The 124,575-nt window shown below is 40.5% G+C and overlaps 7 protein-coding genes across 22 annotated transcripts; 3 read left to right on the forward strand and 4 right to left on the reverse strand.

Annotated features, from left to right (window-relative positions):
• Nucleotides 1-947: 947 nt before the first annotated feature.
• Nucleotides 948-24,166, reverse strand: ildr2 (immunoglobulin-like domain containing receptor 2). 3 transcript variants are annotated; one of them, XM_072686249.1, is made up of 9 exons: nt 24,047-24,166; nt 18,932-19,261; nt 17,514-17,633; nt 9,441-9,497; nt 7,764-7,910; nt 6,533-6,694; nt 4,725-4,923; nt 3,770-4,424; nt 948-2,948 (listed from the first exon to the last, which is right to left on the reverse strand). In XM_072686249.1, the coding sequence occupies exons 1-9, from the start codon at nt 24,090-24,092 to the stop codon at nt 2,913-2,915; spliced, it is 1,752 nt and encodes a 583-aa protein (XP_072542350.1). In that variant the 5' UTR covers nt 24,093-24,166; the 3' UTR covers nt 948-2,912. The 3 variants fall into 3 exon arrangements, with proteins under 3 accessions (XP_072542350.1, XP_072542348.1, XP_072542349.1); XM_072686247.1 differs by having other exon boundaries at nt 4,725-4,920; nt 24,047-24,148; XM_072686248.1 differs by lacking the exon at nt 9,441-9,497 and having other exon boundaries at nt 24,047-24,148.
• Nucleotides 24,167-27,529: 3,363 nt separating this feature from the next.
• gpa33b (glycoprotein A33 (transmembrane), paralog b) lies at nt 27,530-34,274 on the reverse strand. Its single transcript, XM_072685207.1, has 7 exons — nt 34,145-34,274; nt 32,292-32,461; nt 31,967-32,183; nt 29,707-29,871; nt 29,488-29,604; nt 29,263-29,386; nt 27,530-28,769 (listed from the first exon to the last, which is right to left on the reverse strand). The coding sequence occupies exons 1-7, from the start codon at nt 34,191-34,193 to the stop codon at nt 28,124-28,126; spliced, it is 1,488 nt and encodes a 495-aa protein (XP_072541308.1). The 5' UTR covers nt 34,194-34,274; the 3' UTR covers nt 27,530-28,123.
• A 5,321-nt stretch (nt 34,275-39,595) lies between these two features.
• On the forward strand, nt 39,596-69,881 carry pou2f1b (POU class 2 homeobox 1b). 11 transcript variants are annotated; one of them, XM_072686255.1, is made up of 15 exons: nt 39,596-39,641; nt 48,520-48,585; nt 49,433-49,524; nt 51,114-51,209; nt 54,021-54,203; nt 54,588-54,723; nt 54,833-54,924; nt 55,057-55,230; nt 56,612-56,753; nt 57,096-57,241; nt 57,418-57,600; nt 58,976-59,081; nt 59,500-59,824; nt 60,266-60,366; nt 61,607-69,881. In XM_072686255.1, exons 1-15 carry the CDS (start codon nt 39,596-39,598, stop codon nt 61,897-61,899), a joined length of 2,181 nt encoding a protein of 726 aa, XP_072542356.1. In that variant the 3' UTR covers nt 61,900-69,881. The 11 variants fall into 11 exon arrangements, with proteins under 11 accessions (XP_072542356.1, XP_072542359.1, XP_072542360.1 ...); XM_072686251.1 differs by lacking the exon at nt 39,596-39,641 and adding an exon at nt 45,653-45,825; XM_072686254.1 differs by lacking the exon at nt 39,596-39,641 and adding an exon at nt 45,653-45,825 and having other exon boundaries at nt 60,266-60,354.
• Nucleotides 69,882-70,917: 1,036 nt separating this feature from the next.
• On the reverse strand, nt 70,918-92,156 carry cd247l (CD247 antigen like). Of its 4 annotated transcripts, XM_072686271.1 has the most exons (11): nt 92,031-92,156; nt 91,121-91,445; nt 90,908-91,008; nt 88,078-88,291; nt 79,057-79,154; nt 78,909-78,959; nt 78,103-78,183; nt 77,426-77,458; nt 74,707-74,760; nt 74,575-74,604; nt 70,918-72,560 (listed from the first exon to the last, which is right to left on the reverse strand). In XM_072686271.1, exons 5-11 carry the CDS (start codon nt 79,147-79,149, stop codon nt 72,510-72,512), a joined length of 393 nt encoding a protein of 130 aa, XP_072542372.1. In that variant the 5' UTR covers nt 79,150-79,154; nt 88,078-88,291; nt 90,908-91,008; nt 91,121-91,445; nt 92,031-92,156; the 3' UTR covers nt 70,918-72,509. The 4 variants fall into 4 exon arrangements, with proteins under 4 accessions (XP_072542372.1, XP_072542373.1, XP_072542376.1 ...); XM_072686272.1 differs by lacking the exon at nt 92,031-92,156 and having other exon boundaries at nt 91,121-91,534; XM_072686275.1 differs by lacking the exons at nt 88,078-88,291; nt 90,908-91,008; nt 91,121-91,445; nt 92,031-92,156 and adding an exon at nt 84,468-84,654.
• Nucleotides 92,157-94,413: 2,257 nt separating this feature from the next.
• Nucleotides 94,414-101,330, forward strand: lamp1b (lysosomal associated membrane protein 1b). The gene is made up of 6 exons (XM_072686264.1): nt 94,414-94,860; nt 95,989-96,170; nt 96,525-96,647; nt 97,930-97,996; nt 98,088-98,255; nt 99,298-101,330. Exons 1-6 carry the CDS (start codon nt 94,800-94,802, stop codon nt 99,435-99,437), a joined length of 741 nt encoding a protein of 246 aa, XP_072542365.1. The 5' UTR covers nt 94,414-94,799; the 3' UTR covers nt 99,438-101,330.
• A 788-nt stretch (nt 101,331-102,118) lies between these two features.
• On the reverse strand, nt 102,119-111,515 carry grtp1b (growth hormone regulated TBC protein 1b). Its single transcript, XM_072685208.1, has 8 exons — nt 111,451-111,515; nt 110,182-110,336; nt 109,897-110,055; nt 108,615-108,739; nt 108,242-108,338; nt 103,513-103,685; nt 103,077-103,262; nt 102,119-102,217 (listed from the first exon to the last, which is right to left on the reverse strand). The coding sequence occupies exons 1-8, from the start codon at nt 111,513-111,515 to the stop codon at nt 102,119-102,121; spliced, it is 1,059 nt and encodes a 352-aa protein (XP_072541309.1).
• Nucleotides 111,516-115,069: 3,554 nt separating this feature from the next.
• commd6 (COMM domain containing 6) lies at nt 115,070-120,714 on the forward strand. Its single transcript, XM_072685209.1, has 7 exons — nt 115,070-115,324; nt 117,400-117,458; nt 117,629-117,694; nt 117,815-117,891; nt 118,809-118,977; nt 119,570-119,722; nt 119,820-120,714. The coding sequence occupies exons 1-7, from the start codon at nt 115,300-115,302 to the stop codon at nt 119,868-119,870; spliced, it is 600 nt and encodes a 199-aa protein (XP_072541310.1). The 5' UTR covers nt 115,070-115,299; the 3' UTR covers nt 119,871-120,714.
• The last annotated feature ends 3,861 nt before the right edge of the window (nt 120,715-124,575 follow it).

Genomic DNA, 124,575 nt, shown 5'->3' on the forward strand with positions numbered 1-124,575 from the left:
GCGAAAGTAACTAACAGCAGCTTCTCTATCTACTTCACTACTGACAAAGAAGCTTTCCAAATCCATGATATGATTTTATTCTGCATGTCCTCTAGTGGTGGCTTAAAGTGCAAATTACTCTACCTGACTGTAGGGGGAGCCCAAGAGCAAGACATAGCAGTTCTCACATACTGATGCTTTAATACCTAAACAAATCCACAAATGTAAAATATAAAAATCACTGTATTGATTATGATGTTCTACACTAAGGTTTTATATAGTTATATTATGCACTATTTGGCCCAACAGCTTTAGGCTCTTAGTCCTTAAAGTATACGTGTTGTAATAGGGCTCCTAATAAGGCATACCACACGCTGCTTGACTGGTTTAATGGTTCTTCATACACAAGGAGAACCTTTAGCAGATGTTTATTAATATACCCCCTTTAAAGCATATAGTCGAGAACCCCTTCTGCTTAGGGTGTACCCGCCTATTTGAACACTAGATTGATGAAGATGTGGAAGCAACTGAGAGACTCAAGTATGGCCCACATTTGTGTGTGTAGCGTTCCTCTAGCCTTAAGTGCGTATGAAAGTGTGAGCAGAGAACACCTGCAGGGTCCAGTGTCAGATAGCTTCCAGCTATTGTAGTGTAATTTCCTGGAAAAGGACGCATCCTTTCCTTTGCAGATTCCTGTCCAGTTTCCTGCTCGGCCTTGACTCAGAGCTGCTGAGCACATGACCTGCATTTTCCTGCAGGTTTTCCAGTCAGTCTACAGCACAAAGCAACTCCATTCACAGTGCGTGGTACATGTGTTATTACGGGTGTGTATGTGTATAATGTGTATTTAGTAGTTTACACTGATATGAGATAAGAACCATGTGTGTTTTATCGTGAGTACACGCTGGTTATCAGCCTTAGTGATTGAACAAATAGCACACAGCATTAAATAGACAGCAAGTGTTTATATCAAAATAATCATTACTTTAAACAAGTGGAATACTCCATGGCACATTATCAAAACAACGGTCATTCAAAACTGCCCGTGTAGGCCAACTGATTAATACTGAAATACAAACTTACTCTATAGTGCAAACATAGAAAAAAAAGCCAACAACAACAGTTTTCACATACAGTACGTAACCCAAACACAATGTCAAGGCTCTTCAATGGAATTAAAAACATAAGGTCTTGAGGCATTTTGAGTACTTGAGGATTATTGTGCACTTGTAGACCGAGGCTGGATCCGAATACGATGAACACTGATATGTCCAGAGAAAAGATGATTAAGTGACGACTGAAGGCATGATAGTAGGGGTGGGCGATATTACAAAAATATAGCGTCACAATGCTTGAAGATATGCAGCAGAACACGATATGCAACACGATATAATGCTTCGAGGCCTGATAGGTTGGAACCAGCACTAAAACAACCAGAAACTCTTTTTTTTTGTTTGTTTAAAGGTGCCATAGAATAAGATACAGACATTTATTTAGTTGTTCTTTGATGAATAAATAGTAGACAAGAAGGTATGTATATGACTTTGGTTGGGGGGGGGAATAGCCGTATGTGATATTACACTCATTTATAGCCCTAAATGTTTTTGCCACAGACCCTTTATGGCTCACTGTAGGGGATCACACTAAAGTCACACAGCATAGCTTTGTTTTTAGCACCGTAACAAGAACATCCAACTGGAGTCTGAGTGATGTGTTACTGTCAGTCAATACAAAGAGATGTTAAAGCCAGTCGGCTGGGGCTTCATTTTAGCCTAGAACAAATGCCTGCTTGTTTCCCTGACTTTAGCTTCCCGGCTCACAGAGGTAGGCTGCTTTTCTCGGCTGCTACGTCATAGAAGGCTGTTCTGAAGTGAAGGACACTTCGCATACAGCCCAGAAACACAGCCTACGATTGTACGCAACTGCTATATCCTTCCCGGTCCTCAATTCCCCGCAGTTCTCTGTGCACATACAACAACAACAAAAAAAAGAGGAAAATAGCACCACGAGAATGGTGGAAACGAAGCCTCCAGATTCCCCACGCAGCCTGGTTAGACTGTTTCAGTTGTGTGACCAATAGGCTACTAAGAAGGAGTTTTCATAGGGCAGTCCTACTGGCCTACGGACCTGGCCTACCTCTGTTGCAGGCTAGGCTTTGGAATGCAGCTCGAGTTAGCCTTTTCCAGACAGGGGGAAAGCTGCAGTCATGGGACCTGGTTTGCACAGCAATCTGTTTTCCCATATCTTGCAGAGTCTGGTGGTGATGTGCTACTTGTTTCAGTAAACTGACTACAAGTAACAAAAACACCATATTCTTCTAAAGCTGCCGCTGTGTTTTACTATGTCACAACTTTACGGCGTAAAAGGCTTTCGATAGTGGGCTGGCTGAATGTCAATTTTGAGGGTAAAAATATAATGAGTGAAAATTGGCATATTTTACAGCTGTGGAGATTTTATGCAGATTTTGAGATCCACTGTATGTCATTTCCATTGAGCAAACACTAATGAATGAATGAAGGAAAGTTACACTTCCATAGGGCCTTTCTAATACCCAAGGACGTATTTAATTACGCCAAGGTAAATAGAGTTTTCTTTTCTAGGGCACCTTTAAAAAGACGTTCACGCTCTTTGTAACAAGACATGCAGTTGTTCAGTGCTTTAGCAGGACAGACACCTAATTTATCACACTAATGACAAAACATCATCACATAGCCCACCTCTACTCGAAAGACACAAACACAGAAGATGAAGTAGTCGACACATACGTACAAACACAGCGTATGCATGAAAGTGTCTGAATTTCTGAACGGACACTAGCTCCGGTGTCATTATTTTGCAGGGAGTGCTCCTGCGTCTCGCTGCAGATAGTTAACAGTACGATGCGAGTCCAGTCTGATCAGCATGGCAAACACTCTGGGGGCTCTTGGGTGACTTCAAACAATGAGGGAGTCTCTGCTTAGATGAGTGGTCTGTTAAAAAACACCAAGAGCCACATATTAGAGACCTCAACAGAAATGCGGCTAAAGCTTAATTAGTCTGAGAGACTGCAGCGCAGAAGCAAGCCCATGCTCCATTAGCAACACCTGTTAGTGATGCACAGTGAGTGGAACGAATGGAACGCACATGGAACAGTAAGCAAAAAAAAAGAACAACAAAAAGGTTGAACCCAGTTTTAAACCCATGATCTTCATGGCCTCAATCTGTCTAATACATCTCCATATCGTCATGTGCTCTCCTGGCCCTGGAGGTATCTCCCCGGAGTTTCTCTAACTATAAATATGTGAATTTGATGTTTACTTTGGATTTGAAAGTTCTATTCAAATAGCCGAAGGTACAAAAACCTCTGGCCCAAAAATGTCCACTTCATGCATCCACAAATAGTTACACTGAATGTGCTAATTGATACTAGGCAGTCAGTCTAAAATATCCTATGTCTGAGGGTCCTCTTTCTGAACCTCTGGACTCTAAACGACTTCTGCTCGAGGCTCTGCAAAAAAAAGTTGTCGTGTGTGGACCTTCTCTTGTCCCTGTATCTATAAAGTACTCCAGTTGAATGTTGTGCTTCTTGGTTTTGCAGATTTAATCTTTGGAACTCTCATGCATGTCTTTTTGAGTATCATCTGCATGTTCTTCCATGTCTGTGGCTTGAGGTGTGGAATAACTCTCTTTCTGATGGCCTGTATCTGCATCCTACTAATCCGTCTTCAGCTCTGTTGAGTTGTGAGTGCGCTCACCACTGACCTCTTTAGGGGGAACACTGAGACTCTATCTATCTTCATAAGTAACTCACCAGTTTCCTAGGTTTGTCTCTCTCCTCTCTGCGCTCCTGCAGAGTGTGGGACATGCCCTGACCAGGACGAGTGTATGAGAAAGGCCGTGCCCCAGCGTCCACCGTCCTGTAGCGTTCCCGTTCCATGGGCTGCTCAGTCCGATAGCGCTCCACCTCACTGTACGGAGGCAGAGGGTCATCCTCGTCAGGGCGGTTGCTTGGCGAACGGCTGTAGTAACAGTCACTGCTCTTCTTAGAGCTGCCCTTTGAGGGCGTGTCGCTGTCCTCATCGGCCCGCCCACCCCGTTCTCCCCGGCCCCTGGCCTTTCGCTCCAGCACGGAGGTCAGGTATGCGTCGTCATACGACTGTCTGCGAGTGGCGTAACGCTCGCTGTCGCCGGTGTCTCGCCTCTTCTGCGGGGAGAGGGGGGGGCTTCGGCGACGCCAGTCATCGCCATCGTCCTCCTCATCGTCACGGAACCGTCGTGGCCCGTCCCGGTACGGAGGACGGAAGTCCCGGGACCTGAGCTCCATGTCAAAATCTCGCTCATGGTCACCCCTCCGACCAGCGCGGGGGCCATAGTTTCTTGCAAACTCCTCCAACTCATCCAGAGAGCAAGTGCGACCCCTGCTGTCAAACGCCTTCCTGGGCAAGTGCTCTGAGCGGCAGTTCCACCTGCACAAAATAAGAGCATGGTAATGCCATGACGTCTAAATATAAGCAGCAGTGTTTATCAAGGGAAATTAAGCCATGTGCTTGCCTTGCAATACCGTGTCACATACCAATAAGCTATAAAGTGGTGTTCATATGCTTCTATTACTTGTTAGCTTGTTAGCTAACTAAAAAATCTAACTGCGGACACCAAATATATCCTGGCTGATCGGACAAATCTGGGGAAAACTGTAGGATTAATTCTTGGCTGAACATGGCTTTACACAGAGCTACCATTAAACACACACAGGTATGTGTTTGTACCTGCTGTCACGATGCTCTTCAACATGGTTGCTCTGATAGAGCGTGGGCCGAAGTGTGTGACCTGTAGAGACTGCGCGGAAGTGTGTGTCATTGTGGTCACTGATGGGTGGCAGAGCTTTCTTCTGCACCTGCCGATAGGTCTGCCTGAAGTCTACATCACCATCATGCAGGGAGCTCAGCTCTGATAGGCTGCCAGCTGCTGACACAATCATATCATTATGGAGACACAGTCATCACACCTCTCCAGTCATCCATAAAGTGGTTTAGACCCCATGAAATGACACATGAGAAGGTTCAGACAGAGATGAACAGAAACAGGTAAATTTAACATAGACATACTTTACCCATAGTCCTCTACAGATCTATCAGCGTGAATGGATATTTTACTGCGTCACAATGAAGTAAATAGTGTGTGTCATGTAATGATGATGATGGCAGTTTGATCAATGTCAAGGAGAATGAGAACCTTATTATTACTTCCTGTCCAGTTAGATCAAATCAATTGTGCTATCATACGACACAGAATTATTTTTCCTACTATACATGAATACAGAGAAAAGGTGAAGGTAAGAAAGAGAGTGAGAGACACTATATGTCCAAATATTTGTGGACACCCCTCCTAATGAATGCATTCAGCTACTTAAGTTGCACCCATTGCTGACACAGATGTGCAAATGCACACACACAGCTTGTCTAGTCCCTGTAAATTACTGGCAATACAATAGGACTCTCTGGAACAGATATGAACCCATGAACCCATTGGCACCATTCCTAATGCCAGGTGTAGGCTAGAGAGGTATAAAGCCCCCCAGCCTTGAGCTGTGGAGCAGTGGAACTGTGTTCCTGACCTCAATTGTGGCTGAAAGCAAAAGAATCCTCACAGCAATGCTCCAAAATCTAGTACAAAGCCTTCCCTGGACAGTAGAGGCAGTTGCTGATTTCAGAAGAAACATTGAATGAACGGGTGTCCCATTACTTTTGTCTGTATAGTGTCTATATATAATTACCTGTATGTAATACGGATTTTATAAACCTAACCTAACCTTCGTAACTACACTTCGCCAATTCAGAACGAACAATTTCTGAAAAAGCACACACACACACACACACACACACACACACACACACACACACAGTGATTGCTGAGAAACATGCTGACTGCATACAGGCTTACATGGATGGCCGGCCCCCTTGGCCGTCCGGAACTGTGCCAGGTCCCTCTCTATGTAGTACACAACTTTCATAGCGTCCTGACCCTGACTGGACTGGAGACGATAGCCACTGCGCACTGTGGACACACACACACACACATATGCTGTGTGTTGCCTGCTGTGTCCTGGTTACTGCCTGTGTCATATTCAAATTCATACTGCACTGTGGATACACATTAGCAGCCCTTTACTAAGAAAAGCTAAAGAAATCTTACAGATTGGCTTCAGAATTTCCACAGATTTCATCCAGGAATAATCGGAATACTCCGCTGCCGTTAGTAAGGTTCATTAACAGTTTTTAATGCGATCCAAGCTTATTAATAAAACGTTTAGTCTGCACTTTCAGTAATAACGTCTAGCAGATCCAATGACCATAATGGAGGTAATTGCGTGACGAAATGGAGTTAGTGGTTAGTAGGATCAGAATGGGTTTGTGTATTACGTTGGTTAGATTACAGACACAATAAAAGGTGAACATCTGAGTTCACTTGAGTTAAGGATACTGACCGCATCATTTCAATGTATCCAACTCAAACAGACTGAGCCCTGTGAACTAATTAGATTGGACTAATAGTGGGACCAGTTAACATCACTGACCTCCAGCGATATTGTTCTCCACAGAGGGCGGCACTGCAGTTATCTTGGGGTCAATCAGAGCCGGTGCTGCTTGAGGAACCACTGGAGTAGGAATGTAATATGGAGAATACATGGCAATCTGCGGAGGCTGTCCGCTCTTTGCCATCTTGCCAGCTTCATACACTGAAGGGAAAAGCATAGAAACATGAGGAGAGAATCACAGTGTACTGGGAATGTGTGTGGATGGGTGCATGTCAGAGGGGAACCTTCTAGGCCTTCAATGATTTCTAGGAACTAGCCAGTCGTCTAGCCATCACAATTGGGCCCTTGTCAAAGTGGCTCAAAACCTTAAGCTTGCCATTTGTCATGTATTCGAAACTTTAATCCACCAATTAGACTTGCTGCCTAATATATCCCACTGCATTGACAGGTGCCATTGTAACGAGATGAACAGTGGTAAATAGACACTGCTACTTACATAAACTGAAGGTTTTCTGCATTAAATAATATGTGATAACACCCTTACTCCCACACAGCCACATTTTTTATTGAGCTTCCCTGTAACAAGCATTATCTGCCTGCTTATTATTTTCTCATGCTTGGTTTTATAATAACACAGGCTCTCAGGATTAGACATGAGCACATTTTCACAGCTGACTGCTCTTTTTTCTCGTGTTTTCAAAGCAAGTTTAGACATTTATGGCCCAAACTGAAGGTTTGACTCTAATAGAGGCTATGCACTGACGTCACAGTCCCACTGAAACACGCCCCCTTTAGTTGGAGTGAGTTGAAAAACACTCTGCAACACGGTTGTATTTATTAGGAAAACTGCCAAACCAGGAATAAGGCAAGTGATTATCTGCTCAAGTTAAAGACAGTTGGACTCGACAGCGATCTGTCCGAATGGACAATGATGTGTAGCCAGGGACATTGAGCTGACTAAGGGCTTACAAAGTTGAGTGAAAGGAGAACTTAGCACATCACTAAACTTGCAAACACACCAAACTGTGAGCTCACATTTCGGGGCCTGGATTTCAGTTGTTTCAGTGAATTGCAGCAATCCATTCAATTCTCTTTTCTTGAGCTTTCAGCAGTCTGTAAAAGGACAGCTCTGAATTCTACACTAACACTAACGCTGCCACTCAGTGGACGTGGCCGCAGAGACTCTTGCCACCTGTGACGTCAAATGCATACCCTCTTTAGGCACTGTTTGCCACGGGTGTGTGTGTGTGTGTGTGTGTAGTAAACTCACAGTGCTTTGGACAGCAACAGGTATCAGGACAGCAGCAGCAGCGCACGTAACAGCAGCAGGAGTGGGGACAGCACTGACACCAGCACACCCCCACCAATAGCAGGAACAAAACACTGCCCAGCACCACTGAGCCCACAAACACCCACTCTGGAAGAGAGAGAGAAAGAGTTTATCACCATTCAAGATACACTATATGGACAAAAGTATTGGGACACCTGCTCATTCATTGTTTCTTCCAAAAATAAGGGTATTAATAAAAAAGAGTTTCTCCTGCTTTTCATGGAGTAACTGTCTCCACTGTCCAGGGAAGGCTTTCTACTACATTATGGTGCACTGATGTGAGAACTTGATTGCATTCAGCGACAAGAGTGTTAGTTAAGTCATGATGTTGAATGATCAGCACCCCACTTCAGCAACAGAGACAAATGAAGCTTTTTAGCCTTAAGTCAAAATGCTTGCCGGTTCTTCTACAAACATTTGTCGATAGAACAACATGCTGTATATGAAACATATTATTAACACTTAAAATATACATTATATGGGCAAAAGTATTGGGACACCTGCTAATCGCAGAAGTACTGGATGGAGCTCCATCATTCCCGAGATCACAGTTCCACTGCTCCACAGCTCAATGCTGGGCGGGGGTTTATACATGCTGGCTATATGCGTGATGCCAATAGGTGCCAATAGGAGAGTCATATTCTAATGACAATCCTTCATTACAGGGACTGGACAAGCTGTGGGCGCAACTTAAAGTTGCTGAATGCATTCATTTGAAAGGGTGTGTACAAACTTATAGCAGACATATAGTGTAGGTTTGTTTTCTTCAGGGAGGCTCTGGAATGTAAATTGTAAGAGATTACAAGGCAAGTCTAATTCCAAGTGACTTGCAAATGACCACCGCTGACAAAAAAAAGTCCAGGTTTAGCCAAACAGGAACTAATGTCAGGGAAAAAAAACTGCAGATTCTAAATAATTAAAGATTATTATAGATATGCATATATAGATATAGATATATATAGATAGATAGATAATATCAGTTAAATCTCAGTACCTCCCCAGGTAAAACAAATCCAGCTGGAATTGGGTTTTAAGTTTAATCAAACTTTACATCTCTTTCAGATCTTGCCAGTATAGTCCTGACTGACATGACTGAGTCAGCCCTGTAGGAAATTCCTATCTACGCCCCACAGGATGTAAAGCCTCCAAACAAGACGACAAACAAAACCAGTGCAGATGATTCAGACCGTGCGCTCTCCTCCAGCCCCTTATCTCTAAAGCCAGTGCCTGTTTCTGGACTAATGATGCACTTCCTCTGGGCGTGAGCTCAACTTTCAACTGCCACATCTCTAGTGACTGCTGACATCCTTTAGCTGCAAAGACGGATCACTTGAAGCTCTTCAGGCAACTGTTAACTGTGGTTAACAGAGCTTATGAGTGAGTGTGGTCAGCACTGGTATCATTTCATTAGGCAAGCATGCTAAACAGCACATTGTCTTTAGTTAGAGAATCATTCAGGTGAGAGTAGGAAGATTGAGCATTATATCAATTTGAAGAATGTCTAAAGACTAAAGAGCAGGGTAGGCATGCAGAGCGTGCTGCTGTAACACAGTGTGTTAAGTGAACACACCCAGCATGATGGAGAATTGGAGATATGAGGCACCGAAGCAGCCGTACCTGGCATAATCTCCAGCTCAAACTCAGGCAGGACGTCATCCAGCACACCTGTCTTACCTGCAGAAAGGAGAAAAGCATTGGTGAAACGCAGCTGAAAGGTCCACGCACATGATTGGAGAGAGTGGTTGTGACAGAAATGGATCCCTCATTAGTATTGTCCTGTTTACCAGTCAGTCAATTCATTCCATTTATTCATTCTACATCACAAATGTATTCAGTGATGTTCCTAAATTCCACAGCCCCTAAAGTATCATGGTAGAAAAGTAATATTAAGACTTAAACATTCCCTCAATTTAATAAATCATTCCCTCAAGTTATTGAACAATTCCCTCAATTTAATAAACCATTTCCTCAATTTAACAAACCATTCTCTCAATTTATTAAATAATTCCCTCAATGTATTAAATAATTTTCTCAATTTATTCAGTAATTCCCCCAATTTAATAAATAATTTCTTCAATTTATTAAATAATTCCCTCAATTTAATAAATAATTTCTTCAATTTATTAAATCATTCCCTCAATTTAGTAAATCATTCCCTCAATTTATTAAAACATTCCCTAGATTTTATGAACCGTTTCTTCAAGCATTCCCCTTAGTTTATTAAACTACTCCCTTAATTTCTTTAATTGTTCCCTTAATTGAATAAATAATTTCCTTGTTTTTCTGAACCGTTCCTTAGAATGAATAAACCATTCCCTCAATTTATGAAAGCATTTCCTAGATTCTATAAACCCTCCTTTCAATGTAATAAATCATTCCCTCAATTCAATATATTGTTCCTTTGATTTTCTAAACCATTTCCTGGGTTTAATAAGTAATTCCCTCAATTTAATAAGTTGTTTTATTGATTTAATGAATCCTTCCCCAACTTATGTTATCTAAGTGTAACTAAAGCATCACCCTCTAAGGGAATTGAGAGACCAGATTGTTACACTGATGGAATGATTTATTAAATCCAGGGAGTGGTTTATGTTTCTAAAAAATGTTGTACCCTTATACTTTAGGGACTTAATAGTGTTAAACGTTATGAATCAATAACTGAATTTGTGGATTTTTTTGTGGCCCACTATTTCTCTATCCACTGCATAGGAACAGGAAATATGAGACTTGCAATACTTGCACATAATTACACATTCAGCTGATGTAGTGATCGACAATGTTCAGTAGAAATGAGTTGATTGGGGGATTGGGCTTCCCTCAAAACCACTCTTTCTATATTACAATTTAGGTACTCACTGAAAAAATGGCAACTAGGGATCCATTTTGGTCACAAGCTCAGAAACTTCTAATCACCCAACAAGCATGCAGGAAAAGGCTGGTTAAAGCTGAGTTCACTGGTGATTAAAGGGGTTTAAATCTTTGATTAGCCTGATTTAAGGACTTTTAGGATTTTAGGATCATATAAATGCAAGATTTAACCTGAATCCACACTGATGTGCCAAAACATTAAGACCACTCACAGATAAAACATATAACGTTGACTATCCCGTAACAGCAGTGCATGTCAAGGTCTGGGATGTATGTTAGACTAGAACCGAACAGTTCAATTATATGGTCTACAATGCAAGAGAAATGGTCAAGACCTGAGCAACCTTGACAGAGGCCAAATTGGTTTGGTCAGACGACTGGATTGGAGTATGTCCAAAATGGCAACACTTGTGGGGTGCTTCTGGTCAGATGTGATGGGTTATTACTGACATATTACTGGTTTTATGACAGGGTGTTGGGTGCCTGAGAATCGTTGACATGTGAGGCAATATGAGCTACCCCTTCTGGGGGAATCATGATGCTAACAATTTGGTACCAGACACCACAGGGCACCATAACTAGTCTTGTTGTGTGGGCTATTTTAATGGCATGCAGATAACAACCAGCATATTAAGGAGGGTGGTCCTAATGTTTTGGCTCTTCAATGTGTGTTGGCAAGCTACAAATGATCTGTAGCCATATAATTAGTGCTTGAAGCTTAGGTTGAGTAATGAACAGTAAGGTGACACACTAGCCAGACATCATGGCGTGGACATCATTAGGTGATGGAAGGTGTTCCTTATAGAGGTTAACTGATTCACAGCGGCACATCGATTGCTCTGTATCACTCACCACAGTAGCATTCACCTCTGGCGTCAATGGCCCCTGGGGAGCAACTCTTATGCCATTGGGGGGCACTGGTACAGAAGTCCTTGATACAACGATTGCCATGGGCAAAGGATGCAATTTGACCGATGCCCAAAAAGGCATGATCCCAAGGTACAGAGTAAAGGGCAGTAGCATCTTGGAAACTGCTAACTTTAGGGGATGTCCTACAGCCGCCGTAGTGTATGTGTACAGAGAACTTGTAGACTTCTCGCACATCAAGTGTCTCCCAACAGCATAACAGTGGTGCCAGAGGGGAAAGACGACTCTGCGGGGTAGGTGCTCCTAAAATTTTAATATAAGTTTGTATTTGGACTGTTCATACCATGTCTGGTATGTTGCTTGTCATGTTATGTAATATCCTATATCACTCCAATTATGCCTCCCTCACTCACATCAGTTTTCAGGAACGTAAGCATTATGCAAATGCACCATACAACTGTTGGGAATCCATGTCCCAGAGATACACAGGCCCATAAATACATGATTTTGGACTTCCTGGCAGAAACGTAGCTACATCCTCAAGTGCTGGCAGTTCTACAAAAGATCCTCCCTCATCATGAGAGGCTTTTCCTAGCCTTTAACCAAGACATTTCACTCTCAGGTCTACTGTGGCACCACTGTAGGAGGTAAGTAGGCCCGTTTACAACAGATGCAAGCGATAATTACAGGTTTCATTTAGGCCTGAGTGGCCCTTTAACACCACATTTACTTGGATGAAATGGGCAGTTTGTGGGTATCACAAATAACAGCCCTAGCTGAGTGTGACGAGTGAAAAGAGATCTGAAGGCACAGTCATCTCTGGCAAGTTGACTAATTATAGCAGGGTGCTGTATTACTGTTGCCTTACAGTTCTAACAGCACACGCAATTTACATGACTGACGAGCACAGAGACACACAGCACATTCCTGTCTCACACACTCAGGCATGAACTCTTGCATCCTAAACCCTGACAAGCCTAAATACCTAAACCTTTTAGCCAGTGATGGTATTTCACTAAATAATGAAACCACAATTGGCAATTGAGAATTACCTCAGAGTGCATAAAGTAGAGGGTACAGAGATACCCAGTACACAGTGATCTCACAATTATCCTTAACCTCTGAGAGCTCTCTCACTCTTAGCTTTAGCAAGTATAAATGGTATTGCTAATCTACTTCAAGGGCTTTTATTCTTAATAAAACCAACAAACAGCACTAACATTTTATTAAGACCAATGATATCCTGCTAGTCAGATATGTAGTTTGGTTTCAAAAGTTTGGAACCAATAGTTCTCTCATTTGTTTACATTTTATATACAGTTTTAGGTCACATTTGAGGTATCTCTGGTCAGGTGTCTTTTGTTTTTAAGTGAAGTTCTGATCCTCTATAGAGACAAACGTCTACACACACAATGTTTAAAGCAACACTGCAAAACACTGTGTCTGAAATGCCATATTTAAGTATCTGTTTATGTCTCCCCTTCCTTGTCTCCGCCCTAGCCCCCCACCTTGTCATTAGTGTTCCCACCTATGCCTCCTTTGTAGCCCTGCCCTCTTGTTATCCTCCCCAGCTGTCCCTTGTCTGTTTTTGTGTATAAGTAGCTTTAGCATTCCTGGTCTGTTTTTGTTTATTTCTTTTTTTTGGTTTTATTTATTTATGTTTGATTTTATTATTTTCTAAGAAAAATATTACTTGCTTTTACGTCTGCCTTCAAGCTCACAATGTGACACATGTAGAGTTATTCACTTATTACAAACTTTTGAATAAAATCAGACAATAATAGCTTATACCAAAATTATTGTTAGACGTATTAGTAGTTTAGTTAGTCGTTAGCTCCGCTCATGCAATATGACTGGCTGCAAGACGTTCTCTTCAAGTATTACTCCCCAACATACACACATAACCTAGCAATATCTCACGTTATAGCACAAACCTTGAGTATATTATTGCTTAAATATGATATCTGAGTTTTGAGTACCAAAACCAGTCATAATTTATGTTTACATGACATTTCTTCATGTCTTAGAATGAAACAGACTTCAGTGTGACTTCAGAGATGACACACCTTTCAAAGATGAAAGGGTGGATGTATGTTTTGCAGATTAGAGTGGAGTGTATGGACTGGCGAGTGCATGGTGCATATTAAAACTCTAACACACACTTTCCATCATATGGACCCATGGAGTATGTCTATATAGACAAAGTGGAAGTGTGAAAATACATGGATGAGTACCCCTAGTGAAGGGGATATTTTTTGCTATGCAGACAGTATAGAGTGCCTGGGCCATTTTGCATTTTGCTTTTCCCCAAATAAGTGCTCACTGCAGGTTAGCATTTACACTGCTCAATAGCCAATAACAAATCAACTTCATTAAGAGGGAAGATTAGACCAGAGACAGCAGACACTCTATCAGCACAGTCAACACAGGCGGACAGTGAAGGACTATGGGAAACTAATTAACCATTAGGACTCATCAGCCATCCAAGAAAGGGGGTCAGGGGTGCACCATCTCTGCAGTAACAGTGTTGGCTTTGTTTAGCGTTAGGGGGTGTTTTGAAGCGATGACCAATCAGCACCTCGCCACCGTCCATCTTCAAACCTCCTGCCTGAGAATGCTCAGACAGCTTTCCACATACAGTCCAGTTTACACTGAGTGTACTTTGTAAACGCTCGGCACAGTGCCACAACTACAGCCTATTCCCACAGCTTAAAATGACCCCATTGACCAATTCAACTTTGTAATTAATCTCCTCTGAATCAGCTATAAACAATAAACAGGGTAAACTGTATTAAGTGCCTGTCTCTATTAGAAGTATTAATATTATAATTGGTTAACGTCCAGTTATTACTATTAAAACGTCCAGTCGTTTAATGTAGCACTGCTCTGTCATGACACATGGGCCTTCACTAAGGGGCCAGATTTCATTCTGCAGGACTGGCTTTGCTGAGTTAGCAGAGTGCAAAGGGGGAAACAGTAGCCTCTGCTCTCTGATGGAGAACGCAGACTTGTGCCTTTCTCTTGCTTCTGCGCACTCATAAAAACAGCCCAGTAACCTGAGAGCCAGGGAAAAGTAGCAGGCACAGAGATAGGCAGACTCAAGGTAGAAGGAGAGAGTCTGCGTGGGCATTCACTAAAGCAAGAGAGACGGAGAGTTCTTCAGTTGAAGCAAACACTGACAAAGATAGGCCAAAACATTATGACTACATATAACACTGATTATCTTAAGGTCTGGGATACCGGTACTTGTCTACTGCACAGGAATTCATTATTGGAAATTTCTCCCCCATTTATTTTCACAGCCCCACAAACATTACAGACATATTTAATTTAAAAATGCCTTTTAGAACCAAGTTTATGAGAAGATCATTCATCTGAAATTCATTTAAAATCCACAACTTCAAGACGGACACTTTTCTTCTCATCCCGTCCAGACAGACAAGCATCTGAAGCAGCGAGGTGCTGGCAAGGGAAGCGGATGGAGAATTCCAAGCCGCATCCAGTGGACACGTACCGTATGAGTTGTACAGTATCCAAACAGTCAGTTCTCATAGTCAATGTGCTGGATGTGGGAGAAATGGTCAGGTGTGAACACCTGAGCGACTCTAACCAAGGCTAAACCATTTGGGCCAAACATCTGGGTCTGAGCATCTCCAAAAAAAAAATTAAAGTGGCCATTGCTAACCCCTGTCCACTGTCAAGTGCATCCAGTGGACACGTATCTCCAGCGGCTCCAGAGCTCTTGTATGGTGAGCTGTTTCGGATGCACGTTGTGTACCAACAGCACATTAGGCATGGTCATAATGTCGTAGCTCATTGGCATGAATGCAAATAATGGTAAAATAAGAAGTAGTGATTATAGTTATCATGTCGTACCTGGTTTGACTAATTGGAACTTGAGGTAAATTTGCTGCTTGTAGTGAATTTGTACAAACCTATGCACATGCTGAGGACATCATGGTATTACGTTAGTTAGACTAACAGTCTTAATGTCTTAACGTAAACATGTCTCCATGTACACGTAGACATGTTAATGTCTCCTTCTCTTTTTAAACCTATTACAACCTGCTTACGCAAAGGCCATGACAGACTTCCTGCACACACAACGCTCTGATTAGCTCCCTCTCTCTATCTCCCTCTCTCCCCATCTTTTTCTCTCTCTATCTCTCTCGTCTCGTCTCGTTCTCAACACGACAATAAACAAAGAGGCCCTGATATCCCCAGGCCTCTGACAAAAATGGCCTTTGTTCCCAAGGCAACAGCTTACATTGGCTTACATTGCTCATGTCAATAATTGGCAGTTATTTATATTTTGTCTAGCAGGGAGCATTGGACCTTCTTTAGTTCAGCAGACAGAGACATAACGTCTGCAGGCAAACTGTGCCAAATAATCAGCATTCCCCTGCAGCGATTCTGCCCTGGACCTGTGCTTTAGGTTTGCCTGACCTTAGAGGAGACGGGCGAACAAAAGCGCCTCTTATTAAGGATCCAATCCCTGTGGAGAGGCATGCAGCATTCACCCGTCACCATGACAGCTCTTGTAAGAGCACCTAGGAATGCAGACCCTGCTGTAAACCAGGGGCCTACGCTGAGAGAGCTCCCAGACACAACAAACAAACAACACGGAAACACAACACAACAAGGCTCTCCGCTCGAAAGCTATGAACTTACATGACAAAGCAACCCATTTGTTGCGTTGTACAACTGAGATGGTCATCAACAGACAAAACCAACCTAGACTGCTGTAGGAAAACCCAACAGTATGCATTTGCATGTCGTATCTTTTAATGGAGCAAGTCAATGTAAAAAGATTTAGTTCAATTAAGTTATTTTGAAGCATTTTTATTGGTCCTTTCATTATGAAATTTTGACACAATGTAAAGAATTCTCATAATGTCAAAAATTTAAAAAAAAAACAGCAAAAATGGAGATACAGGGTTTTAACCCACAGCAACAAGTGTGCTTTTTATTACTCAGACTCTACAACTAGTGATTGTTTAATCCCATCTCTGGATATACACTATGTGTCCAATAATCTGTGGACATCTTTCCTTATCAGTGAATTCTGATGCATTAAAGTGAACTCACAGTTGACACCGGCTTTCATTTTAGTTCACACAGATTGTATAATCTCGGAGCAGCCAACCCTGGCTAGAGGGGTTTAAAGGCCCCCAACATTGGGCAATCTTCTCTTGCCAGTGTGAAATCAACACTCCGAGTGTTACTTCAGCACTGTGAGTGTTACGTTTTAACACTTTCAACACTTACTGTCTTTACTTAGTAACATTAATCACTGGCACATTTGCTGTGAGATGCATGTGCAACCTTCTTTCTGAAGGCCTCGGAGAGCTCTTAGGTGATAACACTCAGTTCAACGATCAGGAGCAAACCACACTAAATGTCTGAGGTTTAAATTAGACAGACTCCTCCACAATCGTCTCAGAACCATGCTCTGATCATCTGCAGCTGATATGCTGCACCTGATCCTAATTTTAGTCATTATAAGTAGTAATAAATGTGGGGGACTGTATGGTTGCTGTAGTAAATAAACAAGCCACTCAGAGTAGCTACACCACTGTTAGTGTTGCTGCTCATGTTAGATTATAATGTATCCTTGCATTGAGACCAAAATACACCTGGATTTTCATGTAATGAAAATCGAATGTTATCCATTTATCAAAAACACATTGTTGATGAAAGGTGTAAACAGGCTATTCGATTTGGTTTCTAGCACCACATTTTGACAAAACTGGCAAAAGAAACAGCTCCAGGACTTTTGCAAAGCTGACCAAGTACCAACTTAGTGAGCTTAGCAAAGCAACACATTGCATAATGGTTATGAATAAATCTTTAACTACCTTCAGCTCCTTTAAAGTAAATATTTTGACCCTAAAAACAAGCAGCTCATTTGTCCAGAATGAAGATCAGCCTGTGATGAGGAGGAAAGTGACTCACCCAGAACCAGCAGCTCCACCTGGCCTTCATTCTTGCCTTCCAGATCATCAGCGATGACCACCTTACAGAAATACACGCCGCTGTCCCCCCACTGCAGCTCTCCAATGCGCAAGTCTGCTTCTGAGCAGAGAAACATGGAGAAACATGTTAAGTGTTTAGCACTTGGTTTTAAAGCTGCCCACAACTGTAGCTCCTCAGTATGACAAAATGAAATAACAGACCCTGTATGAGCTCTTAAGAGAACCATGGATCTGCACTTTCAGCTCTGAATGAATCTAGGACCAGCTTTGCAAATACGCAACACGTCATTAATTCTAAGCTGTACATGTCGGACGTTAACAATCCTGAGCTTTGTTGATGGGGTGAGGGGAGCAGAAAGGCTTTTCTCTGTAAGGGCACTGGGGAGGGTGTTTGTTTTTGATAAGGAGTGCTATGTGGGAGTTTATGTAGAATAGGAGAACAGGAGGGAGCCTTCATAAAAGCCAGATCCAAACCATTGTGCAGTCCAAAGAAAAAAAGCATGCCTTATTTATGGAACAGGAAAAGCACAGCACAATTGCCAGCGTTTCCTGCGAGGAGACGGATTATGTAGCCCCCTCCACTATAAAGTTGGAGTCTGTGTTAATACAGTTAACCCCTTCTAGATCCAGAGTAATTAATCAAATGTAATTACATATTAAATAACAGTTTGCATTTACATTTGTTTTAAATTATTAAGGAACCAGGGGTAAAAAATGAAACTACTAGGTTAAATGTACGTGTGTTAAGTGCAGGTGTGAAAACGCCCCTAGATGCTCATAGTAAGTGTTTTTTAATGAAACAAAAAGTATTTTGGCAGTTTTGGGTTAATACTGGCTGATAAAAGAAAAAGTATCTCTGCTATGGTATGTGTAGGACTGCCAATATGATGATTTAATGTTATAAATAATATATTACATCACAATTTGCTTTTTTTGAGCATATCATGGGCGCTGTTAAAAGAATACTGGTAAAATGAGTCTGGTTCAACTGAATTAAGTGCAGGGTAGTATGTGAAATGTGAAATATAATATTTGTATCCATAGTTTTTGAGGCAGTACTGAGAGTTCCACTTCATCAGAATGATATTTCATCACAATATTTCCTTCATTGCTCAACATGATGACAGTATATACAAAATCCCTAAACATCTTTGTGAATATGAATACTATTCAGGTGATCTCACTGGTTAATAAATAAACTGGTTAATAAATTACTAGGCCCGCCCTACGGACGCTCTACACTTATCCAAACAAAACTAATATAGACATCTACTGGGGTACTACACCAGCGTCCTATAGTGGTCCAGTGTATAAGCAGACTGGTGTGAATGTAAAGCCATATCTAATGCCACTTTGCTGTAAACATTCTAAAAGGATAATAAGATCAGGATACATTACTGTTGACAATGGAGATATCTCTGCCTTTATAGTGCTCGGCCAGAGTCAAGGAGGCTCCCTGACCGGAAGCCACGACGCGGACCGTGCGGCTCTTGTCCGCACAGTCCAGGTGGGATGTGGCTCCCAGCTCAGAGCCCTGGACCCCGAGGCTCTCGGGAAAGGTGAAGGAGTCCCGGGTGCGGTCTGTACAGTAAGACTTGTACCACCACTGCACCACTGGGGCCTGTGTAGAGTGGGTGGTGTACTGGCACTGCAGGACCACGGGAGAGAACAGCATGGCAAACTTCCTCTCATCCTTCACTGTCACCTGAACACCATCACAGCTCAACACTGTGGAAAACAAACGGAGACGAGAAGGTTTGATGGGGTAACATGCAAATGTTTGGGCACCTCTAGAGATTTCAGCATTCAGACTCCTCAAACCTTGTTCCAACAATCAGCAACAATGGGTTCTTCTAAGCAACTGCCTAAAACTTAGTAAATTAGAAAATTGAGCTGTTTCCTCAGTTTGTACCGTAATAAAGAAACAAAAATTAACAGGAATGGTGGAGGTCAACTTGAGGTCTAGAAGATCAAGAAAACATAATGAAATAGCTGCTCATAGGATTGATAGAAAACCACAATAGACTTTGGGGTACTGGCACACTGTTGTACTGGGCAGTAACACCTGCACAAATATGACCCTCATGAAAGAGTAAAACCTTTCCTGTGACAAGCCTGATGCATTTTGAAAAAGTTAAAATATAACTTTTTGACCACAAAGAGCAAGGGTATGCTTGAAAAAAAGAGGGAACATTTCACTGGTAGAGGGAAAAATGGATTCTGTATAAATACGCAAGCAAACTGTGCTGAGAAGGTTTTGCAAGATAAAAAGTTTGCCATGAGTCATTGAAAATGCGTCATTGAGTTTTTGCAAGGAAGAATGGGTGAAAATCCCCCAAACAGGAATTCAAAGACTCTTGCCAAAGTGGGTTTGTCAAAGTACTGACCATGCAGGGTGCCCAAACTTTTGCTGTGGGCTTTTTTCCTGTTATTCTATGTTATTTTAAAACTATTAATGATAAAGGAAATAAAAAGCTTTGGGGTGCCAAAACATCTGCAGGCCAGCATGTCTCAGTGTGACAGTAAATTGGACTTCTGCACAAACTTGTGGGGCTATTCTTTGGTAACAGAAGTTTGTAAAAACACCTTCGTCCGGGCGGCCAGTTATAGGCTGGTTTAGGGTTTAGGGGTTACTTGATTTTTTACTCAAGGTACATGAAAGGTTTACGCATTGTAAAGAACAGCGTACATTTACAAATAACTATAAAAAAACCTCAAAAAGAGACCACACCTAACTATTAAAATGGTAAGAATCTGTGTCTTGACTATGTCGCACTCCGGTTGCTGCTGGCCCATTAACAGGGGGTAATATAAGGCTACTCTCTCCACTCCTAAAAGAACCCACTATCAGCTAAAGATCAGGAGGAGAGATGACCTAAACACACAAATGCCTAAAAACATCTGGCTTTAGTCATCCACCGTGTGTGTGTGTGTGTGTGTGAGTGTGTATGTGTGTGTGTTTCTGCCTATGAAAGAGTGTGTTTGTCCAGCTGCGTGTGGGAGATTACTGAGCAGCGAGCTGGACGAAATCAAAAGTGAGCAGGGAGGTGGATCTGCTGTGTGTGTGTCTGAGACAATGTGTGAGTAAGAAGTTAAATTCCAGGCTGTGCGGGGGGTGTAAAGAGATAGAGGAGGGGTCATTTTAGAGTGTGGTCATGGTCTGGCTCACAGGGCTGCTGGTTTGGTCGGGGTGGGGTGCTTCAGATCTAAACAAAACAAGAGGAAACAACAGGGGGAGTGTGTGGAGGAGCGTGAGACGGCACTCTCCGGAGAACACTGGAGTCATGCTGCAGTCGGCACCGAACACTTCATCAGAAGATTACAGTCCATCTACACCAGCTGGTGACGTATTTACTCTACATACGCGGAAGGACGAACAACTGGACAAAGATCCTGTGCAAGGATAAAGATGACCACCAATAGGAAGTCCATTCTATACGTCCCTACAGGCCTTTAACTTTGGACAGTATAAAAAAGTACTCACACTACTCTCCCTATTCTGACTACTCCTTTTCTTCTAATCTCTTAAAAAAATAAAATCACAATATTTAAAGACAATTTCATAAATCGTGATAAATATTGTGACGGGCTGGACTGATTCACGGTCACTGATCACTGGCTGTTCAGCAGTCTTCTACACCCAAGACCGTAGTAGTGCAGTGTATCAGTCCAGTCTATCACAAAGCCATCTCACCGGTCTCATCACACAAGACATCTCATCACTCCACCACTCCCCATACAAACACACACTGCACCCTGCACTTACTTACTTACTGAAATTGTGCCCTCAGCTCAGTCACATGGCACCTACCTAAGGCTTCTCCCCACCTTATCCAATGTCTATATGTAAACAGTAATGTAAACATTTCCCAGAGTATATATTAACCCTATACATTTTACCTGTACCTGTACAACAGAATAATATATGTATACTGTATCTATACTGTATACCATTATGTATGTATTTGATGTATTTCTTATTTTGTATTTATTTGTGTTTTTACTATCGTAGAGGACTATGCAAGTTTTTCACTCACCTTCACACCCGTATTAATGTGATGTGATTTTATTAGATCTGATATTTTGACATGCAGACCAAATGCATCAGTAGTGACAGATTCTTAAAATCTGCTATTCAAATATTCTCTTATCCTGAGCACAGTTATTTGTACTCAACTAATTCAACAGCATGAATTACACTCTCTGTAATTACGTGTACAGTTGGGCAGTGTTCTTTAAGCTCTGACGATCTCCACGATACGTCTGCTTGTATCACGAAAATAAAAAATATTGTCATATTGCCCATTGCTAATCAACGATTACTCAGAAAACTGAAAGGCCGAAGTGAAAAGGAGTGTGTGTGATTAAAGAACCTCCACATAAAGTAAAAGTTTGGAGCAATGATATTGCAATCAGATGGTGTTTTAAAAAATGGCATTAAAAAGATTTGACTGAAACTCAGAACTAGCTGATTCTGGACGACGGAACTAAAATATCTACATGTTATTACTGCACTGTTAACCCTACATATATTCTCCATAATGCTAATCAAGGTGGAGATATAACGAGGTATACCACCCTTGGTGGTGGTCTGTTTACTGCACAGATGGCACGTACCGATGTTAGCATCTAGTGGATCTCTGTGTCTGTTTTTTTTGGACAAGCTCATGCCTTTTCTCTCTTCAGCAGAGCTGATCATGTGAACCATGACATTATCATGAATTGAATATAACGTGATATTCGATATTATCAGTTATCACTCATGGCTATGGTTTAGTACCAAAAAACAGTCAGATGTTGCTTTAATGAAACTTGGTGGTGGTCCCCATTCCAAGCTGGTTTGCCCAAAGGCCTTCCAATCTAGATCATGTCATTAGCTCCTGTTAAATGTGAAATATGAAATCCCCAGAGCAGTCCTGACCCCTGCACACATCCCTATTCTAAGATCTTAAGTTCTTTTTCGTAGAGGAGTATATCTAAGCCAAGAACCAGGGACCTTTCGTTCAGATACGTCCATGGAGGAGCATCACTGTTAGGACTGAGATGCTGCTCTGATGACACTGCCAACAGAAGCAGATTAGTGTTTACCACAGCTGAAGACCTGTTGTTATCACTGCTGCTCAGCATATCTATGATTACCTCAGTGCACCCGAGCATAACAAGACTTACGGGCTGTTAATGTGCCTTTTTTTCAACAATATTTAGTCAGGATGGACAGGATGGACCCCCCTCGTGGGTCTTGGTTTCTTCACCGATTTCTTCCTCCAGCTTTGAGGGAGTTTTTCTTATTAGTGGATTTCTGTAAAGCTGCCAACATGAGAAAATGTAAAATGTGCTATAGGATTAAATTTGATCGGATTTGATCTGGTTTCAACTACAGGAGGAAAGACCAGACGAAACTCCGACATCTGACAGTGGCACTGATCTGAGCTCGGTTCTTTACGTCTTCAAGCAGTGCAGGGTCAGCTCAGCACCCCCTTTTGTCCTTTTGTTCCCAGCCTGATTCATTGTTTGGCCCTAGAAGACCTAGAAGACCCCCCCCCCCTTTCAACCTAAAAAAGACCCTCATGCAGGGGGAGGAAGCTCAGGTCCCACCAATAAGATAAACCCATTGGTTCAGTCAGCCGTGAACACCCAATTAGGTTGGAGAGATTTAAACAGAACCGTTACAGGAATCCCACTCCAGCACACAAGTTGTGTGTGAACTTGGTAGAAGGTTTTCCACTGTCAGCAAGTCACGAGAGCTTCTGTGGACTGTCGTAATAACACAATAGAAGCCTCACCAGCAAACATCCCACTTTCTGACACTATAATCTTCAGGCTGCAGCAGTCAAATCAACAAATTAGGTCACATTTAATTCCAGTGACCACACCCCACACCATCCCACACATCTCCCAGTGGTGAGATCCAAGCTGGTACGAGATCCTGCTACAGTGGGAGAGCAATGGAGCCAGATTTATTCACCAACGGCCTCTTGCAACATCATCCAACATTAAATCCCACACTGCATGTACCATCTCCAAGGCTTGCTCCAGATCTGACACAGAGCCAGCTTCATTCCAGCAGTCCCAGGCCGAACTACTGCCTCCCACTAACCTCTCCCACCCAGCCACATTCAGTTTGGACTCAGTAGGGGAGTGCAGGGTGTTGAAACTTCAGCCAAGAGCTGCTGAGGAGCTGCTGAGTGGTACACAGGAAACTCAAAAGGAATGACTCTTATTTTACACAAGTTAGTTCTTCCTGACAACTCTAACCACAAAGTATTACAGGAAATAATGACACTGAGACCTGTTCTTGCAACAAAAAAAAATAAAAAATAATAATAATAATAAATACACACAATAACACATAAGACTAAAGTGCTCTCCTGTGTAATCAATGGGTAAGACAGGGCCCCCATGGCTGGCTTCTCTACCCTCCCAGCTAGGTGACCTAAAAATAAAGCTGAAGGGGATCAACCTGTTGCTCTCTCCCAACACTCCTGGAAAGAAACCCACAGAGTGAAAACTCACGTGAAAAAAGTACGAAGGGAATCCAAAGGCTGGAAAAAACACTCATTGTCCGAAGAAAAGCGACTGAATTCACAGGTAGCTCGACCACTGCATCTTTCCACGACCCCTTTCTGCCCCCATTCTCCGTCCAGCAGCACAGCAGCGAGCTGGAAATCCGGAGTGTACCATTTCTAAAAAAAAAAGGGGTGGACCGCACTATCTCTGAAATCCCCGCCTCACTTACGCGAAGCAAATGACCAAACAAAAGTATGACCAGAGACCATCGGCTCGGTTTTAAAGATAATGTGGTTATGTAGTTCTCTTTACGAGGGACAGAGTGAGTATTTGAGGAGGTATGAAAGAGCAGGCTACTTCAACAGGCTACGCACGCTCCCCTCCTCGAAGTTGGAAGCGTCCGTCTTAAGTTGATGCTGCTGAAGAGCTGCAGAGTAATCGACGATAGATTTTTGGTTTTAAAGAAATATGATGATATTTAAACATTAAAATAACGTTTTAAAATCATAAACAGGGATAAATAAATTCTTAAAAAATATGTTATATGCTTTTTGCTATCTCAAATCTAAAAGTTTGATTGTCTGTAGGCTTTAGGTAGCAGTCACACTGCATTGGCATCAGTTCATAATGTTACTATGTTTTTTTTATTAATAATTTAGTCCTAAATATTAATTTAATAACTTTAATAGGTCAGTTTGCATTAATGATGAATTCTACAATAAATAAGCAATGTAGAAACATACTTATAAACACAAATAAGCTTCAACGTTCACATAGTTCAAATATTAAAATGGAATATTATACAACCTTTGTAATAACAACTAATAAAAAACAAATAAAAAGAATACTATTAACCTTTTAAAAACAACAGTGGATGAAAATTCATTTGTGGTAAATTATAATCTACTGAAATAAAAGGAGACCCCAGAAAAAAATGTAAGGTTCTTATAATAACCTCTTTGAGGCCTGTGGTTAATTATAGAAACCCCAAAAGTGCCAAAGGGCTCATTCTTAAGAAAGTGGTTCCTCAAGAAACCTGGAGCTGAAGTGTGGCACTTGATGGAAACAAGTGAGATAGCTGGAGGTTCCTGCAAGAGCCTGCTGCACAATATTATGTGAGAAGAAGTGTAGAGGTTTCTGAAATGAGTAGAGTACAGTGTAGACCTGGCTCTAACACCCCCCCCCCCCCTCAACCACCATATATATATATATATATATGGATTTAAAGTTTGGGCACCCCAAAAGATTTGAGATTATTTTTACTAAGGCCTCAAACCTTAATTAGCTTGTTGGGCCTATGGCCTGTTCACAGGAAGAGTTAGAAAGGCACGGGTGATGATAACATGAGAGCTTATTAAAGACTCTTCACACCTTGTCCTAACATCAGCATCCATGGGCTTGTCTAAGCAGCAGTCTAGCACTCCACCACACAAAACAAGCAGGACGCAGGACTCTTATTTTAAATATGTAAAGGAAGGCTCAGGCTGCCACATCACATGGCCTGATTATAACCGCTGAATCAGTGGATTACACCTTCAGCTAATCTCCTACTGAATGAGTTTAACGAGCAGAGGCTGTCAACTGCACGCTAAGCCTTGAAAGTGAGAGTGCTGATCTAGAATCAGATTTTGTGAAACCTTTTTTTGCTCATTTTGAAAATTTGGATGGAAAAAGTGGATAAGTTGGTTTTCTTATAAGGGACAATCAGTCTGTGATATGGAGGAAGTGACTCACTCAGCACCATCAGCTCAACCTGGCCTTCATTCTTGCCCTCTAGGTCAGCGATGACCACCTTACTGCAGCCCCCCACCACCCTCTCTAATGCTTGGTTGTGCAGTAGCAAGAGCACTGGGTTGAGGGTTCAATACCTGGGTCCACTATGCTGCCATTGTTGGGCCATTATAAGTAATAATAATCACAGTGACTGCTCCACACATCACTGACTCACCTGGATACTAGGAGGGGTAATTATGTGAAAATGATGTATGTTGACTACAGCTCAACACTCTTATGCCCTTAAATCACCACCAAGTTGGAAGATCTTGGACGTCATACAGACAGACCACAAGCAGTGCGGGTAGGCAAGCATGTCTCACCCATCCTCACCCTCAGCACTAGAGCCCCTTAAGGTTGTGTCCTGACCCTTTTGCTGTCCTCACTGTACACTTATGACTGCATGGCAACTTTTAGCTCTACCACCATTGTCAGGTTTGCTGACGACACTGATGTAATGGGCCTGATTTCTGACAATGATGAGAGGGCCTACCTCACATGGAGAAATGATGCCAGGTTAATAATCTCCTCCTCAGCATCAGGAAGACAAAGGTTTTTCAACCCATCTGGATCACCAGATCCTCACTGGAAAAGTATCTCACATCTCACAGGATCTGTCATGATCTTGCCACATCTTGGTCAAGAGGGCCGTCAGTGTCTCTACCATCTCAGACACCTAAGGGACTTCGCACAGCCCTCCAATGTGCTGCAGAACATCTACTCCTCTACTTTCAAAAGCTTGCTGATGGGGATCATCACAGCCTGGTTTGGGAACAGCACCAAGCAGGACAGACGGGCTCTCTAGAGGGTGGTGTGTTCAGCTGAGTGCATTATTTGGACCAGGAAGATTGTAAAGGACCTCAGCCTTCCAAGCAATGGACTGGTCCCTCTGTTGCAAGCACTTTCACTCCCTGATGGCAAAAACATTGCACATTTTTTTTGTCTTTTGTGTAATTGAGTGTATATATTGTTATTTTTATATATTTGTTATTTATATCTCTCTATATATTTGATACTTTACTGAATTTAGGTCATTTTATTTGACAAATTCTTTGCTTATATTATGCATTATTGCTTATATCGTTTTGCTTCATGTAAGTGGACAGTTATCAAAATATTTCACTGCTAGTTGTGCTGTCTAAAACTATGTATGTGACAAATAAATCTACTGTAAAAATACTGTAGTAAATCTGGACAGCAAGAGCAACGCATTAACGTTAACCAGTGATACATGAGATATCAGGCCTCAAAACGCACCTCTGAATGCCTGGGACTGGCTGTTCATGTTGGACATTAACAGTCCTGAGCGTTGTTGATAGGGTGAGGGGAGCAATGATTTGTTTTGTTCAGTAAGGGCACTGGGGGGAGGGGGGGTGTTTGTTTTTTGATAAGGAATGCCATTTGGGTAGTAAGGGGGGTTTTTGTGTTAAACAAGAGAACAAGAGAAGCCTACAAAGGCCAGCTCCTGACCATTGTGCTGTCCACAGAAATAAGCATGCCTGGGAACACACAGTACAGTTGCCAGTGTTTCCTGCAATATACATATGGAGAGAGATGTGAACTCAAGGTGGAGTAAACGTTAGCCAGCAAGTAAATGCGGTCCACTACTGTTCAGAGAAAGTCAGAGAACCTTTTTTAGGCACTATATCGATCCCTTATTGCTAAGACACTGCAATAATCACAGTAATAACACTGGACACCAACCCTGAGACATGCTCATTAGAAAACCCCTTTGTTGATTGTTTATTCTCATATTAGCACTTCATGAAAGCTGTTAAACAGTACCGGAATTAAATGTACTAAAAACACCTGTAGTTTAATATACATCTGCAGTGAGTTATGTACAAGTAATCCAATATAAAACTGCAAATTTAGCTAAATCAAAACATGCAAAGGACTTTAGAACAACAAAGTGACATCCACATCAAAATGAGCCCCAGACCCAGCTTTTAAAAAGAGGCATTTATATTTAAGCACTGCGTGCAGAGTACAGTAATAGCTACTGAGCTTCTTTATAAATGAATAGGACAATATAATAAATCTGATTGAATCAAAGCTAGTATTGCTAATTGTGGCTTTAAAAATGAATTATAAAGCAATTACAAAAACATTACAGCATAAACATCTTTCATTTTATCATAATGCATTAGTTTTCTACAGCTATTAATGAACAAAATGTAACATCCACTGTGAATCAGATGCTTGGCCTTGGCCACCATAATTACCCGTTATACCCGTCATACTATTCATTTCTGTGGTCAATAAAATTGATGTATAGATCATCCCCTGTAGCAAATCAAAATAGTCTTCCTAACGATCTCTGCGGTCAATGTAATGATCCTGACGGTCATCGTAGCGGTCTCTGTGATCGTCATAGCGAGCCTGGCGGTCATCATAACGATCTCTGCGGTCATCATAGCAATCTTGGCGCTCATTATATCTGCGATCTTCATAGCGGTCCTGGCGGTCATCAGAACGATCTCTGCGGTCATCATAGCGATCATCAGAACGATCTCTGCCGCCATTGTATCGATCCTGGCGGTCGTCAAAACGATCTCTGCGGTCATCGTATCGATCCCGGTGGTCGTCATAACGATCACTGCGATCGTCATAGCGGTCTTCATAGCGATCTCTGTGGTCCTGGCGGTCGTCGTAACGATCTCTGCTGTCGTTATAGTGCCCTCTACTGTAGTTGTCTCTACGTTCATCATCCCTCTCTCCACGAACATCTTCTCGACTTTTAGCAATTTTGTCCTGACGATCATCGTAGTCAAGGCGCCGATTGGAATTCCGAATCTCGTCCTCAGAGCTGTGCAGGTTTGAGACTTTTTCAGCCTTAAGCTCATATCTCTCTCTTGGGTCAATGCTTCCTTCGATGCTAGTCTTCCTCACATCTCCAGGGCCTTCCTCTCTGTCCTCTTTCTCTGATATGTCATGGTACTCTATCACTGGAGGCCTAGAAGAAGAGCATCAGATTTATGAAATGAGTAAGCTAAGTAAGGTAAACTTAATGTCCAAAAGTATCCAGACACCCCAATAAATTCAGCTATTAATCTACATAGAAATCTACATAAGAAAAGCATTGCCATGACATGCCAAGCCCAAATCCAAGTGTCAGACAGAAAAAAAAGCCCCCCAGCTTTGCACTGTAGAGCAGTGGAACTGCATTCTCTCAAATAATGGAGCTCCACCCAATACCTTGGATTAACTGGAATGGCATCTGTGATCCAGAACTAATCAGGCAACATCAGTATCAGGTCTTACTAACACTCTTATGGTTGAATGCAGTTCAGCCCTCATAGCAATGTTCCAACATCTATTGTAAAGCATTACCAGAAAAGGCTGTTCCTTCCTGAAGAAACATCAGATTGTAGCAGCAGGTGTCTACAAACTTTGGGCCATATAGTCTGGAAGTTATAAGAAGGACCCTAAGCATGGAGAATGCTCACCCCATGGCAAACGTCTCGGGCTTCTCCTTCTTTTTACAGCAGCAGTAAATGATCAGCACAAGAACAGCAAGTCCAGCAATGCTCCCTCCAATGATGCCTGCTGTAGAGCTTATGTTCATGGTATCTGCAGAGATTGAGCAGAAGCCAGTAGCATGAAGTGAGTGTGAAGTCAATCAGTGTGTTCAGAATAAATAACTGAACCTGAAGGGAAATATGAACACTCACAAGGCATGACGGACAAGGTGAGGTTGCAGTGGGCAGAGCGAATCTTATTGGTCGCTGTGCATATGTAGTATCCTGATGTGTCTATGGAGATGTTGACCAGAGAAAGAACTCCATCTTCTGTTAGAGAAATGTTGAGAAGCAAACATAGTGTCTCAGATGTAGGAATTCATCAAAGTCGGCGACACAGAAAAAGTGCCCAGGCCTCACATGCACACATACTTTCAGTGGTTTTGGGTGGGAACAATCTCGCTGTGTTTCTGACATCGTAGCTCTGCCACTGGTAGGAGGGAGCTGGAGAACCCTCATCAGAGACGCAGGTCAGGCTGATGTTTTGCCCGTACTGTGCAGTTCCTTTAATCTTACACACGGGATCTGATGGTGCAACTGTCAAACAGAAGCAGACAACACGGCACTGCTTGATTAGGCTAATATTACAGTATGACAGACGGTCAGCATGTCCTGACATTTGAGAGAGTATGTAGCAAACGTGTCAAAGTTTGGATGCATTTCAGTTCATCAAAGTATTTATTTGCAATTATTAGAAAGTTAAAATCAATTTTAATCTATTATTGTATTCTCCAAATAGGTATACACCTGGTCAAAATAAAATTCTCAGGCTGTTTTCAAACATCTGAAAGCTTGTTATGTTGCTTTTATTATTTCTATCCTATATTCCAATATAGTATACAATACTGTATTATTTCCAGTAAATAAAATGGTAAATATTGCTAATAACCTTCTAATAATGTAACTATACAATTAACTATAACGCAATTGCTGCATATTACTGGAAATTTTTTTATTATTATTGTATTTAAGCTTGGGTAGTAACAGAATACATGTAACAGTGTTATGCATTCAGGACACAGAAAACAGTAACAGTAACAGTGACATAAAAATATATGGTGATTACAGTGAGGATTGCATTACAGCCTTAAAAGGACTAATTAAGGGAACGAGCATGTGTTGCATGAGATGCTGCTGTTGTTGCTGATCTTTGTGACTTTTTCTTTCTGTTTTTAGGAGTGTAACACTGCCCCCGGTGTAGAATCTTGAGCTTGCCAAATAGAAATTTCAAATACTTTCAAAACTTAATGAAAATTTAGGAAATATCACTGTCCAATGTATATTAGGCTCGGATTTGGAGAAACACTTAAAGGTAAGAAAATCACCATTGAAGGCAAGTAGAAATGCTGTATCTGACTGCTGTGTGATTAGCTTACTTCTGGAAGCGGTGTTGTCTAAATCTTTCTTTCTTTCTTTTTTTTTTTTACTACTAAAAGTATTAATTCCAATTAATTAATCCCAATAACCTGTGAGCTAAATCTTGACTTTTTTCAGTTTCTTACATAATCTAAAAAGAGGCAGCTGCCCTTTACACTGCTCTGATAGAAATCCCTTAAAAACAGCATAAACCAGCATAAACCAATATCGACCACTTTAGATAACCAGGAATTCATGCTGGTCTGAGCTGTTCATTTCATTCCAGCAGCAATGGTGTATATACACAACACAAGATCATTTGATGTGGCTATGAGATTGACTGGTATGTGGTGTAGAAGCACAGGGCCGCTTCATGTGAATTTATCCCTAAAGCTTTTATTTTGTCTTTATTTAAATATATGACAAGTACTCAAAGACAGTAATCAAAAAGTTCCTGAAAATTCCAGTGACATTTTAAAAAAAAGTAATTAACCTTTAACGTTAACCCATCCAAATCTGATTGTACTTATATATAATTTATATATGTATATATAAAAATACAGACCTCAAAACAAATGTTATTAGTTTGTATTGTATTGTATTTTAAATTGCAGCAGGGGTGTACAGTGATGTACAGGTTGCTTTTGCAATCTACCTGAAGTAAACTTAAAATAAATAAATAAATAAATAAATAATAATAAATCGACCAAGAAGTGCTCTATGATGGGATGTGACAGAAACACTGCTTTTGCTTCCTTACAGAACCCTTCAATGGATGGTTATATGTAAATACATGTAAATACATATGTGAATATAAAGAGCTTTTAAAAGTTTAAAGAATCTCCAAATAACATAAAGGCTCTATCTCTTATATATATAGAAGGAGTTGACTGTGCTGTAATTTGTAATAATGTAATGTTGAGTTGGTGTGTTGTGTGAGACTGTGTAAACAGTTCCTACAGTCATGTCTGTGTATTCAGTGTGTTTAGCGATACCAAGCTATTTCAGAGTTCAGAAATTTACAACTGTAGTATTAATCATCATCTAAAGCAGCGGCCCCCAACCCTGTTCCTGGAGGCCCCCTGCCCTGCATTCTTTTATGTTACCAGTGCTTTGACACACCTGCGTCACCTCAGTAAGGACGTGATGATGAGTGATGTTGTTGGTTTAGGTGTGCTGGAAGCAGGGAAGGATCTAAATGTGCTGGAAACTGGGCCTCCGGGAACAGGGTCTAAACACACTGACGTTACTACTGCTGCCATTAAAGTCTTCTCACCCAGAACCACGAGCGAAGTTGTGGCTGAAGTCTGGCCCACGCTGTCTCCAGGAATCTGAACTCGGCATTTGATGCGCCTGCTCTCTCTCAGGGTGACTTGTTTCAGTATGAGTTTAGAGACTCTCGCGTCAACATTGCTTTCGATCTGGACTTTGCCCTCATACATTGGATCAATGTCTAGATGGTTGTCGTTGGAGTAAAAGGTCCCAAAAGCAAGCTATATTGGAGGGGAGAAGAAGGGCAGTTTTGTTATATGCAAGGAACATTTCTAAGGTCCACATTTCTTATGGTCCAGAAGCAATCATCCAAATGTTTCCACACTCACCCCTTCATCATCAAATGACCCATCTGGGTCAGCCGTCCATGAGATGATAACGAGAGGATTCACTGGGTTTTTTGGCTGAAAATTGCACGTGATGGCAACTTCATCGCCTCGAGCAATTTCGTATGTAGCCTGTGGAATAGTAACGTCCAACCCAAAAGCAGTAGAAACCACTACGAAGAAAAGAAACCACATGGCTTATTTAAAAAACAGTGCAGACAATGGCACACAACACACTACATCTAGATTCTCTTAAAAAAGGCCAAAGAACGACAGATCTACAAACAATGGACAGATAAGACAGAATGCAGTCTAGTTTTTCCGATTATTTTTGACAATTCCTTCTCCAGATAACATCTGTAACATCCAGCCAGTATCCAGTGCACAAAATGGAAAACCCATAGTCAATTACTTGCACCTTTAACTCAAGGCTGAAAAACACATTTCTTAAATATAGCTTTAAAATAGCGTCCCATTTATTTATTTACACGCTTACTTTACAGACCTTTGACACTGACTACACTCTGAGCAAACAGGATTTTATATGGTGCTAAAAAATGGCTATTTAACCCTTTTTGCTGCTAAATAGAACCATTGTTAGGAACAACCTATAAGAAGAGCCCTTTATCCAGACAAAAACAAGCACATCCTTTTCTATAGGATCCGTGAAGAACCCCCGGTTGAGGACTGTAATACGACATAAGTCATTTATTATGTTATTTAAAATCACAGCAAGCAATTGCATCAAGTAATTTGGCCTGTTTTGCCCTTGCTGGAGTACTTCCGCTCTTTACGTGATGATCCTGATATTAAAAAAAAATGAATGAACAGATCTTTCTTTCCAAGAAGGATCATCTCCTGATTAATTCAGGTGTTTGTCTTTTTTCTTTTTCTTTCTGATTTTGACTCAAACCCATTCAATCACCATTGCCTTAACAGTTTTTGTAAATTTTTCATTTTTCACCATATTTACAAAGGGCTGCTGTTCTTTACATTGTGTCTAATGGTCTACATGGTCCAAATAAAAAATCTTTTACATTGACTTCCATTAAAAGCTTAACTGTATATTCCTTCTCCTGTAAAGTTTTGATATTTTGATATCCTGGGAAGTTCTGACAGCGACAGTACATACAGTACATTACATGCGCTTAAACTACAACCACCATGAGAACATGGACTAATGTATTTGAATCAAAAGGGAATTACTGTAATTACATTTACATTACATTTACATTTAAGGCATTTGGCAGACGCTCTTATTCAGAACAACTTACAAAAGTGCTTTGCCATTTACCCAAGAAAGACCTTAGCTAGTTTGAATAGACTAAACATTCAAAGATACCTCTAAGTTTAGATACTACTAAACACAAGTCTGTAAGGTGAGCACTCTGCTATTCACCCAAGTATTCTCGGAAGAGGTGGGTCTTCAGTCTGCTGAAGACAGCGAGTGACTCTGCTGTTTGGTGCCAGGACAGAAAAAAGCCTGGGCGCTTGTCTTTTGTGGATTTTGAGGAATGGCGGGTCGAGCCGAGCCGTACTTGAAGCTTGAAGGGCTCTTGGTGCGGATGTAATAACATTGAGGTCTTTTAACCCCTTAAACAGTCTATGGCTTGCAGCAGGCCGAAAGTGCTATTACAAACTTCTATTACAAAAGAATAGCCCCACCAGCTTGTACAGAAGTCCTTGTAGTTACGGGACTTATACTCCTTATTGTGTAATAAGCCTTTCTGCATAAAGAGGTTAACAAGAAAACCACATCAAAAGTCTGTAGATGACAAAACCCCAAAAGTATGTTCTGTTCATACCCATTTCAGTAATCCTAATCATGATAAACGAATCATGTATCATAAGGTTACCTGATAACAGCACAGCAATTCCACAGATTCTCAGTTTCCATTTGTCCATTCTGCTTTGTCTGGCTGGTATTTTCAGTCCTGTAACAGAATAAATAATCTTGACGGTTTGCTGTCTGCTCACTTCCTTATGACTGCTAGGTCAATAGGCGTGCCAATTAAAATGGCTCCATCTGCACACCCTCACCAGCCACACCTTTTGACCCTTTGGACTTTCGGTGAACTTCCCTTCGAATTGTGAGAAGAGTGCAAAACTACATGACCACAGGACCCACATTAGCTCTGCCTTTACCATAAGAGTAGAATATAGAAAAGAATAAGGGCTGTGGTCACATATGCAGAGGGAGCTTCGAAATCGGCCACAATGAACCACATAAACTGGTAATGTTAGAAAGCCATCGTCATAAAACATCAATACATTTCACGAACAAAGACCAGATTCCACATACACAGCATATCTGCAAGTCCTGGATGCACATCTGTGAAAAGGTTGGAGCTAAAAAGAGGATGGATTTTACCATACTGTGATACTGTGCCTTATTGTGCCTGGATACTGTGCCTCATTCATCAGTCTCTTTCTATGAATTTTCTCACAGCTCTGCTTTTAGAATATTGGATCCCACTGTCCTCATAAACTGAACAAACCCCAAAAAGCAAACATGGGTGAATTTCACTGCGCGAGTGGGTTTTAAGAAGACATTTCTTCTTAGGAACGGTTGGTGAACGAGGCCCAGTGATGCAAAACACACCTCAAATCCACCATGGACTTCCTGAAGAGGCACAAACTGAAGCTTTGGAACGGCCCTCACAGTGTCCTGACCTTAAGATCGTAGACAGTTTGTGGATAGAGCCTTAAACAAGCTGTGCATCAAGACAATCCGAGCACATCTCAGAACTAGAGGCCTTCTGGAGGATTTTCCTACACAAAGCGGTTTCCAAGCTGTGGTTTCTGCCAAAGGTCCTGATTCTGCAGGGTGCCCAAACTTTTGCACAGGCAACATTACTGTTTTATGTAAAAAAAAATGTATTGTTTTTTGTTATTGTTTGAAGTTTGAGAAGCTACACTGTTAAAAGCATAAAATCCTTGAAGAACTTTTGGGGTTCTTAAGTTTGAAACTGTGGAACAACCTTTTTAGGTGCTCTGAGGAACCTTAAGAAAATATTTGAGAAGAAAAAGGTTCCTTAAAGGTTCCTCAAAGCACTTTAAAAGGTTCATCCACAGTTCCTCAATGATCTTATAGCTTTAACAGTGTCTAGAAGCTGGAGGAACACCTCTTATTAGACGGTTCTTTATAGAACTTTTGAAAAATGCACCAAAAAGTTTTGCTATTGTTATAAGTCAAAGAACCCTTTAGTACCCACTACTAGAACCACTGTAGAACCGTTTTTGTGTGATGTGCAAAATAGCCATATATTGTATGCTTGTTCTATTGCCTGTAACAGGTTAATCTCCCTACATCAACAGTAGCCAGGCCTCCACCTGGAGATTTACTGTACCTTCTACAGCTTTCACCTCCAGCTCAGATCTAACACACCTTATCAAGCCAGTCAAGCCCTTCAGAGGAGAGTACTTAGTTGGGTCAGATGGGGAGGACTGGGGTCTGAGCAAAGGTCCAGTCTAACTGAATGATGCATACATTGCTCTACCCAGCAGGTGGCAGTATATCATTGGTCTCAAGGATTTGAGATTATTAAGAAGTCTGAGCTAAGGCTAAAGTTAGGATTTGTGGATGCAGTTTACGCTAAGTCTTACAGGAGGAGCCTTTTTTTTAAAGAAAAAAAAATTAAGCACTAGGATTCAATTTAGATCTAACATTTTCCAAAACATCAAAAATGAATGTGGTTCCAAAATTGATTCATATTTTTAGCAGATTTATTTATTTATTTTGTGCTGTGGGACCAGGAGACTCATTTAGATCCATTGTTACTTTATTATGTATTAGTTCTTGATACACAGACTTTACCCACACTTGACACTTTATTATGCTACCACTTCTTATTCATTCATGCTACTGCACTCATCTCAAATTGTGATTAGATTGCTGCTACTTTTTAAAATGTCTTTGCCTTTTTCACTTTTTTATTATTATTATTTTATTTATTTAATTTATTGCTCTTCGTGTAACTGGGACCTTGAGATCTCAATTTCGTTCCACCCTATGTACCACATGTGATGCGAATGACAATAAAGTCTCCTTGAATCCTTGAATCCTTGAATACACAGTCAGCAGTTCTGCGACTGTGAGTTGGACAGGTCACGCCCCCTTGAGAGAGTGAGAGAGAGAATGAGGGAGAGAGAAAGCTATAATATACTATATAGGGTAAAGGGTATTTGCAGCTTGTCTACGTTCTCCACAAAAAGGGCTATACAGTACTGAAAGAGGATTATTTGACTCAGTAACAGCAGCTAAATCTTTTTGGTGCTATACAGTGTACCCTTTATAATGTATCCAAGCTCTGGTTTCTTGAGTTTTTTTTCTTTTGCACAGGCAACAAGCAATTGCTGTTTTATTATTTTTTATTATTTTTCATATAATGAAAGACAGAGTAGCTGTTCATTATGATTTACTGAAATTGTTGTGTTTGATGTTTTATGAGCTACACTGTTAAAAGTAAAAAATCCTTAAGGAACTTTTGGAGGTTCAGTTTGAAACTGTGGAGGAACCACTTAAGGTGTTTTAAGGAACATACAGTTCCTCAAGGATCTTATACTTTTAACAGTGTGCAGAGGCTGGAGGAACACCTCTTTGTAGACGCTTCTTTATAGAACTTTTTAAAAACATTTCTATATCGCACAAAAAAACGTTTTGCTATTGTCTTGAGTCAAAGAACCTTTTAGTACCCAGTACTAGAACCACTGTAGAACCGTTTTTGGTGTGTAATATAGGCATATACCTACTACATATTAATAGGCAATGCTTGTTCTATTGCCTGTAACAAGTTAATCCTCTACATCAACAGTAGCCAGGCCTCCACCTGGGTTCTAGGTTCTACCTAGGTTCCTAGGTTCTACTGGATAAAGAAACTATCCACACAATATTTTACTTGAGGAACCATTTTACCAGCCCAAGGGCCATTTAAGTCATTTAAGTCAACAGTAGTTATTTCTAGAACCATTACTTTTCAGAAAAGAACCCTTGGAGAACTCTTTTTATGAAAGCATAGCCTGAAAATTACAACAATGAGAAACAGGACCTCCTCCAGCTTGGTTGACTAAACTATGGCCTGTCTATTGATTATTGTTAATGTTTTCAACCATTGAATCCTCTCTCATCGCTCGCAAAAGAATGCCACTCAAGGGTAATTTAGCAGAAATAAACTCAAACATCAAAATGCAATCATGGAAAGTAATAAATACTCATGTGGTGCCCATATCCAAATCCTCCAGTGATATAATTGATTTAGGCTCATATTCTGTCTAGTCTGTCTTAATGATCATGGGCCTAGCTACTCTGAATCTGGTTCTGATTGTATAGGGTAAAATATAATCTACTAATACAGCCTCACTGACCGCATGACATATTTTGAAGTTTACACTAAACAGGAATAAAAAAAATATTTACAATCAAGCAAAGCCATTAGCAGTATATACACAAGGTCGTCCTTACAGTCAATCACACGATTTTACATTGCTAGATGAATAAAACAACAATAACAACATTAACACTGTTGTAAAACCAGGTTACTTTTCATTTAAAGAAATATAGTTTGGTGCAGTTGTTGTTTAGACAACAACAAATAATACCAGTGTTTAGTTCTTTCTATATATATTCTGTATAGACAGAAGAAGTTGTTAAACCAAACAGAATAACATGGCCTTTTTTAAGCCACTGAAATAAGTCTGTTTTAAATGATGGTGTAATGATGGATAGTCCAGTGTTTTAAAGGATAGACACATTTTATTATGCATTGACTTGAATAATTGCAAATAATATGGAGGTTTATACTATTATATATTATTATATTTGTGACAGCATTATTTGAACAATCTATATAATACTTCATAACATCCATAACAATACTTTAGACTGGACATTACATGGAGTTGAGGTGTGACAGTGTAACTTGGTGAAACACAATTTACAGTGGTAACAATAATGTTACTCCTACTTGTACCTTTAGACTATCAGCTAAAAAAACAAAAACAAATGGAAACAAGCAGATGAAATATTACTCACACAACTGATGAAATGCATTTGTCATTTGACCAGGCTAGTGGCAAATGGACATGCTAAATTATTTGATATCCAAACTTTCTTTTGCTGTGACTAGTTAAGTGATTAGAAGGTGACCTCCAAAAGATATAAAATTAAAGATGAGATGTTTGTTTCAATGTTTTAAGCAATAATATAGTATTGCTAAAGGTTTCATACAATTTCAGAGTGGGAAAAAAAGAAGGGAGCAGATAACTCACTCAGACAACTTCGTCCAAGACCTCAGAACCTGTACATTTCAATGCTTTATAAATACTCTATGTCCTCCAACAATCGGCATCCATGTGCTCCTCTAAGCAGTTGTCCAGAAAATGGACGTCTACAGAAATGGTAGTGGTCAAGTTGAGGACTTGAAGATCAAGAAAACCTTCCAAGAGAACTGCTTGTCAGATTGCTGGAAAGGCAAAAATACATATTTTGACTGCAGAAGACCTTCATGGAAGACTCCTCAAAGAAAAGCCTGCCCTGCATCCTCACCACAATAGTACGCATCAAACGTTTTTAAGCAACATCTAAACCAGTCTTGCTGACTAATGCAGTTAAATATGTCATTTCTTTGGCCACAATGAGAAAAAGTATGTTTGGATGGGGGAAAAAAACGATGTGCAGACGTTCATGTAAAGAACACCTCTCCAACTGTTAACTACAGGCTTGTGTGGCTGCCAGTGGCACAGGAAACATTTAAGTGGTAGAGGGAAGAACGGATTCAATTATACACCAAATTCTGGAAGCAGATATCACACCATATGTAAAAATAAACAAATAAAATCTGAATATAAAAGATTATTGCTAATATAGAAAGACAATGGTACTAAACACACCTCTAAATCCCCAATGGACTCGAAAGAGACACGTGCTGAAGGTGTTGACATGGGCAACACAATCCCCTGGACCTGAACTTCTTTGTAAATATCTGGATAGACTTCAAAAAAGTGCATGAATCTCACTAAAGCTAAATGTGTGTGTGTGTGTGTGTGTGTGTGTGTACAGCATATATAAATAATGAACATTAGCTGCTATCTTTACACTATGGCTCTCATTTCATGGAATGACTATACAGGTGTGTGTGTGTGTGAGGTTCATTCAGCAGAGGTGTTTGAGCATGTGAAGTTGACTGTCACTCTGTGTGTGTGTGTGTGTGTGTGTGTGTGTGTGTGTGTGTGTGTGTGTGTGTGTTGAATGGGGCGCTGCTGTATTGTGCTGCTGCTGTTGGGCTGGGATCTGAGTTTAAATATTCAAAATGGCGGACGGAGGAGCAGCGAGTCAAGATGAGAGTTCAGGACCAGGTAATCATTACTGCATTTTACATATTCATATTCATATTCAAACGCTCTTTCTCTCAAGCCAGATAAGCGAGAGGGGAGAGCGTAAACAAAGCCCCCCGGGGGCCGCGGCGGCGTCGGGCTCTCGACCGCTCGGTGCTCGGGGGCTGTCGGCGCAAAATTGTCGGCGGTGTGAGGGGGAAAGTGGCGATGCTGGGCGACGGCAAATTAAAGGCGAAATCCCCCCTCTTTGTGTGATTAGAGCGGTGCTGGGCGACTTACATATTCATATCGCGGCCGAGCGAACGCGGTTTAGCATATTTTATTAGTAATCGGCGACATCACGCCGGATTATTTAGCTAGCTATTCCAGTCAGCCCGAGGTTGAGGGCTATTTCCCCCCGGTGTTGAGAGGGAGCTGGACGGCCGTAGCTAGCCGCGCTAATGCTAATGCAGCGGCTTTGTGTTTGTGTATTGTGTGCGCTGAGCCTATGGCTGATAAAAGCTTTGCATATTCATTTCCTCGCAATCGCTCGGCGTCTGCGCGCAATGTTTACACTCGTAAATGTGAACTGCCGAGCGGCGGAGGGCTGCTCGGTGCGAGCCCGGTGACAGGGACGCCTTTAAGGCTGGCTTTTATGTCCATATTCTGTCTTCTGCCTTTGTGTCCCACTGCAGCAGCAGCAGCAGCAGCAGCAGCAGCAGCAGGCGTGTGGCCCCGTTGTGTGTATGTGTATGTGTGTGTTATTCATGCGGGCCTGTTGTAGTTAGATTCAGAGAAATGCTCTGTTCAGCATGTCCACAGTGAATCCGTCTCATTGTTGAAGCTCGAAGCAGCGACATGTTTCCCTATTGTCTGTCCAAACGGCTCCGGTAACGCAGCGATCGCAACATCCCTCCCTCTTTGTTTTGGCGGATCTTTGCTTTTTAAAAACAGCTACAGTGTTTTACAGTAGGCCTGGCTAATAGTCCAGTACAACGATGGCTTACACAGACCGTGGCTTATGTATTGGGCATATCTGCAGATAAGCAGTCAGTGGAGGTTTCTACGGGCGTTTTAATGTCTGGAGCGCGCTGTTAGCGAGCCGGGCTCTATTGTAGCCGGGCAGCTGTTGCTGTTGCTGCCGCTGCCGCTGCTGCTGCTGCATATGTAGCAGGCCAGCTAGCGGCTGAGTGCGTTTCATTAGGCCTGAGCAGCCGGGGCACGAAGCAGCCCCGCTTCTCGGTGCTTTCTCGGTGGTGTCTTGCCATAACACTTCAGGTAGAGGGCTTTTGGGGAATCTGGAAATCCTAGTTGACCCTGCACACACGTTGTTATTATTATTTTATTATATATATATATATATATATATATATATATATATATATATATATATATATATATAAAACCGTTTGGTTGGTTTCTCATCAATCTGCTTCTTTTCCTAATTCCAACTTTCCGCTCCACCTTAAACGCGGGACCGTTACATTCTACACGTCCAGGCGCCTGGTCTGAGCTAATGCACAATTTAAGGTGGACTGGAAAAATAAGTAATAATAATAATAATAATAATAATAATAAATAAAAAAAACAGTGGATAAAGAAGCCAAATTCAGCTCCACAAACACGTTCAGGTCCATTTATAAAACATTGATGATGAAGACTATCATGCAACACTACCCTCAAAAATAAATGTACATTTATTTATGATTTATTTTCTAAGCCTCTCTCTAATGATGCATTAAGCTATCATAATCTAACATGGGAGCTTGACTGATTTTATTGTAACTGGTCACAGACTTTTTGACTTTCTTCTTTTTTCTCTTTCTTTCCCCCCTCTTTCTTTGCTCCATCGCTCATGTTTTTTAAAGCCCCTCTCCTCCTCTCCTGTAGCTGTATGGGGGAGGTGTTGGTTTTGCGATTAAAGAATGCATAGGCTTAGGCCTATTAGCCCAGGGCCTCATTAGAAAGTCTAATTTTGGGACGTGTCAGGAAAAAGAGAACCGCTGTCCCAAAGGTAACACGTAGACCTGCTCAGAAAGATGGTCTTTCATGTTTGCGTGGAGCCCGGCCTGTGAGAAGCTGTGGCAAGCTGCAACACGCCTGCGAGCTGCGTTAATAACTTATTGCTGTTTGCACGAACATCTGAGACGGGTTTCGTTCTTCATGTTTTTTTGGTCGCAGGCAACTTGGGAGGGAGTGTTTAAAGCTGCAAATAAGAGCTGAAAACAAGTGTGGCAGCCCCAGCACTGAGTGATCTGAAACACTGAACAAAGGCCTCCCGAAATTAATAGACTGAGCTATGAATGAAAGCAATAGGCAGAGACACAGAGCCTGAGCTGTCTTTTGTCACTGAGGGATAACGGCATTGGCTGTGCAGTTTTTCGGAACTGGTGGTACTATACAATGAGTTGATGGAAATGGTTTTCCTTTGAAGACGAGGTTGTAGGGTGGCATACATGAGACATACGTACAGCACGTTTAATGATAAATCGAGGCCACATGATCCTGCTTTTTCTTACTAGAAGTATCAAAATATTTCCTGTCATCTGTCAACAAAGCTCTGATAGTCTTTCCACTACTGATCTTTAAAGTATTTTCCAATAGAAGCACTTAAGATGAGCTCCTAAAAGTAGGCCGTCATACTTAAACACTCCACTACCCCACAGGAAGAAACGCACAGCTAACGATTACGTCCCACGCTGTGAGCTTAGACTGGTGTCTGAACACTGATCCAGCATTTTAGGCTGATATCCCTTGATGGACCCATCAATACTACCCTGCCAGATCCTATAGGTCTTTTTTGTGGGCTGTTGCTGATATCTACATGCCTTTCATGTAAATATCTGCTGATATCAGTACACAGACATTTATATAATGAAGAAACTGGAATAGTCTGACTGAGGAATATAGCATTTATTGCACAGATCCAGTATGATTGAGAGGCATTATATGAGTGATCTCCTCATAACAGCACTCCAAACAAGTCCCTGCATAAAGCCCCATTTGGATGGGATTAGTTTTGCATGGGGAGGTGGAATAATGGAATCATTAGCAGCGGTTTAAGTCTGAATGTGCCACATCAGTCGTTTTTATGGAATGGTTTTGGCACCTTTTGTAAAACAAGCCATAAAAATGACCTGAGGTTATATTGATCCTTTGCAAATCGACAGTGTCAGTAAATATTACATCATCATTTTTATTTACTTATTTATTTATTTATTTTTCCTCAAATATGGAGGCGCGTTTTGTTGTGCATGGCACAGATACCTCGGGCGGTTCAAGTCTGTGGCAAACCTCAGGTGTTGTACGACGTACAATACTCAGATCCAGAAGACGAGCCTAAGGACTCCTCAGAGGCGCAATGCTCTGGCAGCTTTAGGCCAAGTCATTGTGTTTGCTGCTAATTTTTTGTTGATGGCAGTGCATAAATTAATAGCTTCTGAGTCATTTATGCAAAACATTTCTCATCCCATTCCCAGTCATGATATGTACAGACCTCCTGCAGTACAGTTACATTACATTACTTCACCTCCCCATGTAAAACTAATCCCGGTGGCTCCAACGGTTGGCCTTACTAACCTAAAACCTACATGTGGCCAGAAAAAAAAAAAGATAGCCAAGTGTAACATGCCACAGGTAATAAGCATGTTGAAAAGCACATACTTGTAATAATATATAACTAATTATTCTAACTACCAACGCAATCAAGCAGCATCAACAAACCCAAACGCTTTCATTACAAACAATGTCTCTGCAGGCTGCCTCTTTTGACGGACAGCCCGTTTCTGTGTTTTAAGCATTGCACTGATGTCCCACCGCAACAAAAACTGCAGTGAAGGCAGCTGTTTTTCATCAGAACACAGTTAAGCTAGGCAAACACAGCCATGTGACTGTAGTTCAGAGCTGTTTTCGTTCATGGATGTGTGTGTTAGGTCATTTTTGTGTCCTTGGAATTGCAGTATAGTGGATATAGGCCTTGGGCCTCGTACCTGCCATCGAAATATTTCACGGTATACCACGACTTATTGTGTAATTATAGATATTTTAGCCCAGTGATCCTGTGTTACCCTAACACCTGTTTTTAAAGAATGTATGTACTGATACTGGTATGATTCAGGCATCTTCGTACGTCCTTTTGTTATTTTCTTGCCTCTTTGGCACAAAATTAAAGGCCCTGTAAGTTCAGTGTCATTTAAGATAAGATAAGATAATCCTTTATTAGTCCCACATCGGGGAAATTCTCTGTCACAGCAGAAGGGGATAGCAAGGCACTCAGTTACAAAAACGTAGATAAATTACACTATATACACAAAATAAATAAAAGAAGTAAAAAAGCAATAACTATATTCTTTACAGATTATTTACAGGTAATTGCTAATGACTCTTAATTGCACATTGTATTGGTTTAATATGCATTCATATTAACGCTTTTAGCTAGAACTGGGTTGTCTTCCATTGAATTTAGTGATTTGTTATCATGAAAATCTGATGATTTACTTAAACAAATATGAGAGCTTCCAGAATTTAGGGGGAAATATTTGCAGTAGGCTGTTGGAACAACTAGGCTATAAACTCCTTCATGAGCTTATAGTTATGAGAATAAATAACTTCATATTTAATATTTAGCATGTACTTGTCAGACTAGTAAAACAGGTACGCCTCAACAAGTCAAATTGACCTTTGCGTTACCTGTAGCGCTTCGGAATATATGCAAAATTATGTGAAGTGCCAAAAAAGCTGCCATATTAATTGTTTTATGTATATCAGGCTTAAATGGTCTTGATGGCTAAGATGTGCCCACTCTTCCTCCACCCCCCCCCCCCCCCCCACTTGAAAGTGTCCTCTAATTTAATTCAAATGTAGAATTTGCATGTGATTAATATTGTGTCCATGGTTACTCATATTGAAACTCTCAGCGCTGTTTATCTTCTTTGTGGCATTCGGTCCTCCTTTTCAGTAAGAGACGCCGCTAATGAGTTTCATATTTAAAATTCCATATTTAAAATTCTGCCGACTGAGATATTTGCATAACATCATTATGCTGATGGCTTGTGAAAGCATGGCAGCTGGGAGAGTTATTTTCTGCTTGTTTCAATGTTGTTTTTCAGGTTGGCTTTGGTTCGGTTCCTTACTGACTTCTTTACTTTCAAGCCAGTAGTCTGCATGTTGGAGGCCTTTCCCCTTTTTTAGAGCTTTGAGTCGGATTTGGCGTGAGGAGGCTTTCCCATTTGAATCTGTGAGGAGAAGTCTGCAGCTCGAGCGGAAATAAGGCATAACGTTTTGGGAGAAACAGGAGAAGTTCGGGGCTGGTGTTACTCTAGTTCACCCCTTGTGGATAATTTTTTTATATTATAATTAATAATATTATTTTTCAAAGTGCCAGTAATTTGCCTAATAAAGTCTATGAATAAACATACACTTGCAGCGCTGGCGAAGTCATTTGCGAGAGTGAATTAACTTCTTAAAAGAACGTCTAATGGGATCTGAAGTTAATCTGGATATGCTAATCGCAGCGCGTGTCCCATGATGGAATTATGCCTGCAGAATTGGCTGCGTTTGCTCGGTGGTGTGTCGAAGCCGTAGGGGGTCCGCGACAACGGCGCGGAATGTCAACTCTGCTCCTCAGTGTGGTGTGACCCAGTGTAGCACTCTAAAGAGGGGCTTTTTTTTGTTGTTGTTGTGTGTTTCCCAATAGTTATATTCTCAAAATCAGGGCCTCACCTCTTCACACTCGCAGGTAGCCTGTTTACCTGTCCTGCTAATTAGAATGCCTGCACTCCTCTGCTAATTGGGCCTGCGTGGGCTCGGATTGCACTGTTGTGCTGAGCTGTAGAGGTTATTTCTCCTCCTCCCCCCCCCTTTTTTCTATTTCTCCTCCAAAGCCATCCAATTAATATGCTAATGAGCTGATAAATATTTATGAAAAAATGTAAATTATGCAGAAAGCTTTCAGAGCGCTGTGTGAAATGAATTGCTTGCAGGACTTCAAAGTGTTCGCCGCGCTAACGAGGCAGAGGAGGATTTGCATACGACTTTAATCAGCTGAATACTGATTACGCTTCATTATGGGCGCTGCCAGCTGCACTCTTTGTTTCTGTTCCATTCCAGGAAAGGGAGGGAAAAAAAAAAAGCAAAGTTTTTCACACTCGAGCTGTCGTGACGACCATGGCAGTAAGTGAGAGAGGGAGCGCGAGAGAGGGGAAAGCGAGAGAAAAGGAGCGACCGGGTGAGGAGACGCTCTCTTCACTGCAGGCTTTGCTGTATCGTATGTTGGAGCGTTATGCAGCAGACCACGCAGTAGTGTGTGTGTGTGTGTGTGTGTGTGTGTCTGTGTGCGCGTGTTTGTCTGTAGGTGTTTCTTTCTTCTTGGGATCCGTTGGTGTGTGTGTGTGTGAGCGAGAAAGAGAAAGAGTAGCTTGAACGGAGAAGCCTGTGCTGTTCAGACAGTGTGTAAACGCAACTCTTTCCGGGGTGTGTGTGTGTGTGTGTGTGTGTGTGTGTGTGTGAGGAGAGTAAGAGTTGCTGTGGATGCTCGAGGAGACCATGCTGGAGAGGGCAGGTGCAGCTGTTGCTGGTGAGTGGGAGGTTGGACGAGTTGCATCTTCTGGCTAGTGGTGAAGTATGGAGAGAGAACGTCTTTAGATGTTTAAGTGTGTATGTTATTTATATATTATTTATTTATTTATTTATTTATTTGCGTTGTAATTGTAATGTTTGTGGGATGAGTAACGGGTGAGCACTAGAGATCTGGAGCAACAGTGAGTTTTTACTATGTTTGCATGAAGGTCATGTTTAGGGTGCCTGCATTTTTACCTTGATGCTGAGCGTAGTATTGTGTCCGTGTTGTGTAGGGATGAGCTAATGCAGTTTTTTTGGCCACTGATCCGATCCGAGTTTCTTAATAAGGAGTATTGCCTGATACGGAACAGTCCTTCGTGTTTCTATAAATGATGCATCCTTCTTGTTTCTATAAATGATACATTTATTCTGAATTAGCATTTTATAGTGTGTTTTTTTTTATAGTCTGTTGTATCTTATGATACCGCCTGACTGGCCTCCCTGATCATTCAGTGTCCAGTTCCTTTAAATCACTGCAGTGAAATAACTTCATGTTTGGTGTGTGTGTGTGTTGTGGTACACACTCTGAACTGATGTCTTTGTTTTAGTTGCCTACTGGTGTGACTGTATTTTATAGTGCCGTTAATGCATAATGTGTGTGCATTGGCCCATTTTCACAATTTGTAACATGCTGTTCTGTGCTTGTGTAAAACCTAAAAAGACTGTACTCCCACCAGTAAAACTGTGCTCTTCTGCAATACTGTAATTTCTAAACCGCTTGTCATTCAAGAGTGAGATGTGGTGGGAGTGTATTTCCCCACATGGTTTAGGCAGCATGGGCAAGAACTGCAGAAAATAGAAGACCAGCTCAAACCCAGTCAGAACATTAGAAACCCAGGTATTACGTGAGGTTTTCAGGTTCCACTCTGCAGACTCTAAAGTGCTCTGTTACCTTCCTAGAACGTTCCTCATTGCTGTGGGCAGTGAATAATAATAATGTGCATAACGGTGCCCAGAGAATGCGGAAAGGCGCTCTGCTAGCACATAGTGGTAAGAACAAAGGATCATCGGAACTGAATCTGGCTTAAAATAGCAGATACACCAGTTCACTGGTTCGGATCAGGCCATGCTCTATACCATACTGTACTCTACGTGTCTGTATTTATTTTCATATATACAAACAATATAGATGTAAACATTAAGGTGTAATATGTTTTTTTTTTTAATGCCTAAAACAGGGGTGGGCAATTTCGGCCCTGGCAGGGTCGGATTCCTGCACAGTTTTTTGCTTCTCTGCTCAAGCACACCTGATTCAACCTGCCTTTTAACCACTCAAAACATCCTATGGCTCGCCAGTGGGCCGAAAGTGTTATTACAAACCTCTATTACTAAGGAATAGCCCCATCAGTTTGTACATACGTCCCTGTAGTTACTAAATAATGTGCCTTAGTGTGTAATAAGCCTTTCTGCGTTAAACTCTACAGGACTCCAGCCCCTGTTGCCCACCCCTACTGCTTTGGAGGTTTACTACATTCACTTTTCCAGGAGAAAGGTGCAGCATTACAAAACCAGCTTCAAAGCACAATGGTTTTTAGGTACGGGACTTAAAAAAGTGTCCCCTTGAGGGTGTACCACACCAGCGACAGCTTGGTACCTGATTTCTGAGAGCACATGGCAAGAAAAATGACCTCAGAGTTTGGAGCAAACCCTTGCCGTGGTTTCAAAACCAAAGTTTTATTGGATTGAACATGGAAAAATATTTGAAAATATTCAAATAGGAGCTTAGTTTGCATCCCTGATCTCAAATTCAAGCTCTTTATCAGTACAAAATGGAGCTGATAAATAAATCAAATTAATAAGTGAATAATTTAAACATGGCCTCATTCAGCGTGCGCTGCAGGGACGGGACATGTAGCAGTGAGGCAAAAGCCTGTAGTGTAACCCAATATTTATAACCTAACATTCGGGACCTGGATAAAGCTAAGAATGGGCCGATGAGGGAACTCTGGGCTGATACCTGAAATTATTCATGCTGACCTAAACATTTCTAAACAATATCAACTAAACGAAGCTCATATTTGGGCTTGATATGCTAATGAGCATCTCTCTTTCCCTTGTGGTCAAAATGGCATACGTGATTTGATTGCCCACAGGCTCAATATAACATCAGCGTATTTTTAGCCTGTTTACATAAAGCATCAGAAATGGCTTTAACGTTGGATACGTCCTGCAGCAGCAGTCATGGATGATGATGCATGATTCCTGTTGAGGGTTTGCAGACGCAGATGTACCTGCCTACCTAACCGGACGTTTAAGCAGAAGAAGTGATGGTACAGTTCAAGCCTGTCTCTGTTTCTTGCAGATTCTAGAATGAGTAATCCGTCAGAAACGAGTAAATGTGCAATGGAGAGCGGGGACGGAAACGCAGGTGAGTTACCTGGCAGCCCAACAAGCTCACTGTTCACCTGGTTTTTCACCTCAGCTTGTTTTATGAAGTGAGTTATGAGCCATTTTTCACAGTAAATAAGGGTCCCTACATGGTTCTTGGCCTGCAAGTTTGATTCTTGGGGGTCAGGGGAACCACTAATTGGTGTAGAGCAGGGGTCAGCAGCCTTGCACTTGTACATCTGATCATCAGTCCACTTGTTTAGTTGGAGCAAGTTTGGGCTGGGGCCGAATTCTGCAGGAAGATTGGTCTTCACAAGTGTGGCCCCGATATAGATCCTCTCCATCAAGTGGAGGTCTGCAGGAAGCTAGATCTCCAGGAGCGTGGTTGGTGACCACTGCTTTAGAACCTCTCCTCTGTTCTTTAAGCTTAAACATGTTCTGTACCCTTGCAGATCTTATGTACATGAATGGTCATGTAAGGAACCAATCAGTAAGGGATTCTTCAAGAAACTCTTAAGTGGTTGTTTTGTGGCTTCAGACTGTAGAGTGAATTGTTAGGTGTTGAGCATGCCTGTCTAGTTCCAGCAGTCTTTAGGGCATTGCTAAAGTGTTTAAACAGTTATGTGAAACAGAAGGCACCAAAATCTTGGCTCATTTACTCGTTTTTCTCTCCTGGGTTGTGCGACGTTTGTGATTTAAAATATTGGTCTAGGTGTGGTCATCTGAGAATGTGAGACAGGGGGAGTGGGGAATGCCTCTGCATATTTATCACAGAAAGCCTCCCCTTTCTGAAAGAGCGGGCGTGAGGTGTGCTGTGTCAGTTGAAAGGGGTTTTTTTTTATGGCTGTGGTGGGCTATTGAGCGACTGCCTCTTTCTCTTCCTGCAGGTGCCCAAACAAACGGACTGGACTTTCAGAGGCAGACGGTGCAAACAACAAACGCAATCACCAATGCACACGCACAGGCCCTGCTCCAACAGGTACAGCTCCTCCTCTCTCGCACCCCCCCCCCTTTTTTTTTCCTCCCTATCTCACACTCTTGCTCTCATTTTTCCTTGCGTCCCCCCCCCCCCCTTTGAAAAAAAAAAAAAACACACACATTGTTCTGTCACAGGTTTTGGCGGCTTAACAACAGTCTAAGTTCTGTGACTGAAAAGGCAATCAGAACACACACACACACAAAGTACACACACACTCACTCACAAAAAACACATACAGAGACCTATAGGAATGTAGCGATGTCCCCAGGGTCATTGTTCTCTGCTGACATGAAGCATCCTGTCTGAGCGGCTAAACCGCTGTCTGACCCGCTCTGTTATTATCATACCCGTGAATGACTGCTACCACCTCTGCACATTAATAAGATTGCTGTGATGACTGTGTGTTCGGCTGAAGGACAATAAAATGTGTGTATTTGTGGGTGTGTGTGCAGAATGTTGGGTTTGTTGAAAGTGTAAAGATTGGAGCTGCACAGACAAGCAAGTGGCTTTGGGGGGGGGGGGGGGTGGGTAGAGGGAGCAATGTTGCTATCTCCTTTTTACAAGGGAAATTAATTGTGCCCATATGCTAATTAGGTGCTCCGCAGTTGCTCGGAAACAGATGGTGGAGAATATGCAAATCTATGCAGAATTTGCATGCGCTGCATAACCGTTTCTTTAATTAACATACCCCACCTCCCCTCCCTTTCCCTTCCCCTCAACTCTCAGAGGACTGCAGAGTATTTTTATCACCACGACCATTAAGGCAAACTAGAGCTTTTGGGTTCTCTCTCTCCTCATTCCTTTTTCTCATTTCTCTCTTTCCACATTTCACTTTTCTCTCTCCTCTCTCTCTCTTTTCTCTCTTTTTCTCTCTCCCCTCTCCTTATTCTCCCTCTTATTACTCCCACTTTCTCATTTTCTCCCTCTCTCTCTTCCCTCTCCTCATTTCTCTCTCCTTCTCTGCTACCTCTTGCTTTTCTCTCATTTCTCCTCATTTTTTTCTCTTTTCTTATTTCTCCCTGTTTCCTTATTCTCGTTCACACTCTTCTCATGTCTCCCTATGTCTCCTAATTTCCACTCTTTCTTCTAATTTTTGTCTTTTGCCCCTTACCTCTCTCTTCATCCTCCTACTTTCTCATTTCTCTTTTTTTTCTCCCTCTCTCCTCATTCTCCTTCTCTCTCTCTCTCTCTCTCTCTCTCTCTCTCTCTCTCTCTCTCTCTCATTCTCACTCACTCTCTCCCCATTTATTTTTTTTTTTATCTCTCCCCCCTCCACATTTCTCCTTATTTCACACTCTCTCCGTCTTTCTCCTTCTCCTCATTTCGTCATCTCGTCTCCCTCTCTCATATTATTCCTCTTGCTTATTCCTATTTTCTCTTTCTTTTCAAAGCAAGATTATTTAATGTGGTTTGGGTTTGATGTTTGGTCATTCTGCTATCCAGAGTGTTCAGTTCAGTGTCTTGATGAAAAGCTCTGAATGCTCTGAAACCTTTGTATGGTGCAGAGTGTCCTCTGCTCTAGTTACTTGGGGTTCTGTGCCCCTGGCCCTAGCCCTGACCCCTGACCCTGCTCTGTGTTCTGTCTTCAGTGTAAGTCAGAGGATTCGGTTGAGCTTCCAGCCTCCAGCCAGCAGGGTGCCCTGTCCCAGACTCCGCTCATGTTGGCCGGGGGGCAGATAGCTGGAGTAAGTGGCACGCTGCCCGCACAGAGGGTCTCCATGCACGTTTGCCGTCACCACCATGTCCCCTTATACCATACAGCCACCTTCCATTCGAACCACTCTATACTGTGTGACGTGATGATGGATGCTGTTTCTGCACAGCAGATTCCTCCAGATGTAGGGATGCAGATGTGGAGATGCGTTCCATTGCTCAGCTCTAAAAGTCCTAACAGATTAAAGGCAATGTTGGTGGTTAGGGCCTGACCGACCGGTACTGATTTTATGGTGGTAATATGGTCAAATTTGAAATAGTCCAGCAGAATTAAACAGTGAATTGCTGACTGGTATAATCATCTGTTAGCTAAGAATTAAGTGATTATAATGACTCTTAATATCTACAGTGTCTTGATCATTAATAATGACTTTTATTTATCATTAATAATGAATAATTAATAATGACATAAGGCTGGGGAGGAGCTTCTCAGAGCTGCTCTTAGTTTCTACTAGTTTTTATTAGTAGTTGTCTTGTTTGTTTTGGTTAGAGATGCACCTATTGCAGTTCTTGGCTGATTCAGAATTGTATTTATTTATTTATTTGTAAGCATATGACTGGCCAATTTCGATTTTCTTTCTAAGAATTATAACAAAGCGTACAGAATAATTTTTTGATTAAATGATTTATTAATACTGTGTGTGTGTGTGTGTGTGTGTGTGTGTGTGTGTGTGTATGTGTACACTTTATGTATATTTTATTTAAAGCATGTGACCAACATTAATGCAGACGCATAAATAGTACAACTTCCGGTCATGTTGTAATCAATAACTCAGGCTACTGATCTTACCTAAATAAACCCATAATTCAACTCTATTCAATTCCACTCTATTCAGTTTGAACATGTTCAGCTCCAGCTGAAAAGCCCCACTCATCATGTGTCATGTGTGAAGGCAACCGATAACGTGATGGTTAAACTGAACAGGAGTGAACACAGGGCTGAACAGTGGGACAGATATACTCATATTTGTGATTAATGCTAACTCACTAATGTTGCTAATGTTTGCATGGACATGGTGGAAGAATTAAACCTGCAAAATGTGACTGTTAATTGATCTCGCCGCTGTGGTAAACTGTGAGCTGCGGCACAGGTGCAGGAACGCACACGTTTTGAACTTTTGTGTGACGTGCTTTGACCAAGACCAACTATACTTTGACTGTGCTGAAGCCTGATGAAGATTTCTGAGGAATGCTGGCGAAAACTGGCAAGCGCTCTGTTAAAAGGTGCAGGGGGACAACGCAGTGACCAGTTATCCAGTTATCTCCAGCATCTATCTGTAATGCTTTGTGTCCAGTTTGCTAGTACAGCCTGTACTGCTGTGGCCGATGAAAGCAGATAATGATGGTTACGTTAATAGGAACAGTTCTCTGTAGGTCAGATGAATCTATTTGTTGCCACATAAAAGCATATTTGCCAGATATGTCTCCAGTAAATCCACTTAATCTCAATATCTCCTCATATTATCAGCAAACCAGTACATCGGTCGGGCCCTGTTTGAAATGCGTGTCTGGTACTGCAGTGTGTGATACAGTAAAGAGTCCTGGACTGGACTGTGTTGTTGACCTCCTGCGTGCTCCACTCTGACCGATGTTTTGTCAGTTATTGGTTTGCCGAATGTTCGTTCATGTGTTTGTTTTACCCCTTATCCCTTTTTGCATGCGTTCACCAGTAAATTGGCCGTGCATTCGTTCTGTATCAAACTCCATATTCTGTTACTGTTGTTCATACTGATCAAGGTAGGCCTGTGCCTGGTGACTGTCACTAAAATTACAGCGGTGAAAAACCCCTGTGGTAAAGGCTAAAACATGGCTGTTAACCATCATCATACCTACAAAACCTTAACTTGAAGGTGTTAAGCTTCAACTGAAACACTGTTAATACTTGCTCTCACGTCCACCTCTGTGTCAGGGGCCATCTAAAAATGACCAGAAGAAATAAAATGACAAGTTGTAGTTATGGTAGCGGTAATAGTATTTCTGTGGGGACATCTGCTGATGCTTCTGGATGTGGAAGGTGTCAGCAAATGTACTTGATGATGATGATGATGATGATGATGATGATACTGCTACACTTCTGGTAGGTTCTTAAATGGGTTTGAAGTCATTGTCTACTTCAGAAGTAGTTCACTATATAGCGTGATAACCATCCTGTGGTAATGGTCAAATACTCCATAAAAATATTAATACTCTCCATTGTAGAATTATTGTCCAGTCAGTTCTCTATACAGTATAATGAGACAGCGCCTTTATCACAGTATTGCGAACCGTAACACCTGTAATGTGATAGATTTCGTATCACCAGGTTCTTGCCAATATCTAGCCTTAATTATGAACTCAAGTTATAGTGTGTGTGTGTGTGTGTGTGTGTACTGAAGCTTTATTGTTATTAAATAAAAGCCAATTTAACAGTTGTCCATGGTTGCTTTCCACACAGTTCTTCTGATTAACAGTGTATTCTGTAACCGGCACAGGCCTAGACCAAGCTGTTTTGGGACATTGGTGAAATATTGCTTGCAGTTTTGGGAGTGTATAAGGGGAGTGCATGTTTGAAGTGGAGCATGTGGTACTTGAGACCAGTGTGATGTAGAGGAGGCTGTTCAGTTTGCAGTCTTCAGTCGTTTCCAAATTGCAGCATCATGTTCTAAATGTCTTATAAGTCTTGTCATTTTATAAATGTCTGTTTAGAGTGACTGAATTGAATGCAACTGATTTCACTCATTTTCTTCTCTCCCTCCTTTTTTCTTTCTCGCTCGCTCTCTGTCTGTCTGTCTGTCTGTCTGTAGTTGACTCTGACCCCAGCACAGCAGCAGTTGCTGTTGCAGCAGGCTCAGGCGCAGCTGTTGGCTGCAGCTGTGCAGCAGCACTCAGCCAGCCAGCAGAGCAGCACCACAGGAGCCAGCATCTCCGCATCCGCTGCCACGCCCATCACACAGATCCCCCTCTCCCAGCCCATCCAGATCACACCCGTAAGAGCCCCACCACAACTGTGTATACAACACACCGTTACTGTTACTGTCCTCCAGAATCTAACTGCATGTTCAGTATTTGCATCTTCAGTTATGTGTCTGTTAGTTTCAGTCTTAGTGATGTGAAAACAGCCAATTCTAATTCTAGGGTATAAGGACAGTTTGTGAAGTGATCATGTAGAGATAAATAATGACTGGCACGATAAATTCAATACCTCAGCGAAAAGAGAGCCATTTTCCTTGATTTTTTGGCCCAGTAAAATAAGTATGCTCACAGAATAGACTACAGGCTTCAGTCATGCATGGATGCTGCAGCTGGCAAGATGTTTACTATATGCAAGCGACGGTTTCCCCTCTGTGTGTCCACATGTGTCTGTCCCACAGCAGTTGCAGCAGCTGCAGCAGCAGCAGCAGAACCTAAACCTTCAGCAGTTTGTGCTGGTGCAGCCGGGCCACCCCATCGCCACCCAACTGCAGCCAGCGCAGTTCATCATCTCGCAGACGCCGCAGGGCCAGCAGAGTGAGCCCTCCGTCCTTTTTTCCTCCGCACAGTGCCTTGTACAGACGGCCTGCCTCAGCTCCCGCTGCCTTTCACTGAAGCTCTTTCTTTTTCTATGTGTTCTTAACAGGCCTACTGCAAGCCCAGAATCTTCTAACTCAACTACCTCAAAGCCAAGCCAACCTCCTGCAGACTCAGCCAAGCATCACCCTCACCACCCAGGTCAGAAAACTGACCCCCCCCCCACACACACACACAAAAGGGTGTCATTCAAAATATCTGAATTAGTCAGGAAGTACATTTTGCAAACATTTTACTTGATGTGATCTCGTACTTTACTATGTTGTTTTTTAGCCCGCGACACCAACGCGCACGATAGCAGCTACCCCCATCCAGACCCTCCCTCACAGCCAGACAACACCAAAGCGCATGGACACTCCCAGCCTAGAGGAGCCCAGTGACCTGGAGGAGCTGGAGCAGTTTGCCAAAACCTTCAAACAAAGAAGGATCAAACTGGGCTTCACTCAGGTAAACCACTACACAAACACACACACACACACACACACTTCTGTCACATGCACACATATACAATTACCAAGTCACAGATTTGTCTATGCAGTGTCTACTGCAGTGTGTGTAGTTCATTGTAGTACTGTAATAGGATGCGAGTGGTATTATTGAGAAGATACTTAAGAGGTTACCGCAAAGTGCAGAGGTGCATAAATGTCCTGACGTTCTATTCACTCAATACCTGCAGAGTTTCAAGTCTGTTATAGCTGCAAAGGTGTAGACCAACTCTATATTATTGCTTATGGATTTAGAATGGAAGGTCCTAATATACTGTGGGTGTTTAAATACCTTTGTCCACATAGTGTATGTTTGCACTCACAAATCTTTTACATATGAAGTAAACAGCCTGAAACCATATAAATAAACCTTGCTTAAGACCATAGTTTACAATAATCAGCCTATGCTAATCACACTGCCTGCTAACTAACTCTCTTATTATTGTGAGATTAAGGTTGAAGTATTAAGAATCGGAATCAGAATTAGAAATATTTTATTAATCCCAGGAGGGAAGTTGCAGTTGTTACAGTTGCAACCATTTGTGTAAGAATAAACACTCTATAAAATAAAATGTAAAACAAAAAGAGAAAGAATAAATATGTGCATGTTTATAAATGATGTGAATATAATGAAGTGGCAGTAAATGTGATCATAAATATAGAACATGATGTGTAAAGCAGTTCAATTATTGTACCTCTTAAATTATTGCACAAATGAACAGTATAATTATTGAGTATTCCACAGATGAACTGTAGTGTCACACATTGATAAGGTAGTCCTTTATTAGTGTGGGGAAATTCAGTGTCACAGCAGAAAAGGGATAGCAAGACACTCGGATGCAAAACGTAGATAAATTACCAGTATATAGACAATATAAATAATAGAAGTAAAAAAAATGAAAAAGCAAAACAATATTATTTACAGATAATTGCAAATTGACCCTTAATTGGACATCGTATTTTTACATTGAGGGACCTCTGTTCCCTGAACATGTGTGTGTAGTTTGAGGGAGGAGTTATTGAGTTTAATGGCCACAGGTAGAAATGACCTTCTGTGGCACACTGTGGTCTTGCACTTAATGTGCCCCTGTGTCTAACCAAGGTGAACACTGTAAAATTCCAAGTCTTCTATAGATTCCATAAAATGGGCAACTGAAGAAAATTGGAAATACCACTTCTAAATTCCAGTATATTGCTCTTTATTATCCACTTTGGCCTTTTTAATTAGAGAAAAATCGTATATAGTCTCAAATATAATAAGTGGTGATGGCCCTAGTGAATACCTTTTCACTGGGCTTTGTGTTGTGATCTTGTGGCTCTCTAATGGAGTTTTTCATCAAAAGGGGGATGTCGGCCTTGCAATGGGAAAGCTTTATGGAAACGACTTCAGCCAAACCACCATTTCTCGCTTCGAGGCCTTGAACCTGAGCTTTAAAAACATGTGCAAGCTGAAGCCTCTGCTGGAGAAATGGCTCAACGATGCAGGTATGTCTCTACTCCGCGCCCCCCCCCCTTCCTCTAGTTCCAGATGACCTAGTATGATGTGAAGAATGCTAGATAGGATATGGAGCAGATTCCTGACATAGCCGTCTGTAGTCGAGGTTTTCCCCGAGGTCAGGTCATCTCTGAGCCAGCAGTGCCTACTCGAAACATACAGCCAGTTATAAACTGGATTGTGTGTGTATGTAGTGTTTAGACATTTGAGTGCCCCCCCCTTTGAGTTCTGAGTGTTAAGTGTTTATTTGAAACAAAGACGTGCAGGAAATAACCGTAGCCTCAGGTACTTATATCTGTTCTCGTGTGTGTTTGTGCGCGCTGTGTGTGCAGAGAACCAGACGTCGGACCAGGCCCTGTCCAGCCCCAGCTCTTTGGGCTCCCCTGGGCTGGGCATGGAGGGCCTCAACCGGCGCCGCAAGAAGAGGACCAGCATCGAGACCAACATCAGAGTGGCCTTAGAAAAGAGCTTTCTGGAGGTGAGTGATATCTTCTGTCAGAAACAGGCTCGGTCAAAATATTTCATGGCTCAGCAAGATCTGTAGTCAGGTTATTAGACCAGTGGCCTGAACCGATAAATACCTGGATAAAAACCGTTACTGCCGTTACTATCTCATGCTGAAAGGGCATCTCTGGTGTCTTTGCCCTCTTCAAGCAGAACCAAAAACCTACCTCTGAGGAGATCACCATGATCGCCGACCAGCTGAACATGGAAAAGGAGGTGATCCGTGTGTGGTTCTGCAACCGCCGGCAGAAGGAGAAGAGGATCAACCCGCCCAGCAGCGGCAGCGCCGGCAGCACTCCCATTAAAGCAATCTTCTCCCCCTCCACACCCCTGGTACAATACATAGATAGATGGACTCTTTGAACTCTGTTGAACTCTGGGAATTTGCCATTACTGTGGCAGCCGTAGTGAAAATGCCTGATATTGTTGTTATACACCTAATATACACGTAATTACTCCACACAGATTTGGTTTATGTTCAAAATTTTCAACCTTAAAGGAATATTAAGTAGCATTTTTAGGATGCTCTTTATCTTATTGACTTTCAATGAGAGTAGCGTTCCTATCGTCACTACTCCTGGCTCGGCACGCTGCCGACTGAACTCTGATGAAGCGAGCAGGACAGCCTTTGCAAGAACTGAGTAATGCTGCATAGCCCCAGTCATATTAGTGTAATATCCTGTAATATCACTCTGCCGCCTCAGTCCACATGCTTCTTTTGCTTTCAGTGCCGGTTCTGTATCTCTCAGCTTGTCCAGAAGTGTGTAGATTGTGTCCATTAGATAAATAACCAACAATAACCAAAACATGGTTACTTCTGTTCCTTTTACACAGAAAACCAGGTAGGTGTAATTAAGGATGCATCGATGCAGCTTTTTCGGTTCCGATACTGATACCGATACATAAACTTCGCGTATCGGTTGATATCCGATACCAGTCCTATATCATTGCTGAATTAATAAACCATATACCTCACCATGTAGGAGAGACTTAAGGCATCAGGATTGACTTAAACATTACTTTACTAACTTTGTAAAACAAAATATGAAAAATCACCAAATGGGTGTACTAAATTGCTATTTCTTGGTCACTCAAATAATAAACAATTGTGCAGGACTGACACAGCATTCAAATTCAAAATAAAAAAGAAGTCAAACTTCTTTAAAATATATTCAAATAAATAAGTAGCTTCATTGCAAACATTTAGTGCAGTGTCACACCAACAAATTAAAATGAAAGGATCGGTTCCATGGATCAACCTAATTATCCGATACCCGATCCAGCTAATTTTGTTAAAATCGGGACCAATATTCAATCCTAATATCGGATTGGTGCATCCCTAGGTGTGATAGCAGTTAGGCCTGGTTGTCTGTGTAACTGTTTAACTTCTAGACTTTATATAATGAGAACCTCTATAGCTAAACTTTACTTTCAAAAAAGCTGAAGATCAAAATGAGTCACTGTAGCGATCTTTTTTTGGGCAACTGCATTTGGCTCTCTGTGCGCTGCACCTTTGTCGGGTTACTCGGTAACAGAGATTTTAAAAATAGGTTTCTGTTGTGAAACAGTTGAGAATGATTCCATTTTGGGTTTCATTTTTTGTTGCTGATGAAATACCACTCCTTTATCTTCATTTTCTCATTTATTAAACCAGTTCGAAGCCCTGTAATGTTGTGTTCTGATGTGTGTTCTGGTGTGTTTTCCCTAGGCGCCTTCCACGGCCAGTCTTGTGACCAGTACCACTCCGACTACACTGACTGTAAATCCTGTTTTGCCTCTCACCAGCACAAGTGTCTCCAGCATGGGCTTTACTGGTAAATTGCACTGTTGGGCATCAGAACTGGCCAGCACAGAGTGTTAGACATGTATATTGTTTGACTGATTAAAACTGGCCAATAAAATCATGGAAATTCCACAGATAGTTATTTTTATGGTAGTATTATTAATATATTAATCCGCATAAGCTTAGGACATAGTAATGTCTATGTATGTGTGTAAAAGAGCTTTGTTTGTGAGGTGCTTTTGATATTTCTCTTGCTGTGAGAGATAAACATTGAGAGAATTTCCTGTTATGTCTTTTTGTTGTATAGGATTAGGTTGTTTTAGACATTTGTCCGTTTTTGAGGTTTAAATTTCAGATGAGACCATATCAGTCAGAGAAGCATTTCTGTAATGTGTTTCAGTTGTGATCATATAGTAGTATTCTGGCTGACTGCACCGCCCCTTTTCCAGGCACTACTGTGGGCTCGGCCTCTACAAACACCGCGTCCGTCATCTCCACGGTCCCTGCCATCACCACGGCAGCCTCCTCTCCCTCGCTCAGCCCCTCCCCGAGCACCCTGCAGGCGTCCTCGTCCGAGTCTTCGGCGGCTCAGGAGCCGGTGACCACAGTGACCCAGGTGCCGTCTTCACTGGCCAGCGTGATGGTGGCGGCGCCCAGCCTGTCGGCCGCCCTGCAGGGAGCCACCCAGCTGCCCACCAGCGCCAGTATCGCCGCCATGGCTGCGGCGGCTGGCCTTAACCCAGGTCTCATGGCCTCCTCACAGTTCACTCCTGGGTAAGGTTGATGAAGACATTTCAGGACATTCACTTAACAGCAGACGCTTAGATTTTTATAGCCAGTAGGGGTGTAAGACAATATAGATATATTGGAAGTATTGCAATATTATATTTTGCAGTTGTATTGATTCTCAAAAACACAGTATTGATTTTTAGTTAGTGATGTAAATGTAACGATTGGAGGCAGACTGTGGTTCATTTAGTGTTGTGTTTAAACGTTGACCACTGAAGACCCTGTCTTCAGATCCAACTGTTGACTATTTTTTTGTTTGTTTTTAATATTCAGTTTTTATACATCCTCTTACTTACAGTATCACAATAAATCTCAGTATATTGAATCGTAACCCCTGTATCGTGATGCATGCCGTATCGGCAGGTTCTTGCCTATACGCAGATCTGATCGAGTGGAAGTATTAAATATGTATGTTTTGTGGTTTAGTGGGGCTCTGCTGAGTCTGGCTCCTGGTGGTCTGGGCAGCGCGTTGAGTCCAGCACTGATGAGTAACAGCACCTTGGCCACTATCCAAGGTGTGTGGAGCGGCAAGTACACCTGTTTTTTTCATATTGCTCTGCATGGCTTCAGGTGCTTCTGAGTCACCTGTATTTGTAGTAATAGCAAAGCTTTGCTGCTTTTTGAAAGTAACTATTCATTATAACGTAAAAAGGATTCCATGGTTCTCACATGGGGTTCAAGTAAATCATTTACAGAACCTTTTGATGAAGCAAATTATGTAAAAAAAAAAAAAAATCTCTATTGCTGTAAACTTGCTTTTAGACCAATGTTCTGGTCACCCCCCCCCCCCCCCCCCCGTTTATTGACCTATTCAGAGGGGTTCTTATATAGCTACCGTTAGATACCAAAAGCACTGGCTCTGCTGAACTGTACAGCACCACTTAGTGTTTGTAAAAGTACCTGGTTTTCATATGTTAAATCTAATACTTATTTTATATTATTTTCAAATGATGATGTATTACACACTAATGGAGCACTTTATTAGGAAGACTATACTAATGCTGGGCCTCTATTTGCTCTCAAAGCAGCTTCAATTCTTTGTGGCATAAATTCCACAAGGTGTTGAAAACATTCCTTTGAGATTCTGGTCTGTGTTGGTGTGATATCATCACACACAACTCTTCCATTTCACCACATCCCAAAGGTATCCTATTGGATTCAGATGTAGTGATTGGGAAAGCCACTGAAGAACACTGCTAGGAGTAGCCATTAGAAGACGAGTGCATTGTGGTCATGAAGGGATGCACCAGTCATGGTCAGCAACAGTACTCGAATAGGCTGTGGTTTTCAAGCCATGATTGATTGGTATTAACAGTCCTAAGTGAGCCAGGACAACATTCCCCACTTCACCTCCATCAGCCTGGACTGTTGACATAAGGCAAGTTGGGTCCATGCCTTAATGCTACTGTTGCCAAAATCCCAGCAGAAGGCAACATTTAGTCCCACCAGACTACATTTTACCAGTCTTCAGCTGTCCAGCCTCTGGCGACTGCAGCCTCAGCTTTCTGTTCTTGGCTGAAAAAAATGTGGAACCCAACGTGTTTTTCTGCTGAAGGTTTGATGTTTTGCACATCCTGAAATTCTTTCCTGCTCATCGATATCATGCAGAGTGGTTATCCGCACAGCCATGTAAAAGTCTTCCTAATAAATTGCTCAGTGAATGCAAATAGATCAGGAGATTTAGATATGATTGTTTGAACACATGCTCCAACACCCCTGATCCATAGTAAAATTACTGTGTAATTATTCAATTCTCCTTCCCCACAGCTCTGGCATCTAGCGGGACTCTGCCCATCACTTCTCTGGACGGCAGTGGTAACTTGCTGTTCGCCAACGCCAGTGCCGGGAGCACGCCCAACCTGGTGACGGCACCGCTTTTCCTGAACCCCCAGAACCTCTCTCTGCTCACCAGCAACCCGGTCAGCCTGGTGTCTGCTGGTGGGGCCGCGGGGGCTGCCGGAGCCCTCAACCTGCATGTTGCCGCCGACACCCACCACAGCGCTGTCACTACGGCTACCGTGCCCGCCTCCACAATCACCACCGCCTCCAAGGCCCAGTGAAGGCTCTGCCCATTTTCTTTTTCCTCCTTCACTTCCTTCTTCCTCTAACCTCTCCTTCTCTTCATCAATCGTTATTTAATCCCTTTGCTACCACCAAAAAGAAACTCAAAGGAGGTTTTGTATTGTATTATTATTGTTATTCTTTTAGTGTTTTATTTTAGTCCTATTTCCCTCATCCATTTTATTTAAAAAAAAAAAAATTTTTTTGGCCTTGTTGCCTGCTTTTGATTTTTTTTTTTTCACATAACAACCTTCACGAATGTTGGCATTACCAGAGAGCCTGGTGTAAAAGGTAGCCGAAACTGGACTGCCCCTGGTCTACACTCTTGTTCGCTTGGTAATGCAAAGGCGCGTGTTTGCTTTGAGTGAGCTTGCCTCGCTCCTCTCATAACTTTACCTACTTTTAAAATCTTCTTTTTTGCTTTTATACACTCCTAACCAAAAATATGTATTGTTGATTTTAACGACTTGTCGCTCCTTACTGATGGCGTCAATAGTCTTTGTTTTAATCATCATCATTATCATCATTGCTAAGGAAGGTGTCCGACACCTCATGATTTGAACGGTTTCTTTTCGAGGCACTGCTTTGCGGGCCTTCGGGACATTTAAGTCTAATCTTTCTAGAGATTTCCTTTAGGCTTCCTGTGGTTTATTTTCTCTGATACAGCTTTAGACTTCTATCATTCTCACTTGTGGTTTCAAGGCTTTAAAGGAGTAATAAGTGGCTGCGATACGGTTTCATTGCTTTAAGGAATCGTTTGACTCGTCTCGGTCTGGAAACACTGATTTTAACAACGGAAAAAAAAATCTCAATACTCGGTAGCAGATTTTTCTTTTTCTTTTTAATTTTTTTAAAACGCATTCAAGCGTGGGTCTGACATGCAGACCCCCAAGTTGGGCGTTTTTACGTAATACTAATAGCTTTAAAGGATCGCGCGAGCGGTCCAGCAGAGAGGACGCTTTCTGGGCGGGTGACGGGTCGCCGTGTAGACTTCAGTCACTTGTAAAGATCACGCACTGAAAGCTCCAGGAACTGTTGTGCTACTGTAAGCTAGTGGTGTGACCGTATGATGTCGTCTAGACTGTGACCTGTATTCGTCCCAAAGTCCATCAGCCTCTTATGGTCTTCCCGACACTGGGTGTGCGTTCCGCGTGGTCTCCTGGGTTTGTTTTTTGTTTTATTGGGTTGCATGGGACGATGGCACCCAAGGCGCGGTGGGCGACCGGAACAGTTCACCGGGGCAGAATGGCGGGGCTGTCCTCTGTCCAGGAGAATTTTTAAGGTGTTTGTTTTTCTACTTGTGCACAGTACCTGTACCAAAAAAAAACTGGATTTGTGAACTGCAGTCTGCCTGGATCCGTCACGCTTTGAGGAAGAGGTTCTTTTTTTATTTCCGAGGCCCTTGGCAGGCCTCGCTGTCGAGATATACCAAAAATATTTGTTAAGAAACTTGTTGCTGTATAATACCATTGTAGCGTAGCGTAAGTCTAAATATTTATGAGCGGAGAGGCTCTTGGTAGACCACAGGAAAATATGATAATGCAATATTTTGAAGATCATTTCCAAAGACGAAAACTTTTTTTTTTTTTTTTTTTTTTTTTTTGAGTTTTGATTTTAGTTGAGATGGCTCTCCCTGCTCTGCTCTGTCTCGTCAGTGCAGCTAACCAAATAACCCGAGTGGATAGGGGAGGGTGGGGTTCATAAAGGTTCGGAGGCGGTCAGGACCACATGCTGCAGTGATTTAACCCCCCCCTTTCAAAGTAGCCTGGCCGCCTCCCTGGTGGTCATTTAGAAGTCTTTTCAAATGAGAATGAGAAAGCTAAGCCAGTCTCTCTCTCTCTCTCTCTCTCTCTCTCTCTCTCTCTCTCTCTCTCCCTCTCCCTCTCCATAATAAAGTTAATATATTTGGAAGATGTGGTGTGAGTGGACAGAAGCGTTGCCAGTGCGTTTGTTTGCCTTACAGGCTCTTTCTTGTTTTCGATGCTTTTTCTCTCCCCACCCCCGTGTAGTTGTAAGATGGCAGGCTGTGTTTTGATTGGTTTGATTCCTTAGTAGACTGAAATATCCACTATGGAGGCAGGTTGGGACCGCTGCGTTAGGAGCTTTAGCAGGCCGGTCTTGCCGGCCCCCCACCCTCTTACCAATGTAATTCAGCCATGACGTAAAGCTTGAACCAAAGTCGTTTTCTCGCTAGCTGCTGTGCCTGTGGGGTCCAGCGAGACGCTGGCCACACTATCACTACTCTACACTACTGATAATACGTCCTCATCTCTTACTCTTACTGCTCCTATTTACCAAACACCTACGGCTTATAGTGAACGTACGTACTAAATGATCTGTGTGTTCAGCTTTAAAAGTGAGATGTATAGCTTTGTGCAGTGCTGACCTTTTTTATTTTATTTTATTTTATTTTTTATATATAAAGCCCTTGATATCAGTGTGTAGTGATCCAAAGACTTCTCTAAGGGCCTTGTCTGAGTAAGTGCTGTTGAGATCCATTGTCTTACAACATTCGTAGTCATAGAGAGGCTTCTCTCCAAGCATTGCACCCTCAGTTGAGTTCACTGGAATCCGCTCACGCGTTCATGATCGTGCCACTGCAGCATCTGAAACCTGTGGAAGGCGAAAGTGGGGGGAAAAACGAAAAACTTACACACACAATTTGCACCACTATTTGAATACCCCTGGTAAGGGTGGGCATTATGACCTAATATTATTATTATTATTATTGTTATTATTATAATAAAAAGGGGTCCCTAATCTGTTTTAATGCACTATTGAGTGCGTCGACCATTCGTCTGATTCGTTAAATGGAATTTCAATGGGATTTTGAGGGCGCTACATTCGCGGACAATACATTTAGTAATTTCTCGTGAACAGCGTAGCTCACTACATTAGCCGAGCATAGACCAGAATGCATTGCGCACACATGTTGAGGATGTGCATTCATAAATGTGCAAAAGTAATGAGTGAGAAGGGATCCATTTTGGTCACGGCCTGGAAATTTTACTGCTCTAGGGTCAGTTAATCTAGACCAATTATGCTCTCTTAGTGATGTAATGCACACGTTGTTCAGTGTTCAGTAAATGCACTAACTATATCTACGGTGTTTAAAAAAAAAATAAATATTGTAAGAAATTGTGGCCAAATTTGATCATGACAACAATTAATATAGTCATATTGCCCAGTCCTGCCCTCTGGGTACTCCCACATACCGCTCAAAGCTTGGCATAGCACTGGTGTGTACGTATACATAGAGACACCCAGGCTGTAATGGTACATACGTGTGGTATACTGAAGGATTACTACTGTTTTCTCTTCAGCTGTCCCATAGTAAAGGTACAGTCAGGACTCATATTTTCTTATTTATTGATTTTAATTTTTTTTTTAATATATAATGGGCTGTATTCCTGGCTGCTGATACACCCTTCATCCTTCAATAGTCATATGTGCTTTATGTCGCCTGTCAACTAGACCACATGTTACACGTAACCGATGAGCTCCAAGCATGCCGATGTTTCTGTTGTACCTCTGAAAGCTCACTGGCGTACTGAATATTCACCCGAATACCTGAACAGGTCAGTGCTAGCTTACTTTTTTTATGTTTACCCAACTCACACTTCCCTCACACTTAATTCTGTCTCCAAACTGTTTCTCTCGACCTGTCCGTCACTTCCCTCACATTTTAAAGCTTGTGTTTTTTTGTCTTTCTGTTTTCCTTTTATTTGAATTACCTCATCAGCACTTAAATGGAAGGTTCACTTTCAGCAAAACGGCACCAACAGACAACTCCAGAATGTAAAAGAGCTGTTCGTTTCCTTTTTTTTTTTAGTTTTTTTTCTAAATTCTCAGCAGATGCATTTTAGTAAAACATGGGAAAAAAACAAAACACAGATGTAATGAATAATGTCAAGTCAAACTACTACTGCTTTTTCAAGTACTACTACTAAAGGGTATCTCCAGGTTAACCAGTTACTATTATTTTATTATCCTACTTGCCAAAGTTTGAAAAAAAGAAAAAAAAAAAAAAAAAAAGGCCTTTGTCTTTGCGGCTGGGTTGATGTCTCATTGCTGCTCACTCCGCTGGTTCTGTCTCGAGGTTGCCTCGGTGGCCTCGTGGGACTTGTAGTTTTTGTGTAGTTGATGTATCTCGGTTTGATTTTAACGCAGTGGTGTGGTGACCGGTGGTGCCGGGGACCATGAGAAGTTACTGAAATATTTATCTGAGGAACGACACAAAGAGTTAGAGAAAGAACTTTTTTGTTTTCTTTTTGTTTTGTTTTTGCTTTCTTTTTCTTTTTTTTGTTGTTTATTTTCTAAATTCTATATATATACGCATATGTAATATACTCATATTTTATATTTGAACTATTATCAGAACTGAATGTAGTGTTTTGTCATGCTTATTCACTTAAAAAAAAAGGAAAAAAAAGCTAAAAAATATTTTTATGATAGCAATTCTGAATAACTCTCAAGACCAAAAATGAAGACCACACCCCTCAGATGTGGGACGGCCGTCGTTGAAGCCCCTCCCACACTGAGACGAGCAGTTGTTTGTTATCGGGAGGGGTTTGCTTTGTGCTACGGTGCTCCCAGCTTTTACTGTTGCTTGGGAAATGGACTCGAATGCACCTATGATCTTAATCTGATTTATTATGTTTTTTTATTATTTCTTTCTTTTTTTTCTTTTTTTTAAAAGACTTGATTTGCTGTGTTGTTTTTAACAATCATTTGAACTTCTTTGCTTTTATTGCCTTGCATTTGTTGTTATTTCTTTGTGTATAGCATGAGGGAGCAACATCACTGGCTTTCTTAGTTTAACAAAATTAACTTATCCTTATCATTTTATGCCTTACTATTATTTCAACACGATTGACGCATTGTAGCAGACGTCGGCGCGAGTGCGTGCGCGAGTGTGTCAATGTGAGTGGATTCTTTTTGTGTATGTGTGCGTGTATATGAGTGAAAGAGGATGCATCCTAGCATGCTTGTATGTCTAACTCACTCGGTGCATATCGACCGTTGGAATAACGCTGTGAGTATTGGACTTTTAGTTTTATTTAACTTGGAGGGTTTTTTTTTCCTGATATTTGGACATGGAAATGTTGCTACCTATTTAGGTGGGACTTGGAAAAAAAAGCTTTATTAAAATCCCAACTCCAGCTGTTGCGCAGGCCAATGGGGTTCTCTTCGTTCATGGTGGTGGTGGGATTGCTTTCGAAAGTTGGTTCTGCATAGAGTAGAATTCCTTGGGATAAATTTGGCTAAACAGTTTGGCCGGATAATTGTGCGGGGAAGGGGGAAGGGAAACAACATTTTTGGATAGCATTAAAGCAGACTGGTGTGATGGCGACCACTTTGGCTGCAAGCTGTAATGCTTTTTAACCTGTGTGATTAAAGATGGCGTTCCGGGGACGGGCTCGGAAAGGACCGGAGCGACTGGGTTCAGCACTTCTGCCGCGGATCTATTGCAGTGTTAGTTGTGAATAAGTGGTCTGATGAGTGTTTGGATGACCTATGTTTTTTTTTTTTTGTTTGTTTTTTTGTTTTTTTTCTGCTCTTGGAATGGCTGGATGCCCTAGTTTGTAGCCGTGTAGTTTCTGGCTTGTGTTTCGCTGCAGTGGGCCTTGATAGGAAAAGCCCGTCGCTAGGAAAAGTAAAGAAAAGGATTAAAATAAAGAAAAAAAAAAGGATAATGGCGGAAGTGGCCATGCACCAGATGGGAGTGCTAGGTGGTCTGGGTAAAGGAGCTGTTGTATACCTCATTTCTAACTCGAGACAGAGCGAAAAAACTTGCTTTAATCTACTTTAAAAAATGAAAAAAAAAAAAAAAAACATTTAAAAAAATATAAAAAAAAAAAGAAAGACAGTCCCGGAGAAGCCTGCAGACTTCCATTTAGTGTGCGGGGGAGGATCTAGCGACTGTTGCGAAGACGCTACACCCACAGATGTACGTTCATGAATGTTACCATGGTGAAGTAGGATTGTTGGCTTGTTCTGGTAGTGTGTAACATCGCCTCGTATTTATTTGACACCTCAGCATTCGTCTTAGTAGTCAACCTTGTAGTTAATTTTTTTTATGATTTGACAATCGTCTCCTTTTAACGCTTTTTTGTATGATTGTAGCTACAGGGTTTGCTTTGTGTGTGTGTGTGTGTGTGTGTGTGTGTGTGTGTATGTGTGATGTATGTAAATGTGGTGTATGTGGTGGTCTCGCTCACTCTCTTTCTCAGTCTGCTAGACCCTCGCCCTCTCTGTGGTAACCAAAGACTTCCAAAGTGATTGTATGGACTAAACTGTCTCTCCTGGCGCCCTGCCTTTAGCTACGGAGTTGACGTCATTCTTGTGCACACGCTTGCACCCTCAGCTGGGTCTGGGTCAGGGCGCGAGGAGATCTCATAAGGACAGGGGCAGGCTTCTCCAAAGGACTTGTTTATAAAAAAAAAAAAAAAAAAAAAAAGTTAACCCCTTGTTGGCTGGGTGATGTTTGTTAGTACACACCGAAGGACGTCCTGTGCACTCCGCAACCGGCTCAGGATGAACCGTCTCTGTGCTTTGTGCTCCGTTCTCTCATCGTCTTCGTCTCTACGGCTGTAACCAACCAAACTTGTAAATGTCTCAACCAAAAAAAAACAAAACAAACAAAAACGCAGAGGTCACTCTCACTCTCGCCGTAGGTTGTCTGATGATTTCAGTGTGCTTCGTGTTGGTTTCTCTGTCGCAGTCTTTCTCCACGCCTTTCCGTCATCGTGTTTTACTTTCCCTCTTCTCTTAGTTCGACTGATCAGCTGTGCAACTATGCATCGTTGTCCTGTAGGCCGCCGGGGGGGGCTGCGTCTGCGCAGACGCAGCCCTCTCTTTTTAACCAAATGGGTCTTCGGCGTCTCGCGCGACAGCTTTATTCCGAGCGCGAGGGCCGACAGATGTTACAAGCTCTATCCCAAAGCAAAAATCCAAATATGAAACGTTTGACAAACGCAGATACCAAAGATTCCTCTCTCTTATGTTCTCTCTCTCTTTCTCTCTCTTCCACTCCTTCAGCGTGTGTATTAAGGAACGGAACCCAGCTCTGACCTTTAGTCCTAACCTCAGTAATTCCAAAGCTTAGATGTATATTTTGGTATTTTTCTGAGATACTTAAAGAAAACTGAAACGTAACAAAAAACAAACAAACAAACGAATAAAACAAAAAAAAAAAGAAGCAAAAACAAAAAGTTTGTCATTTTAAATTTCTCGTTCGTTGGATGTATTGCTCTTTTTCTGTCACAGCATGGCGTTAATTGCGGAAACTGTCTTACTCTTAGTAGGTTAAAACAAATAGTATTTTTATATGTTTTTGGGTGTGTCAATGTATGTGATATCAGTTTCACTGCCCAAGTTATTATTGTTTTTAAAAAGGAAAAGAGGACAAAAAAACCCAAAAAACAATAAACAGGAAAAGGTTGAAACAAATAAACAAACAAACAAACAAACAAACAAAAAAGATCATGTACATACTGCTTCAGTCTTGGACTTCAAAGTCAAGCCGTTCTGTAAATGGTCATTCGCATTTCCTACAGTCAAAGCTGTGGAATGTGGCCCCACCCCCTCTCTTCCCCTACCCCCTAAAAACAAACCCCACCCTCACCCGTCACATACTGTAGATTGTACTTCTGTACTGCAGTGATGCTGATTCGTTGGATAACTGGCTATCACTACAGACTCGGACTTCGGTGACACTCGCTCTCTCTGTTACTTTATGAACACATGCCTATGACTGGACTCTAAAATGGCTACGTCAGCGTAGCTTAGAACTGAACGATTGTGTAGAAATATGACAAGTATGTGAATCAGGATACATGGTAGATTTGATGCATTTGTCTGCTGTATTTTTTTTCTTTTGATTTTTTTTATAAATATATATATAAAGATAATCTTTTACTGTAACTGTACAGTTTTCTTTTGTTGTAAACATCATTAAACCATTTTCCAAGTGTTTTAATATTGCAAGTGGTCTTGAGTCTTGCCCTGTTTTCAGAGTGTGTTGTTGAACCCCTTGAACCATACGCATCAACATAAAAGGTGTCTCAGAGGGTTCTTTGAGTGATACATAGAAGGTATGTGTTACACCATTTTCTACCCATTTTGAAAGGCCTGTTCCCAACCACCAATCTCTGACACATATAAAGCCAGCGACCGCCTCTTTTGGAGCTACCACTGATGCAGAATCACTAGGTAGCCGGTGCGATCGGTGGAAAGTGAGGCCACCCAGCTATGATAAAACAGCTAACAGACTCCTGTGCTGACCAACCTTACACTTGGAGTGAGGTGGGGAGGAGGTGCCATCAACCCACCCCTGAGAAAGCGAGGCCAATTGTGCTCATTCTGGCTCTGGCTGCTGATGGCAAGCAGCATGACCCGACACTCGAATCAGCCCAAACCAGCCATCCTCAGATCACGGTGGCGGCGCCTTTTAGTCCGCTGGACCACTTGAAGCCCGGTTCTACACATGCACACATCTTTTTGGAACCAAATGTGGTTCTTCTGTAGCATTGTTTAAAGAGCCCTTTGCAGCACCTGTATTTTTAAGGTCTGTTATGCAGTAACTCCAAGAACTCACTACTATGAACTGTAGTTTTCCGGGTAGCTTGTTTAATGTGAGGGATTGAAGTACATTCATGCCAGTAGGGTTTTTAGAAATGTTCCTTGTAACCAGCTGCATTCAGGCCTAAAGACTGGAAATTACCCTGCCAAGGTGGCATGCGTGTTGAAATGGTGTCTACATGACTTCACCAGCAGTTGATCATTGGATATCAATAATAACTGCAATGACACAATCCACTTTGTGTACAGGCTGCGTTTCAGTAGAGGTAGCGTTTTTCCTTATGCTGCTCTGAACTGATGATTCAGTCTGCATTTCTGTGGCCTAGAAGAACCCAGTTTGGCATCCCTGCACTACCTAAATGCCTGCCATCAGGGACAGAATCTGAAAATGAAGACAATGTTTGCACTAATTAAACAGAGAAAATGGCTCTAAATTGGGTTCAGTCATGTTTTTATTAGCAGAAAGCACATGTATAAAATAGCACTACAGATTTATGCATGGGTATTTGCATTTGGGGTACAAACTCACCAAGAACAGCAATTAGCTTATAGCGGTTAAAAGCTTGTGCACTTGCCAGAGGAGCCATGTTTTGCTCCCAAAAATCCTTTCAATTGATGGCTCGTTGGAGACCCAGTTTTGAAAATGAAGTTGAGTGAGCTCATAAAATTGAAAACATTAAATTGTTGAAAATAGTGTATAATCTTCCACCCAACTTTTCACAGTAACAGAAATTTTGACAGGGTTTTGACACCATTCCCATTGGCTCCTGACATGTCAGAATATAATGACCACCTACATAATAGTCGGAATTACTACCCTTGGCTCGGATGACACTATAGCGTCATATTAGGTGCCAGCAGGTTCTCAGTAGAGGTCACCTGCTCAACATTGGCACTGGATTGCTTTGTACCACTTGAAAGAGTCGTAGTTGCCCTCCGGCACCACTATTACGTCCATTCTCAGTACATCTTTACTATATAGGCTCTAGATCCTCCTGCAAAGTTAGCGAATTCCAAAATGCTACCAACCTTCGCCTGATCCCCTATTATCATGCCCTTTTAAACATCAGTCAAATTTTGCCTTTGCCCAAGACCATCGTTTTGCCCTCTGCTACAGCTGAAGTTACTGCTTGCTTACTTGTACATGCAGCAAACCCTATCATGTGGTACCTGTAGTCTCAAGATGTTCTGAGAATGGACTTCTTGCACACTGACAGACGGCATAACAGTGGTGCCTCACAGGCCACTGATGCCAGAAGGGAACGACAACTTATCCTGATCTGAGTGGTACAGAGCAAGCAACAACGCACTAAATCTAATCCATGCCAAGACGCCTCGCTAGTATCATCCAAGCCAAAGGTGGTTATTCCCATTATTAGGTGGCTGGTCATAATATTCTAATATGACTGTTTTTCAATACTGGGCAAGCCAGCGTGTTATCAGTTAATTTTTACCCCCCTCAGGCTACCTTCTGTTAACTGTCTGGCAATGCTGCTGAATATGGTCCTCTTTTACCATTGAAATTAGTAAAAGTGTGACTAATTTGAAGACTTTCAACGAGCAAGCTCCATTTAACCTAATGCATAGGCTATTGCTACATCAGGAGAGCAGGCTGAACAGGTCTGAAATGCATAAATACAGTGGACTAGAAATATTATAAGTGCTTCCCTCAGTATTCTGTTTGATATTTACAGCGATCAGTGAGTTACCTCAATTTTCTTTAACGAGAAAATTCTTTTAGCCAGAAAAAAAGCATGAAAGCCATTGTGTCTAAACTACAGCACCACCTGCTGGACTAAAACTCAGCTCAGCAGCTCAGTAACTTTAAACATATAATAAGTCATATTTATTCACATAATCACTAATCATCTTACACTTTTAATACCTCCTACATGACTGATAAAATGCTACCAGAAGGTTTGCACATAACACTTCACAAGCACTGGCTTCCTATTTCAGGTGGGTGAAATGTGTGAAGGGGGTTACATGGTGATGTTCAGCTTGTGTTTAAGGAGTCTTGCGTAGCTCAGCTGCGTGCTGGTAAAGGAGGAATGGGCTCCATTTCGATGCCCTCGGACTGTAGGAAAAAGGTAGATAAAAAAAAATAATCAAGCAGATCCCCCAGCTACACCTACTTTACATGTCCAAATATTTGTGGACACCCCATTTAATGAATGCATTCAGCTTCTTTAAGAGGCACCCATTGCTGACACAGATGTGCAAATGCACACACATGCAGCTTGTCTAGTCCCTGTAGCGAAGAACTACCCTACATAATACTTTAGCATGCTTTGTTAATGTACTTAACATCAGAAGAATGTGCTTCTCTTGAGTATTATTAATATAGTGTAATTGGACTTGCAATAACATACTCATACTCCTGTACATTTTTATTTAGACCTTCATAAATATTCATTACAAATATCAAACACCAGGAGAGGTTCTCTCTCTTTCTCTCAACCATCAGTTCATGAATGTACTATTTTGTATCGTTTTTAAATCCTCCAACCAAAATCACATCAGTGTAAAATAATACTGCCCTTAACCATGTTCATTTGTAGTTGTGCGGGACTAGTGCTCCCGATAGTACCACCATTATTACATACCACTGCATCAAACACACCAAAAAAAGTTATAACTTGTTTATTTATTTTTTTACATACATTCATAAATATGCTTTCAGAAGGGTGGTTTAAGGGCACATTTTTGCTTTGAAAAAGTACCCATAACCCATAATTTTAAGTGCAGTTTATATTTACTTTATATTTACTAGTATTAGTACTAGTTATAGAAGTACTAGTTGTAGTATTAATTATAGAAGTAGTAGATATAATATTAGTTGTAGTATTAGTGGTAGTTATAGAAGTACTAGTTGTATTATTAATTATAAAAGTAGTAATTCTAGAAGTACTAGTTGTGGTATTAATCATAGAAGTAGTAGTTATAGAAGTTGTTTGTAGTATTAGTAGTAGTTATATAAGTACTAGTTGTAGTATTAGTCATAGAAGTAGTAGCTATTGAAGTAGTTGTAGTATTAGTAGTAGTTGTAGAAGTAGTTGTAGTATTAGTTATAGAAGTAGTAGTTATAGAGTAGTTGTAGTATTAGTAGTAGTTATAGAAGTACTAGTTGTAGTATTAATTATAGAAGTAGTAGTTCTAGAAGTACTAGTTCTAGAAGTAGTTGTAGTATTAGTAGTAGTTCTAGAAGTAGTTGTAGGATTAGTAGTAGTTATAGAAGTTCTAGTTGTAGTATCAGTTCTAGAAGTAGTTGTAGTATTAGTTATAGAAGTAGTAGCTATAGAAGTAGTTGTAGTATTAATTATAGAAGTAGTATATTTAATAGTAGTTGTAGTATTATTAGTAGTTATAGAAGTACTAGTTGTAGTATTAATTATAGAAGTAGTAGTTACAGAAGTAGTTGTAGTATTAGTAGTAGTTCTAGAAGTAGTTGTAGTATTAGTAGTAGTTCTAGAAGTACTAGTTGTAGTATTAGTAGTAGCTATAGAAGTACTAGTTGTAGTATTAGTTATAGAAGTAGTAGCTATAGAAGTAGTTGTAGTATTAATTATAGAAGTAGTATATATAATAGTAGTTGTAGTATTAGTAGTAGTTCTGGAAGTACTAGTTGTAGTATTAATTATAGAAGTAGTAGTTATAGAAGTACTAGTTATAGAAGTACTAGTTGCAGTAGCAGTAATAGAAGTAGTGGTTGTAGTATTTATAGAAGTTGAATTTGCGTCCGTTGTAGTAGCAGTAGCAGTAGTAATAGTAGTAGTAAAAGTAGTTGTAGCAGTAGGTGTAATTAAACAGGTTTTAGAAGTACTAGTTGTAGTAGTAGTAGTAGTGGTATTAGAAGCCACCATAGTGGCAGTAGTACTAATACTACTACTGCTACTGTTAGTACTAGTATGACGTCTACTAGTACTAAAATACAACAGTGTTAAGTACATTAGACTTCCCTCAAGTTTTAATGTACTTCTTACAAATTCAGTGAGATAAGCTTTCATGTCTGCATGTCTTCCATAACTGATCAATCCCTCACTTACAACTGCTTGTGGATAAGATGGTAAAATGGATGAACTCTTATTTACCTCTCTGGTTTTGTTTTTACTCTTGCGAGGCTGTGAAGAGAGACAGACATGGTGGAAATGTTATTTACCAACTCTAACTGAAGGTCCATGTTTAAGCAGCACTGTGATTCATCACACTTCTTGAACACCTACCTTGGCTTGCTTCTGGAGCTCTTGATAATGGTCATTGGATGGTGCTCTCAGTGGCTGTTAAGACAGAAACATGCAGTTGTTTACCTGATCTCTGCACTACCATAGACACCCACCAGAGGGCTCCTGTGGTTAAAGGATGTTAGATGTATCAAGTAGGCCTCCGGTTGCACAGCAGCACAGCCTGCCCAAGCTCCTTAAAACAAGGCTTCATAAATTGTTCTTCTGTTGGTGTAGAACCTGTACAGAGGTTCTTTAAACTTTTACAAGGTTCTTCGTACATTGTATTTACAAAACTGGTACTTTAACAATGGAGATGAGACGAGGTGCATCAGACTACACACGTTTGATGTGTCTAATCAATTAAAGGCTTAAATGACTGGGTTCAAAAGGCAGACTGTTCTCACACCATGTTCTCGAACACAAATCTTCAGTAGGTGTAGAACCTCTACAGAGCGTCTTTGCACAAAAGGTTCTTTGCACATTGCATTTATTGTAGCATAGCCCTAAACGTTCAATGATGCACAATACACAGGGATTTCTGGGATTTCTGCAAGATAAATGTGTGTATGAGGAGGATCAGTTGCTGCAGGTTTGTGCTGAGAGCAGTGTAGAAAAGCAGGTAAATCTACCCCTTATCTACCATCAGCAGCGAGCGGCGCAGATCTTTCTTTAGTGAATATAAAAAGGTTTGCAAGTAGGGCGGTTATTATTAAATGTGGTTTCTTGTGTCAGTCTAATAGTCTGATAAACAGGTCTGATACAAATCTAAACCAGTCAGCAAACCAATGTCAATAAAAAAATTAAATAATTTAGTAATTTATTTCCATTTTATTTACATTCCATAAATCTGTTAATTATACTGTAATCTTAGATTTGTAGTTGGTTATTTTTGCAGTCAGATTAAATAATATAATAATTATTAGTAAAAGTATTATTACATAATACATAGCAGAAAAGTATTTAAATTGTTTTACATTGTTTGGTTTCTAAAAGTGACTGTATGAATGTCACTTTTCTAACTTGAATTTTTTTATCATTTAAAAATGACAGATTCTACAATAATATCAGTTATAGTTTATGTCTAATAACCAAAAATGAGAGGTCAGAACTGTCATGGCTGTTCAGAGACTGCAGGCCCAAAAATAAAAGCCTTTGACTCTTGAAGAAATGGCCTGATGCTACATGCAGCCTATAAGCTGCTAGCTGAATCATGCATTCAAACAGACTGATTTTATTAAGGGTTGTATTTAAGTGGCTGGTTAAAACGTTAGTGGCAAGAAGAAGAGAATATGAAAAGATAAATCATCGCTATCAAGCAAACATCTTGTTGCCAAATGTGTCTTTCAATGGAAGTTCTTTTTTTTAAATTATTATTTCATTTTAAGTCATTTTGGAGCATTTCTATTGGCTTACTCATCATGAAATTATGAAACCATTTAAAGAACAACTGCCAAGTTCAAATTATGTCAAAAGAAAGCGGCAAAAGTGGAGATACAAGGTCTTTGCATGACATGCATTTCTCCACTGATGCCTCGGCCTATTGTGTGCAGTACAGTAAGGGTGAAGATTCACTGCACGCTAGTTACTCCTTCATCTGTCTGATCACATTAGCGCATCGACTGAACCAAGTTCTTCTGAAACCATAGCTCTGCATGGTCAGACTGCACAGTTCACACCTGTCGAGCAGGGAGGCGATGAGAGAAGATAAAAAGCTCTCATAATCTCACAGACTCTCAGCTTCTCGCTGACACTTTTCTGCCAGGTTAAGATCTGTTATGTCACTATCACTTAAAATCAGAAATTCAACAGGATGAAAATCACTGATGGCCCAGATCTGGGTCTGGTTTAAGATCGGCATTTGCAAATCTGGAAGGATATTATCATGCAATAGAAATGATGTCAAATACTGCCATGTTGTAAATGGCCCATCATCAAAAAGAGAAACACATATGTCTACACATGAGGCAGAAATGTTTCACTTCTATTTTTTACAATTATATTGATTAATTATTATATTTTATATCTGCTTATTATTTATATATATATAAATAAAGCAATATATAATATTTTTAGTACAATAATATTTGTAGAAATAGTTTTAATGTAGAAAATGTTCTTTTGCAGAATTTATATTATGCAAATTATTGATGTAAATGATTTATTATGCATCAGAGCAATGAACTGGACTTGAAAGTGGCGCAGTTTAAGTTTTAATAATCAAATACAGTATAAAGTAAACTAACAGCGTGAACTTTAATCACAAAGTGGATCAGTTTTCACCTCTAAGAATAGAATAATTACTGCAGGTTGGGTGTTGAAATTTCAGACTCAGCGCTTTAGGCGCCTACATCGTGGCCTCGTGCTTCATGCGGTATCGCTCACTTTGATATTACTCCTTTGATATTACTCCTTTTTGCACATACGGAAACACTCTCTTTGTCTTCTTACCAGCTGCTACTCTGCCGTTGATCAAGCTGACTGTACAATGAAAACAGGCTCTTTTTAAAGTTAGACTGTGAGAGCGTAACGCTTCGCCCTTTTACAGTAATACTCACTACTGATGTAAAAGCAGCATCATTCCTATGGGGTAATGATCCAATGATCATTGGTCTTAAGTAGCTATGCCAGGGACCACAATTTAAGACGTTTGCCATAAAACGTCTTTTTTCGGATTGTGACTTTGCACATGCTGTAACTGTGTTCACCGCGCTCTACTCACCTCATACTGGCCTTCCTCCTGTTGTTGACGGTTCTGAAATTACAATGGCATAGAAGTAGGTTAGGTTAGAACTGCATACATGTTGTCAAAGGAATTCATGTCAAATCTGAAAATTTTGAGAAAATCTGAGATTTTAATAATTGACTTAATATATGGCTACATGTTTGCTTATTGTCACTGTGAGGCAAAAACCTTGTATCTTCATTCTTGCCATTTTTCACTTTGTAACATACAGTGAATTCAGCAGTTGTTCTTTACATTTTGTCCCAAATTGCATGATGAATGGCCTTATAAATGCTACAACATGACTTAAAAATATTTTTACATTGACAGTTAAGATGGTTTCTTCTTTTTCTTGTAAAGTTGTTGTTTTGGATATTGTATTTTTTGGATTATTATATTTTTTGCATGATAGCGACGATATGTGTGTGTAACAGTATTTGCGGCATGATGAAGTGTCAGGCTGTCTGTAGTACATCAACACAGTTATTGCCGAAGGTAATTGTGTTGATTGTTGTGTGATATGTTTATTTTTATGGCGTTTTCATTTCTCAGTGCATGAAAACGCCATGTGTGATGAAGACTGCCCTGATATTTACACATGTACACTGTAGTGAACCTGATACATGACAGTCATTAAAGACCTAAAAAGCATATATCCATCATATCCATCGTACCCGTCTGGTAGGCCCACTGGCATGGCTGCTTTGAGCGTCCAGGGTTTGATATTCATCAGTCATTTCATTTGTTTTCAGCCCCTGATGAAGACAGAGACAGGAAAGTGAGCAACAATTGCGTGCAGACATATTGTGCATCCTCACCGCCAAAACAAAACCTCGTACAGTCGTGTAAATTTTTGCTTTGAAATATATTAATTCAATTTTTATTTTAACAATGTTGAGGCATGGATGTGATTTAACTAAACAAATAAAACAAGAAATTTATTTACAAAACTATTTGTAAAATGTAATTAACAGAAAGGAAAATGTAATAATAATTCATGGAAATGAGAAAAAAATGGGAACCCTATTTCCTAATAGCCTGTATTTTCTTCTTTGGCCAAACTAACGATAATTAGATTATTTCTTATACATTTCCCACTCCTCCATGCAGAATTCTTTCAGCTAGGTTTGAGGGGTTTCTTGCACAGCACGTTGCAAATCACCCCACAGCATTTTAATAGGATTAAGATCAGGGCTTTGACTTGACCGTTTTAAAAACTGATGGTCTCACAATGTATATTTTACAATGTAGACTTTATTATTATTGGCCAGTCTGCCATGAATTGTTTGCACAGTGAAAAAAAAGGGGCTGGCATTTTTAAATAAGGCAAAAATTAAAATATTAGGTTTAGATGTGACAAGGATGATACACAACTCATCATATGGCAGGATATCTTAAAGTACTGTAGCATACCATCATTCAGCATCTAAACAAATATACCCAGGCTTGCAGAGCACAAACCACACAAACAGAAACTCACCTCATAGAGAGGCTCGGCTGGCGCAGAGTTATCAGACTGTAGCCGTGAAAACTAAAATGTCCACAAAAAAAAACTTTAAGAAAACACACAGGAGAACACATGCACACAACATTTATCTCATATCATCAATTGTTTATGACAGTCTCACCTTTATTCTGAAGTACAGTGCCGTGAAAATGATGCAGTAAAGCAGCAGAACTGCGTCCAGGATGTAGCACGTGACGGGGTCACTCAAACTCATGGCCTCTGTGGAGATGAACTAACTGCTCAGAGAAGACCAACATAAGCTATGAGCGCATCTACCCTGTTATAGTTATAGTAAAGCAAATAAAACACATTATTATTTTGGATTAATTCGTTAAAATAGGAATTGATAAGAAGTTATGTAATATTTTATATAAACCAAATACAGTCAGGTCCATAAGGGCTAAATAAAAATACTGCATTAACAGTGGAGAAATTACAGCCATTTTTGTCCATTTTTACATGCACAAAACTGGACAGTTGGGCAGTTCACTGCTAAGTAATTGCTGGTTGTGTCCAGTTTCCTTGTTCTATAATGAGCAATTAAGGCGATACAATTACTGATTTCAAGTCTTGGGTTTGCACTTGGTAGCTGTTAATGAAAATTGTCAATATGCTTTAAAATTCTTTGAACAGATGATATTTGAACAGAACTAATATAAAATTATCCCAGAATAATGGAAAGAGCATGGAGAGGGAAAGGAAGCATACCGCATCATCTGTCAAACATGGTGGAGACACTGTTATTACATGGTCATGTCTGGCTGCCAGTGGAACTGACCCAGTTCCACTGTTTGATGGTGATGTGACTACTGATGGAAGTAGCAATATGAATTCTAAGGTGTATAGAGCTCTACCTTCTATTCAGATTCAGTCGAATGTGGCAAACGTAATAAGACGGCACAATCTAAGAGCTTCTCAAAAGGAAAGAAATGGAATACCACCTGACTCCAACCCAATTTACCATGCTTTTCACTTACTAAAGACTGTACTAAAGTCTACATTTCAGTCAAATCTTGACTGATCCATTTCAGATCTACTGTGATGGTGTACAGAAGCACAATTATGAAATTTCGCCATTGTCCAAATACGTATGGACCCAGCACAGCTATTAGTAGTTCCGTCAAATAAGATATGCAGTGTATTACTTGTAGAGTTTTTAGTGTGTATGCAGTTTGGGCATCCCCGGGCCAAACTTACATATTTTATTTTTAAAGTAAAAAGACGTCACTTTTAAACATAAGCTCTGTAGCAAATGAATTTTGCTGCAAATGTACAGTTACTGTATTTTTGACCAAGCTAAAAACACTCCCTTTGGCACAGACTTGCAAAGGCTTTTATATCCAACTAGTTTTTCTCTTGCTCTAAGAATTTTCACCCCTTCTTTTTGCTTCTTGAGTTGCTGCATAGCACGTTTAAGATTTAATGATGTTCAGGTCAGGAGACACTGAGATTTTGGGGTACATTTTGGAACATTCTCCTGTTGAAAAAGCAGCTTCGGTTTCATGGGGGAGTGTGTCTCATTTGCTTCCAACCCATTCAACATTTTCCAACATGAATAAGTTTAGATAGAACAGGAAGATAAATCAAACAAATAGTAAAATATACAGTGGGGTCCAAAAGTCGGTGACCCCATTGAAATGTTTTTGTTCATTAAAATCTGAAATTAAAAGTAAGAATAGAAATTTATGACGAGTAAAATAAAAAATCATGGTAAATTCATGAACAGCATTCTACTTTTTACACACATTGTTATGCTGATTGTATCATTTGTAATTGAAACAATTTATGCAATTTTATTAGATTGATTAGATTAAGCATTTTTCTTAGACGTTTGGACCTCGGTTGAAATAAATAAAAAAAAATAGAAGATAACAATAGACAGATATCCAATAAGCTACTTGCCGCTACTCTGGTTCTTAGAGTTTGTAAGCTCTCTATAAGGGCAAATGTTTTGAAAGGCTGCAAAGAAAAAGCTCTGTATTAATATGTATGAGGCCACAGACACTTATAAAATACTGCCTATATACATATATATAAAATATATATAAACATATTTTACAGTTACTCTTCACAGGTTATAACTGCTTAAATGCTCTCTATAATTGGTCAAAATATATTATTTAAGATTTATTTATATTATTTAAAATATATTATTTATAATGCATTATTTAAGTTTTTCAGTGTTTTAGAAATATGTTACCCCTGACATATAATGTCTCATCTATCCTCAGAGTAGATCTTAATACTAATACAAAACTACTGACTACTACTACTAACCTTATTATTCTAAGCTACAAGGGTAGCTACATAATCTATAACACAGACAGAAAAAAAGTTTCTAATGATATTCAAAGAATTTTGTATATCATCAGTAAAATCTGCACTTGCAACACTGAAATGAGCCCTCATTAGCAGCCTAATAGATCAAGGACCACTTTTTGGACCAGTAAGAGGAGTCCTCCTGTCCTTACACACAAACTGACTGTGTAACAGTGCCAAAATCTTTGAAAACAGTGCAACTACACCAAGACGTCAACCAGTAATGCCCTCATAGTACCTCATAGTTCTTCTTCAAACTACAGTCTTCAAACTCAGAACCAAAAGCTCAGTTTTGATGTGATGTGAAATAAATAGAAAGACTATTTACTGCTCGGTGTGTATGTCTTCCTGTCAGTCTTGGCTTGAGCATGTACCTCTGTGGTCTGAGTTTGAGTATACTTCACAACCTAGTTTAGTGGTTTCTATGTCAGAGGTGCGTGCTACAGTGCTTGGAGAGGGAAGGGGGGGTGTTCTTGGTGGGTCCTAACACATTATTGCATTTCAGAGCTGAAGTTAATAGATGCTAGAGGCCGGCGGTTACGAAATGACCACATATTTATCTGCAACATAGCCGAAGCACATACATAAAGACGTTCTCACCAGGCTTTAGAAAACACAAATCACACAAAGTATAATTTTTTGGGAAGTGTCGTCTACCAAACTGCAATTCTGCAAACTGCAAATCATTCTCTTTCACTTTGCACATTCTTTGATAATAGAACTTTGTAATAACAGTTAAGGCCCACTGGCTGGCCATAGGCTGTTTAAAGGGTTAATTTAAACAGCTGTCTTTAATTTGCGCTGATAAAACAATGCATATGATTTAAATCAAGTTCAATTATAACTTTTTTTTTTAATGTAGTAAAATAAAAAAAAACAATGTTTATGTATAACATATATCATTGCATCTCCTTTTTGGGCCATTTTTCTCTTTTTTGACCTGATTGGAATATAATTGAAATTATAAATCACTTCAAATGATTAGCACATATCTAGTGTTTACCCTGTGAGAAAGAAGATGCAGGCTTAGTTTTATATGAAATATATATATATGAAATAATATATTCGACAACCTTTCTGATACACAACAGCTATAACTGTAACTACAAAACTGATGACAAATGTTTTACAATAAAAATATACTTTTCCTGTTTTTAAAAAAATATATTTTGCACATAAAATAAAATAGAAATTTTAAGGCATGAGGAACCAGAACTTTCTTACCGCTGTGGAATTATATGATAATAGCTGATCTTATTTGCGTTTCTGTTTTATGCAGTAATTATTTATGCAACAAGACTCGCGTACACAACATTAAACAATGTATTTGAAAGGATAGTAGTGATAAAACCGAAGGAAGCTCATGAACAAAATAATAAGTCGTCTGACATCGAACCTTCCAGATTTAAAACATCCTTTAAGGTCAAAGTTTTGCAGTGGCAGCAAAAGGACTTTCCAGAATGATAAAATCTAGAGAATAAACAGGAAAAGCAACATTTTAAACAGTCAGAAAAGATGAAATGTGGCCTTTGCCTTGTTTAACACACAGAAGCTGTGTGCTTCTAGTGTTTTTAGTGTTTTAGAAGATGAAGTAAAATGATCAATAGGGGAGAAATTAACTTGAATAGAATAGACTTTTAGTAATGCAGATGTTTTGCATTTACATTTGATCAGGAACTAAATCAGATCCTAACAACCTAGAAATCCTTTGATAGGCTAATCTGCTAAAGACCTGCTAATTGACGTGTATTTCTGAGTCAAAGCTAATGGCCTTTAGATGAGGGCAAAGGGCACCCTAAAAGCATGACAAATTACTAACTACAACTGAGTTGGCCCTTTTAATTTCTGGACAATTGTCTTTGGTTTCACCAGGTTGAAAAACACCTTCACCTTTGTCCGTTTTCAATTTTCTTCGTCGTTTTGTCAACCTAGTAGCTGTTCTGTACACTGTGTAAATAACACTGGCTGAATGGACCAATAGAAATGCTTAGTACTTAGAATCAAATATTTTTACATTGACTTCTGTTCAGAGTGAAACAGGTGTTTTCCCTCTCCTGTAAAGTCACCATTTTGGAGATACATGTTTTTCATTGAACATACAAAACACAGAAATGCACAAACACATGTAAGCTTGAGCTAAAATTTGATTTCCTAAGGTTCGTAAACGCAACAGGGAAGTCACATAAAGAATCTCTGAAAGAGGACCTCTGGAAAAACACCTGTTCTAAGGGATGCCACAAGGAAATTGCTCAGTTTGCTCAGCATGTTCATGCACTGCTATAAGTACAGTCAGACCTTGTTCTACTGGCACCCAAATACTTCACTGTTTAAACTGAGTCAACCCACAATAAGAAGTGCTGCTTTAAGGGACGAGGGCCGGATGCCTGGACTGAGGTCATAAATAATGTAAATAAGTTAATTAATAAAACAACTGCACACAAAAATGTGTATATATTGGTTTTACCTTGCCATTGTAGCAAAAAACGTGCATTTTTACTTCGTGTGAAAGTTTTCATGACGTAGGAATCAATAGAAACCGTCCAAATTGACTTACCCTCTGTTTACATTACCTTATATTTAAGGTTAAGGATGTTTATCACTTCAATATTTTGGAGATATAGGGTTTTGGTCTGACAGCTGAGTGACTTATAGAACTTTAAACTAAAAACTAAAAGAATTTGCACTTAAAACTAAGGGTTTTACAGCCGGAGCAGCCTGGCGGGGTCAATAAAGCATTGACCTGCCAACTTTCTCCATTACTGCTGAAGGAAATACCAATGATCTTTATTAAATCCAACAAAACAGCTACAAGAAACATCTGCCAATCTGAAACGTGTGCTGTGATATCAGCATGTCAGTTAAAAAAAACTCAGGGTTGAAGAGTGTTGCAATCTCTCCATTTTATGTTGCAAATGAGTGTTACGCACTAAGGGTATAAAAACGTCTTACTGGCTGTGCGGAAGAGACTTCATGTCTGCATATCACTTAATCAGACCACAGATTCTGAAGCTGGAATAGCCATGAAAAGCTCTGAAAAGTCCAGAAAGAGTGCGTCTTCATAACGCAAAGAATGCCCGACGTTAAGGCTTGCAGACTTCCCCATGTTGTGGAGAACTACATATCAACGAACAACTGAGATCTGGCTTCTTACAATTTCAAGACATACACAGCAGGGTTAGGCGAACGGCCTAAAAAGAAGCGTATTCATCTCACCTGTGGAGGAGAAGAATGAAGCCAGGCACAGCAAGGACACTGTCCTGAACACTGACAACAGATTTCCCAGGGACTCCAGAAATGCTTCTGGCCGTCTTGCTTTCCTACAGCTGGGCCTCACCGAAGGGCTGTGAAGAAGTCTGCCTTGCTCATATGTCGGCTTGTAGAAGCCCCTTTGGTAACAGGAAATGGCCCCAGCCCTCGGATCTGCCTAGTGGTGAGTGACACCATTCTCTAAGGTCTAAAAAGCTCCCACTTCAGCATCTCTGGTCCTCTCATCTCAACACTTTTGTTGCCATCACTTCCTGTTTCTTTATAAACCAGTTATACACACACAGTGAGGACTCTAGTCTGTGGCAGGTGGAATGTAACTTTATAACTGCAGACAGGGACAAAAGAAGAGGAAATAGCCTCATGAATAGTGTTCTATATACAGTGGGGGGAAAAAAGTATTTAGTCACCAATTGTGCAGAGAGGCCTGTAATTGACATCATAGGTAGACCTAAACTATGAGAGACAAAATGAAAAAAATATTATGCAAATAATGGTGGAAAATAAGTATTTGGTCACCTACAAACAAGCAAGATTTCTGGCTGTCACAGACCTGTAACTCCCTCTTTAAGAGGCTTCTCTGTCCTCCACTCATTACCTGTATTAATGGCACCTGTTTGAACTCGTTAACAGTATAAAAGACACCTGCCCACAACCTCAAACAGTCACACTCCAAACTCCACTATGGTGAAGACCAAAGAGCTGTCGAAGGACACCAGAAACAAAATTGTAGACCTGCACCAGGCTGGGAAGACTGAATCTGCAATAGGCAAGCAGCTTGGTGTGAAGAAATCTACTGTGGGAGCAATAATCAGAAAATGGGAGACCTACAAGACCACTGCTTATCTCCCTCGATCAGGGGCTCCACGCAAGATCTCAGCCCGTGGGGTCAAAATGATCACAAGAACGGTGAGCAAAAATCCCAGAACCACACGGGGGGACCTAGTGAATGACCTGCAGAAAGCTGGGACCCACGTTACAAAGGCTACCGTCAGTAACACACTAGACCGCCAGGGACTCAGATCTTGCAGTGCCAGACGTGTTCCCCTGCTTAAGCCAGTACATATCCGGGCGCGTCTGAAGTTTGCTAGAGAGCATTTGGATGTTCCGGAGGAGTATCGGGAGAATGTCTTATGGTCAGATGAAACCAAAGTAGAACTGTTTGGTACAAACACAACTCGTTGTGTTTGGAGGAGAGTGAATGCTGAGTTGCATACAAAGAACACGATACCAACTGTGAAGCATGGGGGTGGCAACATCATGCTTTGGGGCTGTTTCTCTTCAAAGGGACTAGGACAATTGGTCCGTGTACATGAAAGAATGATTGGGGCCATGTATTGTGAGATTTTGAGTGCAAACCTCCTTCCATCAGCAAGGGCATTGAAGATGAAATGTGGCTGGGTCTTTCAGCATGACAATGATCCCAAGCACACTGCCAGGGCAACAAAGGAGTGGATTCGTGAGAAGCATTTCAAGGTCCTGGAGTGGCCTAGCCAGTCTCTAGATCTCAACCCCATAGAAAACCTTTGGAGGGAGTTGAAAGGTCCGTGTTGCCCGCCGACAGCCCCAAAACATCACTGCTCTAGAGGAGATCTGCATGGAGGAATGGGCCAACATACCAGCAACGGTGTGTGCCAACCTTGTGAAGACTTACAGAAAACGTTTGACCTCTGTCATTGCCAACAAAGGATATATAACAAAGTATTGAGAAGAACTTTTGTTATTGACCAAATACTTATTTTCCACCATTATTTGCAAATAAATTCTTTAAAAATCAATCATGTGAATTTCTGTATTTTTTTCTCATTTTGTCTCTCATAGTTGATGATCTACCTATGATGTCAATTACAGGCCTCTCTCATCTTTTTAAGTGGGAGAACTTGCACAACTGGTGACTGACTAAATACTTTTTTTCCCCACTGTAAACTGTAGGTATTGCTCTGGAGCTGTGCCTGTTAGGTTGTATCTCAATCAAGATTGTATCAGCACTTAACTCATGGAGGTGGCAGTAAACACATATGTTATGGCATTATGGGATTATGGCAATGTGAACCCGCACCCAGAGTGGTGGGCAGGTGGCCACTTTATGGTCCTAATCCCACTTCTAAAGCCTTTGGGCCAGAGCTGCTCTTACCGCTAACTGCACATTAAAACCCCGAGATCTCAGAAAGCACTGTTGTACTCAGGTGTCACTTGTGTGAGTCTTTTTGTGTATGCTAGCTTTATTTATATGACCTTTTTTGGATTTTTGGATTCTGTATTGAATTTGGCAAACTCATCTGACTATGTATAACAATGGCCTAGTGCATTATATTACTGCATCTTAGAAATTGAATTTTAGTCAATATACTGAAAAGGTTATTTTTGTTTAAAAAGTTAAATTATATATTTTAAATTCATTACACATAAAGTGACATTTTTCAAGCCTTTTTTAAATTATTATTTCAAATATTCAATTTGGAGTAAATTGTTGTTCAAACTGTATTCATACAGTCTATCTCTTGGTCTAGTTCAGCACATGCAACCACAGTCATGGGGAACACTGCTGACTTCACAGGGTAAGCCACAAAAAACTGGCTGTTCGCAAAGGGCTGTATGAAACTATATTAGTGGGACATTGTCAGGAAATGTAGTAAGAAAAGGTACATAAGCAACAGGGATGACCACAGCCTTCAGAGGTTTGTCAAGATTCAAGAATTTGGAAGGCTGGAGAACTGGACTGTTGCTCAGCACTCCAATATACTCTTTACAGATGAAAGTAAAATTTGCATTTTATTTGGAAATCAAGGTTTTACATTCTGGAGGAAGTGTGGAGAGGCACAGAATCCAAGGTGTCTGAAGTCCAGTGTGAAGTTTCCACAGTCTGAGATGGTTTGGGGTGCCATGTCATCTGCTGGTGTTGGTCCCCTGTAGTTTATCAAGTGCTTCCATCTGCTGACAAACTTAATGGAGATGCCGATTTCCTGTTTTCCAGCAGGACTTAGCACCGGTCCACAGTGCCAAAACTACTACTAAATGATTTGCTGATCATGACATTATTGTGCTTGACTGGCCAGCCAACTCTCTGGGTTATAGTCAAGAGGAAGAAGAGAAACACCTGACCCAGGAATACAGACGAGCTGAAGGCCACTATCAACATAACCTGGGCTTCAGTAATATCTCAGTAGTGCCACAAGCTGATTGCATTCATGCAACACCATACTGATGCAGTTAGAGTATGCATGTATTGAGAGTATGCATGTATTTCTGTATTCAGCATTATTTTCTGTTTGTATTAATATTCTAATAAATACATGAAATTACATGACCCAAACTCTTCCAGATTTGGACTTGGATGACTGGATCTCCAACTTCCTGACAGACAGACAGACCACAAGCAGTGTGGGTAGGCAAACATGTCTTACCCACTTTCATACTCTGCACTGGACCCCCCCAAGGTTGTGTCCTGAGCCCCCTGCTGTACTCATTTTACACTTATGACTGCATGGCCACTTTTAGCTCTACCATCATTGTCAGGTTTGCTTTGTTGTGTTGGGTCTGATCTCTGACCAGGGCCTACCTGGTGGAGAACACCTGGAGAATTACTTCCCCATCTGGATCAAGAGTTGCAGTGGAATGAGTGGACAAGTTCAAGTACTGCAGAACTTCAACTCCTGCACTGTTGAAACTCCTGCACTGATGGGGATCATCACAGCCCAGTGTGGGAACAGCACCAAGCAGGAAAGACGGGCTCTCCAGAGGGTGGTGTGTTCAGTTGAGTGCCTCATCCGGACCTGCAGGGAGACAGCTACAGCAAGCAGTGCTGGACCAAGGGCAGGAAGTACTGTTTATAATTATGTATGTGACAACTTCAAACTTTTGGAGTAGACTGTCTTATTTAAACCTTAGACAGTTAGTGTGGTTTGCTCCTGATTGTTGAAGTAAGTGGTAAAGATCATGGCGAGATTCAGAAAGAAGGCTATATATGCAGATACAGCTCTGGAAAAAATTCCAAGACCACTTAATTTATTTTCGTAAATGTGCATTTCTATGTGTATGGCAGGCGTTTTATTTCAGGCATTTCATCAAACAAAGCTGAGTTATCTGAATTTGCAGACTATGAATGGCATAAAGTCACCCCACAGCAGTGTGAAAGAACGGTGGAGAGCCTGCCAATACATAAAAGCTGTGATTGGAAGTCAAGGTTATTTCACCATAGTGTTTTCTGAATGCTCTCAAAGTATTAGTACTGTGTTGTTTACATTTCAATAATAACGTCTTTGCATTATAATTATTATAATCATTTCTTTGCATTATTCGCTGTTTTGAGCAGTTGTCATTTCTGAAAATAAATAAATGCTCTAAATAACAATATTCTTATTTGGAATTTGGGGAAAATGGATTATGGATTATGTAATACAAAGCAAATGTTAATTTTCCCTAAACACATTGCCTATGAATAGCAAAATCAGAGAAACAGATCATGTAGGGTGGTCACTTTATTTTATTTGTTTGCTGTATATAGAGTCTGGGAAGGGGTTTACTAAGGTACCAGAACACGTAGAAATCAGCGCCAGATCTCTCAATTACACTACCAACTAAAGACATTCCATCACTTTACACTTTATGGTAAGAAGAGGAGGGTCTACGAGCTGTGTGACCGGTAAAAGCTGGACCCACTGAAGACATGAAATATGATTTGTTAAGTTAAGTTAATACAGTCAGAAAATTGAAAATTGTTCACAATTATTTTTTTATTAATTAGTGAATTATTGAAGAAACAAATACTTTCTGATGGACCTTATTGTGACACTATATATGCCCAAATGTATGTGGACACCCCATCTAATAAATACATTCAGCTACTTTCAGTAGTACCTATGGCTGACACAAATGTGCAAATGCTCACACACAGCTTGTCAAGTCCCCGTGGAGAAGTGTTGGCAATAGAATAGGACTCTCTAGAGCAGATAAACAATAAACTATTGGCACCAGAGGTTTCAAGTAACAAAGTACAAATACGTTGTTACCTTACTTAAGTAGAAATTTTGGTTATATATACTTTCCTGGAGTAAATATGTTTTTGCTGACTTTTTACTTCTACTCCACTAAGTCACTTTATACAACAGGAATAGACATAAACATACAACTTTATATTTAGCTCCACTCTCTCTCAGACTATACCTGTCTCATACATGTACATATCAGAGCATTTCTACAGATCCCTCCTGTCTTTGTATATTCTGTATTTTGTGTATATTTTGTGTGTATTTTGTGTGTATTTTGTATTTATTTAATATAATATTTATATAACTTTATTTTAATATGTTTAGTATGTATATAGTTTTGTTCTCCTGTAGAGCATCAACCTGAGCCTCACCACAAGCATTTCAATGCATAAATGTCCTGACATGTTGTGCAAATGACAAATAAACCTGAAATTTGAAACTTGAACCTGAAACATTTTCACACAATTATCTGTACTTTTTTACTCCTTACACTTGAAAAATGATTTCATTTCGGTTTGTTTTCATTCCGACTTCATATTTTCCGCTCCATGAAACACATGTTAATGCTCAGTAGTGCACATAGATGCTTCTTTAATATATTTGATATTACTAAAATGCATTCATTTTCAATGGACAGATATGCACCTGAAACAGTCAGCCTACTGCATCCCAACATTTTTCAACATTAACATTTTAATATAGCATTATGGTCATTATGACTTTTTGAAAAAAAAATTGGGGCGGTGAGGTAGTGCACTTTAGGCCCCTGTGGCGCGGCCTAAGCTTTTGGCCTTTGTTTTCCTTACATTACTTTTACTTTTCAACTTTAAGTAGTTTTGAAACCAGTACTTTTACACTTTTACTGGAGTAAAAAGCTTAAGTTGATTCTTCAAACCCTAGTATCTACACTTCTACCTGAGTAATGAATGTCAATACTTTTGACACCCTTGATTGGCACCACGCCTAATGCCAGGAAACAGTCCAGCAACCTTATATAATGTCCATCAGAATGGACAATCATACCATCTCAACGATTTTAAGCATGATATGATTGCTGATTCCAAACTGTTTACTCAGAATGGTATAATAAATAAACCTTGTTGATGAGAGAAGGACACAAAATGGCCACAAAAGCAGATGATCACATCAGGGTCTCCTTCTGTCAGCCAAGCACAGAAAGCTGAGGCTGCAATAGGCAAGTAGTATATATGTATATATATGTATATATACATACATATATATATATATATATATGTATATATATATATATATATATATATATATATATATATATATATATATATATATATATATATATATATATATATATATATACTCCATTATAAGGTACTGAGTACCTATATAAAGACCTTACACAGAGAGTGCGCAGGAGTCACTCACCTTTTGGCACGACTGTGGCAGTTCTCACTTCTTTGTTCTGCTCTCTCAGTTCCTTCCTCTCTGCCCACAGTCTTCCTTTAACAACTCTTACATGCCCTGGTCTGGTAAGAAGCGAGCAAACAGCTTTATCATGCTGCTCTAACTCTAACTAATGTCCAGCAGAGATGTTCTTACTGCTTATGATCAGTGAAAAGATTGGGCAAGTTCAAGTACCTTGGAGTTCCCATCTCGCAGGAACTGTCATTCTCTTGCCACAGCAACTCCCTGGTGAAGAGGGCCCGTCAGCATCTCTACCACCTCAGACACCTAATGGACTTCAGACTCCCCTCCAAGGTGCTGCAGAACTTTTACTCCGGCGCTGTTGGAAGCATCCTAACAGGAAACATCACAGCCTGGTTTGGGAACGTCCAACGAGCAGGACAGACAGGCTGTCCCAAGAATGAGAACATTGGTCCTTTTCTCTTCAGGTCATGGTGAGGCTAGTCAGGTCAGTTTAGTCCAGACTTGTGTTACATATCAGCTGGGCAGTCCTCTTACACTGAAGACAGAGGAATAGAAGCTCTGAGTGAACAGAACTCAACAGAACTCTCTACAAACCAAATTACTGTCCTAAATGTGATTTAAGATAGGATTTTAGCAACATAGACCTAGAGACCCATTAACATGTTAACAGACATTCTAGGAGAGCAGTTCTTGTCTTTGGAGTTATTTAGGAATAATCCAATATGAAAACTAAATAAATACACTAATTAGCCCTTTTAGGAAGGTGTATTAGGACACCTGCTCATTCACTGTTTCTTCCGAAACAAACAAAAAAGAGTTTATCCTGCTTTTGCTGGAGTAACCTTGTCTTTGATTGGTTAGAAGGAGTGTCCACACACATTTGGACATGGTGCAAGAGCTGCAAGCTATTTCCAAATGTCAGGAATATGTTTTTTTCAGAATCCTTACAGACAATCTTAAAGAACAGCGTTAAAATGCAGCGTCCACTCACAGGACTGTTATGTGTACACTGTTAGAACAGCATAAAATATTGGTAATGTGAAATATTCTGAATATATTTGGGGTCATTAATGTCTCTCTTGTACTCAAATATAAGCTCCACGGAGAAAACATTAGTTACCTGGCATGTTAAAGGTGGTAGCAACGTCTACAGGAAATTCGTCTTGAGCAGAAGTGAGCAAAGGTCTCTTTGCGAGCCACTCTGCTTCCTATGTTGGTGGAACGCAGTTTCTAGACATGCACTGTTCCACCTCTTCTCAATCTCTGAATCCTGTCACACACCCCACAGGTATTTAAAGCCCGATCATCTTCTTGCAACTACCACCCTAAACAAACAAGGTGACTAATGTTATGTCCGATGGTCTATTAATCTAGTTATTAGACCAGAAGATATTATACTGTATATATGGAAATGAGTACAGCTTTAATATGTACTGTTAATTTTAGGTTTAATTATCTCGGTCTCTCTTATCATTATTGGTTATTTGATCCTTTTCCTTTTTATTTATTTATGGTTTTTTAATCTCTCTGTAAAGCAATTTGGGAACCTCTTAACAGTCCATTTATTCATTGCCAGATGAACTGAACACAAACATTGAGCACACTGCTTCTAACAAGAATATTACTCTGCTCTGCTCTGGGTTTAGGTTTACCAGAATGCAGATAAGACTTAAAGACAGATAAAACATGTGTAGATCACAATCTATTGATTTTATCAGTCATGAATTATGACCAACGTGTTTTAATAAAACTGCATATTTATATTTATGTTATGTATATTCCTAAACTATATTATAAAATGATTCATGCTTTAAAATTGCTTAATTTATTCATTTGTTTACATCACTGGACTGCAGCTGATTTGATATTTTTCCTTCTGTACATTACAAAAACTTGCACTCCTGAAGGCTGGCTGGGGTAAGGACTCATTGAATGGGGTAAAAAGTGTATCCTGCTTTTGTTAGAGCAACTGCCTCTACTGTCCAAGGAAGGCTTTCTACTATATGTAGCCATGCAGTTCAAGTCGTGTTCATATTTATATTTTGTATTGGTCATTTTAGGTTTAATCATCTCTAGATTTAGACCCTATTATAATATATAATATATATTATATGTATTTTATTATCATCATATATTATCATTACTCTGCTCTGCACTGGGTTTAGGTTTACCAGAATGCAGATAAAACTTAAAGACAGATAAAGATCTATAGGTTTCATCACGCAATCACTCCTGAAATATGACCAACGTGTTTTTTACAGTGAGCACATTTTCCACACCTGGGTATTTCAGTGAATTCAGATATATAGAGTATCCTGTCAAAGAATGAGGCTCATAAAAATGAACACGACTTGAAGTGCATCGCAAAAATGGATAAAACAAGGTTAAATTAAATGCAAATAGCTAATTCATTGAGCTATATGCTGTATGTGCTGTTTAGCCCTTATATGCTGTATATGCTGTTTGGCTATATATATATATATATATATATATATATATATATATATATATATATATATATATATATATATATATATATATTTTTTTTTTTTTTTTTTTTTACTAAAAAGACAACAGAGATAACTCTGCAAGACAATGTCACTGTGAGCCATTAAAGTAAAACACACCACCCTGTGGTGGGAATACATAACTGCATTTTCCTATTTATTATATATATTTGTTACCATATGTTATAAAATAATTCATGCTTTGAAATGTTTTCATTTATTCGTTTGTTTCCGTCCTTGATGTTACTGGACTGCAGCTGATTTTATATCTTTACCTTCTGTTCAGTTCATCACATACACTGGCACCCCTGAAGGCTGGCCGGAGTGAGGACTCATTGAACAGGGTAAAAGGTTAGGTGGCACATATCTGTGAAGATCCTCCTCAGATTATGGAGCCTTCCTGTGAACTGTTCATGTCATCTGACCGAGGCTTTTGTACCTCCATGCTTTGTTCTCACTCACGTGAGGCCTGCTGCTGAAACACGGGGAATGTGGCTTTACATCTGAATGCAGTGAGCTTTAGGCCTCGATATGGCTTCACGCCTAAATGTGGCTTTAGGCCGGACTATGGCTACATGAGCCTAAATGTGGCTTTAGGACATATCAGGACACGTTCTGAAGGGACAGTCAATACAAACATACATTACTTTGTGTTTGTATGTTGTGGTAAGGTGTGATATTTAGTGTATAGTGGACAAAAAGCCAGTAATGCACTTTAACATGTACAAAACAAGCTTCCAGCAGAGTGATATGATCTGATGCTCTGTTTACACTATATCTACACATATGGTCAGGATCAGGATTAAAAGGTGTGTTTTTCAGACCGCCGCTTTATTCAGCAGACGGTACAACACTTTTTTTTTTAATTCACAAATGACACACATGACCACAAAGGCCATTCTCCATGTTTACAGTAAACTCTGTGACCCAACGTGGCTGCGCCTCTCCAGCCGCTTGGGATCCTATCTAGCCGCTGAGCTGCACTGCGCATGCTCAGGGTGGGCCTCCCCTCACTCACATGACCGACTGTGTCTTCCTGGTGCGTTTCGGGGAGTCCGTCTCCGGCCATGAAAGCAAAACAAACCACAGCAGCGTATTTATGTGAGCTGGATTTCGCCCGGCTGTAACAGCACACAGAAAATACTCCAGAAGAAGAAGAAGAGGAGGAGGAACCACCACTACCAGCAGCAGCACCACCAGCAGCAGCAGCAGCAGCAGCACTGGAGCTGGTCTCAGTAGCTACTGTAGCAGCAACCGCGGTCGGGAGCTCGTTGCATACAGCTGTGTGTGTGTGTGTGTGTGTGTGCTTTCCTTCATCCAGGGCCCTCTGTGCTGAGGTCCAGGCTCTGCTGGCTCGTTATCCACTCCACTCGACTCGAAACATGATCTCTCACCGCCCAAAACAACCTCTGCCCGCTGCTCTAACCGTCCTGCTGGTGTTGGGTAAGTCAGTCACAGTAAAGGTAGCTATCTCTAGATATCTTGCTAATGTGAAGTCCTTCAAGCCTTCTAACGTTAGCTAGCTGCTGGTGAAGTTCCCACTATCCGTCCCGTTACTTCAGAGGTGTTCCCCTTATATAACAGTGTTGGACTGGCCACACAGGCTGGCTACTGAATACCGTAAGCCAGGATTAGAATAGTCATGTTGTTATTTTAAAGATCATTTGCCAGATTAATTAGCTAGCTGTTGCAAGATCTGGGATCTGGGTCTGTCATGTGGTGAAGAGCTTTGCCAAGAAGGTCTTTCATTATTCTTAGAGTTTACCTACCTAGTGCTGCCTACCTTTCCCTTTTCATTGATGTTTTTCCCTGTGTAAGATTTGTAGGTGTACACCGTGTCTTTTGCTTTTTTTTGACATTCAAAGCTTACAATTATATCAAATCTAAGGTCTAACTTCAACCCAGAAACCGAAATAAACAGGTAACAAAGTCATTTCAGTGGTCTGTTGTAAAATGTGCCCTTCGAGAGAAACCTGCCGAGTCACAACTCTTTACAGGGGTGGTGATAGGAGCTAGACGCCTGAAGACTTCACTGCTTTTAAAAGCTACATCACCCTAAATGATTACAGAAGATATACTTAGAAATAAATCAATAAATAAGCATTCATTAAATAAATAAAAAAACATTTATAAATTATTTTAACATGCATGCAGGGCATTGTGAGGCAAAATAGCCTCTGAACACCTGTTTGTTTTTTCAGATTTACCACTATTACCTTTTTTTACCACTATTTTTATCATTACGTGTAAAAACTGTGGGTTTCTTGGCCATTTTGTATGGTGTATATACTGTGGCTCTAGGGCTGTAGACGTCATGGCCTCTGGTTCCTTTCACCACCCCAAAGAAATCAGTACGTCTCTTTACAATAACGTACTGAGCCACGAGTTTTGCAGATTTCCCATTAAAACCTAATTCTGAATTTATGTAATCTGAGTTTCACAAGATAATCTATAGGGAATTATCAAAAACTATAAATGTTTATTTTTTTTATAGGTATTGCCTAAAGCTAGACCCCTTGATGGCAATAAAATGGTGACATGACGTCTGTGCTAATAATGATGTCATTACAGCTGTAACTCTACATCCGAGCTTGTCCAGTGATGGGGCCACTACTTCTGCTCCACCTCCCCCCTCACCTCCCAGCAACCCCCAGCGAGGGGAATACAATGTTACCAACAATGGCACTGCCTGCCTGATGGCAAACATGGGACTGCAGCTCAACATTACCTACATGTCTCGCGCACAGGGCAAGGTATCGTCACACTGTCTTTCTTTGTCTATGGCCTTACAGCAACTTATGGTTGAGCCCAAATGGGTCATGAAAAGCACAGTTAGCTTAAATTTCCCAGCTTTACAGTTTTGAGATGTTGTTTTGTGTCTTGTACCCACATAAACATGTACAGTCAGCCTGTGATGCAATATAAACTCGACCTTCCTGATGCTTGATAATAAAAGAGCATAAGTTGTTTTGGTTTTTGGGTTTTCGTTTTTTTTTTTAAAGATCATCTGTGTCTCTTGATGGTGGAACAGGAGCTGTCTACCTGCTTCGTGTCCGGCAGTAAGTTTAATGTAATCTTTTTTGTTGTTGTTGTTGTTCTTTATGCAGCCTGTTCAAGAGATCATAAACCTGCATCCAAACCTGACCAAGCAGTCTGGATCCTGCGAGTCAGATAGTGCAACCCTCAAACTCACAGAAGACAACACTAACCTGACTTTCATCTTCTCTTTGGTCAGCTAAGTTCCCCTGTATCACAACCATGTCCTGTCATTCTTGTCATATTAGTGCCGCAGCACTTGTTCGTTCTTCTCTGTCTCTCTTGGCCACAAATGATGTCATTCTTTCTGTATCTCGTTAGGCTATTTTTGAAAGAGGTAGTAAAATTAGTCCTCCAACACACACACATCAAGTACATATTAGATCAGTGCAGTGGTAATTTGATCATTGTCGATCTTTCCAATTGTGTCCATGTTTTAAATCAGTGCAGCTAGCAGGTGATCTCATGCCTGAGAATTGTTAAAGGACAAATGAATCTTTGAGACACATCTGATGCACTTCTGATCCCATGAAGAACCATAAAGACTTTAAAAAAGTTATCTATTAAGATCTCTATTACAAACATGGCTCTTCATGGAACTTAAAGTGGCTCAAATTGCTCAAACAATCATATGAAGCACCTTTATTTTTAGGAGTGTACTGTTTTTGTAAATAATTATTTAATATGGGATTAACCAGCAATATCAAGAGAGACACCACAATCAAATCACAATCAAAAGTAACTCTTGCTTTCAGCTACTGTCAGAAGTGATAGCAAGAGTGAAAGTGAAAACATAGATACCAGATATTAAGAGAGTTTTAGTGCTTTACACAAACTGCTTGGATTTAATGACTTTAATTATTTTGAATTCTAACAGAGCAGCAGAATTATCTTTCTCCAATCTGTGTCTGTTTTCTGTCTGACTTGCTGAGTCTCATCCAAAGCCATTCTGTACTCATGTGCTCAAGAAAGTCGAGGTGATCTGAATGGCAGTTGTGCTACCAAACATGTTTATAAAAGGAAAGAAGAGGAATAGGATGAATTCTTCATGAGCTTTTTACTGCAAAATATACTGTCAGATTCTGTCATTCATTTTTGTCGTTCAGTCTCATTATCTTTCTGTGACTGTGTTGTTTATGTCTCTCTAATAATGTCTATGTAAATGAGGGAAAAGTGCCATTTTCATGCAGCTGTTAAACACAACAATGGTCCTTGTTTAATCTGTGTTTTATGAATCTAAATTGTTGTCTCTTGTTACCAAAGTGTGAGAGAGAATGCAGATATGCTGAAATTTTCTAAATCAACTTAAAAGTTAATAAATATGGTGCTGGTTGTTTTCATTTTTTAATAGATATAAATGAATAAACAACAATTTTACCATGGAAACTAATAATTAATAAAGATAAAATTAGTATTCAGAGATTGTCCCAAAACTTGCCTTTCCTGCTGCTCACCTTTTATATGGTTCCCTTTCAGAATTCTACATCTAACAAGTATCACCTCAGTGGACTGGAGCTGTCTGCCAACTTGACAGACATGGCTCGTAAGTTATTACTCTTCTTAATTAGCTGACTGTTGTTAAATCGTAGCCAGTTTAAATGCCCTGAACTAAACTATCTCTTGTTTCTATTTAGAGCCCCTTTCCGTCAGTAACACTAGTCTGGACTACCTGCAAGGAACTTTGGGGTACTCTTACATGTGTCGTGACGAACAGACCATGAAGGTTGGGCAGAATTTCTCCCTCAATACCTTCCAGCTGCAGGTGCAGCCATTCAATGTCACTGGAAATCAGTTTGGAGCAGGTAGCCTTATGTTTCCTGATTTTTCTTTGTTTGTTTTGTGACACATTAACAATCTTTAAACCTCTTCAAAATGGTAACCTTGTTTTTGTTTAGAACAGGCTGTTGCATTGTTTTGAAGTTGCATGCCAACATTTATCACCTATTAAGGCATTAAGGTTTAAAACCCCTGAGAACCTGAATCTGACTTTTCAATCTAACTAAGTAAGTCTAACTTAGTAAGGCCCCCAGTGTAAATGTACAAAGTATGTCTTATCAGCATCTTCCGAAAGACTAATAAATGTCCACTGTATTTCACGGGTATTGCTCTCCTCTGGTTATGGAATGGGTGGTCCTAAAAGTAGGTCAAGTTTACGTCAGCATACACCTGACCAATTACAAGGCTAACATAGCTCTGGACTCTCTTCGAGTCTAAGAGACCTGAAGAGCTAAAGCTAAAGGTAAACCTGGCAAGCTAAAACTGCCCCGCATGCACACTCCTCCCTCACATTCGGCTCCTCGTTGCCTCTTCACTTAACTACAGAATTTTGAGGCTGGATGCCGTGACGGATGGGTGGTCCCAACGAATGGTAACATAAATATGTCATGGTAGCATATATACATTTTATTATGAAGGCTGTTAGTAAAACCGAATCCAGACCATTCTGTGAGATAAGAGCAAGTTTTATTATTATTATTATTTTCTTTAATTAAAAAAAACAAAACAAAACACCCACATAAACAAAAAAAAACAATATATCAAAATGTGTTCCCAGGGGCTTTAATGCAATCAAGTCAATAAGCAAAAATAGTTTCCTATACACTTCTGAAAATGGGTTCTTTGATTTGTAAATGTAGTAAAGCACTTTTTTGGGCAATATGCATTAATATTTTTTTAATTGTTATGAAGTTCTGTAAAGAACCATCTATGTGTGGTTTTACTAGGCAAACTTGTCATTCAAATAGTTGTGTGTGTGGTGTGAGGGCCTTTACTGTAGAACCTTTATCGAAACTCTTTTTAGAAGGTGGCATTTGCTTGACCTCTCATTTTTAATTTCTTACTCAGCTGAGGAGTGCGCACTGGATGAAGATAACATGCTGATACCCATCATTGTGGGCGCCGCCCTGGCTGGCTTGGTGCTCGTGGTGCTCTTGGCCTACCTGATCGGCAGGCAGAGGAGTCATGCTGGCTACCAGACCATTTGAACCTGCTTATGTGACCTTCCGAGCCAGAAGGTGCAGCTACCACCACCAATACCGCCACCTCCACCACTTTATGGACTCAACCACACAACACCTAAACCTGCCCATTTTCACCTGCCCTGCTGTCTGCTACTCTTACGCTGCCTTTACCATTACCTTTATTGCCTGAGGTGGCCCTGTGTCTTCTGGACTTTTAGTTTTAGCGTTCGAATATATTAATCCTGTGCCACTGAGACTTTTTGAAGTGGGTGACATTTAGCATCAGTACAAGGTATAGCTTTCATCTCCCAGATAAACCATAGCTTGACTGAAAACTGACTGTCTGCATAGAATTTCCAGTCAAAGTGTACTTTAGTCAAAGGCTGGATTTAACCTAGGTTTGGGTGACTGGCCTATGATTAAGACTTCAGCAGATCAGATGACTAACTGAACATGCTTGTGGGTGTAGGAGGAGTATTTAGGAAAAATAGCTGCTATAGTTTTTTTTTCTCCTTCTTTTCAGCACATCTAAAAGGGAGTATGTAACACTTTTCTTGCTCCTAACCTTATGATCTATGCTGGAAGTCAGGATGGTGGAGTAGGTGAAGCGTTGCTGGAATTGGTCAGTCAGATTTGGTGAATTATGGTAGCTGTTCGTTTAAGAACCTGGTGTTCTTTTTGTTACCAAGTGATCACTGCATATGGTATGCCCATTGAGAAGCAGTTGGAATGTGCTCAGGTCGAGGAGAGTTTATGTGTAGCTGATAAGAGACATTTTTCCACTAGACTGAAGCCCTCCAGAACCGGTCAGACATCCAAGCCCTCCACTTAAAGATGTTTCATGCTAGATCAAATGAGTAATGGGGCTTTTCTTTCTGAACTTGCTATTGTTGTGTCTAAAACAAACTTCTTAGAAGCATACAAAGCATGCTGTTAAAAAAACAACAAAAAATTATAAAAGGTGACAAAAAAGGTGACAAGGTGACTTGTTAGGGGTGGGCGTTATGCCAAAAGTAAAAAAAAAATCATAATCACTGGAAGACAATTTGATGAGAGACGATATGTATTATGATATTTTGGCAAAGCTGGAACAGCAAGGACTGCAGTCATTTTTATTCAGTGATTATCTAATTATGCTTTTTTTGTAATGAGGCATGCAGTTAGTCTGTGTTCTTTATGTACTGACCATATCCACAATATGTTCAGGAAAGCATACTGTGGCATTATTTATCACACTATGGATACAAATATCATCATATTACCCACCACTAGTGACTCGTGACACATGTAGGTGAATTTGGCATGCGAGTCAGCTTGACTATGATTTTTGAGAAATCGATTTAGTCATGACGATATGACCTGATGTTTGCAAAGAAATATATTTATGAATATCTTATAACGATCACATCATATGGTACATACAGTTTTGCTTCTTAATGTTAATCATCATAGCAGCCCCCCCGACATCCAGCATGTTATGGATATGTGCAGACTAAGGAAAAAGGAAAGGGAGAGACATGGTTACAGGACTATGAGGAGGTCTTTGGATATTGTACTGTGGTAAATGAGGGTTTGTTATACACTAACAATATGTCGACTGATTTTGATGCATTGGGAGGGACAAGTATCATTTACCGCTACTTACAGAGAGAGTGGGGTGTTACAATGTAAATGAAGTTACTGTTACAAAGGACGCACTGAATATATGGAGTGTATGGAGTGTTCTAATCTGCTTTTGCTGATGTGTTACTGTGTTATCTCTGCTAGCTGTGTCCCTTGGCCTTGGTGCGAGGGGCTTTTGGGATAGAGAATGAGAGTGATGTGTTGCAATCCATCGCTAATAATTCTCATTGTTTTAATAGAGAATGTGTCCATTTCTAAATGTAATGACAAATAAAAGGGAAGAGTGGAGTTGGATTGGTGTAATGGCATTTCTGACCCCTCTAATGGTTGCATTAATGTAGATGTTTTTTTTTTTTCTCAATTAGAAGATTCATTGGTCCAATGCTGCGTTTGAGTGCTTATCGGAAGGTTGTGTCATATATCAGATTTTTAAATAGCAAATGCTACTTCACTCCTTTCAGGTGCTTGTTGGAAGATTGCCCACTAAGCCTGGGGATTTGTAGGATATCACAAAACAAGGACATTGAGTCGTTTACAAAGCGAAATATCAGACTAAATTAGTAAATATTAGCATTGGAGTGTAAAAAATCTATTAAAAACTGAATTTTAAAAACATGGAAAACGTTAAAGGTCACAATACACATCTTGTATATCTTAAACTGTGCCTCATCTAGAATCTTGAGTTTCCCACTTCCGTAAATACGTCTTTCACTTGTCCCAAGTGCAATTTACAAGTGGTACAAGCTGTAATCCCCAGTTTCTGACACCACTCGAACACAGCATTAATTATCGTCTGTAGTCACTGAGGACAAAATGGGACCGTAATTAGGGGCAGAATGATACACAACATTCATATTATTCAATGAATACAATTCTAACTTTACATTTTCATTTTATTAGAGCATTTAGAGTTTAGAAAAGTACAATATTTGGAAAAAAGCTTGTAACACCACGGGCAAGCATACGAGTCACAGTAAAGTCCACTGCTACAATATTTCAATACAATTCAATATGTTGCTACATCTCTACCTATAACGTAATAAAGTAAGGAAATGGAATGACCAGCTAGCTCATTGTCTCGGTTAGTGTGCAGACTCCTGAGCTTGAATGCTATCTCGACACGTTGCCCTGAGTTTCGTGATGGTTGCCATGGAGAGGCTCCCAGGCTCTGAAAATATTTTCTGAGATGAGAAGAATAATCAGACTGTTATTCACCTCCCCTACTAATTAAACACACCACAGAATAAATGACAAATTCCACAAGTAAAACAAATCCAAAGGCATATTCCTGTTAGGGATGCACTAATAAGGGAATTCTGGGCTCATGTTTTTCATTTATATTTTTGGATCAGCCGTAACATTAAAACCACCTGCCTAATATTGTGTTATATGTCCCCTTCATGCCACCAAAACAGCTCTGATCCGATGAGACACGGACTCCACAAGACTTCTGAAGGTGTCCTGTGGTGATCCTTGATTAGTCCTGTGTATTGTGAGGTGGGGCCTTCACGGATCACCTCAATAAACGTAAATGTCGGTTCACCGGTTGTCCTTTCTTGGAGCACTTTTGAAGGGTACTGATCACTGCATCCCAGAAAAAACCTCACAAGATCTGCCTGATGTTTTGGAGATGCTCTGACCCAGTCATCAAAATTTTACACTTTGCCATTTGTCCTGCTTACAACACTGATATGTATGATACCGCATCCCTGATATGTATGTCCTACCCCTGTACACGTGAGACATACATATGCCCCACCTGGTCCCAGGTGCCAATGTAACCAGATGAACAATGCTCTTCACTTCACCTATCAGTGGTTTTAATGTTATGGCTGATCAGTGTATGATATGTTGATACGTAAACGTTTATAAAATGTCGATCTGCCTGCATTAGCATTCAAGAAATACCTACATTTAAAAAAAATAAATGATCAGATATTAATTTGAAACATCTTTATTATTTGTTTATTTTTTATTTATGTTGATACCAATAAAATTATGATCACTGTGCATCCCTATGTGCTATCAAAGTTAAGTTACCTGCATAAATGTGTGGCAGTCTTCCACAAACTCTCCGTGGGTGATCTTTTTGTAACACTCACAGATATCAGGGAGACTCTGTGCCTGCTGGATGAGGTTCTGATGGTGATGAATCAGCGTGAGGGCCACACGGAACAGGATCTTCGAACCCTCATAAAAGAGGCAGTCCCATATTCGCAGCACTGTCTGACAGACAATAGCATATGGTCTACAGATCTTCATTTTAAACATTATCAGCGGTAACACTTTACAAAGTATTCAGTGTTATACTGGTTAGGTGTGTTGAGAACAGGGATGTAGAAAATAAGGGAACAGACTAGGGGACCAGACCTGAGGACCAGTTTGAGAACCACTGCCTTAGGTAACATAATTTCACTAATATTTGCCTCATAATTCTGTATTATGAAACAGCAGTAATATTTAGTCCTTTCCTCACCTCCATGGGAAGGACGTCAATGTAAAGGCAAAGAAACCACCGGGAAACCACCAAGGTCCACATCACGTTGTGCCGAGTCATGACCTGCCACACTGCAGGCACCTTCATTTTCACCAGCTCTCCCAACACCTCCTGATCTGTCTTCAAGCCCAGCATGGCATGAGTGAAGTAATCTGGATCACAGAAGGCACAGAGTTGACCTCTTTGGAACCTCTATTTATTAATTTATTAGACCAGACGTTCTTTGTGTCTGAGGTTTGCTCCTTTATTTCTGCACTGGAGACATGAGGAGGCTAATGTAGCTAACAAGCCATGAAAACTTGTACCCCAACAATTAGCGCTGTGCAAAATGTATGACTAGATCATCACACACTTGCTTTAAACCATGTCGAGTTGTTAACTAAAGCAGGGCACTGCAGGGCAGTGGTGGCTCAGCGGTTAGAGCACCAGGATATTGATAACAGGGTTGTGGGTTCGATTCCTGGGCTCGGCAAGCTGCCACTGTTGGGCCCTTGAGCAAGGCCCATTACCCTCTCTGCTCCCCAGGTGCTGGAGTTGGCTGCCCACCGTGTGTGTGTGTGTGTGTGTGTGTGTGTGTGTGTGTGTGTGTGTGTGTGTGTGTGTGTGTGTGTGTGTACGTACTCACTGCCCCTAACATGTGTGAGTGTGTGTTCACTACCAGATGGGTTAAATGCAGAGGACACATTTCGCTGTACAGTGACAAATATGTGCACCTTTACCTTTAAAATAAAGTACACCAAGAACAGTAGCAGCTAGCCTGAAGCCTAATGTTTGTCTTTTTAAATAATATTTGGTTATTTGAAATCAAATAAGAAAAGCGAGTTTGTGTAACTTATTGAATGCTAATTAGTGGCTAAGCTAATTCAAAACCCTGATGCTGGCCTACTAAGCCAGGAATGGACCAGCCTCTCTGTACTTGATGGCAATGGTCAAAAGCCAACCTGTACAAAGAGCCTACGAACTTCAAGTACCCGCCATCCTTTAAGATCCACAGAAGACAAGCGTCCAGACTTTTTTCTCAGACCTGGCACTAAAATGATGGAACGAACTTCCACTAGGTGTCCGAACAACTTTCTTTAGGTACTGGTCATTTGTGGGTTTGTTTGTGTGTGTGTGTTTTTTTTTTTAGATTGAATGGATGTCATCTAACAACATTTATATTTAAAGCATTTAGCTGACTCTCTTATCCAGAGCGACTTACAAGGTTACTTATATTACAGAGGTGGGCCAATGAAGTGTTGGGAGTCTTGCCCAAGGACTCTTATCGAACCCCAGTCTTCCACGTGGTGTGGTAGCTCACTGGCACGTAGAGGTGTTACCTGTTGCGCCACACCAACGACACTTTTGGATCCTAGTCTATACAAACTAGCTAAGGGTATTTTTTTTGGAGTAAACAGTGAAGCACTTTTGTAAGTCGTGCTGGAGAAGAGCGCTTGCTAAAGGCCTTCAATGTAAATGTATATGGAATGTACTTGTTTCCTAAATTAGCCTAGCAGCTCCAGTGCAAACGTAGGACATCAAACATGTCTCGGTTGACATGTCTTGGGTTTTCACTAAACTGTTCTTGTTTTGTGGAGATATGTATATATATAATGAGCATGTGCAGATGTTTGGACAGCAGCGGTTCTTGGCACAGACAGTATAGGCAAATGCCAAGTCTGAGAGTGTGCCAGCGGCGGCACCAGTGCTCTTGCGCGCCCCTTCTTCCCGGTGTAATGCTGTTGCTAACGTGTTACTGCACCTACCTCACCAACAGACCAAAGTCAAAAGCAGTATCTGAATACTAATGAAACTTCTTTCCCCAGCTGACTTCCATGATTTTGCCTCACATGGTAAAGATTACACTGTCAGCTATGGCTGGCTTACCAACATGTAAAGCATGTGCCTCGTTTCCCTGACAGAGATTTTGCATCATGTCTCTAATTACTTTCAGCCCTTATAGCAAAGAGCCTCACACACATCCCAGACTGAGCCTGCTGAAATTACACTATGTGTCCAAATGTTTGTGGACACCCCCTTTAATGAATGCATTCAGATGCTTTACAGATGTTCAAACACACACACACACAGCTTGTGTCGGCCCTGGAGAGAAGTATTGCCAAAAGAATGAACTTTCTGGAGCAGATCAACATGAACCTATTGGTGCCAGGCGTGGCCTACAGGGTATGAAGGAATGAAGGTGCTGCTCCAGCCAATACTTTTGGGATGAATTGGGGTGGTGATCATCCAACATCCTGACCTCACTAATGTTCTTGTCACTGAATGCAATCGAATCCTCACAGCAATGCTCTAAATTCTAGTTTGGTAAGCCTTTCCTGAACAGTAGAGACAGTTACTCAGGATAAACTCTTTTTTTTAATACCCATTAATTCAGAAGAAACAATGAACGAGCAGGTGTCCCAATATTTTTGTCCATATAGTGAAGCGTACATTACATCAGTACATTATCATTTTGAGGGCTATGGCTGTAGCTTCTACTGATCTGAGACTTCAACAACTGTTGAATGCCTTGGAAACTGTCCAGTGCCAAATGTCCTGCAGATACCTTATTAATAAGAGTCATTGTCTTATTATATCTAATAGCTTGTATACACAATATGTGCAATAACAACTTTTATGCAGTGTGTGTTACGTGCCTTTGCCCATCTTCTCCTATCAGCATCCTATGTGAATTAAGACTATTCAGAGACAGAAGCTTGTACAGATTCACCCTGAACAATAGAAATGCTCTTTTTTTCATTGTGTCACTAAGTAAGTCGCAGAATTCACTCCAGTATTATTTCGGTCTACATCTTAGAAGCATCTAACTCACAGTGAGAGCGAGCCAGGTTAGAGTACAGCCTCCACATAGAGAGGTTAGCTGTAACAGAAGCTAATGAAGGCCCCTCCCCAGAGCAACAATATCGTCACTGCCAGGCAGGAACCTTGTATTTTTAGCTTCCTTTTTTTTGACAAAATTCAGACAGCTGACATTGTGTCAGAATTTCATATGAATAGATAAATGGAAATAACCCAACATGTCATTTATATCTTGACTTTAGTTGAAAATTATTTTTAAAATTTTGCCGTTTTGGAGATTTGTGTGACAGCAACGATATGCATCTGCAACAAAATTATCATACAATTTCTATACTTTCACTTCTCCTTGTTTCACATTAATGTTTGAGCAGTTGTGTATATGATCATTACATTTCTGTATTAGTGATCTATGTTCATTTTGACTAAATATACAAACTATGCCTGCACGATATTAGAAAAATAATAATCTGTTTTAGTTTGGCTATGTCTGTTCTAGCTCTTGCCATGCCTGTCTCAGTTGTTTGTCTAGCCTGCCCTTGTCTTGGCTTCCCATGTTCTTTTAAGCACATCTCGTCAGTTCTAGTCCCGCCTGCACCTCAGTGTTCACACCTGTACCTCGTTCTTGCCATGCCCGCTCGTTTCCTTCAGGTGTCCCTCATCCGTTCTTGTATTTATACCCCTGTGTTTCAAGCTTGCCTTTGTCTGTCTTTGCACATGTGAGGTGTTCATGTCAGATGACGGTTTGTAGTTTTGGCCTGTTCTTGCCTGTTCGGTTCATGTTCTTGGGTTAAGCTTTTCAGTGTCTAGTTACCCCCTCATTCTTGTTTCTTTGCATCCTGTCGTGCCTTGTTTACTTGTGTCGGTAAATAAAATTACCTGCAAGTACATGAACTTCTGTTTCCCGCCTCAGCAAGCCACTTGACACATTGCTTTGTATTTTTTCCGGTGATATTTATTGTGATTTTAAAAAATACAGGAATTTTTTACCAGATTTCAGAAGAGATCACAAGAGGTCAATGATTCAACATTGTCATGCTGCCACGTTCTCCCTAAACTACAGCTCAACTCCAGTTCCCACAATTCCCCATCTCATCACATCCTCCCATTCGAACTCACCGGAATACTGATCACACACACCTGTTCACAATCACCATGCTTTGTATGAATGCCTATTTGTCAGTTGTAACTTGCAAAGTATTGCCAAACTACTGTTGCATACTGAGCGTTATTCTTGTCGTCTGCCTTATAGTGTACCAATCCCTGCTTTGTTTGTTTTCTGATTTCTGATTTTGCCCTTTGGATTGGATTGGATTTGGTTGTCTGGTTGATTGTCTCTCTGGTTTTGATCTTGGATTGTTTTCTGGTTTCTGACTTGTACTTACTGTGCTTTGTTTAATCTCCTACACAATCAGTTCCACTCTGGCTCCTTGTATTAAAGTATTTATAACGTTTTACATCCGTGAGCGCTTGGTTCATTACAACCGTGTAATGCTATTAATAATGCACTCTGTGTACTCAAGGTTGGAGTGGAATAAATCAAATTGCGCAGATATAATCTGCTAGATCTGTCATGGAAAACGAGAACGAGAACAGATTCTCCTTCAAACAGTATCAAACAGCAGACGGTTGATTTCATTTGTAATTTGTTTTTGTAATACTGTTACTTGCTGATGTTGATGCTGAAACGATATATTGTGCAGCCCTAATTTGGGCTGGGTGATATGGTAAAAATATTATATCATGATATTTAAAGAAATTTACATGATATTTCTTGCGATACAAGTGAGCATATGAAGTTATTTATATGTACAATCTGCTGCACATACACTATTGACCCAGAGAAAACAGCAGAAGCAGCTGCTACACTTGTCCTTAACTTTCAGCGTAAATGAAGAAAATAGACACTGACCAGGTAGGATTCTGCCCACCAAGGCATCCATCAACCAGAAGGACTTCTCTTCATCTTTGGTAATGATAAGAAGGTATCCTGCAATGAAGTTCATTCCCTTAAAAAAAGGAAACAAGGTATAAAGGTTAACTTGGCCTTTTAGGAGTGAACTGTTCAGCGGATTTGCGGTGGAACAGGTTGAGCCAAAGTACTGACTGAACAAATAACACCAAAAGCCTTAAGTAGGTTTACTGAATACACACTGAGTAGACGCTCTATAGCAAAACACAGATTAAATGAAGGTAAATGGATTCTGAACTGTGGGTGTTTTAAAGAAAGAAACATGCAGTGTCTATCTGGGAGTGAAAAGTCTGATGTGAAACCAGCGGCGTACCTGACAGTAACCGACATCCTTGTTGTGCTGTCCGTACGCCAGGAGCACATTATACAGAGCCGTCTGCAAACACAGCTGGGAGGAGTCTCGAAAGTGGATGTTGTCTGGGAAGGTTCTGTGCAGGTCTGAGACAGGATATCAAACCTTTAGATCAATTCTGATTCCTAATGAGTTCAACTTTAGATAGATTCCTGGAGGGAAAATGCCCACAGCATCAAGATATGGAAAGAGCAAGATGTAAGTCATACTGGAATGGCTTGATTTTGTCATGTTTGTAGGTCCTTTTTAGATTCTTTAGGTATTACATCCTATGTAAGTTCTCTCACTGGGTGACACGGTAGGGTTTGGGGTAGCTCTCTGGCAGATGAAAAATGAAACGTCCTCACAGGCCAACTTTGGTCAGCTCTGGTCAAAATTAACATGAATTCACCACTGTCCGCAAACATCCCATAGTGATTAGTGTTCAACTTTATCACCCTTATCCCAAAAAATGTCAATGGCAATAGCATGCTAGGTGCTTCGTTAGTTTAGCACTGGACCTATGCCTCACAAAAAGATTTCGGACAACATAAGCATCGCAGCCACAGCGCAAAGTGGACACCAAAGTCAAATGGAGGGGGGACCATGAAGACCCATTATTCTATGTTTTGCACCTAAGAGTTAATAAATAATAAAAGCAGTTTGACGCACTAGAATCTATGACTAGGACCCATAAGCCACTGACCAATAATAAAGGTCTGTCAAAGATCTAGTGCCATGGTTCTAAGTGGGATCTGGGGATCCCAAGGGGTCCCTGACATTGCCATGGGCCAATCTCTGATACAAGCCAAAAGAAACATGGTTCTACTGAATGAGGCCTAGAAGTTAGTGAGCTCAGTGTAGTTATAAAAGTGGAGTACTGGACAGCACTTCCATCAAACAAACATATGGCTACAGTTTGCCTAACTTGGTCCTGCAGGGTCCCTGGAGCCTGCAAGACATTCAATCCATTGGGCTACTGAATGTATAAGACATGGATACACCTGAGATGTAAATAGGTCAGTTCAGGAAGTTCAGTTTGAGCATAAGGCAGGCTTACAACCAGGGATTTTGAGGCCCATGAAAGAATATTACATTGGGCCCCACAACTCAATTGACAATTCTTCCAAAACACTCAATGAATACATTTATAGGGCCCCTGTCAGTCACAGGCCCTTAAAATTATCCTAATCCCCACACCCCCTCCCGTAAGACGCCTCTGCGTACAACACCAAGAAGTCGTGACTCAGAAGACGAGACTGACCAGTGCGTATGCTCTCCTCCAGCTTTTGGTCAGGGGGAGCCTTCAGAAGAGAGTGGTAGTAGCCATGGTTCATCTGCAGATGTTGCTGAGCTCCACTGGCTGCCATCCAGATCAGGGCCCGGTGTTCATTAGGTACTCCTTTTCTCACGTAGCGCTTCACTGCCAACCACAAACACACACACATAAGGTCTCACTGATAAGAAGTAGTGTGTGTGTGTGTGTACATGATAATAAGTGAGAGTTCTATGTGTGTTTGTGTGTTTGGGGAGGATGTCTCTCGCTCACCTTTCAGATTCTTATCCACCTTGGTTTTCTCTTTTAAGAGTTTGGACCACTTTACTGATCTTTTGGTGAGCACGCTTAAATACTCAGACATCATCTCCTCATAGGATTCATGGTTGAAATCTTCAGAACGTTCAAATCCATACTGGTCTACTTTACTTTGTGGGAGAAGACAAACATTTGAATTGATGAATTGAAAGTGTTGGCATATAATTGTTGATTACAACTGCAGTATTTGCTCACAAAAAACCCTGAAACTGGGAAAACAGAAGTTAAAAAGGGAACAACAAGGTGAGTGTTAAATGGCATTTAGCTGTATGCAAAAATATGGGCACCCCTGGTTAGAATTTCTGATTTCCGAATGGCATTTCTCTAATATTGTAAGCAAGATAACTTTTTACTTTTTTTTTACAGTTTCAAAATAACAAAAACAATAAGAATTGTATTTAGTGGTTGGTGTGGCGCAACAGATAACACCACCACCTACCATTGTGTTACAGCAACACCATGTGGGAGACCAGGGTTCGATTCCCGGTCTGGGTGATGTTGCTGCGCTACACCAATAAGAGTCCCTGGGCAAGACTCCTAACACTACATTGGCCCACCTCTGTAATACGAGTAACCTTGGATAAGAGCGTCTGCTAAATGCCATAAATGTAAATATAATTATGTATAGTATTATGTATATAAATATGTAATTGTAATAAAAAGTATCTAAAGAGTCCTTCATTTCTAATTTGCCGGATGTTTACCAGTTTTTCCTGTCTAAATGCTTCTAGTTCCGTGAGGTTCTTGACCCGTCCTGCGTGCACTGCTCTTTTGAGGTCAGTCCACTGATGATCAATCATATTCAAGCCATATGAGGACTGTGAGGACCATGGCAAAACCTTCAGCCTATGCTTCCTGAGGAAGTCCATTGTAGATTTTATTCTGCTGTAGAATCCATCCTCTATCCATCTTCAGCTTTTTTTTACAGAAAGTGTTTGTTCCTTTCCATTCTTTTCTAAACTGACCTTACTAAACCTCACAGCGTTAATCACTTAATCCCCTATTAAAACAGAACACAGTAAGGCCTAAGATTAAAAAGGACAATGAAAAGGGAAAAAGGCTGTAATTAAAATCGACAGCAAGCAAGCAATGGCCTCTTGCTCGTAAACACAAATCACCTGACACACAGGTGACATGACATCGTAGTTCTCAGGACTTTGTTCTGATGAAGCCCATGAAGAGGACATTAATGATAAATGATCTGGAATGATTAATTTCACTTACCTCTGGCAGTCTTTTCCATTAGACATCTCTCCTTCAGGAGATTCATGCCCAGTCAGGAGACTCATCTCTGTTCACATCAGCCTGGACACTCTACAGCTTCATTATAATGAGGCTCTGCCCTCAGGCTGCTGCTTCCTCCATAACTTATTACACAAACCCCGCCCTGTACCTGGACTTATAACCCTTCTCCAAACACGGACAGGGAGGAGCGAATGCAGACTGGCGCTGGGGGAAATTGGAAGCTAGGCGATTTGTGTAATTAAACAGGTTCAGTTTGAACATGCTTATGGCCATCTTTGCATGTACATATGCCTAGGCCTACATCATCTGCAAATGTTCACAGCAATCAGACTCAAGAGTCACTCTTTCTGCACCATCACATGGGCGGATTTAGGCACATTTACTCTCAAGGTGGCTGTAAAATGCACTCTAAGCAGACAGGGGTTCTAAATAGTACTAGACAGGGGTTCTTTGGCTTATATCTATCCTTTTTGGAGCTATACACAACCATTATGTTATTTTGTTAGGTTATTAAGTTGTAGAAAGAACATCTACAAGATTTTCCAACAATGGGAAGAAACCAGGCAAAGAACCACTGAACCATCCAAATGCTTATTAAGGAACCCCATTAGGAGTGTGGCATGTTTTTGATGCATGTAAACAACAGAAACAGAAAGAGAGCCAGGTTACAGCCTCCACAGGACGGGGTCAGTTGTTATCACACTGATTTTGATCACCGAGACCTTTTAGTTCAATGTATTTAGTCTGAAAAGTGTAAAATATTATTATTACCGTTCTGATCATTTTAAACTCACATGTAAGGCATTTTATAGCCTATAATTAAATACAGCATTAAAGGGCATCTTTATGATAATTGTGTATCATTAGTTTATTAAAATGATCAAATCAGATTCAAGGAACCTTTTTTTGTGTTACTGATTCTCCTTTCAGGTCTCATAGAGCATTATTTCAAATATTGTTGCATTAAGAGCGTTATCCAGGTGCATGGTATGTGCATAGTAGTCAGCAGGTGGTGCTACAGGCTCAGTATTGGCACAGCTGGGAACTTCACAACAGACCTCAAATAGCCTACAGATGTGGATGTCTTATCCAGGAAAGCCTATTTTTACAGTAATCCATTCTTAAAACTACATTTCTTGTGATATTCCATTAAAATGCCTTTAGTGAATAATGTGTAGCCTAATGCATTATGAATTGTTTAATTGAAAAAATACTTTCCATACACTGAACAATGTAATGTTCTTATATATATATATATATATATATATATATATATATATATATATATATATATATATATATATATGAGTGTGTGTGTATATTACATGAATACACTTAATCAATTGTCATCATTATTTGGTTAAAAAGCTAAAGCCTATAATGAAAATACTGCATTAAAGTGCTATAGGGCATCTTTATGATACTTGATGAGTCTTGTTTGTTTAGTGAAATTATAAAATCAGATTCAATTAACCTTTTTTACTGATCCTCCTTTCAGGTCATAAAAAAAAACCTCAACTGTAACATCGGTGACACTTTAACACCAGTGACACTGCGTAACAACAGTGACACTACGGAATATCAGTGACACTGTGTAGCACCAATGACACTGAGTAACACCAGTGACACTGCATAACAACAGTGATGCTGCATAATATTAGTGACACTGCATAACAACAGTGACACTGAGTTACACCAGTGATGCTGCGTAATATTAGTGACACTACATAATATCAGTGACACTGCGTAATATCAGTGACACTGCGTAACACCAGTGACTCTGTGTTATATCAGTGACACTGTAACACCAGTAACACTGCGTAACACCAGTGATGCTGCGTAATATTAGTGACACTACATAATATCAGTGACACTGCGTAATATCAGTGACACTGCGTAACACCAGTGACTCTGTGTTATATCAGTGACACTGTAACACCAGTAACACTGCATAACACCAGTGACACTGCGTAATATCACTGACACTGCGTAACACCAGTGACACTGTTATATCACTGACACTGTGTAATACCAGTGACACTGTGTAATACCAGTGACACTGCGTAACACCAGTGACACTGTAACACCAGTGACACTGCGTAACACCAGTGACACTGCGTGACACTGCGTAATATCAGTGACACTGCGTAATATCAGTGACGCTGCATAACACCAGGAATATCCACTACAACTGATCTGTCTATTAGGCTCTCTCTGAGGCATATTGGTTAATGGAGTGACCCAAATGTTAACCTCTGAGCGTGATGGCAGTGACACGTGAGAGAGAGAGGATTATTTTGTACTAGAATACTTGAAGTGTAACATCAGTAACAGACAGACAATCTGAAGGGCAAAGTTACAGCAGGGGTGGAGTTAGTGGTTTACAGGAATGCCTCTGTCCCTCAAACATGTACTTGGTTGTTAGCTTGTTGGCCACAGTGCTGGGCAATCTACAGTGATTCATGTTGTCACTTGTGTTTTGGTGGTCATCTTTGTCACCCTTCTCAGTTTTCATCAAGAGAGTGATGAAATGTTCAGAGCCAGCGTCACATGCCTCATAATGCCTGAATTAGGCCTTGGGACACTGCCTACCTTTGCCTAGAGCAAAGACTGCCCCTGAAGTAATACATTTTTAATAAAATCTTAATACATTAATAAACTGTACCTTCGTAAAAAATTAGGCCTATGTCTCAACTCCCCTTTCATAGCTTTGAAATGCATCTTCTGCATAGACCTGGTGACCCCAAAAAATAGTTACGCTAAATACAAGCCAGAAAGTGTCAAATATTTAAAATATGTCAAATATCTTAATAAAAAATGTCATATTTGGCATTTTGTGAAACATTATTACCCATTATGAACTAAATATACTAATTTCATGGCATTACACTGTATAAATAAATGTGTCAGTAATGCATCTGTGTTATTAAAGATGATCTAAATTTAGACAAATATATAGAAGCATATTTTGCATTTTCTGCAGTAAATAAATGATATGACTAGTCAAAAATAACATTAAGCAAGCGCCATTAGCCAGTAGCGTTAGTGGCTAGTGCTATTTCTTAACAGGCATCAGTGGCAGGGGCCATTCAGCGGTGGTGGCTCACCGGTTAGAGCACCTGGCTATTGATGACAGGGTTGTGGGCTCGGCAAGCTGACACTGTTGGGCCCTTGAGCAAGACCCTTCACCCTCTCTGCTCCCTGGGAGTTTGATCACTAGTGGGTATGTATGTGTTCACGGCACAGATGGGTTAAAGGCTGAGGCCAAATTCCATCTGTGTCCAACACTAATGGTGAATGATGAACGGCCAGATGCCAATCAGGAACTGAGCCCTTGCTGTTTACAACATGTAAGCTAAAACCGCTGGCCCCCAGTGTCCAAGTCTGGAACACATTTTCCTCCAGTGTTATCTGAGATTGTCTGAGTGCACATCTGAAGACACTGCAGTCAAATGTAATGAGGCTGAGTGATTACTGATACAGACTAGTGGACATGCTGGATATGTAGGGGTTATTATGGGTCTAATGTGGCACAGAGTCAAAGGGAAGCTTTAAGAACGTGATCTCAAAATCAGCCAATCAGCGAGGGGTGGTGACGTATGCGGAAGGAGTAGCTCATGAGCTGTTGAAGCTAGTCAGCAAGAGCGGTAAACCTGCAGTAAATACACCCATTAACCCTTTATCCTAAATAAAGAAGATGCTGTTCGAGATCTGGAAATGTTGACAACACCTCCAGGTACTTAAAACGGCTCAGTCTGGGAACGAGAGTTGAGTGCTAATAAGAGAAGAGAGGGGAGGAGAGGAGAGGAGAGGGGTGAACTCTGTCTGATGGTCATGATGGACTTGTCGACTGGTGAGTTTGACGACAAAATGAAACCTTTATAGTTTTAATATTATTTTAGAGGATCAGTTTGTCACTTGGCCGAGTTAGCTAGCTAGCTAAACTTTTCTGTCTCCTTCTAATGAAAGCGTTTAGCTAGCGAGCTACTTCAGCAGCACCCATTGCTGCAAATTTAGTATCAAATCAAATGTATAGCGCTTTTTTACAACTGTTGTTGTCACAAATCAGCTTCACACAATCAGTCATTAGTAAAAGACAAGAAATCAACAACATAAAAAGACCCCCAGTGAGCAGGGGTATATAACGGCGACAGTGGCATGGGAAAAGTCCCTCAGAGGGCAGAAACCTTGGGAGGAACCAAGACTCACAAGAACAGATTAACCACCATCTACAACATCATCTGGCTTAAAAGATGGTGTAGGTGTCTGGCAGTCAAAGCTATCTATCTATAATGTTCAGAGCCAGCGTCACATGCCTCATAATGCCTGAATCAGGCCTTGGGACACTGCCTACCTTTGCCTAGAGCAAAGACTGCCCCTGAAGTAATTCATTTTTAATCAAATCTTAATACATTAATAAAAAAATTAGTCATTAATCGTAAAAAAATAGGCTTATGTCTCAACTCCCCTTTCATAGCTTTGAAATGCATCTGCAGGTCTGCATAGACCTGGTGACCCCAAAAAATAGTTACGCTAAATACAAGCCAGAAAGTGTCAAATATTTAAAATATGTCAAATATCTTAATAAAAAATGTCATATTTGGCATTTCGAAACATTATTACCCATTATGAACTAAATATACTAATTTCATGGCATTACACTGTATAAATAAATGTGTCAGTAATGCATCTGTGTTATTAAAGATGATCTAAATTTAGACAAATATATAGAAGCATATTTAGCATTTTCTGCAATAAATAAATGATATGACTAGCCAGTAGTGTTAGTGGCTAGTGCTATTTCTTAACAGGCATCAGTGGCAGGGGCCATTCAGTGGTGGCTCAGTGGTTAGAGCACCGGGCTATTGATGACAGGGTTGTGGGCTTGGCAAGCTGACACTGTTGGGCCCTTGAGCAAGACCCCTTACCCTCTCTGCTCCAAGGGGGACCCATTCTCCTCTGATCAGAAGTATTTATAAATTATTGACAAGTGACCAAACCACCCAAACATTATATATATATATAAAATAGATATTCATGTGTTCCTATATATGGACACACACAGCTTGTCTAGTCCCTGTGGAGACGTATTGCCCATAGAATAGAATGGGACTCTGTGGGGCAGGTAAACATGAACCTATTGGCACTATGCCTAAAGCCAGGCGTGGGCTATAAGGGTATAAAGCCCCCAGCCTTAAGCGGTTGAGCAGTGGAACTGTGTTCTATAGAATGGTGGTAGATGCTCCATTCATTACTTTTGGGATGAGTTGGGGAGTTTGGGATGAGGGGAGGTAATGATCATCCAACATCCTGACCTCACTAAAGCTCTTGTCACTGAATGCAATCAAATCTTCACAGCAAAGCTTTAAAATCTAGTGAACAAGCATATATAATGTCATGTGCTTGTTTAATAGCATTGCAGTTTTACTTTGATATTATTTGTATTACTGATGAGCTTAAAAACAACACAAATGTAATTTACTGTTATCTCAAGCCGATAAACTGCACTTTAGGGCTGGGCGATTATGGTAAAAATACAATATCACGATATTTAAAGACTTTTTTTCCACAATGCATTTAATCACAGACTTAACACATTAGTAGCAACAGATTCTTAAAACTACAATTAAGATCCTCTCCTGTACTGAGTACTGAGATTTTTATTCAACATCTGCTGCGACCGCTGGTCATTGTTTATTAAGCACAATATCCTCAGTAGGCTTAGAAAAGCTATCATGATATGGTAAAATATCATCATATTGCCCAGTTCTAACTTTAACACCACCCCAGATGTCATAAACCAGTACACACTCATTTAATTCAGTCTTATGAATGTGTTTGAAAAATAACCTCAGTGATTAAAAGCCAAATCCACTCAGAGAAGTATGAAAGGATTTAACCTGCTTTATAAGTGTTATTTCATTCCAGATGTGGATGCTGTGGTTGAGAACATTGGAAGATTGCCTTCAGAAGTGTTTTCAGAGACAGTAAGAACTGAACCAATTTTGTCTGTTTTTTTCCCATTTATTGCACCAGTATTTTGGATGCAGAGATTTATTAATTCGTCATTCATTTATTATCTTACAAAGCCTGTTTGGCAATGCAGTACTCTTTTATTTAGGCTACAGATCTGATGGTAATCTTTTAATCTGTCCAGTGTCACGAGATTCTGCTTCATCTTCAAGGAAAGACTAGTGCAGTAGATGTGGTAGAAAACTGTCAGGTAAGTTCTTAATGCACAATTGCATCTGTATTGTTTTTTTTTGTTTTGTTTTTTTCTTGCAAAATTGCACAATGTTGATGGTGTGTTGTGACCTTTATCATTTTTTGTTTCTTCAAACAGAAGTTCCAGAGAGCTGGGATAAACCTTGACTGGAAATTGGTCCAAGACATTATTAGACTGTTGTCATTTAATTTCAGGTAAATGCATGTCTTCATTTTGAATAATTCATATTGTGATTTTCCTAATTGTTATGGTGCCCATGACTGTCCATCACACTTTGACTGCATCTGTCTATATGTGTTAAGATTTCTCTTATTTATGAATGAACATTGGGAGAATATCTGCAGTGTTTCCACATGTCCTGGAAAATTGTTTTAGGAAAATGTTTGGAAAATCATTTTAAAGACAGGTTTTCCAGTCATGGAAACATCTGGAAAATCAGAAAATGGTTAAAAACGTCCTGTAAATATTAGTGATATCTTGGAAAAGTTGAGCTGTAGAGCCAGTGAGATTGCAGGTGATGTCCTATTTATTAGGGATTCGAATGATGCACTGTTATGTGGACAGATACACCGGTATTGTGTCTTACAGTCTTTAACATGGATACGGAAATGAACACGGAAGTTAATGCTCATAGTGATGTACATAATTTACCTCTCTACCAAAATAACAAAACTCTGACGTTTCTGAAACCAATAAGCATCATTAACACTATAGGGGGGTTACAGAAAAGATATTCCTATAGTAATAGATGTTATATTAATCGTACATACAGTAATCATGTGTGCAGAACCAATATATACTGAGAGGCTCTTAATAAGTGTGTGGATATCATGGAAAATGTCCAGAAAAGTCCTGGAATATGTTTTTCTAGGAAGAATGAAAACCCTGAGTCTTGCCAAGCACAATGCCAGTGACACCTCCTAGTGAGCAGGTCATGCTGTTGCATTGCCTTCATTTCTGTGTCAAAGGTGACACTGTGTTTCAGAATAGTCATGTTGTGTATATGTAATCACTGACCAGCAGATTATGGCGGCGTGTTGAGCCATCCTTTAGACGCAAGGATTAAAGAGATGTTATTGTTAACTTCTTTTGCAACTGTAATTTCTTACAGGTCAGCTGCGAAGAGCAATCTCACTGCTGATCTTCTGATCACTAGATTAGGTGAGGCTAGCTGTAAATGGTCCAAACCAGCTCTACAGGTTGTGCACCAGCTGTGGACTGAAAATGCTTCTAATGTACAAGCGCACCAAGAGGCCCAGGCCATGGCCAGCATTGGACAGGTAGGTCATATCATTAAATTACTCTTATAAAACGGAAAGTTCTGGTTTGAAAATTGAATTGTCACAATAAAACCCCCAGTAAAATACTTGACGTACACAGATATGATCGCACATGACACCTGGATTCTCTATGAAGACTCCAAGTTATTTAAATTTAGGAGATATTCTGCTGTTGATGGGATCATTTGTTGAAGATTTTGTTTTTCAGCAGCCGTAGCCTATTGTTAATGAACTATGTTGTATGGTGGAAATTCCACTAAATAATTAATCGCCATAGATGTTTGGCTACAAAATAGTTTATTGCAGTTCTCATGAATAATAAAGCGCTTTGTGGAAAAATCAAGAGGCAACTGCAGAAACAAAATAATAAATTGCAGTAGTATTTATGATTTATTGAAGCGTATTGAAGCTATTATTTGTTTGATGCACTTGTAAACACAGGTTTTATGCACTTGGGGCACTGTGCATTGGCAATAACTCTACTGCCGTTCTCTTATGGGTTACTGATTTACTTTAGGAAGGGTATGAAAGGGTCTACCACAGTTGTGTTTACAGTTGTAAAATCACCTGTGTGTAAAACCAATTTTCTCAGCTGGTAGATATACAGTGGAAGCTGGGCATGGCTGTGAGCTCTGACACATGTCGCTCCCTCAACTCCCCATACATCTCTGTCCTGATGAAAATTGCGGACACTTCTGGAGAAATTTCTTATAAGTCTTTTGAGATGACAGTTCTTCAGTTTCAGGTTTGCCATAATTCATTATTCAGTAGTAATCAGCCAAACACTGAGTGCTTTAAAATGTATATGATTTCCTGTTTCTGCTTTTTTTTTCCCACCTCAGAACTTCTTCAGACAGTTCAAGGAAATGGCATCTGTTTTGGAGACTGTGTAAGAGTTCCCCTCCATGTGGCCACTATTTTAATTTCATATGTATGGTGTGTAGAACACTTCAGTATTTACTAATTGTTTACATTCAAGCAGTTTTTCCTATTTATGTGTGCCTTTTTTGACAACGCCTCCGTGGGATACTTGTCTAAGCTAAGATTGCACTTCAATATACTTTGTATCGCATGCTTTTCCAGAGCAGTGAATAAAGAGCTTTGAATGAAACTACTGTTTGCTTTTATATAATTTCAAAATGACCAGGAGAGGACATTGTCAACCTAACCAGAATTGATGCTGCTTGCATTTTTGCCACAATTATGCAATAGTCTGATTAAAACAATATCATGTGATTCTCACTAAATGTTTCTCTCGAGTTTCTCCACAGAGAGCCCTCTGCCAAGAAAGCCGTCCACATGTTTCTACAGATGCTTTCTATGGAAATAATTACTTGCAGAGTACAGTACATCATCTTAGTTGTTGGGCTCTTTTCCCATTTGAAATATCCGCATTTACTACGTTTGTCTTTGTCTGCTGCATGGTAATTATTGCATCATTGTGCATGAAGTGAGTCAGAGGTATCTCAGATAGTCTGAGTGCTGTAATTGTGCTGGAAAATACCAGCTGTTTGATCTGGCATACATTTTCTGTGGCTCATGTAAATGTCTCACAGTGAGAACTAGCCAGGTTACATACAGCCTCCACACAGTGGGGTTACTTGTAACACAGCTAAACTTATAACTTAGATAAACTTATAAGCTTATAAACAGTACAAGTAATCAATACCCCACTAATGAATTGCATTTTTAATGATTTATTTTTCCATTTTCAATAGACATTTTTTATTTTTATGTGTATATTATGTGTAATATGTATATTTATACATAAAGTGCCTTGCAAAAGTATTCTGCCCCCTTTCTTTTCAACCTTTTGCCACATTTCAGGCTTCAAACATAAAGATATGAAATTGTAATTTTTTGTGAAGAATCAACAACAAGTGGGACACAATCATTAAGTGGAACGAAATTTATTGGATATTTTAAACTTTTTATAGAAATAAAAAACTGAAAAGTGGGGCGTGCAATATTATTCGGCCCCTTTACTTTCAGTGCAGCAAACTCACTGCAGAAGTTCAGTGAGGATCTCTGAATGTGTTCTGTTTAAAGCGCAGAGAGCATCATGAAGGCCAAGGAACACACCAGGCAGGTCCGAGATACTGTTGTGGAGAAGTTTAAAGCCGGATTTGGATACAAAAAGATTTCCCAAGCTTTAAACATCTCAAGGAGCACTGTGCAAGCGATCATATTGAAATGGAAGGAGTATCAGACCACTGCAAATCTACCAAGACCCGGCCGTCCCTCTACACTTTCAGCTCAAACAAGGAGAAGACTGATCAGAGCAGCAGCCAAGAGGCCCATGATCACTCTGGATGAACTGCAGAGATCTACAGCTGAGGTGGGAGTTTCGGTCCATAAGACAACAATCAGGCGTACACTGCACAAATCTGGCCTTTATGGAAGAGTGGCAAGAAGAAAGCCATTTCTCAAAGATATCCATAAAAAGTCTCGTTTAAAGTTTGCCACAAGCCACCTGGGAGACACACCAAACATGTGAAAGAAGGTGCTCTGGTCAGATGAAACCAAAATCAAACTTTTTGGCCACAATGCAAAACGTTATGTTTGGCGTAAAAGCAACACAGCTTATCACCCTAAACACACCATCCCCACTGTCAAACATGGTGGTGGCAGCATCATGGTTTGGGCCTACTTTTCTTCAGCAGGGACAGGGAAAATGGTTAAAATTGATGGGAAGATGGATGGAGCCAAATACAGGACCATTCTGGAAGAAAACCTGTTGGAGTCTGCAAAAGACCTGAGACTGGGATGGAGATTTATCTTCCAACAAGACAATGATCCAAAACAAAAAGCAAAATCTACAATGGAATGGTTCACAAATAAACGTATCCATTTGTTAGAATGGCCAAGTCAAAGTCCAGACCTGAATCCAATCGAGAATCTGTGGAAAGAGCTGAAAACTGCTGTTCACAAACGCTCTCCATCCAACCTCACTGAGCTCGAGTTGTTTTGCAAGGAAGAATAGGCAAAAATGTCAGTCTCTCAATGTGCAAAACTGCTAGAGACATACCCCAAGCGACTTGCAGCTGTAATCGCAGCTAAATGTGGCGCTACAAAGTATTAACACAAGGGGGCCGAATAATATTGCACGCCCCACTTTTCCGTTTTTTATTTCTAAAAAAAGTTTAAAATATCCAATAAATTTCGTTCCACTTCACGATTGTGTCCCACTTGTTGTTGAGTCTTCATGGAAAATTACAATTTCATATCTTTATGTTTGAAGCCTGAAATGTGGCAAAAGGTTGAAAAGTTCAAGGGGGCTGAATACCTTTGCAAGGCACTGTATATATGTGTATATTTGTTTTATTTTTTTATGTATTTTGGGTTGGAAAGCTTATTTGGTTAATGCAGCGTGAAATTCTATTCATTTAATTCTTCCTGTATCGACTTACCAGACGTGTTAGGAACTTACAACTAGCCCTGTCAGAGTTTACCACCCATGTATGTGGTAAGTTGTTTACAGGATGTTTACACACCCTTCACGTTCACCTTCTGGACTGTTCAAAGATTGTAAAAGGAAACAAAGCATTTGTATTTGTAGCAGAGATGACAGGTTAAATCCAGTCTTGCTCAAATACTGTGCCCCATCTTACACCATGCACAAGGCGAGCCGCGATGCTCATTGCTATCTCACACCCAGTCAACAGTCTATTTTCACGCTTTCCTCCTGTGTCATTTAAATAGCAACTGTGCTTGTGAATATATCTACTCCGATGGGCGTGGTGGTCTCAAAATTAGGTGTGTTCAGGTAAATTTCCGCTGTATTGCTATCGTGGCAACGGAAAACACAGGCACGCCGCTGACTGAAAACAACCTAGGCAGATGTCAACAGTCAGGGGATCATTGCCATCATCCTGGCAGTGAATTGTCAACACAGGCGCGTGCCCAGCACACATACACCCCTGCTTTGTGCCATTGAAATAGCAATCCGCCAAAGTCTGACCACACCTGGCTCGTAAGGGAATGCCAAGTGACCCGCTGATTGGTTTATTGCATGTCGTTAAATCAAGACACGCCCTAAATCAAGCTGCGTGGTGCAAGTTTGGCGGCTCGCCAAAAGATTGCTTAAATTATTCAATTATTATTAAATTGTTAATTATCCTTCCAATTACTGTTACATTTATAAAATAAATTAGATTTTACAAAATCTTATATTCATTATATATAGGGATGCACTGAAGCCACAATTTCATTTCTGATACCTATCAAATGGGTGTGCTCTCTCTTCCTAGTCAAAACAGGTATGATTAAATGTGCCCTAGAACGGTAAACTGTATTTCCACTGCCTTGTTGATTAATGAGAGTTTGGAACAGTGAGGTACACACTGTTAACCTCAAACCCTGTTGTCTCCTCCTTAAAGAGAAAATCCTGTATGACCAAAACAGAGCTGGAAAACGGGCCAACTTCAATCCCAAAGCTGTCAAGTAATAGTCTTATTTTACCCAGCCCACCAGCAAAAGCCATCCCAGGCTAAATGCAACAGGTTCTTTAACCTGAAACATGAAGGTGAGGTTTAAAAGGCTGAAAGCTAATGCTAGGCCAACTGGAGTAGGGAGAAGGAGAAGGGCTGACTGGAGGAAGCAGGTATCCGTGGCGTGGCACGTCAAAGCTGGTGAAGCGAGTTTGTGCTAGGCTAAAAGATAGCCCAGCTGACAGGCCTTAATTACTTTAGCTGGTTATCTGGAGACAGGGTCGAGAGTACCCAGACACAACACCACCAAATGTGTTAACTGTAAGTCATTGCTGTGATGTAACTATTATTTTTTTTAACAAAGCCACATACTGTTACCATGCTCATGTAATGGTTACATCCAGCATGTCTGTTTTAACTCTTCTTCATTAAGGTGCCTTCTCTTTACTGCTCTGCTGATCAGTAAGTGATCACAGTGTCTTCCACAGCTGGATTAAGAGTATTTTTTTTAAAGGTGGTTATGTTTTGATTGTGGCAGCTCAGAACCCGTGCACCTGGAGAAGAAGCTTCTACGGTGTGGTAGGCCACAAGGCCACAGGGTGGCTCTGATGGGGTTACATGTGCTGCATATTTGATCTATTTCTGGGGCGGGGAGAGCTTGGATCTGTGGCATCCTGTTACAAGCGGGCCGGTAGCAACATCCAGCGCTAACTGTATTAGCATGTGTGTGTGCTTTCAGTGTGTTGAGTATAGAGAACACCTGTCTGCTTCTGGAAAATGAACCTTCAGAGCTATAAGTCTGTGACTTCCCAAAGCAGACTCCTAAGATAGTGAGGGAAGGTTGGGAAATAACAGCTGTTGGATTACAAAACCTCTCAAATATGAACTTTTCCTGCCTAGATTTTTTTTTTTTTTTTTTGAGTGAGTTGTTCATGACAACATGCTTTGTACGTGCTCAGCGTGTACCACCATCACAGTAGGGCAATAGTGCAAATGAAAAGATATCAGTTATCTCCGGTCAACAAAGCTGTTCAGATTAGTTTGACTTAATTTGTCCCTGTGAACAAAACATTTAAAAAGTAATTTCTTCTTGCATGTTGTTTTAACCCCTTAAAAAGCTTATGGGCCGCCACCGGGCCGAAAATGTCTGTTACCAGAAAATAGCCCC

The sequence above is a fragment of the Salminus brasiliensis genome, chromosome 8 (assembly GCF_030463535.1).
Source record: "Salminus brasiliensis chromosome 8, fSalBra1.hap2, whole genome shotgun sequence".
Taxonomy (NCBI): domain Eukaryota; kingdom Metazoa; phylum Chordata; class Actinopteri; order Characiformes; family Bryconidae; genus Salminus; species Salminus brasiliensis.

What these genes read in the sequence shown, in the direction of transcription:
- cd247l (XM_072686271.1), bottom strand. Translation starts at nt 79,149, where the DNA reads ATGAGTTTGAGTGACCCCGTCACGTGCTACATCCTGGACGCAGTTCTG. An exon ending in CCAGTGGGCCTACCAGACGG is followed by an intron (nt 77,459 to 78,102) that starts GTACGATGGATA and finishes TTGTAATTTCAG; the next exon opens with AACCGTCAACAACAGGAGGA. An exon ending in GTAAAAACAAAACCAGAGAG is followed by an intron (nt 72,561 to 74,574) that starts GTAAATAAGAGT and finishes TTTTTCCTACAG; the next exon opens with TCCGAGGGCATCGAAATGGA.
- ildr2 (XM_072686249.1), bottom strand. Translation starts at nt 24,092, where the DNA reads ATGAGTGTTTTTTCCAGCCTTTGGATTCCCTTCGTACTTTTTTCAC. An exon ending in GGTGGAGCTGCTGGTTCTGG is followed by an intron (nt 9,498 to 17,513) that starts GTGAGTCACTTT and finishes TCCTTTCTGCAG; the next exon opens with GTAAGACAGGTGTGCTGGAT. An exon ending in CTGTTGCTGTCCAAAGCACT is followed by an intron (nt 6,695 to 7,763) that starts GTGAGTTTACTA and finishes TTTTCCCTTCAG; the next exon opens with TGTATGAAGCTGGCAAGATG.
- lamp1b (XM_072686264.1), top strand. Translation starts at nt 94,800, where the DNA reads ATGATCTCTCACCGCCCAAAACAACCTCTGCCCGCTGCTCTAACCGTC. An exon ending in AACCGTCCTGCTGGTGTTGG is followed by an intron (nt 94,861 to 95,988) that starts GTAAGTCAGTCA and finishes ATGTCATTACAG; the next exon opens with CTGTAACTCTACATCCGAGC. An exon ending in TGTCTCGCGCACAGGGCAAG is followed by an intron (nt 96,171 to 96,524) that starts GTATCGTCACAC and finishes TTCTTTATGCAG; the next exon opens with CCTGTTCAAGAGATCATAAA.
- pou2f1b (XM_072686251.1), top strand. Translation starts at nt 45,765, where the DNA reads ATGGCAGTAAGTGAGAGAGGGAGCGCGAGAGAGGGGAAAGCGAGAGAA. An exon ending in TCAAACTGGGCTTCACTCAG is followed by an intron (nt 55,231 to 56,611) that starts GTAAACCACTAC and finishes TTTCATCAAAAG; the next exon opens with GGGGATGTCGGCCTTGCAAT. An exon ending in TCCTCACAGTTCACTCCTGG is followed by an intron (nt 59,825 to 60,265) that starts GTAAGGTTGATG and finishes TTTGTGGTTTAG; the next exon opens with TGGGGCTCTGCTGAGTCTGG.
- gpa33b (XM_072685207.1), bottom strand. Translation starts at nt 34,193, where the DNA reads ATGGACAAATGGAAACTGAGAATCTGTGGAATTGCTGTGCTGTTATCA. An exon ending in CACCTTGTCCGTCATGCCTT is followed by an intron (nt 29,387 to 29,487) that starts GTGAGTGTTCAT and finishes CAATCTCTGCAG; the next exon opens with ATACCATGAACATAAGCTCT. An exon ending in CCCGAGACGTTTGCCATGGG is followed by an intron (nt 28,770 to 29,262) that starts GTGAGCATTCTC and finishes CTCTTCTTCTAG; the next exon opens with GCCTCCAGTGATAGAGTACC.
- commd6 (XM_072685209.1), top strand. Translation starts at nt 115,300, where the DNA reads ATGGTCATGATGGACTTGTCGACTG. An exon ending in CATGATGGACTTGTCGACTG is followed by an intron (nt 115,325 to 117,399) that starts GTGAGTTTGACG and finishes ATTTCATTCCAG; the next exon opens with ATGTGGATGCTGTGGTTGAG. An exon ending in TGACAGTTCTTCAGTTTCAG is followed by an intron (nt 119,723 to 119,819) that starts GTTTGCCATAAT and finishes TTCCCACCTCAG; the next exon opens with AACTTCTTCAGACAGTTCAA.
- grtp1b (XM_072685208.1), bottom strand. Translation starts at nt 111,515, where the DNA reads ATGAGTCTCCTGACTGGGCATGAATCTCCTGAAGGAGAGATGTCTAAT. An exon ending in GGAGGAGAGCATACGCACTG is followed by an intron (nt 108,740 to 109,896) that starts GTCAGTCTCGTC and finishes ATCCTGTCTCAG; the next exon opens with ACCTGCACAGAACCTTCCCA. An exon ending in ACTGCCACACATTTATGCAG is followed by an intron (nt 102,218 to 103,076) that starts GTAACTTAACTT and finishes TTCTCATCTCAG; the next exon opens with AAAATATTTTCAGAGCCTGG.